Source organism: Podarcis raffonei, chromosome 6, assembly GCF_027172205.1.
Source record: "Podarcis raffonei isolate rPodRaf1 chromosome 6, rPodRaf1.pri, whole genome shotgun sequence".
Taxonomy (NCBI): domain Eukaryota; kingdom Metazoa; phylum Chordata; class Lepidosauria; order Squamata; family Lacertidae; genus Podarcis; species Podarcis raffonei.
In genome coordinates this window covers 85,454,602-85,598,780 of record NC_070607.1, presented here as the reverse complement: position 1 = coordinate 85,598,780, position 144,179 = coordinate 85,454,602, and the positions used below count along the sequence as shown (strand labels likewise).

The following is a 144,179-nucleotide window of genomic DNA, read 5'->3' as shown; positions in this document are numbered from 1 at the left end:
ATTTGTGCCTCTCATTTTTTTTGCCCAAGTGCAATACTTTACATTTCTCCCTGTTAAAATTCATCTTGTTTGTTTTGGCCCAGTTCTCCAATCTGTCAAGGTCGTTTTGAAGTGTGATCCTGTCCTCTGGGGTGTTAGCCACCCCTCCCAGTTTGGTGTCATCTGCAAATTTGATCAGGATGCCCTTGAGTCCATCATCCAAGTCGTTGATAAAGATGTTGAATAAGACCGGGCCCAAGACAGAACCCTGTGGCACCCCACTAGTCACTCTTCTCCAGGATGAAGAGGAACCATTGATGAGCACCCTTTGGGTTCGGTCAGTCAGCCAGTTACAAATCCACTGAGTGGTAGCAAAGTCAAGACCGCATTTTACCAGCTTCTTTACAAGAATATCATGGGGCACCTTGTCAAATGCCTTGCTGAAATCAAGGTAGGCTACATCCACTGCGTTCCCTTCATCTACCAGGCTTGTAATTCTGTCAAAAAATGAGATCAGGTTAGTCTGACATGACTTATTTTTCAGAAATCCATGCTGACTATTGGTGATCACAGCATTCCTTTCTAGGTGCTCACAGACTGTTTGCTTAATGATCTGCTCCAGAATCTTCCCTGGTATTGATGTCAGACTGACTGGGCGGTAATTATTTGGGTCCTCTCTTTTCCCCTTTTTGAAAATAGGGACAACATTTGCCCTCCTCTAGTCTGCCGGGACTTCGCCTGTTCTCCAGGAATTCTCAAAGATGACTGCCAGTGGTTCTGAGATCACATCTGCCAGTTCTTTTAATACTCTTGGATGCAGTTCATCTGGCCCTGGAGACTTGAATACATCTAAACTAGCCAAGTATTCTTGTACTATCTCCTTAGTTATTCTGGGCTGTGTTTCCTCTGTTGAATCCTTTGCTCCAAATTCTTCAGGTCGGGCATTGTTTTCTTTATCGGAGAAGACTGAGGCAAAGAAGGCATTGAGGAGTTCAGCCCTTTCTGTGTCCCCTGTTTGCATTTCACCATCTTCTCCTCTGAGTGACCCCACTCAAACGCAGCAAGGCAGGAAAAGTGTTGCTGTGGCAAGGAGGCGAAGGGAAATGCTGACCTTATATCCCTTCCTGGCTCTTGCCACCAGGTGCTGTGTGTTACCAGTCGGCATCACCTGTGTGGCCGCGCCTCGCCTCTCCAGAACAAATTTAGGAAGGCCCCAGTCCTGCGAAGCCCTACTGGTCACAGGGCCTGGCTCCTGCATGCACTCCTGACACAGTCTCCTCTGCTCTTCTCTCTCCTTGGGAGTCCTCTAGGCACCCGCCACAGCCACCCCTGGTCTCCAGGTCACCTCAGCTCCTGTCAACCAGCACCCCCTGGGAATGGTCCCAGAGGCACCATTTGCTTGGGGAGCTTGTAGCCAGGGCTGCTGCAACAAACAGCCGTGCAAGGCTTTGGGAGGCAGAGATGCAAGAGGGCATCAGAGGAGGGAGGGGAGGGAAGAGGGACAGAGGCCATTGTTGCCCATCATTCAAGGCACCCCAGGGTGCCACGGCACACTGGTTGAAAACCACTGTCCTATACTTTTCCTGATGAAAATCCCCACCCCCTTTGGGAGGAAAGCTGCCTTTAGTTGTATTATTACAGACATGCCGTGGACCACTTGAATGAAATGCGTAGGCCACCACTGGTGTACGGAACCACAGTGTGCTTGAAATGTATGCTATGGGTGTGGCCCATGCCACTGTGCAGAATGGTTCCAGTGTGCAATTTTTGTTTTGCTAAAATAAAGATGGCAGCCAGCAGCAGCTAAGGATCACCTATGAACATTACTCCACCACCCCCCCTACAAAAAGGACTCCCACCCCATAAGGTAAAAATTCACACACACACACAAACTGGGCCAAACTTTCAGCGTAATCTGGGATATGCAGCTATTAATCAAGCTTTCTTCCAGTAACTTTCATTCTTTTCTTGCTTGCAATGGCTCTCAATGTGCATGGCTTCCTTTTGGCTTACAGGAGTGCTCAGTTGGCAGGGGACGCTGTGAATCACTTGTGATCCTACTTCAGGGTAGAACAAGACATTCCTCAAAACACAGACTTTGCTACTGAAAAATAGCAACTGCGTGTACCTTTTTTTTCCTGGGGCACTTGCTTTTCCAAGTAGAATGTGGCAAGGCGGTACCTTGTCCAGACCAGACATCAGCAAGTGGCATCCTTGGGCAGTTGCAAAGGGTCCCAGGACCCTGGCAGAGCCAGCTAGGATCAGCAGTGTGTGAGTGACGAGCTCAGAGAACCTCGCTTAAAAGTCTGAGACACGATTTCGCCAGGGAGTTGACACCGTAATGGAAGCAGCTCCAGGACCCCCAGCTGGTAGCCACAAATAAATTGGCTGTTATATGTAAAGAGAGAAGAGCTTGATTCCAAAAAACAGGTAATCAAACATGCCTGATTGGCCCTTCATCCCCACTTAATTCTGCATCATGTCACTTTTCAAAAGAGAAAGCCTTGGTAAAAAGCTCAGAGAGTTCACAAAGGAGGCGGCCAGATTGTTATGAAATATTCACAAGACATTTAGTTTAACTCAGTGCTAATTGAAGAACGCTGAGAGCATAAGTTACTCCCACCTGCAGCAATTGTCTATCATGTCTGGGCGAGTGCCAGTCCCCCCCCCCCACCTCGGCCGTAAGTTTCCATACTTTCAAAGGAGTAGCTTAAAAACTAAATACTGCTAAGGATCTGGAAATGCCTGGGCAGAGAGTATGGAGAAATGGACACGGTTTTAGTAATGATAGGTATTGTTACAAGCACTGCTCTTCGGGCCTCACTAGAATCTAGACCTATTCACACATTACTCATGTGTAGTGGATTCCTACGGTGCAGCAGGAGTGGAGCCATGTTAGTGGATGAGGCCCAATGCCACATGCCAAGGCAAACACTACCTTCCATTGAGTGTAATGGTATAGGTAAAGGTACCCCTGACTATTAGGTCCAGTCGCAGATGACTCTGGGGTTGCAGCACTCATCTCGCTTTATTTACCAAGGCTAAAAAAAGTTATATATATATATGCCCAGCCATTTTTTTTTATATGCCCAGACATTTTAATGGTTTTTATCCATTCTGTGGAATTGTCTGAGTGCCTTTAAGCTGCCACTTCTGCTGTTTTATTATTATAGTGTCTTATACATTTGCTGATTTTTATTGCTTTATTGTATGCCACTCAAAGGGTTGGGTGGGTCCAGGCTTAGTCGTGCTCAAAGAAGAAATCAGTGGCATTTAAGTTAGTCATGTCCAATTTAAGTCCCCATTGATTTCAATGGTTCTTCTTTAAGCATGGCTAAGCCAAGTTTTTAAAAATCGCTTTGAGGTGGCTGTTGTTCTTACAATCAAGCAGCATATACGTTTTATGAAATACAAATAATAAATAAATGTCGTTAGCAGCTATGAGGACTCCTGTTGAAAAGCAGGATATAAATGTTATAAATTAAAAAAACTGTTCCTTTTCCCTTGTGGAGTACCCAAGAGCCCATATAGAATCCTTTTGTAGGTTCTCTGTCAGTAGGAGAAAATAACGGAGACCAACCAGAGAATAGTGAGAAGCAAAGCAGCTAGTAAACCTGATCTTTATTAACTGATGCAACAGGGTGCTCCCACACACACAGGAGAGAGGAGGAGGACCCAGAACAAAGGTGTGCCCGCCCTTATACAGACATTTTAAATTGCCCGCCCTGGAGTCCAAGACCACCCCCAGAAACATCGTACATACATCACAGAAGGGGTATAGCCCAAGACCACCCCCCAGATACATCATACCTACATCACAGAAAAGGCGGTCTACAACAGAAATCTGAATGCATTGTTTATCTCCTGTCTGGCAAGTTACCTGATTGCATTATCTGGGTTTTGGCCACTCTTTTGTTAGTATAACTACTTAATTCCTGAATCTAGGTCACAGGTCACAGGCTCACACCCTGTTCATATCTTGAATGTGCCCTTAAGCCAGGATTTGTGAGGACAGGGTTTGTGAGGAAAGAGACAATGGGGAGGTTTCCCACTTTGACCTTGCAGGGAAATATTTGAGGTCAATTTGTTCAGGACCTAATCTGTGGGGTTTCAGACATGTGGTTTATATATACAGTTGTGAACATTATATATATAGCACACAACTCTTAATCTCATGGTTGTGGGTTCAAGCCCCATGCCGGGCAAAAGTTTCCTGCATTGAAGGGGGTTGGACTAGATAGCTCTCGTGGTCCCTTCCGACTTTGTGATTCTATTATTCTACTCACAGGCCCAGCAATACTCTCCACATCATCACAAACCGTAGGAAAGAGACACTGGAATAAGGAGGGTGGAAGAAAAGAGATCTCTGGAATTGTGGGAATCTCCTCCTTGTCGAGAAGGCGGCCTCCCTGAGGCTGTGGCGCTTGCAAGCATCCACCATTGCGCATGGGATTTATGCCACAGAAGCCACAATGGCCACAACTGCGCAGCAGAGCTAAGTATGCTGGACGAAAGCCAATGCCTTGAAGAGATTTATAAATATGCTTCTTAAACTGGGGTTTCAAGAACCAGCTATATAAATTGCCCTCTTAACAAAATTCCAGTTCAGCCGTATTCATCTGTGGAAATTTCCTGGCTTCTCTTCCCGCCTGTGATTACAGGATAGCGAGAAACAGAAATTTAACCTTGGACACGCCGCCCTGGATGCTCTATAATGAGCCTCAGGGATTGTTCAGGTTCCTCTCTCTTTATTGGGCCTGGAGGCAAACAAAAAAAGGAATTAGAAGGGATTCCACTGGCAAAGTGGTCCCCCAGCGCCCCGCAAAAGGAGAACGTACCAGAAGATAACACGCTAGGAAATTGTGGCATATTTCAAAATCTTTGTAGCTAAACATTCTGCTTTGGGTATCTTGCCAGGTATCTTGTGGTGCCAATGCAAATGTGATGCAGATGTTTGCTTGATGGGATGGCAGGCACGCTGTAATTCACGTCTGCAGCAAATTATAGGACACCTCGACTTGTATGCATGCCCCCCCCTCTCTCATTCTCACTCTCACTCACCCCGCCTCTAACATTTATCAGTAATAACAGCATTGAGCCTCACACTCTGCTTGAACAAGGTCAGAAATATGGGGCAGCAAGGGGAAAACAGCCCAGTCGTAGTTTAAAGAAGAGGCAGGAATTGAAACAGCGCTGGCTACCTGATATAAGAGGCTAAGGTATAATAATAGAAACATAGAAGAATTGTAGAATTGGAAGGGATCTCAAGGGTCATCAAGTCCAACCCCCTGCAATGCAGGAATCTCAGCTACAGCATCCAGGACAGATGACCATCCAACCTTAGCTTAAACTTCCAAGAGAGACTGATCCATTAGAACAAATGTTTAATTGTTTTTTAATTGTTTTTACCCTATGTCTTTAGCTGTTCTTATTTTTATCTGTAAACTGTCATGAGTCCCTGTGGGGGGGGAGTGGACAACAACAACAACAACAACAACAACAACAACAACAACAACAACCTTTGAGAAGAAGCCATAGTGGATGGTTCCCTAAACCAAATGGATGGGAGGCAGCGTGCTTTTGATGCGGTTATTCTCCCTCTGAAGGAGTGGATACACAGACTGGGAAGATTTCTGGACCATTTGCTGCTGCTTGAAGCTCAGGTGGCCACTGTGGCGTGGTGTGTCTTCCATCAGTTTCAGCTGGTGGCCCAGCTGCACCCCTATCTGGAGAGGAATAGCCTAACATCTGCTGTCTATGCTCTGGTAACCTCTAGGTTAGATTAATCTCTGAAGATGGTTCAGAAACTTCAGCTGGTGCAGAATTCAGTGACCAGGTTCCTCATGGGGAAAGATGGTTTGAGCACATTACACTGACCTGACTCCACTGGCTGTCAGTTAGTTTCCAGATCCAATAGTGGAGGTAAAACATAGCCATCATAGCTAGTAGCCATTGTCCATATCCTTTCATGGAGTGCAGTGTCCAGAACTGGACATAGTACTGCAGATGGGGTTTGATTGGGGCAGGAGAAGGTGGAACTGTCACTCCTGGGAGACCAGGATTCAAGACTCACTCAGTCATGAAGATCACTGGGTGAATTTAGGCTAATCACTGACTCTCAGACTAACCTACCTCATAGGGTTGCTGTTGTTGTGAGGATAAACTGGGGAGAAGAACTCAGCTGAACTTCATCTCGTCATGCCTAGAAGCATTCTCTCTTCCCAGGGAAAACCATCAAAATTCTTTTAGTTTGGAGAATCTAGTAGGCACCTTGTCAAGCATGGTCATTCTCCCCTTTGACATGCAAAACTTCCTTAAACTGCTTTGCAAAAGAGCCAGACTCATCTGAATCCAGAAGCAGATCAGATCAGGATGTAACCATTAACAGGGTTTCTTCTGCACTCACTTTTGTATGTGCAGTTGTAACTATTGTGTCATTCATTTGCAAATTGATAGCAACAGGATACGCCAACCAGACAAAAGAATATATTCTATATGATTAATAACCTTCAAAATGGCAAAGAGTGATTATACAGATTATATTTCTGTAACCATGAAGACTAATACAACCTGTTTAGGATTACATAATCTAATCCATCAAATGCCACAATATAGTCCACAGGTCTGCCTTCTTGCAAGCACTGCCAGGTTTGATGATCTGCTTTAACCTCTATACTTGGCCCAAGTTGCATTGCTCAATAGGATGCTCCGATGCTGGTCCATTCACCCATTTGTACAGTGAAACCACCTCTCTTTCCATCACAACGCATAATTGCAAATTTGCCATCTTGCTGAAGACATGAGCAAGACTTCACAGTATATATAGTGTGATAGAGCTTTAATGCGTTGTATCCTCAAGGCTACAGGAAGCATGACTGCTTTCGTTGTTGTTGTTAATAATACAAACAGCACTCATTTGCGATCGGTGATATAGGTGCAAAAAAGAATCTCTGTGAACTCTAAAGAACATCAAGAAAATAGATAATACTTGTAAAATCTCCTGTTGGGAGAAGCAACCTGCTCCATTGAGTGTGGTTCGTTGCCATCAAACAGGGAAAGGGAATCTCCAGTAATCCCTGGCCATTGGCCAAGGTATGGGACTGATAAGAGCTGGAGCCCAGCAACATCTGAAGGGCCACAAATTCCCCATTCCTGCCAGAGTCTAGCAATGGCCAATGCCTTTTCAGACATGATTTAGACCTATAACAAGTCCAGGACCTGGAGGCAGGGATCCCACAGAGCTCTGGAACTGCAATCCACACTCCCTCCTGAGCACCAAACCAGGTTCAGGATTAGAATAACATGTATATGTTCATATAACATATGACTGATACTTGTGTAAATATAGGTAAAAAGAAGATTGATGGAAGGGCTAACACAAAATCACAGCGAGAAGAAGTCAGAAGCCACAAAATAAGCAGAAGTGATGTTTGGCACATATTTAGAAGCAAACATACTTAGGTCAGACCATTAAATAAAGAAGTGATGGAGACAGGAGGTTGGGTTTTATTTTTGTTTTTTCAAACATCGCAGTCTGACAAATGTCTAAGTTAAAGTGCTGGGAATATGATGTCCTGTGTTCTTGCCGGGGAAATAAAGGAACAGCAAGGCAAGAGGTATCACCAGGAGAAGGCAAGATTTATAGAGTCAATCAGAAAAGACACTCCAGTGGATAAAAGGTTGTGATCCAAATTGGGTAGGGTGATATTTTTCAGCCTGAGCAACCGGTGGGGGCCACATGCAAATGAGGGGGTGGAGCCAAAGGCAAACAATGCTCAGAGCAGCAGGTGTAATTCCAGTAGGCATGCAAAAGTCAGAGCTTTCTGCACAGTCACACCTACCTACCTCTGTGAAAATGGCTCTTGGGTACCTGGATGGAGGATGGACTGTCCCGTAGAAACTTGTGACTTTTGCATGGCTGAAACATTTGATGTTGTACTGTGGTTTTATAATTTGTTGGAAACCGCCCAGAGTGGCTAGGGCAACCCAGTCAGATGGGCTGCATGTTGTTGTTGTTGTTGTTGTGCCACTCTGCCTGCCCACTACTGACAATCTGGAAGGCTGCTCCTAAGGGAATGCAGCTCTCAGAGTGAAAAAGTTCCCCCACGTCCGGACAGAGCGCAGCTTTGAATTTCCCACCTCCCAATTGCAATCAGTCATTTGCAGAGCACAAAGTGGCTAGAGGGAGCTGCTCTGCTCCATATCTCTATGATGCTGTGCCCCATTTGCTTGGCATTAGTTGTGCTATGCACGGCGGCACTCCATTTGCCGACATCCTCCAGCGCCGGAGCATCATTCGTACTTGACTCTTCGGCTGTTTCCCCGACTCAGATGGAAAAAGATGTCGCAGGAACTGTCCTCCAATAAAGTTGCAATTTTAAGTAGCATATTGAGGAAGTTTGTGGCCCCATAAGAAGAGTGTGTGGTTCAGAAAAGCCATCTGTTTATAGTGAGGGTGGGAAGCAGAACTCTGCATTCACCCCTCAGTTTCTCATGGGAAAAATGAGACCAGTAGTGAACCAGTATTATGACGCTATTGCAAGAAAATAAAATGTTGTACATTAAAAGCGCCACACAGGAGGACAATCCAATATTGCAGAGATACAGATGTACATGCTCAAATAAATCATAAACAGTTAATTAGGGCTAAAGTTAATTCAATTGGGAAACTCAAGTAACTAGGAATGTTGTATCTTCGCGGTTTAGGGCTGCACTGCATGCTTATGTTAAGTACAGTACTACCTCGGGTTAAGAACTTAATTCGTTCTGGAAGTCCATTCTTAGAAGAAGAAGAAGAGTTTGGATTTGATATCCCGCCTTTCACTCCCCTTCAGGAGTCTCAAAGCGGCTAACATTCTCCTTTCCCTTCCTCCCCCACAACAAACACTCTGTGAGGTGAGTGGGGCTGAGAGACTTCAGAGAAGTGTGACTGGCCCAAGGTCACCCAGCAGCTGCATGTGGAGGAGTGGAGACACGAACCCGGTTCCCCAGATTACGAGACTACCACTCTTAACCACTACACCACACTGGCTACCTGAAAGTGTTCTTAACCTGAAGCACCACTTTAGCTAATGGGGCTTCCTGCTGCCGCCACGCCGCCGGAGCCTGATTTCTGTTCTTATCCTGAAGCAAAGTTCTTAACCTGAAGCACTATTTCTGGGTTAGCGGAGTCTGTAACCTGAAGCGTATGTAACCAGAGGTACCACTGTATGTTGTTTCAGTTTTACATGATTGATGTGATGAATTTAAATAGCAGCCATGAAGTTGCAGGGGGTAAGGATCAGGACCACAGCATACAGGGAGGGGGTTTATAATCTCTCCCCACTCCTGCATTGTGGTCCTGACAAAATTGTCCGACTCCCCTTGATGCTGCTGTTTGACACAGGAAGAAAGCTGACATTTGCACCAATAGTTGCCGGAGAGAGAGGCTTGAGTAAAACTTCCTAATCTCATGTGATTACAGCATTCCTTATAGCTGACTGTCCAGCCTCTCTTTCAAAGCTCCTAAACATCCCAGGCAGTCAGCTCCACTACCCAACAGCTCTGTCATGAAAATGTTCTCCCAAATACATCAACAATTGCTCCCTGTGGGTCCTATCCCCGGAGCATTTTCTCCATCATCTGTGTCTGGGGTGGAGAACCTTTGACCCTCCAGATGTTGCTGAACTACAACTCCCATCATCCCTTGCCACTGATAGGAGACACTGTTCAGCAACATCTGGGGAGCCAAAGGTCCTCCACCCCTGGCCTATGTGATAAACCTTCTTTAGATCCTAGGAGGGCTTTTATGCCACCTCTTAACTCTTCCTAAGAGGCCATTCACCATCTTTGTCACCCTTGTCTGGACACATTTCCTACAAAGGCTGCCCTGGACTTTCGACTGCTTAGAAGAGGGAAAGTGAAGCACTCTTCTAAGTTGCAAATATCTCCACTCCACATTCAGAACCGGATCATCAGTGTGGGATGTAAATGCAACATTCCTTATTTCCCTGAGGTAACTTCCTGTTCCCCTGCATGTGACCTGGGAGATGGGTGTGGCTCTGGCTGACTCCTTAAAAGAGCCGAGTCATGCATTTTCTTTTTTTGCCTTTCTATCGTCTTGTTCTATCTTTTGCTGCCATGCTGCTCTCCTGCTGCCATTTTGTTCTATTAATGTAATTTTTCTGTCTGCTGGCTCTCAGCCAGCAGCACATGAGTTCAGTCTCCCTATGAGATAAACTCACTCTTTACTTGTGTAACTATTAAGCCTGCCTTTCAGGGATCATATCATGAACTGAAATGTGAGTAAACTTTTTGTTGCTTTACTAAGAAAGAATCTCATGGAGAGCCAGTGTGGTGCAGTGGTTAGGAGCTGTAGACTTATAATCTGGGGAACCAGGTTCACTTCCCCACTCCTCCGCATGCAGCTGCTGGGTGACCTTGGGCTAGTCGCACTTCTTTGAAGTCTCTCAGCCCCACTCACCTCACAGAGTGTTTGCTCTGGGGGAGGAAGGGAAAGGAGAATGTGAGCCGCTTTGAGACTCCTTCGGGTAGTGATAAAGCGGGATATCAAATCCAAACTCTTCTTCTTCTTTATTCTTTTAGGAGGGATTAAAGGGGACACCAGGAAATAACCTTAACTAAGAGATTCAAACGAATCTGCAAACTAAGGTAAAGTTAAAGGGACCAGGTCCAGTTGTGGCTGACTCTGGGGTTGCGGCTCTCATCTCGCTTTATTGGCCGAGGGAGCCAGAGTACAGCTTCCGGGTCATGTAGCAGCATGACTAAGCCGCTTCAGGCAAACCAGAGCAGCGCACAGAAACACTGTTTACCTTCCCACCAGAGTGGTACCTATTTATCTACTTGCACTTTGATGTGCTTTCGAACTGCTAGGTTGGCAGGAGCAGGGACTGAGCAACGGGAGCTCACCCCATCGTGGGGATTCAAACCGCCGACCTTCTGATCGGCAAATCCTAGGCTCTGTGGTTTAATCACAGAGCCACTAGCTTCCAGCTATATTAAGGGGAATCTGCTCTGCCACATCACTTACTAGTGTGAATGAAGGAAGGATAATATTTATTCAATCTATCCTTTTGTACTACGCTTAACATTCCCACAATCAGGACTGGCCCACCCACTAGACAAGTGGAAACCTTGGCCTCAGGCGGTGGATAAGAAGGAATGGCACCCCTAGGCTTGTCGACTGTTGCCTGTCACCTGCAGAGCTGCCTGTTGCCATTTTTCTGAATGGATGAGTGGCTGCTACCGGCCAACTAGTCACCACGCCCAGCCTAGCAGCAGCTCCCCAGGCCTCCGGAAGCATCATGGCTCCTTTGCTAGAGCAGCAAAGTGGAAGCTGTGCTCCTAAAGAGCTGTCTTCAGCACTTAACTCTGGTCTCAAGAAGAGCACTTCCTCAGAGGGGACTTGCTTAAAACTTTGCAGCGAAACTTTAAACGGCATTTGCCGCTGCAAAAGGGTGGGTGTGAGGTCTTGCAGGTGTTCTGCAAGGCCGCCTTGCCTTGCAGCGAAGAAGGGTCTCTTGTCGCTCAGAGCAAAATGGTCCCAAAGGCAGCAGGTGGCAGAAGAGGCCAGGAGGAAGAAGAGGAGGAAGGAAGAGGAAGTCGAGGAAGATGCTGCACAGATGGCGAGGTGTCTTCTGCCAGCCCTGCGGGTCACACATGCATGGGCAGAACTTGATGTGTCCCTGTTTAGTGTACCCTTGATGACTGGCAGCTGAATGCATGAGCTGAATCTGCTGGCGGTGGGGGGGGGGGGAGAGAGATACCGCGAGTCGAACGCTTTGTGAGTGCTAAGCCTGCAATGGTCCACTCCCACGTGCAAGTCATCACTTGAGATGGCAAGTGAAGAGGCTGAAAGGTCTTGTCACACTTCAGACTTATTTTAGGGGAAAGACTGACAGTTTTCGGAGGGGGAGAGAGGTTGAGTTCTTCCTTGTCAATGAAGAAGGATTTGCGTGTGTTTTTTAAGTATTCAAGGTTTGCGGCTGCTGATCAGCACAGAATAAATGCATAAAATACTGACAACGTGATAGAATACCACGGTGTTCTTTGAGGAACAGATTTAGCTAATACTGACAGGCTGCGACTGCCCCACATATGTTACATTTTCCATATTCTCCTCCTTTTACCCCCCCTCCACCTCCTCTCCTCCCCCTTCCCGCTGTCCTACACACACACACACACACACACCAGTCATGCGCACTGCTGCGATGAAGCTGCGTGTTTTTATGAAAACAGTCTCCATTGCAGATGTGTTTTTGCAGTAGTCTTGGATGATCAAGTAGTCTTGTGACAGCATAATAGCACTGGTGAAATGTCAGGCATGCTTGCGATGGGCCAATATGAAAGTCATGTTACATACACAAATATAAATGGAAACTGGATACGATTCTTACATTCAGCGCTCATAGAATTGTTGGAAGGGACCCCTAGAGTCATCTAGTCCAGCCCCCAGCAACGCATAACTTTATTGTCACAGGAACACAGGAATTGGACGGCTTGTTAATCTCAACTCTTATTACATTTGCTTGTTTGCATTTATATCCCACCTGTTTCTCCAAGGACCTCAGGGCAGTGGGCATGGTTCTCCCCCGCCTCATTCAACCCCAGCAAAAACAACCCTGTGAGGTAGGTTAGGCTGAGAGGCAGTGACCTGCCCATGGTCACCAAATTGTGCTTCATGACCCAGTGGGGATTTGAACCCTGGTCTCCCAGGTCCTTGTCCGTCTCTTTAACCACTACACCACGCTGGCTCTCTGACTGGCAGCAGTTTTCTGGAGCCTCAAGCTGAAGACTTTCCCCTCACCTGATCATTTTAACTGTAGATTTCAGGGATTGAAACTGTGAGCTTTGATGTGAGCTATGGTCTCTCACAGCACCACTCAGAACTCTACTGATTTGGACATCTTTGAAGATATTGTCACCTGATTTGGTGTGATGGTCCCTGAGATCAAGAAGCAGGCTTTGGTCTATATTTGGATACCATTGGGTGCCATTTTGCATCAAGACGTCAGGCTTCAGGGAATCAACTTTCTCCCCCAGCCCCCCTTGGCAGTAGATAAGCAGAACAAAGGGAAAGGAGTCTTCTTACCAGTTAGAAACAGATCACAGCGAGGGAACAAAGAATCCCTTCCTAGGAATGGCGGTGCTCCCAGTTAAGGGTTCCACCCACTTCCTTCTTAGTCACCCATGTCACTACTGCGTTTTGTAACCTGAGCTCGTATTCTGTGTGCTTTCTGTTCTGCCACCTTATCAGCTCTTCCTGTCCTTGGGCTGAGCAGAGGAATGCTTCCCATAGATAGTGAATTTGTTAACTCCCCCCCCCATGCTTCTTCTGCTAGCTGTTTCCCCATCCAGTATTTCCCAGCTTCTGCCTTCGGAACTATGCCCCTCTGCAAACCACTGTTCCAAATCTATACTGTCCTCCTGCTCCTGGAAAGATTCAGGATCCTGATCAGGAGCAGGGGGAGGGGGAGGGGGTGGCTCCCACCATTCCTCCTCAGTGCAGCCCTCCTCAGCACGGTCCCTGACCCAAGATTGTGGGCTGAACCTTTCAGATCAGAGCTGGCTGTGTACCAGATTCAGCCAAAGTCCGAATCCCAAACTGAATCACAGCAATTCAGGTTTATCCAAGCTTCCGTTGAGTTGGGTTGAGACAACCCTGGTTGGGTCACCTGTAGCCCTTCTACAAAGACTAGAAAGCTCAGAATGTGGGGCTCTCTGCTGATCCTGGACTTATCTGAAGTAGAGTCCCTATGGCTGTCGGACGGCACCTTGTACACCTCCTTCTGACAACTCCTGCAGCCAAGCTGGTGCCAAATGCATAGCTTTGCTTTCCTTTGGACCACATCAGCAAGTCTTGTCATCTGGGCAGCCCAGGACCTCCATACACACTGCCCAGGCTTGCTCCTGGGTGAGGTCACCTCAGTGCTGCAAACACAGCAAAAACAAAGGCAAGAGGCAGCAGTGAGGATCTCCTTACCTGCTCCCTTGGAAGGCTTGACTGCAACCACCTGCCCGTGTGTTATAATAAAGCCCTGTGTTTGCCCACTGTTGTCTGTTCTGACTTGTAGCAGCTTTGTATTTAAGTTGGCTCCCCCCACCTCCCTGACTCCCACCTGGGATTTATTGTTCATGGAGGTGCCATTGGATTGAACCTGGGATCTTGTGCCCGGGCTCTTCCCAGTACATTTCCCTCCACAGACCCCACCCCGATACCAAAGTTCATACAATTCCGCTCTTTGTTGGAATTCCAAATAAGACTACCTTGGTTAATTCCACAAATGCTCTCTCTGAAGTCGGGCCTGCGATGGAAAACACCTCGTTCTTTTTGCCTACATCCATCATCCCACTGCTCCAGGCAATACAGTAGTTGGACAGCATTTGTTGTTCATTAGAAAGATTTTCTCCTTCTTGTCTGATGCGGGCCCACTGCTGCACGTTCATTAGGGGACTGGAATTTATTCCAAATATTTTGCCGCACTGGTGAGGCAGATGGTTGAAAAGAATTTTGCAAACTGCATTCCCAAAAGGAGAAGGGGGAGAAACCCCAGGTACCTTCAGTATGATGTATTTCATTCCTTTAATATCCCTTTTGGAGTTTTAACTTCACAGCTGGAGCAGATGTAACAATGATGTCCCCCGGGGGGGGGGAGGGGAGAAGGCAGCTGTTAGACATCATCCCATCACAGCCTGGCTTGCACTACCAAAAAGAGAAAAAAGGTCCTCAAGATGACGTTCTCTCCTGTAGTAGCTCTCCCAGGTAAAGCAAAATCAGGGCTTCCAGACTACCTGTTTGTTGAGCATTAATCCTGAAATGTTTGCAACAAAGTTCGCCGGGAGGTTATATAGCACCAGCTGTTTACTGAAAAGCCATTCTGATCTGTTTGCATGGAGGTTATATGATGTCACATCAAATAATGGTTATCCCACACTTTCAGGTACATTTTCCCCATCACTTTCCTTCCCACAAATAGTGTAAAGCAGGCATGGCCAAATTTGGCCCTCCAGCTGTTTTGGGACTACAGTTTCCATCATCCCTGACCACTGGTCCTGTTAGCTAGGGATGATGGGAGTTATAGTCCCAAAACAGCTGGAGGGCCAAGTTTGGCCATGCCTGGTCTAAAGGGAGGTAGGAGCAGGTTTGCTCTGCAAGAGCCCAAATCCACTTTAATTGTGCCACCTGAATTTGCCAATGTATATTGAATCGCACCCAGTCCGGAAGCACCTTGCATTACTACAGATTTGTCCTGTACTAACTTCCCCTGCATCTCACTGGAACATGATCAAACATTTTCAACAAGAGACCTCAGGAAAGTTGTAGCTTCAGCACAGTGGCTTTTCAGAATGGAGACACTCCTGCACAGTGTGTATCCAGCAGTCCCTGCGGGCCAGTGATTTCACTGTATACTGTTGACTTGCATGCAACCACCTGCCTACATCATAAACAGGTACAGGTGCAACTGGTGCAGTGCAGTTGGAGCCCCTTCCAATGCATACAAGAAAACATGTTGAATTAAGATTGCTGCTTTTCGCCACATCTTGCCCTTCTATTTTTGTGCTAATTACTTGAAACTGCACCACAGGCTTGCACACCCACACACCCCAAAAGCCAGAGGTGGGAGACTTCAGGCCTGGAACCAAATGCTGCCTTCCTGACTTCTCCTTCTGGACCTCAGAACTCTTCCCAGTCCACATCCCTCACTGGGCTGAGTCTTCTTGCCTGACTGGGGTGTGTCCTTTGAACTGTGATGAGGACTTTTGCTTGCCCGGATAGTAAATAGAGAAGGGTGAGAGACGGTGTGTAGAAATTAGCCTCATGCAGAAAGGGAAGGGGGAAATCATTTTTTGCTCTACTCACTTTTGCTCCTGCGCATGCAGTCCTTAGAAGGTTGCCCAAAATTAAATGTGGCCTTCTGGAGGAAAATGGTTCTCCATCCCTGCCAGAAGCACTTCTCTGCCCATTTGTAAAGGCCTGCCAGGTCCTACATCACTTTGCCATTTTTGCATTCTCCTGCAAGCGCCAAAACCAGGTATATTCAGTCCCAAATGGGCTACAGTACATGGGTGCTAGGCTGGGCTTAGTAAGGATGTTTGTAACTTGAGTCAGACCAATCTATGTGTGCACCAAACTTCTCAGTAATATTTCTGCTGTGAATAATTTAGACCAGTGGTTTTAAACCCCTTTTTGTCATGGATCCCTTTGAGAATCTTTAAAGATAGACAGACAGGGTGCTTTTTTCTGGGGGGATGCAGGGGAACGCATACCCCTAAACATTTTGTGAATCTTTGTACTTTTGTCCATTTACTGTATTTATTTTTCCTGGTTTGAACTATAAAATGGTGATTTTCTTAAGTCAAAATAAGAGTACCCCTAAACAGTTTTTTTTAGAGAGAAAAAAAGCATTGGATAGATACTTATTCATAGCTCTACAAAAATACAAACCCATTACAAAGTATCTTTTTAATAATAAACTAAGATAAAACAGCTCTTTTTTAAAAAAAAGAGAACAAAGTCAGAAAGAAGAAAAGACCAGAAAAAGAGAGAGGGAGAGATGAGGGAAAGAAAAGAAGAACTAAAGAAAAATTGAAAGGAGTAAAAGGACTTCCAGTTCTCTGTTCTGCAGCTACATACAATATTCATTCCTTAAAATCCAACCATTCTATCATCTATAAACCAGTATCATTTCAATCTTCAAATCCTGATATTACCAGTTCATTTTCTTTCATGCAAAAAGTCCATATAAAAAATTCCAATCCTTAACAAATGTCAGTAATGATTCTTCTCCAATTAAACATGTGAGGAAAATCCTTTGAGAATCTGATGAAAGCAATGGACCCCCTTAACAGATTTTTTTTGTCACAATTTTCAAAGTAACAGGAAGATGTGAGTGTGTGTTTGCGTCCACAGTTCACAGACCCCCTGAAGCCTGTCCATGGTTAAGAACCACCTGTTTAAGAAATATTTTACCCACATCAGTAGAGCAGCAGACTCTTCATCTCAGGGTTGTGAGTCTGAGCCCCATGTTGGCAAAAAGATTCTTGCATTGCAGAGGGTTGGACTAGATGACCCTCAGGATCCCTTCCAACTCTACAGTTCTACCATTCTGTGATTTAGTCATCCATTTAAATCTCAGTATGAGCAAATGGCTGAGTAATATGAGCAAATGAATAATAGATATAACAGATTTATCGCAATTATTTCATATCAAGACTACCCCACCCCACCCAATTGCTTGGAAAATAGATTTACCTACATTGTAACTAGCAAGTGCTGGCCTCAGGTTTACCTCAGGTTTATTGTTTATAAACAAACAATAAATAAATTGTCAGAATTGTTATGTTAATTACGTGTATGGTGAACCCCCCACCCCTAAAAAAAAACAGAACTTGGGATTAAGTTCTGAATTGTTTTAACATTGGCTCTGAGAGAGTGTAGGAGCATATTCGTTTCCTTGGAAACATTGGCAATGTATTAGCTGTATCAAATATACAAAAAGAGATTTCCAGAAGTAAAGCCTTCTGGCCTCAGACAATGCTATAATTTTTTAATTTTATTTTTTTAAAAAACCAGATGAATGTTTGCCTTCTGAAACTATCCCCCACCGCTCTGCGAGCTCTCCTCATCCTTGAAAAACAATCACTTGTTATTTGAAGATGATTTAAACGAAACAAAAGCCAGGAAGGGAAAAAAACGTTCTAAGAAATAGTGGGGTGAGGCCTTCAACCCAAGTCCTTGATTCAATAACCCTACATATATTAAGTAAAATAGAAACATCGCCACCTGCCACCCCCCCATCTTCCCCCCCACACCTCTTTCCCCCTTTTCTTCCTAATGTCTCAACAAATGAAACTGATTTTTAAAAATGTTGCATGGGGGGGGGGAAATACGAGAGAGACATTGCACACACTTTTGTAAATCAAGAAAATCTTTAATAAAAATACATTTTTTTAAAAAAAGTTTATTGCAATGTGACTTTGAAAAGGTTTGAGAACGCTCAAGATATTTTGCTGCCCGACAGAAGACAGGGCTCCACACCTGCACCCCAATTCCACATACAGATGTTCACCAGACTGACAGTAGAGTCTTGCTTCCAACATTGGTGATGGGACAGTGTTTTCCCCCACCCTCCCAGAGAGAACAGCAGCTTAAATTAAGGTGTGCAGGGTACCCACAAATGGCACCCAGAGCTCTTTGCTGCAACTCCTTGCCTTCCAGCATCCGCCACGCAAGGTGATCACCTCTACTCTATGACAGTGCCGTCTCTAAAAAGATGACTTTTGTACCATTGCTGTAGAATTCCGACAATCCAGCCTGAGGTTGCCATTAAAATTACCTGTGATTTTATTCAAGTCCGTAAGACATTGCCTCTTTTATTATATCCTAAAAGCACCCGTTTTGGAATGCATTATTTACAATAAGGATTTGCTGATATCCTGAAACCACTTTGATTCAGCAGAGCTATCTGTATTTTTAAATACATATGCTTATATACAATGTAATGCTTGTTCCCCACTCCCCAAGCTTGACATTTCGGTCAATTCATCCTACACAACCAGTAAAATTAAAGACAAAGTTATTTATCTCTCGATGTTTCTGAGAAAATGGCAAAGCACATTAACCAAATGTTCCCAATGAAATATTAGGCTTTTCCCCCCGTCTCCCAAACCAGTAGGATGAGAGATTTATGGCAGCAGCTTAGCCTGACGTTTAGTGGGGGAATCATATGCTGCTAATTTTACTGCTCTTCGTAGAAAAATATTTAAATATTGGATTTAAATATTGGAAAGCGCATACCAAAAACAGCAGACAATGTTGCCACGGCAAGCCTTCTTATCCAATACACATGGTGTACACTGGCAGGATATATGCAGGTGCAAGCAAGGGCGAAGGAAGGAAGGCTAGATGATTTAAAGGACAGAGGGGAAGCAGCAGAAAATATGGGAAGGTGGCCACTGGGCAAGGGATTTGGGGCGTAGTGGCGCTGTGGGTTAAACCACAGAGCCTAGGACTTGCCGATCAGAAGGTCGGCGGTTCGAATCCCCGCGACGGGGTGAGCTCCCGTTGCTCGGTCCCTGCTCCTGCCAACCTAGCAGTTCGAAAGCATGTCAAAGTGCAAGTAGATAAATAGGTACCACTCCTGCGGGAAGGTAAACGGCGTTTCCGTGCGCTGCTCTGGTTCGCCAGAAGCGGCTTAGTCATGCTGGCCACATGACCCGGAAGCTGTATGCCAGCTCCCTCGGCCAATAAAGCAAGATGAGCGCCGCAACCCCAGAGTCGGCCACAACTGGACCTAATGGTCAGGGGTCCCTTTACCTTTACCTTTATTCAGCTTTCAGACTGGGAAAGGTATAAAATGTATAAAACAAGTACAAATACCTGCTGGAAATGTAAAGAAAAAGAAGGTACCTTTTATCATATGTGGTGGTTGTGTAAGGTAATAAAAGCCTTCTGGGAAATGATATATAATGAATTGAAAAAGATGTTTAAAATAACTTCTGTAAAAACAAAAACCAGAAGCCTTTTTATTAGGAATTGTTGGTACTGACATCCCAAAGGAGCAGAAAAGACTTTTTATGTATGCAACAACAGCCGCACGGATGCTACTAGCCCAGAGATGGAAAGAAGAAAGAGTCCCTACCAGAGAGGAATAGCAAACCAAGCTGTTTGACTACTCCGGAAAGCTCAGGAATCAAGAAGACAAAAACTGTAAGAAAGAATGGGGAAAAGTTATTATTTATTTAGGAGACCACTGTAAGCAGACGAAAACATTGTTGTTGTTGTTTAGTCGTTTAGTCGTGACCCCATGAACCAGAGCACGCCAGGCACTCCTGTCTTCCACTGCCTCCTGCAACTTAGTCAAACTCATGCTGGTAGCTTCGAGAACACTATCCAACCATCTCGTCCTCTGCCGTCCCCTTCTCCTTGTGCCCTCCATCTTTCCCAACATCAAGGTCTTTTCCAGGGAGTCTTCTCTTCTCATGAGGTGGCCAAAGTTTTGGAGTCTCAGCTTCAGGATCTGTCCTTCCAGTGAGCACTCAGGGCTGATTTCCTTCAGAATGGAGAGGTTTGATCTTCTTGCAGTCCATGGGACTCTCAAGAGTCTCCACCAGCACCATAATTCATAAGCATCAATTCTTCGGCAATCAGCCTTCTTCATGGTCCAGCTCTCACTTCCATACATCACTACTGGGAAAACATCAGCAGCATTCTAATAACACTTGTAATGTAACAACTACTGTGGACAATATGGACAGATACAAAATATAGATTATGAAATAATATGCAGTTGAAAATGTTGACAATAGGACCCAAGAAGGGGATGGTGGGAAGTCCTGAGATTCATAGAAATCTCTTTAAATGGATATGTATCTGGTATTGTTATAACTCAGGCTTCCTCAAACTTGGCCCTCCAGATGTTTTTGGCCTACAACTCCCATGATCCCTAGCTAGCAGGACCAGTGGTCAGGGATGATGGGAATTGTAGTCTCAAAACATCTGGAGGGCTGAATACTTTACACTTGTAAAATAAAATAAAAACGATTTCAAAAAAAGAAAGATGGGAAGGTGGCCATCACAGAATGGCTGCGTTCACATGTCACACCAAGCCAAATCAAGGCTTAGCACAACACACTGGCTTCCAAGGAGATTTCAGTTGCTTTGCTCCTTCCGCAGGCTTCTTAGGCCAGCGTGGCAGCCAGGGCCGGCCCACCCATGTGGCCATGTGAGGCAGCAGCCTCAAGGCAGCAGGCTCCGAACATCTGGGAGGGGCAGTGGATCCAGCCTCTGAGGAGTGCACTGCTTGCCACTTCCTGTGCTTGTCAGATGCCTCCTCCTTGTCTGCTGCACATTTGCCCACCACTGCGTACCCACCCCCACCACTGGGTGGCAAATGCACATGCATGGGCACGCAATGGAGGAGGTGGCGGCATTTTCTGTTTTGCCTCCAGCAGCAAAACATCCTGGGCTGGCCCCTGGTGGCAACTAAGCCACAGCTCAGTGCAGCCTTTCATCCATAACCCAGGGACACGGGTGTGGTGTAGTGTTTAAGAGAGGTAGATTCATAATCTGGGGAACCGGGTTCGCTTCCCCGCTCCTCCACATGCAGCTGCTGGGTGACCTTGGGCTAGTCACGCTTCTCTGAAGTCTCTCAGCCCCACTCACCTCACAAAGTGTTTGTTGTGGGGGAGGAAGGGAAAGGGGAATGTTAGACGCTTTGAGAATCCTTCGGGTAGTGATAAAGCGGGATATCAAATCCAAACTCTTCTTATTCTTCTTCTTTAGGTCTTAACCGTGCTCTGCAGCCAAGGCTTGTCCTGTGGTTATAGGTCATGGTTAAGCAGCAGAGGATCCTGTGTTCAGATGATGCTCCAGGCAAATTTTGGCTTAGCTGTCTTCTCTCATCAACTCCAGTCCATCCAGCTTCCACTTGGTGGATTTCAATACCAGCCAGTTGATGTGAGGCTTAAGTGAGGATGGAGTGGGGTGGTGGTGGTGGAGCAGCGACTATCACTGTGAGCCTGGCGTGGTGGATCCAAGGGAAGGAATGTTGCTCAGTGGCAGAGAAGCTGCTTCACCTGTGCAGAGTCCCCAGTCCCATCCCTGGAACCTCCAGAGAATGCCAATGAAATAAAAATATACCCCACATGGGGCTTCAGAGGGAGAAAGCAGTGGTTTCTTCTTTACCAACTGCAATATCTAGAACATTCAAGCCCAAGTGTGTGCGTGTGTTAATATCTATTGAATATCACCATAAACATAGATCTCAAATATGAGCAGTTGAATTTACTAATTTGCAAGGAGCGGCTTTTGTTAACAAATTAAGCTACCTGCCTCCTGGTTGCCCTGCTTGAGAAGCTGCTTAGACCAGGGTCAGGCTAGTTATGGAATCCAAGAACTGTAGAGTTGGAAGGGACCTTGAGGGTCATCTAGTCCAACCCCCTGGAATGCAGGAATCTCAGCTAAAGCATCCATGACAGATGGCCATTCAGCTTCTGCTTAAAAACCTCCAACTTAGTCCCTGACTAGAAGCAGCTCTCCAGGGTCTCCAGCAGGGTTTCTCCACCACCACCACCATCTCCACTACCTGATTCTTCTCACTGGACACGCCCAAGATTGAATCTACGCCCTTCTGGCTGCAGAGCAAGTGCCTTTCATGCCACATCACACACAATGCATTGAAAGAACTTGAGGGTATCCAACGAAGCTGAATTTTGGAGAGGATTCAAGACAGACCAGAGATAGAGATAGAGAATTTAGTTAAACTAGACTCCCACAGGAGGCAGCGAAGGCCATCAATTTGGGATGAGGCAAATTTATGGGGGAATAGGCTATGCTCTGCCTCCAGCATCAGAGCGCAGAAGGGAAAAGTGATCTTGAGCTTTCACAGGAGAGGAATCTTCTGGTTGGCTACTGTGACAACAAGTTGCTGGGCTGGAGGGGGCCATTGGCCTGATTCTGCTGCAGGCTCTTATGTTAAAACAAATGCCTTGCCTCTCACATGGAAACCTATGAGATGAAAGGCAGGATGAACTATTTTTTTCAAATGCATGCATAAAATGGAAATGTCATACATTTTGAATGAGGAGGACCCTTAGATGGGTCAGTATGGTAGGTGGACTGGTGCAATTGTATTCCTGGTGTCACCTGCACTACTGGGGTGTGTATGTTTGTGATTCTCTCATTCACTCTCTCTGACACACACACACGAGAGAGAGGGGGGGGCAAATGCAAAAAGAGAGCAATGCTCCTGAACCTTGAGCAGTTAGTTCTGCAGAAGAAGGGATTCCGCCAGGTCTACCTTGCCATGCAAACGACACCTGCTGCAAAGCCCCCCCCCCCGCTACACAGACCATTAAAGGCGCAGCAGCCCCGTCTTCTTTTGTAGCTGGTGGTGCACCTTAAGAGAGAAAAGAGATCGCCTTATTAAAAGAAGGCCAACGGTGTTCCCTTTCGAATTAAATAAAGGCAAGGCGAGAAGATCCAGCCGTGCGTTGAACTTCACGCGCCAGCTGGGAAACCGTCGTAGCTTTGGGGGGGGGATCACTGCCGCCCCCTTCTCACTCTCTTGCTGAGCAAACAAAAGCGAGAATGCAGCTTCTGCATGCACGTAAAAGCAAATCGCTGCGGCCTGGCCCTTTAACGTGCTTGGCTGTCGTGGGGCAGGGAAAGAGAGAGAGAAAGAAAGGGAAGCTGTTTGTTCCTTTGTGATAGCATCGGGTCAACCTGAGGTTAGCAGACCCCCCCCCTCCTCTTTTTACAACCGTACTGATTGCCTGGGTAATGAATTGTGTCTGCCTCTATAGACGCCCCCCCCCTCCGCTGTCTCCCTCCTCGACCACGTGGCTTGCAAAATCCCCGCATCCAGACAGCTGAGTCCTTCCATTCTCCGGTGCTGATTAGTTCCCTTTGCTGCTCGTGCGCGGGGGGGGGGGCGGCGGTGCGGGGGAGAGAACCTTCCACCTGAAAGATCTGAACTTTCGATTGGCGGAGGGGTGGACCCCCCCGGGGGCGGGCAGAGAAGGTGTTATTTGCATGTCCAGACGGAAAAGCCCCGTCTGCGATATCTAAACCACGTCTGGAATCCACCGCTGCGCCGTCTCTGGAGACGCCTTAAAGTGACAGACGACATTGTGGTCCGCTTCCTCCTCCTCCTTCTCCCGCCGCCAGCCTCCCCGCCCCCCCCCCCCGCCGCTTGGATACGGAGAGAGCCCTAATTATATGGTGCAAAGTGGAGCCATCTCACTGTTTACCTTGCGCTATTTCCTCTCCAGGTATTTAGGAGGAGACAGCAGGAAACTGCGCGCTAAGCACCCACAGATAAGGCTTGTTTTGTTTGGAGTTTGCTTGCTTTTGTTTGGGGCGGGATGTGTGTCTTTGCAACCCCCCTCGAGAGCAGCGTGAACTCCGAATAGCCCCTCGGGCTGCAAATCGAGGGCCGGTGCAAAAGCAACGAGGACTTGTAGGAGGCCGCTTGCAGCCGTGCAAGCTGAACTTAATGCTCGCACCTTCCCGGCGCTTAAATTAATAACTCCGGGAGGAGGAGGAGCGCGGTGCTCCGAGAGCTGCCCTCTGAAAAGCTGCCCCAGACAATTGCCAAGAGAAGAGAGCCCCGCAGTTTCCCCCCGCCACCCTTTCTCTTTGGCGCTTGGGTTGCAAAGCCGAGGCTGTTAATTAAAGCAGGAGGGAAAGGTGCGCGCGACAAGTACCTGTTGCCAATTTGGGACCTTGTTTTCCTCTCCTCTTTCACAAAGAGAATTTCACAGCTGAATGGGGGAAGAGCAGCCTACCCACAGCGATAATGGATCCCTGTTGAAAATAGCTGTAGCGGCGTGTATTTTAATATGTTAGCAAATGGGAGTGACTCAGAAGTGCCACCGTTTTTCATTTTCTGAGCGTGCTGCAAGGTTGGGACAAGAAGGCTTTCCACAGATGCACGTTCGCCCTCCCTGCAGCTGCACCTGTTTAATATGATGCAGTCGGGTTATTTGTCCACTTGCCGCAGAACTGTCTGCACGGGCAGCAGCTTTCCAGGGTCTCCCATCTTTCCTACCTCCTTAAGAAGCTGCCTTATATCAACACGGAGACCAATGCTTCATCTAGCTTAGTATTGTCAACACTGACTGGCAGCCACTCTCCAGGGTTTCAGGCAGGGGGTCTCTCCCAGTCCTACCAGGATGTGTCAGGATTTGAACCTGGGGTCTTCTGTGGGCAAAGCGGATGCCGTACCACTGAGCTGAGCCGTATATCTGCCCTGTACATTTGAAGCACTATCATGCCATTTTAAGCAGCCATGGTCTGTCCCCCTGCCCCACCGCTGCCGCCACCCCAAAGAATCCTGGGAACTGTAGTTTAAGGGTTCTGAGGATCATTAGGAGACAAAAACCTTGGATCTGCCAAGGACGGTCTCCATTGTGGTAGCAGGGCGGTCTTCTCCATCACCTGATCAGCCTCCAATGCAAGCTAAATCCCATCCCCACGCTTCCAGCCAGATAAAGGCAAGCTGCAGTTAATGAGGAAAAGCGGTTCAGACTGCCAGACCAAACTAGGAAGAACAGGGTTTATAGCAGGGATGTGGGGAAACTTACAGCTCTCCAGCTGGTGTTGGACAACAACTCCCAAGAGCCAGCATGGACAGTAATCTGACTGACAGCACTCAGGCCACCACTGCAGCCTTGAGGACACCCTTGCCCTCTAGGGCTTTATCTGACTGGCTGGTGGAAGATCCAGAGTTCTGGTTTGAACCACACTCCCCTCAGCACCATAGTCAGACAATTTATCTCTCCCAGTTTACCTTTCTTTCTGGCCTCCGCCTAAATCCTCTTAGATTAGTCCCTCTTCCGTTTTTCCTTTTCTATGGTCCCACTGCTCAGGCTTCTTCTACTCCCTCTTCTGTTTCCTCTGCCCAACTCTGACACCAAAGCAGCTTACCCAATCACTTCCAGAGACTTCACTGTTTGCACAAAAACCATTCTCGGCCCAGTATGCCTGAAGGAGCATCTCCACCCCCATCGTTCTGCCCAGACACTGAGGTCCAGCACTGAGGGCCTTCTGGTGGTTCCCTCACTGCGAGAAGCTAAGCTTCAGGGAACCAGGCAGAGGGCCTTCTTGGTAGTGCCACCCATCCTGTGGAACACCCTCCCATCAGATGGCAAAGAGAGAAACAACTGCCTAACATTTAGAAGACATCTGTAGGTTCAGGGAAGTTTTTAATGTGTGACATTTTAATGTATTTTTAATCTTTGTTGGAAGCCGCCCAGAGTGGCTGGGGAAACCCAGCCAGATGGGCGGGGTTCAAATAATAAATTACTATTACTATGCGTGCGTTGAACTACAGATACCGGTGGGCAATTAGATAGGGCTGCTGTAGGTTCGGGTTTCCCCCAGACATATCTGTCAGAAATAGCAACCCTGTGGAATTTCTAAAAATCACAAAAATGTCCAGAAAAACGTAGGTGTAAGGCAACCCATGTCTGAAGTGTTGGTTTATTGGCGAATTTCCTTCAAAATAACTCAAAATCTTCTGTTTTTGTTGTAGAAAGGTTAGCACTATTTTTTTGAAATGCTTGTTCCTGTGTTTAAAATAACCAGACCTATGGCAGCAGATCAGAACAGAAGTCAGAGTGATGCATTCCCAGAAGTGATGTATGGAAGTGAGAGCTGGACCATAAAGAAGGCTGATCGCCAAAGAATTGATGCTTTTGAATTATGGTGCTGGAGGAGACTCTTGAGAGTCCCATGAAGATCCAACCTCTCCATTCTGAAGGAAATCAGCCCTGAGTGCTCACTGGAAGGACAGATCCTGAAGCTGAGGCTCCAATACTTTGGCCACCTCATGAGAAGAGAAGACTCCCTGGAAAAGACCCTGATGTTGGGAAAGATGGAGGGCACAAGGAGAAGGGGACGACGGAGGACAAGATGGTTGGACAGTGTTCTCGAAGCTACCAGCATGAGTTTGACCAAACTGCGGGAGGCAGTGGAAGGCAGGAGTGCCTGGCGTTCTCTGGTCCATGGGGTCACAAAGAGTCGGACACAACTAAACGACTAAACAACAAGCAGTACCAACAGTAACATAAATAAAAAGTCAGAAACCGCACTGCGTACACAAACCTTTCTCTACACATAACTGGGGGGGGGGGGGCTAAGTTCAATATGTGTTAGAATAAGACACACAGAAATTTTCCTGTTGTGGTGCATAGGGGGAACTAAGGTTCTTTTAACAGTGCAATACAATTCAGACTTTTGACTTCAAGTAGAAAAAACTGTGTACTTAAGACGGGGTTACTGGCGTGACTGCAGTTGTGTATTTGGAGGGCAAGAGATTAGAAATATGACAAGGATAGTAATGAATCATTCACGATCCTCTGATGGCCTTTATGGTTTCACAGGAAGCATCTAGAGTGGCTTTTTAAATATTCATTCTTAATTTGTGGTGCAGATGTGTCGGTGGATCTAAAGCCTAGATCTGGCAGTTCCATTTTAAACGGAGATAGAATTAAAACCCTGAATTTTGTAGACACGGCGGCAGGGGAAGAAGGCATCCGCTTTCAGTTGACAACCGTATTTTGTGAGAGATGGTTACCCGTGTGATGAAATAGTACAGGGGTCAGCACTCCTTACCACTCACTCATCATTAGATGGGTCAAATTGGTTACTTTTCTCTCTCCAGAGAATTAGATAGGACTGAAGGAGAAAGTTGAGGACAAGTGACCCGCTTTCCCTATTCCCTCAACCTCTGGGCTTTTCAAGGCTCAGTTGAATTCTACTGCATCTGGCTTTTACCCAGAAACCTTGGAAAACCAAAGTCTGCAGACACACTTTCTCTCTTCCTGCCTCTTAGGAAGGGGAGGGGGTTAATTGGGAGGGGGGAATGGCCAGAAGGGGCAGTGTGCATGGCATCCCTCCCAAAATCCATATATATGCCCATGGGCCTAGAAATTTTGCTGAACCTTGGAATACTGTAATCTTCTCCATGTGGGGCTATGTAGCCCTGAAGACTGTTCAGAAACTGCACTAGAATAGAATGCTATTGCCTAGCTATTGGTGAATGCCAGAAAGTCCACGGGCAGGTAGGGTCTCAGCCTGTGTTCCAGGTAGAGCTGGTAAACAGCTGCCCTGGACACAGAATTGACCTGCGCCTCCATGGACAGCTGTGAGTCCAAAATGACTCCCAAGCTGCACACCTGGTCCTTCAGAGGCACAGTTATCCCATTCAGGACCAGGGAGTCCTCACCTGCCTGCCTCCCGCCCCCTGTCCCCTAGAAACAGTACTTCTGCCTTGTTCAACCTCCATCTGTTAGCCACCATCCATCTATTATGTCAATGAATTAGAGATTTTTGGTGATTAAGTGGTATATAAATCCGGATAAATAAATATATACAGTGGCCCTGGTCATAGCTCAGTGGTAGAGCACAAGTTCACTCTGTCAGCCTGCTGAGATTCAACTAGGTCAGTGGTGTAGCAGCTGCTCTGCATGCCAAAGATCCCAGGTTCAATCCACAGCATTCTGTCCAGTATACCTGAAACAGCGTCTCCACCCCCATCGTTCTACTCGGACACTGAGGTCCAGCACCAAGGGCCTTCTGGCGGTTCCCTCACTGCGAGAAGCCAAGTTACAGGGAGTGGAAGCCGTAGTGGATGCCACCCTGTGGAACATCCTCCCACCAGATGTCAAAAAGAACAACAACTACCAGACTTTTAGAAGACATCTGAAGGCAGCCCTCTTTAGGGAAGCTTTTAATGTTAGATGCATTACTGTCTTTTAATGATTTGTTGGAAGCTGCCCAGAGTGGCTGGGGAAACCCAGCAAGATGGGCAGGGTATAAATAATTTCTTCTCCTTCTCCTTCTTCTCCTTCTTCTCCTTCTTCTTCTTCTTCTTCTTCTTCTTCTTCATCCTAGAGAGCTGATGTCAGAAAATAATGGTAGAAAATAATGAGCTTGATGGACCAATGGTCTTAGTATAAGGCAGCTTCCTATATTCCTATGGAAGATACTGACATGTAGACACTGTAGACTTTATCAGTCGGTAACTAAGACATATGACATCTGCCTCTTCCACTTCTGGCAAGAAAATGGAGGGAAAACACAGAGGAGTAGCAGATCCTGAAATATGGCACTTTCACACCACCAGTCTGTCCAACTATTCTGTGTTTGGACACGTGAACTGCTTGAGATTGCTGCCTGCCAGTATCTGCTATCCAATGATTGTCCCACCACTCCTGACAGAAGCACAGGAAACGTGTGTTTATTTTTATTTGATGTCATAAAACAGCCCCTTCTTGAAATATTTCATCATCTTCGCAAGTCCAAACATAGCAAAATTAGTCAAGAAGCGTTTTTGAACAGACCGTCTGTCTGAAATCGCTTATTGTCTAGATTTGTTACCCACAGACCAGTTGGAAATTGCTGAGGGTCTTGCCTGACCACTTAATGGCCTTTCTGCTTGTTGCAGCAATTGTAATGTGCTGGTGTAGATGCGGTACGACTTACAATAATGATACAAACATTAAAACCAATATTAAAAAAATCAACACAAAATGAAAACCTACAACCACATTTATAACGCACAAACCACTAAAAGACAAGCAAGCAAGAGGTCTGAATTCAGGGCCAAAAATCTGGGTAAAAAGAAACATAGGGTTTTTTTTGGTCTTGTGCCTAAAATAGATAGTGACAGACATGCCTCCCTGTTGACAGCATTCCAGAAGTGAGGAGCCACCACTAAAAAGACCCATTCGGATCTTGTCACCTTCTGCACCTCCCTTGGTGGAAGATCACAGAGAAGGGCCTCAGATGGTGAATGCTGGGTCCAGGCTGGTTCATGTGGAAGGAATATGGTCCTTAAAAGGAAAAGGAGCTAAACCAACGCTTTCCTGCTGCCACCTGAAAATAGATGGATCAGGGCAATGTGGGACGGGGAGAAAGTGGGGCAGGCAAACCATGGTGTGAGGCAGCCATGGGCAGTGCCAGATTTACGTATAAGCTACACAAGCTATAGCTTAGGGCCCCACTCTCTTGGGGGCCCCCAAAAAATTTAAAGGAAGAAAAACCCTGGATGTACATTTCCAAAATATGAGATAAAAAATGAATAAAACAAAATCTACGTACAGCAAATGGCTTTAGATACCTATTAGGTCCATAAATTAGCATATAGCATATATTCAACACAAAAAAACAGTGGCAATTTGTTGTTGACAAAGGACAGCTGGACATATAAAGGGCCTCGTTACCTTCAGTAGCTTAGGGCCTCATCAAACCTAAATCTGGCCCATGGCCGTGCTCCTATTATTCTATTTTTCCTCTGCAGAGGTTGATGAAGCAGGAGGAAGGCTATATCTCAGAGGATGTGCATCTGGGCTCAATCCCCAGAATCTCCAAATAAGACTGGGAAAAGCTGCTGCCTGAACCTCTGGATTGCCACTGATTTAGGAGCAAGAGAGGGTCTGTAGCACGACCCGGACCTGTTTCACGCGTAATAGCAACAAGGCCCTGCACAGAAGACGGAGAGGCCTCCTCGATGGTTAATGGCAAGGTTAGTGTAAGTAGGTCACCGTTTAATGGTTTCCGATGAAACGTGAGCAAATGTGTCTTGTTAACACAGTGACTTATTTATGACTCAGCCCCATACTGTAAGTGTGAAGACATGTGCTGGTGGTATATGCATTAATATGGTTTGGATTTCGCTCAGAACACGATTGCTCTAAGGTTCTAGCCTCGGGCCGATTGCTTTAAATTGCAAGCACAGCCGAGAGGTGAGGTGTCGGGTCAAAGCCAAGGATGAAGGGCAGGGAGGGGGGAAGGACAGGGTGCAGGGGGGGGGGGAGAGAGTTTTGCATACAACGGAGCAGTGTGCTGTAGCTCAGAGGAAGAGACCTGCTTTGAACACAGGAGGTCATGGGTTCAATTTGAGCTACTACCAGTCAGTGTCTAGACCAGGGACCCCCAAACTTGGCCCTCCAGGTGTTTTGGGACTACACTTCCCATCATCCCTGACCACTGGTCCTGTTAGCTAGGGATGATGGGAGTTGTAGTCCCAAAACATCTGGAGGGCCGAGTTTGGGGATGCCTGGTGTAGACAATACTGAGCGAGATAGACCAATGGTACAGTTCAGTATAATTGGTGGCAATGGTCACAGAGGACAAGCCTGAAGAAACCATTGTGGGGAACTGGCCCCAAACTGCAACAAATCCCTGTTCCCATTGTTCTTGATAGATTTTCAACATGGCTTCCAAGAATTAGTAGTCCTGGGAAGTGGAGAACCAATGCAGAAAGAAAACACCAGCTTCCGTCTCTTGTCATGGGGATGTTTTTGGGGTGCCATAGCTACAAGGGGACTAGCTGGATTTTTTGGCCCCGGGTGATGCCACAGAAGGGTACCACTGAGGCTCCCAGCCTCTATGTGGGTGTACACAAATGGGGGGGGGAGGATTTATTTTAGGGGGGAGGCTTTTTGTTGGGCGGGGGCAAAACCAAGCTATCTGCGACACAATTGGTCAGTTCAGTATTTTTATTTAGTTACTTGATTTGGGGAGGGCAGCTGCCCCCTCTGTCCATGGTGGCATGTGCCAAACTGGGTCTCTGACCCAGGTGGAATAAAGCCTAGTTTTTCCCCTGGGGGGGGGGCGGACCCTGCTACTTAAAGCGCCTGAGGTTCTGGCATGCTGCAGGACTGACCCTACCATTAGGCAGGGTGCAGCAACCACCTCAGGCAGCAGATACTGAGGAGTGGTGAGAAGCTGTTGGGAGGACAGAGTTGTGTGCTCCTGTTTACAATCCTCTGTTCTCTGCCTGAAATGAGTATGTCCAGTTAACCAGAGAAGCTCCAAGACCTTTCATTGCCTGAGCCAGAGGATCCAAATATACCCCAACCATTTTAATGACGAATCTTTCCACATTCGCTGGATGGCTCCAGGATTTAATTATTGTGTATTGTACACACTTTCTCTGCATTGTGCACAATTTTAGTCACCTCTATCTGGTCTCTTCTTTCTCAGCCTTTTGTCTAAGTGAAAAAGCTCCAATACGTTGCAGGCTTTCAAGTCTCTCCAGCCCTGTGATCAGTTTGGTTGCCATTTTTCTGAACTCTGTTCATGGATTGGTTTTTTTCTAGAAACATGGATGGAATTTGCCTAATGAACCCCATCAAGTGGAAGCCCCGTGCAAGGGCTTCTGCTTGTGCAAAAGGGCTTTCCCCCCTCTCTCCTCCCCCAGTGCCAGCCACAGTTGGCTTGCCTGGGGGGGGGTGTCAGGAAAACCCCTAAAACTGAGCAGGTGGAGAGGGGGCATCATTCATTCTGGAAAGCCGATATACTTACAGAGAGTATTTGTAATAGTGTGTCACTTAAGTCCACCCATAAACGACAATTTTAAAAAATAATAAATTTCAAATTCAAACATTTCCCATTTAAAAAAATTTCAAACCTAGATTCCAAATTGGCATACTTGTGATGACAAATTTGTTGTTGTTGTTTAGTCGTTTCCGACTCTTCGTGACCCCATGGATCAGAGCACGCCAGGCACTCCTGTTTTCCACTGCCTCCCGCAGTTTGGTCAAACTCATGCTGGTAGCTTTGAGAACACTATCCAACCATCTCGTCCTCTGTCGTCCCCTTCTCCTTGTGCCCTCCATCTTTCCCAACATCAGGGTCTTTGACAAATTTATGTCCCATTAATTCTCAGTGTCCATAAGCTGGGAATGAATTGGCATAGCGTTGGTGGATGTTTTTATTATTATTATTTTTTATTAAAGAAGCGTTGGTGGATGTGAGTGCCAACATTTTGCCTTAACTGCAAACAGTTGCTTTCAATTCCGTTGGTGTTCAGCTTTGCCGCAGAGGGATGGTGGAGGAACATCACCTGAGAGCCCGTTAAGAGTCACCTAGTAAGTTTCCCTCTTCGCTCTCTAGCCCTAAGATAATTCACAACCTTTCAGCTGCTAAGCTTCTTAAATCACATTTGTTCTCTGTGATACAAGACTTTTCGTCTCATCCCCACCGGATTATCAAGTATTGTTGAAGCTGGGCATAGACTGTCAGGTGGCAAAAGTGTGAAGATTAAACAATCTTCTGGGAGTCTGTTCATGTTCAAAAAAGCCTTTTCATCAGCGAGAGCCAGTTTCCAAACAAACTTGGGAGACTGTTAGAAACTTGTTTAATACTATTTTTAAATCCCATTTTCCACGGAAGGCAATGAAAGTTCACACTTAACATTAAGAAAGACCATGCTTGGTGCTTCATAATTTCCGTAGGCTTGCAAGTAATTTCGGGTTTTTTTCATGCCATTTCATTATGAGCCCTTTAAAAAAAATAAATCACCTTGTACTTTTGCACATTTGGCATTGTTAGTTCTCTAGGGGGAGAAGGAGCAAGATAAAGACCCTTTAACTATTTGCAAGCAGCAAATCATAGCTGCGAAGAATTATGGAGGAGCCATTCCCTTCTTTTTACAAGAGAACCCAAAGCTGTCTTTATCTCTGAGTAACAGGATTTGCCAAGTATTTTAGCAGCTTGTTCGCACTGCTATGGCTGAGCTTGCATCAGCAATTTTTTTTTATTATACATGCCTTTCTTCAAGGCAGGTTTATTTCTCAGCTAAGGGTGGACAGAAATAATTTTGGACTAAATCTTAGCGCAAAGATAGGCATCATTTCTGGGGTTATTTTATCCCTAGTGCACTTGTTTGCTAAGAGCAAGGTAACTGTGGCTTGCTCCTGCTGCTGTTGCTGTTGTTTGTTTTTTAAACTCACAAGAAGGGACTGGCTCTCTCTACAGTCTTTCTCTCCCCATGTCTCCAGCCAGCAATCTGTGGCTGTCACCAGGCTATCACACAGTTCTACCACACCCACACACCCCAGAAAAAGCATATTGGGACCCCATGCAAGTACTGGTCCCAGTAGTTTTCTGCCCCTAGCTTCAGCCCCATTCCTCTCTAGCAGTGGAGGCCTGAACTTTATCCCCCAGGTATTGATATTGGGGTCGGGTTTGAGATCCAACCCTCTAACAACATAACAAGCCTATCCTATTAAACGTTTAAGCCAGGGGTAGGAAACACAACAGCCTCCTCCTCCTGCTTGACTCTTAACTCCCATCAGCCCCTGCCAGCATGACCACTGGTCAGGAATGATGGGAGTTGTAGTCCAACAACATCCAGAGACCGCCTTGTCATGTGACTTCCCTGACCAACCTGCACATTACACAGAAGGAGCTGGTAGCCTGAGGCAATAGAATTCTGGACTGTACTACCTAAAAAAACTGTAGGTGGGAGTTTGCATTTTTTAAAAAATGCATACTTATTTACACTTGCTGTTGTTGTTTAGTCGTTTAGTCGTGTCCAAGTCTTCGTGACCCCATGGACCAGAGCACGCCAGGCACTCCCGTCTTCCACTGCCTCCCACAGTTTGGTCAAACTCATGCTGGTAGCTTCGAGAATACTGTCCAACCATCTCGTCCTCTGTCGTCCCCTTCTCCTTGTGCCCTCAATCTTTCCCAACATCAGGGTCTTTTCCAGGGTGTCTTCTCTTCTCATGAGGTGGCCAAAGTATTGGAGCCTCAGCTTCACGATCTGTCCTTCCAGTGAGCACTCAGGGTTGATTTCCTTAAGAATGGATCGGTTTGTTTGTTTATTTATACTACCATGTTATATATGTCTGCACGGAAGTAAGCCTTAATGAGATCAATGGGGCTCATTTTCAGGTGAGTATGGGACTGCACCCTTAAAAAAAGCATCCTCACATATAGTAAATATCAGGGAAAATGTTATGAATACTAAATTAAAAATACTATTAATAATTGTTTTTTTATTTGTACCTCACCCATCTGACTGGATTGCCCCAGCCACTCTGGGTGGCTTCCAAAAGGTGTTGGTGATGGTTGTTGTTACTTATACCGCTTTTCCCAGGGCATCCAACCATTATCTACTATATATTTTGCAAGTTTGTTTGTCTATTCCCTATGCATTTAGGCAACTCTTAGGATAATTGTAACCAAATTTTGCATAATGGTTCCTGAGATCAAGAGCAGGTTTCTGTCTTAAGTTTGGATACAAATGGACCCCATTTTGAATGAAGATGACAGGCCGAACCTTTCAAAACGGTACTGATTTGGAGGGTGTTGGGGGTTTCTTAGTTTTCCAAGCAATGTTGGGCATGTGGCTGCTAGTTATAATTAAAATTATATAATCAAATCATTATAAACTTTCAGACCACTCAAAACAATTCAGAACACACACAGGGAGATTCAAAAATACGACATCTCATCTGTTCATCCCAGAATTCTACCACTCCAGTCTATCCCCTCATTCTACTTCAGGCATAGATTGGCTCTCACATATTACCCAAAGTGCTGTAGCGTGACCCAGTGCTGTTGACAACAGCTGGACTTTAGCACATCACTTGTACCTGTTGTGCTAGATAGGAGTTTCCAGTGTGCTACAAAGTGTGCTAGCAGGCAACTGTGAATTAAATTTACCTAACATTCCTTCTGATATTTGCCAGCCAGCCATACCTACATAGTTGGCCCATTGCTAACTGTCTTAGAAAACAGATCTCTCACTGAGTACCAAGCTATTGGAACTCTGAACATTTGACTTGCATGTTGGTTGTGAGTTATTGTATGAACACAAAAAAAATAAAATGCACACATTTATGGCATCCAAATATGAAAATGCGATTCCTAGGCTACAGAGAAATGCATACTTTATAATTTGAAGAGCTCAAAATTCTTTTTGAAAGATGAGCCATTTTAAGATGTCCTCTTGCCCTCATTACAAGGGATGCGGGTGGTGCTGTGGGTTAAACCACAGAGCCTAGGAGTTGCTGATCAGAAGGTTGGCGGTTCAAATCCCCGCAACGGTGTGAGCTCCCGTTGCTCGGTCCCTGCTCCTGGCAACCTAGCAGTTTGAAAGCACGTCAAAGTGCAAGTAGATAAATAGGTGGCGGGAAGGTAAACGGCATTTCCGTGCGCTGCTCTGGTTCACTAAAAGCAGCTTAGTCATGCTGACCACATGACCCGGAAGCTGTACGCTGGCTCCCTCGGCCAATAAAGCGAGATGAGCACCCCAACCCCAGAGTCGGTCACGACTGGACCTAATGGTCAGGGGTCCCCTTTACCTTTACTTGCCCTCATTAATTACCATATTTTCTGCTCTATAAGACTCACTTTTTCCCTCCTAAAAAGTAAGGGGAAATGTATGTGCATCTTATGGAGCGAATGCAGGCAGCACAGCTATCCCAGAAGCCAGAACAGCAAGAGGGATTGCTGCTTTCACTGCGTAGCGATCCCTCTTGCTGTTCTGGCTTCTGAGATTCAGATTTATTTTTTTCTTGTTTTCCTCCTCCAAAAATAGGTGCGTCTTGTGGTCTGGTGCATCTTATAGAGCAAAAAATACGGTATACTCTGATGTCTTGTAAGGGGCATCATGCAAGTTGTTACAGCAAAGAGTCACGCCGGCAGCATAAAACGAATGCACATCCCGTGACACGAGCCTTCATTCAGCTTTTCACTCATTCAGTCTTGATGCAAAACATAGGAAGCTGCCTTACACCAAGTCAGATTAATGATCTGTCTGTCCACACTGACTGGCAGTAGCTCTACAGAGTTCCAGGCAGAGGTCTCAGGAATTGAACCTGAGACTTTCTGCATGCAAAGCCAGTACTTTGAATTGGGCCCAGAAACTAATTGGCAGCCAGTGCAGTCTGGCCAGGATTAGTGTAATGTGCTCTTCTAGACTGTCTTGCCCGAGTGAGCAACCTGGCTGCTGAATTCTGCACCAGCTGAAGTTTCCTAACCATCTTCAGAGGCAGCGTTGCATTAATTTAACACACATGGCTTCCCCCAAAGCACCCTGGGAATTGTAGTTTCCCCATCACAAGCACTATAGTCCCCAGAACCTTTAGCAAACTGAAGTTCCCAGGATCCTTTGAAGGAAGGCTTGTGCTTTAAAGGTGTGTTGAATATGTACTTTAAATGTATGGTGTGGGGGCTTTTTTGTGGGGGAAGAAAGATACAGGATCTGCAGTCAGTTAAAGGCTGCCTTTCCAAGGAGCAAAAGCAACAGCTAGAGGTGAGCGGGACCAAAGCTTTTATAAGGACAAGTGCAACTGGATCCGCAGGGGGACAGGTCACTAGTGCAATATTTATCTCTCCCCTCCCCCGGCCCCGTTTCTTCCGCCCCCGTCCTTTTTTATTACTGAAAGGGCCATGATGCATGTTGACTCGTCACAGGTGAACCTCTTTCGGGACTGCTTTCCCCCTCCCCTCCCTTGCAAACGAAACCCAGCCGACGGAGGTTGCCCATCCGAAGAGCCTTGCTTGCTACTGCTGCAATGGCCCTAGCCCCATACCCATTTCCCAGAAGGTAGGGTGGCGCTGTGGGTTAAACCACTGAGTCTAGGACTTGCCGGTCAGAAGGTCGGCGGTTCGAATCCCCGTGATGGGGTGAGCTCCCGTTGCTCAGTCCCTGCTCCTGCCAACCTATCAGTTTGAAAGCACATCAAAGTGCAAGTAGATAAATAGGTACCGCTCCGGCGGGAAGGTAAACAGTGTTTCCGTGCACTGCTCTGATTTGCCAGAAGCGGCTGGCAACATGACCCGGAAGCTGTACTCCGGCTCCCTCGGCCAATAAAGCGAGATGAGCGCCGCAACCCCAGAGTCGTCCGCGACTGGACCTAATGGTCAGGGGTCCCTTTACCTTTACCTAAGCTCAAGGGAACTGACTTCTGAGAAGACGTGGATAGGATGTATAGGAGCCATGTCGCTCTAAGACACGCACAGGCTCGCTCCCTCCAGCTCAGTCCCGATGGAAACCAGCTTCATTAACATAAACTAAGAAGAGGTGCAAAAAAAAAAAATCACTTTGCAGAGGATCCCCAATTTCCGGGCATGGTCAGCTCTTGCAAACCGCTCACATCACTTAGCAATATATTAACTGTGCCTCCTTGACGCCGGGGGTGAGCACTTGGAGCGTCTTAAGAAAGCCTCGTCCGCCGCTCACAAATAAGGACCTCTACCGGCGAGGAGCCCATCTCCCTCTGTCGGTTCCTCGGAGAAGCACCTTCCGAAGGGGGAAAGTTCGGCGCGCGTTTGCCTTTAAGAGGCGGGGCGCCGAGCCTAGGAGGAGGGCGCGGCTGAAAGGCAAACGCCGCCTGCGATTGGGTAGCAGGCCCTGTCGCTCCCGCGCCTCCTCCCTCCCTCCCTCCGCCAACCTCCCCCGCCCGCCCTCGCCTCTTCCCTTACGGCTCCCTCCGCTCCCTCCCCTCGCTCTGCGCCGCTCGCGCCCCGCCCGCTGGAAAGGGCAGCACCAGTCTAGCGCTGACGTCACCCCGTCTGTCTGCTCTCCCCCCTCCTCTTTCCCCTATGAAACTGGATCTCCTTGGACTTGAATGAGGAGCAAAGGGCGGGGGCGGGGGGGGGTTGGAGGAGGAGGAGCAGCAGCAGGAGGAGGAGGAGTGCGGGGGGGGGGAGAAGAGGAGGAGGAGGAGGAGGGAGTTACTAAGATCTTGCCTGGGCAGGCGAGAGAAAGAGGGAGGCACACACCGAGAGAAACAAAGTAGCAAGTCCCTTTCCCACCCGGCTCTGTCCGCGAACTTCTGGGGCTGGGGGGCAATGGAGGGGAGGGGGCCAGCCGCAGAGCTGAGAGCTGAGATCTCCTCTCTCTAGTGCTCCCCATTTTTTCCCCTAAACTTGAATCCCTCCCCCCCCGCACCCTGTGAAATTTATTTTTGGAGGGTGCGTGTCCCCCACCCCACCCCCATTCCTTCCTTCCTCCCTCTCCAAAGGGGTTTTTTTTAATCAATTATATTTGCCCCCCCCTCCCCCCACTACTCTTCTTCTTCTTCTTCCGCCGCCGAACCCCTCGAAGGAAGATCCCGTCTTTATGTTGTGCTGTCCGGAGAGACCCCTGAAGTCTTCCCGTCCTTTGTTTCTCCGCTTCTTTTTTAAATGTATAACTTGATGGGTCTCAACAGCACAACCGGAGCCAGCCAGCCCAATGTCTCCTGTACATGCAACTGCAAACGGTCTTTGTTTCAGAGTATGGAGATCAGTAAGTACTTCTTTCCCATTCCGTATCTCTCTATCTGTATTTGCATGTGTGCAAAAACTCTCCTCCTGCCGCCTTGTTTGGGGCCGGAGAGAGAAGCGGCGTCTCGGACTCTCCTCGCTCGCCTTTGCTGGGTTCCCAAACGCGGCGCCTTCTCTGGGCTTTGGGCGATTATTTCATTTCGCGCTGCAAAAAAAACCGAAGGGTTGGGTTGTTGTTGGTTGTTGTGTTTTTTGAAAACAAGGTATTTTAAGACTTGCGGGTATGTTCTGTTTCCCCACTTAGTTGTGTGTGTGTGTTCGGGTGCCCCAAAGTTTTATTTTCCTTTATTCAATTGCAAAAAAAAGAAAAAAGAAATCACCCCCCCGTAACGTTCCTCCCTGCACAATTTTCCAGCTTTCCAAAAATGCGATTTGGAGACCCTCTCCCAGGGACCTCAAAAGAGTTGCTTTCTAGAGTCTCGGAGTTCGCTGCCTTTTGGCTTCTTTTCTCCCGGATCTGAACTTCAACTCGACATCTTTTCCTCCCGTCTTAACGTTGCCCTTCTCCTTTGGCCGGCGGCGGCGGGGCGGGACGGTGCGAGGCTCCCGGGGAGGGGAAGGGGACGCCGGCTGGATGGGGTGAGGGGGGTGGTGGGCGGCGAGAGACCCGAAAGGAGACCCGGGGAGGGGGAGTCGTTGCAATATTGATCCGCGCGTTCCGCGTGCGTAAAGCCCACCTCCGGAGTGGTGCGGGCGGCGGAGCAGCCTCTTCTCCGGCTTTTGGCGAGGGCGGCGCGGCCGGGTCTCCCCTTCGGAGAGAGAGGCGAAGGGGGCCGGGGAGGAGCGAAGCGGCCGCGCGATCCCAGCCAGTGAGCTCCATCGCCCCTAGGAGCTTTTGTCTGCTTCCTAAGCCAGACGGTGAAACAGCCTGTTCAGGCTATTTAAAGCACATGCTCGGCTGGAGAATCCAGCAAGCAACCCCGGGAGCCCTTTCCTCCCAGAACAACACACCGACGCGCTCTGCTTTCTTATGACCGCCGTGGCTGCCCTGCGGTTTATTGCCCTGCTGCAATCCGCTGCAGATCGGGACCCCTTTTCTCTCCCCCCCCCCAAGCAATCACACACACGCTCCTCACATCTCCGATTCTCTTCTGCAGACCCCCTAAGCTTTGAGCCCGTTTCCTTCCTCGGGTTGCAATTGTGCATTTGGCACCCGCCTTTTGCAACGATCCGGAAGGCTCTTTCGGGAGACCCTTTGAAAAGGAAGGAAGGAAAAACAAGATTAGACCGTATCATAATGGAGGGCCGGTCAAAGCGGCTGAGCATTGTGGCTAAATAGAGCTCCCGTGTGGAGTAGCAGTCTACCTCGGGCTACCAGGTGCTTGTGTTCTGCATGCGAGTTTGCGGGTAACTGTACGTGGTTTGGAAACAGAATACTGGGGAAGGGGGGTGTTGTTTAAGATGGACCTTTTTGGACTGATCCTGCAGGACGCAGAACTCTCATATACCGGTTCCGGCTCCAAAATGTTTAATCGGCTGCCTTTTGAACCACAGCAGAGGACGGTGGTGAATTAGCAACGTTAGTGGAACGGTGCAGCGGCACACCCCGCCATGAAATTACAGGATAATAGTTCAGCAATTAAGTTGTCTCATCACCTAGTCCTCTGTGTGTGTGTGTCTGTGTGGTAAGAATGCAAATGTTATGTCCAGCGAACTAGAATTTGTGCCTATAAATAGTAATCGCTAGGTCTGAGAAGTAGATTACAGCTCTGTCTAGCCTTTAGAAAGGGTAAGTCAGACAAAGTTGCCTTCCCCCCCCTCCCTGAGTGTGTCTGTCTATAAAGTGCCTATAAAGCTGGCTAACTAAATGTGTTGTCTAAGAGCCAGTGATACCAAATGAAATAGCATGATTTCTGCCCCTGTATTTATGGACTAAGTACCTTAAAGTATCTCAGAGAGAGAGAGAGAGGTGGCAGTTTTCAAAAGAATCTGTTTATTATGTGCCTGGGTGGGAGAAACGAACTAAATCACTAAGCAGTAAAATACAGTCTGGGATTGTTTTTACCGCTCTGCAGTGTTACACTCAAGAGCTAAATTCTCTAATGTTAGGAGACGCCCAGGTCCGGAATATTTTTGACAGTTCCACTTTTGTGATGATTACCACCTCCCCCTCTGTTGTTGGTTTTTTGGCAAGTTTTTTAAAAAAAAATATATATCACAGAACTTGTTAAAGATCCAAGCAGCACAAAATCCTGATGTCCTCATTACTGGTGAATGTGCCTGTGCCCTTGGTGGTAAGCTAGCTAGACTCCTAGACAGAGCAGGTCCTTTTCCTAATAATGATTGTGGGAGGGGTCTTCTCCTATTGGAGGTGTAGGCTGAAATGGTTTCCGTAAATTAAAAAGATCAATGTCCATAGAAAATTTGATTATCTCTCTTAATACCGCAGCAATTAAGATGGATTCTCCACCACGCACCTCCCAAATCTCATTCCTGATCTTTAAATTGGGGGGTTGGACTATTCACCTGCTGGAAAATTCCCAGCTCATAAAAAAATATGTGTGGGACTTAAGTCTACTGTGTAACAGGATGCCAGATTCCCATGTCCCTCAATGCAAGGTTGTTTCTTCTTTCTGTCTCAAATTCATCACTTTTATTTTCAGTCCCTTACTCTCTCAGCTAATCAGCCATAATGATGTTTTGGCTGACATGGAGGCAGTCTTGTTAATTTAGTTGTCTGCTGATCCAAATAGAGTTCATTTCTCACCTTTGAAGTAGTGATACTCAGGGCAATTTGACCTGCAAGGGTTAGCATCAGTTCTAAACTGCATTCAAAATACAAAATATATACATTCTTTAGTTCTTTAGAGGCCAAAGTGAAATGAGGAAGGGAATATCCCAGCAAACTTATTTTGATAGGCAGTTTCTTTAAAAACATTTGTGTAGGAATTAAATCACCTGTGACATTTTCTCCTTTTTGTTGTTTGTTATTAACCCTAGTCTGGCTCAAAAGGAAAAGTCTTATTTTAAAAACTTATCATGTTCTATCTAGATATTCAGACTGTTCAGAAACCCAACAGTTCTATGTGTTATGGAGTTATTTATTTTTTAGGGCTAGAATCTGCTTTAATTTTAAACTGTATGGGAGTTTGGGAGTTATTGGCAAAATATAAGTGGGCTGCAATTTGTACATACTGTATTCCACGCTTGCTTGGGAGTAAGCCCCATCAAAATCATTTGGACCTACTTCCAAGTATCTTGCACCAATCTTAAAATCTTGTAAAGCATGTTACAGTGGTCAGGCTATGGTCTTCCTAACAAAGCGAATTTCCATTTTTATAACAAAACATACAGCTGTATGGAAGGTAATGGGACCACTACCTATTCATGCCAATATATTAGAATACCTGGCTTTTTCTGCTATTTCTGGGCTCCTAACAGCAGCATATACTACTTGAGAGTTTAACTGATTAGGTCTGAAAATTCTTAAGCTATATTTTGCTATTTTGAGAAACCTGGCATGCTTCTCTGCACTTGGAACTCAAACAGGACTTGAACATTGATTCCATATAAAACCAAACATTCGTATATTTTAGTACAAAGCTGATTTACCTGGTTATCCTAACATTATTATTACTGAATCTAATCTATCCTGATTTGAGCAAACTCCATACTGCAGATAATATGGGTAGTTTTTTGTGATTCTCTCATTTGACACAAAAAATGAATGGACTTCCAAACCCATCTTCCCCACCCTACATCTGAGAAAGTAAAACTTTTTATTTTACTTGATAGGCACTGGAAAAAGTATAGAAAATAGGTATAACAAAAAAAGGGGGGACATAAGTATCTGCTCTCAACATTCTGCTGGAAGAGAAAGTCTCGTATGACACACAGGAAAAGTTTCCTGTTTGGAACAATTTGTTCTCTTTCAAATGATTCCTTGGCACTTTGAAGATAGAGCTCAGTTTACAATGCTATTCAATATATGAATTTTCAATATTCCCTTTGCTTTTTGTAGAGGTGAATTAGTCTGTGGGTAAAAAGCTATGAATAATGAGGTAGGGATCCGTTAAGGAGTGTCTGCTTTACTCAACACTACCATGCGCTTATTTGAGAGTAAGCCCTTTGAATAGCTAGCGGCACCTGTGGGGAATAAAAGTTCATAGAGTTGAGCTGCACATTGGCTCTCTTAAGAAGAGTGCAACCACTTACTCAGAAGTGAGCCTCATTGACTTCAATGGGACTTACTCCCAGGTAAGTATGAACAAGAAGCACTGCCTGCTTCTAACACAGCTTGCTAAATCACAATGACGATATCATCTGATATTGTGGAACCCAATCTATTAAAAACTTTTAACTCTTCTTGAACTAGTGATTAATGTGATGTGTCTCTTTAGGGACTGAAATACCTACCCCAGGAGAGGATTTTTGTACCTGTCGTCTTCCACCTGTTCGATGTTTGAATGCATGCAGTCATTGGTACCATTTTTTTTACCCCAGATAAATTAATCTAAAATACTCCTACACCCAGGTTTCTTATCCCACCTTGAAGGAGAATTAAAACCCCTTCCCCACTCTTAGGCATTCATTGGAAAGAGTAGTGAAAAGGCTATTTGATTCCTTGTAAAGCTAAAAGCCCAAGTGTGTTAAGAGGTAACTGAGCCACACTGAATAATCCTGGGCATGAATTATCTAGCTGCAAGCACATTTTGATGAGATGCTGACCTGTAATTCTGCAAACGGAGGGAAGGTGGAGGATTCCACAATGGGGGAATGAAATATTCTTTTTAAAATGCTCATCTTTACTGTATATGCATGTTAAACTCGGTTCCTGCATTTCAGCCCTGGATTAGGATTAACAGAGTGTCTGTTTTCTGCCTTCCTCTTTCTCCTCACCCCCCCCCCCCCGCTCCCCCTCTTCCAAGTTCAAAGTCTTGACTACTCTGACCCACCGTAGCAACCATTCACCGTGACACTCTCTGAGACAGCCAGACATCCCCGATGTGGTCCTAATCAGTCAGACAGAGTGAAATGAGGTCAAGGGAGATCGCACTGTTGGCTGCGTTTTGTAAATAACAAATCATTCGGATCGGCAGAGTAACGTCGCACTCTTCATTCATCTGCTGCGATCATTTCTATAAAACAGTTAATTCTGCTCCGTGTTGTCAATGGGTTTGTTTTCCCAGGGGTTAAAGAAGCGTGTGTGTTGTTGAAAGGTAGTTTGTGAGGCCTGGGTAAAGTAGAGCTGCAAATCCGTAACAATTTAGCCTTCTTCCATTCTGCCTCGGTTTCTCTGGCTGGTATTGGAGACTTCTGAGCTTATTAAGTTCACCAGGTTTTGGTAACAGGAGGTCCTGTCTGTCTGGGTACCCCAATGTGATGTTGCCTGAGGATACTGGGGGATGGGGAGGCATCCTATACTCTTTATGTGCTGCTGTAATGTTTGCAGGCGCAAATTCAGAAGAATTAAATGACAGGTATAAAACAGGGAAGAAGGAACCTGTAGCTCTGCAGGTACTGGACTCCCATCTCCCATCAGCCCCTGCCAGCTTGGCCAATGGCTTGGGGTGATGGGAGTTGTAGTTGAGCAACATCCAAAGGGCCGCACCTTCCCCACCCCTGGCATAAATGAACCATCCATATCCCAAACTCTTGTCTTCATTCATACTTTTCCCATTTCATTATAGCTGCTTGCCTTTAGTAACTTAGGGATATTACACTAGAAGCATACAGCCAAATAACTGGATGACTGGTCCAAAACAAAAGTGAAATTCAGTTTTGCCCTTTGCCTTCCCCATCCCAAAAGTACTGGCGCTCCCTTGCGTTTTGGCTTCATCAGGGTTGCCAGGACACCATGCCACAGTGATAGGAGACGCTCAAATGGTACAATTTCCTTCTCAGGTCTAGACAGGAGACTTGCTATGTTCCCCACAGTCCTCGGCCCCTTTTTGCCTACTCACATCCTTCATATCAGTAATATAAAGGTAAAGGGACCCCTGACCATTAGGTCCAGTCGTGGCTAACTCTGGGGTTGCGGCGCTCATCTCGCTTTATTGGCCGAGGGAGCCGGCATACAGCTTCCGGGTCATGTGGCCAGCATGACTAAGCTGCTTCTGGCGAACCAGAGCAATGCACGGAAACACTGTTTACCTTCCCGCCAGAGTGGTACCTATTTATCTACTTGTACTTTGATGTGCTTTCGAACTGCTAGGTTGGCAGGAGCAGGGACCGAGCAACAGGAGCTCACTCCGTCGCGGGGATTCGAACCGCTGACCTTCTGATTGGCAAGTCCTAGGCTCTGTGGTTTAACCGACAGCGCCACCCGCATCCCATCAGTGATATACACAGCTCCAATTCTATTTTCATCTGAACTCTTCCTTTTTTAAGTTCCATGTTGCCACCACTGCTTGCTTTCTCTGGTTCCTGCTTTTCAAAGCGTTCTTTCCATTGTCCAATTTCCTTTAGCTGCTCTGTCTCTCACCCAGCCTCCCTAACACTCCTCTTCCTCTCTTGCTCACAATATAAGGCCCCTCCTGACCGTGAGCATTCTGACATCCCTTCAGAGCTCCCTCTCTGCCTCCCCCTTTAAAAGTCCTGTTTCTCTATTCTTTTCTGCAGCCTTCCTTCTTCACTGACCCTCCTTTCTCATCTCTGACCTCTATCTCCCTTGGCTTTTCTGTGTCCTGGGACCTCTCCCTGGTCTTCTACCCCATGAGGTTTTAACCTAAAATGACAATGTTCCCTTCTCTCACAGAAGCTGGAGTACAACTGGTTCAGTTTCAAGAGCAACTGAACACGCCACGCAGCTTCACCAGCTCAGCCTTTTGGTGCTGGAAGCTTCACCAGCTTGGCAGCGGGTTGGACTCAATGGCCCTTGTGGTCTCTTCCAACTCTATGATTCTATGAAACACAATAGAATATAAATTGGTTCTCTTAATAGAATAGGGAGAATACAGTCTCCAACATTGTTGTCTTGTTTACTCTTTCCAAAATCTCAGGAAGCAAAACATATATATATAGCAGATAGCAACTCTATTCTGACAACCATTCTGCAATTAGTGAATGCATGTGGGTCAATCCAAATAGGACTCAAGCTTGATTTAATTAAAGAGGAAGAAGGGCTCAGTTCCCTGACATGTGGACATGGGTGATGATGCATGTTTAGAAGCACATGTTGATTGTGTTCGCACGCTAGGGAGTTATTTTAAATGGAGCCTGAATAAGCAGTTCATGCAATTCATTGGCCTCATTTAGACATAACTGTGGCTTAGCAATACATGAATAAGCCACCTTCTCCTGATATGGCCGTGAGAGGGAGATCAGAAACTTCCGTTTTAACTAACTGCAGTTTAGTGTTACAACTGAACCTTGGCAAACTGTGGTTAGTCTTGGCTTTGGTTTACTCAAACAACCAAACTTCAAACCGTGGTTTATGGAGCTGGCTTGTTTCAATAAACTGGGTGTGGTTAATGTGTGCCTTTCCAAAAGCTATTGGACCACAGCTCTCATCATCCCTGACCATCGGTCACGCCTAACTATAGTTTAGGCCATACTGGATCACAGCCTCAGATGCAACGCTAAAGTTCGGCCAATTGAAAGTGGAAGCGAAAGCTTACTATCTCTGTCTCTGTAGCCACACAGACGGAAAGAAGTGGGGAGTGCCCTATGTTCATTCAGTAAGGCTAAACCATAGTTTAGCATTATGTCGTAACAAGGCCAGTGACATTACTGGGTTACGTGAACTGCTTCGGCATTTAGCGTTGTGTCCAAATTAGGCTATTGTGTTTCAGAGCAAAGCCTTACAGCTTCTCAAGGTCTTTTCTGAGCCCTGACTACATACATAGAGTTGTGTTTAGGGTATTCTGTGTTGCTTGTAATATCCTGAGTTAGCTGTTCTGGAGCAGATGCACATCAGTTTTTCTGTGGTCAAATATTAATTTCTTCCTCAAGACCTCAAGCAATGTCTTTATACCTTTGCACTCTCTCTCCTCAACTGTGCTTGCTGTTTTGATTAGCAGGAATTTGAAGGGTTGCTAACCTGAGGGACCTGTCTAGGTGAATAGGCCCAGGGTGCTTTTTAGAGAGAGCACCGTACATTAAATTCCCCTTGATACACATGTGCTTATAGTGGTAGATCTTCAGTGAGTTCCTGAACATATATGTAGTATATATTGAAGAGACTCATGAATTGCTAGCTAGTTGATAGCAGTTCAGGCTCCACTGAAATCTATGGGGATCTGCTATGGGCTACAATGGGGTCAGAAACAAATCCCATACCAGATATTAGCAGTGTGGAAGTCAAAAAACAAGTCAATATTGCTGAAAACAACTGTATCAAAGAACAGCCTATGCCACAAATACTCATTCAGGCAAAAAGAAGGAGAAATCCTTATTACAGATTTTCAACTTCTAGGATGAGATTGATCTGCAGCAGACCGATAGTACAACTTTCAGTCTTCGATTTGTCTCCTAACTTGCTTAAAGCGTTCCAAATTTAAATCCTGCACATTGGACTTGGACTAAGTCATTTCTGGAAATGAGACACGGGGCCAGAGACACTGGGATTGATTCTGATGGGCTTTTGTGGGACAGCTCAGAACAACCAAAGGGGAATACAGACAGCCATTTATCGGGGTGGGCAATACCCAGATTTGCATATACATGGGGGAACTGGTGCTGCCATGCTCTGTACGCATCAGAGATTAGGAATAGCACATAGCAGGGACGTGTCGAAATGCTTTTCACTGCAGTCGACAGCACATCTGACCAGCATCACGCATGGTCACGAGTACAGCCTGGTAGGTTATCAGTTGTTGGGCAAATGGTAAGCTATACTTCTTATCCAAGTTGTGGTTTTAGATAGGGATAGGGTTGTCTCAAAAGATTAACCCAACAGTGAAATAGTTGTGCTTTGGAATAACCCACTGATTTAGAGCTGGAAATGAAGCCGAGTTAGTTTATCAGACTGAGGCTGAGCTTAGTAACCGACCACCACCATCAAAGTTCTTGGTTTTCTTTCTATCTCTTTGTTCAGTGTTCTGTCCCTATTTTGTTCTGGTTGTGCTTCTCTGACGCACATGCACCTCTGGCCTTCAGAATGGAACATAGCCAGTGTGGTGTAGTGGTTAAGAGCGGTAGTCACGTAATCTGGGTAACCGGGTTCGCGTCTCCGCTCCTCCACATGCAGCTGCTGGGTGACCTTGGGCCAGTCACACTTCTTTGAAGTCTCTCAGCCCCACTCACCTCACAGAGTGTTTGTTGTGGGGGAGGAAGGGAAAGGAGATTGTTAGCCGTTTTGAGACTCCTGAAGGGGAGTGAAAGGCGGGATATCAAATCCAAACTCTTCTTCTTCTTCTTCTTCTTCTTGGTATATATCTATCCATTTAGCCAATTATTGTCTATCTTGACCAGCAACAGCTCCAGCTCCTTCCTTTCATGCTACGTGATCCTCTTACCGGGTTCCTTCCCGTTCCAAGAATCTTCTGAGTTCCTTCTGCCCTGCTTGACCATTGCACAATTTTTCACCTGCATCAGGAGCACAACTCCCTTTTGGCTCACCTGCATCAGAATTCAGGGTCAGTTCCCACTTCTGGCATAAAAAGGAATCCCATTCCCTTGCAGTATTGCCGGGACACCTTGTGCTTTGTTTCTGTGGCTTCTCAAGGGCAGTAGTTTGTATGTTGCTGTTACTGATGTTACATTGTGCAGCACTCACATATTTCGGCATGCAACCTCGTCGCTTGATGATTGCAACAAGTAGGGACGGCTTACATGTGTAGACATCTGTCAGTGACGAAACATGACAAGCTGAGCATCCGTACATCACCTCGGGCCAAACGCCTTTCCAATAGAGGCATCTCGCATAGTTAACTGCAGTGCATAGCGCTGAGTAATCAAAAGGCATCAGGAAACATGCACTTCTGTCAACCAATCAACTTTTTTCACACAGTTAAGAGACCTTCTAGGTACATGTATGTGTGAGTCAAGCCTAAGGCTACTTTGGTTGAAAGTGGTTTGGATAGCTCTTTGATTAGTAATTTGGTTCTAAACACCTTTATATGCATTTCTCATGACACACTGTAAAGTTAAGGTGTTAGTATGAGTGTGCCTAGGGACGCGGGTGGCGCTGTGGGTAAAACCTCAGTGCCTAGGACTTGCTGATCGTAAGGTCAGCGGTTTGAATCCCCGTGGCGGGCTGAGCTCCCGTCGTTCGGTCCCAGCTCCTGCCCACCTAGCAGTTCGAAAGCACCCCTAAGTGCAAGTAGATAAATAGGTACCGCTTTATAGCGGGAAGGTAAACGGCGTTTCCATGTGCGGCACTGGTGCTGGCTCACCAGTTGCAGCTTCATCACGCTGGCCACGTGACCCGGAAGTGTCTTCGGACGGTGCCGGCTCCCGGCCTCTTGAGCGAGATGAGCGTGCAACCCTAGAGTCGGTCACAACTGGCCCGTACGGGCAGGGGTACCTTTACCTTTATGAGTGTGCCTGCAGATCTGCAGAATGTATGATTGATAAAGAATGGTAAATGCAGGTTTTGTAAATACCCCAGTCTGCCTTCTAGGTTGATACCCTTTTGAACATTGTGATGTTTTCATAAGAACAGGACCTGGGCACAAGATCATTCTCCCCTCCTAGGGTTCTCAGCGACTGGTACAGGCAACAACTGTTTTAGGCATGTCCGATGTGTGTACGACTGCTCACACGCTCAATACTCCAAACTCAGAAGTGACCCAGAAAATCCCAAAAATGGGCGCAGCAGGGTGGGGTGGAATGGGGTGTTTGCAGGCTTTTGCAGTGGTGTTTCAAATATACACAAACATATATTTGTATAATGGCATTATGGTATCCATAGTTTAATTTTTTGGTAGCATTCTATGGAGGGGGTGCGGAGTGTATTCAGCCCTGTCCCCCTGTCACTATCACCCTCTATGAATGTCTGGACTGGGGTGGGGGGTGAAAGTCTGAAGCAGGGAACGTCTTGTACTCCTGGTGGCTCCCTGCACGTTTTGGATCTCTGGAAGATCCGTTTTCAAAATCACACAGGAGCCTCCACATAAATGAGGCTCCCTGTTTCAGAAACTTCTTCAACTTGCGGAGGTTCACGGAAACAGAAGTTTAGCAAAGTCATCCCCGCTTTCCTCTATATGACTCATGTGGAGAATGGATGCTTGAAGAGGGCTACTGTCTGCTATGAACATTAAGTGTAATGGTTGCTTGTCATTGTAATTTAGTTTCTTGGACAATGTTATTGGTTGGAATAAGCCTTCTGGGTGTGAATACTGTTAACATTTAGAAGCTAAGACAGCAGTTTACAGGGCAAGTTTACAGGTTACAGGTTAAAATTTAGAAGCTAAGACAGCAGCTTACAGGGCAAGTTTTTCCCCTTTTCTTTTTAAGGATTGGTTTCCCCCCCAGTAATTGCACTTACTTGTGAAATATTCCTTAATAGCACAAGGGCAGAAGTTTTAGGATCCTGTTCCATGGAGTTATCTTGACATTATGCTTTGTGAGCTAAATTGCCTCTGGCCAGGTTGCAGAATTGGTTAACAAGGATTTCTTTTCAGTGGAAAAAGAACCATCGGACTATGTGTGTGCTCATATGAGTCGTGTGCATATTGGGTTTTTCTGTTCTGTTCTGTTTAAAAACAACACTGTCATTTTAAATGGCTTACAGCACAATCTAAACCCAAGATCCACCAGGAAGACAGAGTTTGAATTTGGAAGTTCTTGGGTTATCATGGCTGAGCCAGGACTAGGTGGGTATAAGTCCCTCAGCTGGGGCTCAGCTGGCAGAACTTTGCTGGCATAAGTTCCCCAAAAGGGGGCTTGGCAGGGGTTAGGGAAGGAGAGACCTGTGTCTATTGCAAACCCAGTTCAACTTGGCCTCAAAACTTGAACCTACAATCACTTGCCATTTTAGCCAGCCATAGCCTCTCCCAGAGGTTCCTGAACAGAGTTTGGAACAGGGCAAGTTACACCAGTGTAAACCATGGCATCTTAATACTCAGGATCGCTGTGTTAGTTGCTTACATGGTCCTAAGTCACTCTTGCTTTCCACAAAGATAACCACAGCTGTGGGGCAAGAGAAAACTAGTTCACAGGCATGAGACAAGGAAGGAGCACACTTAAGACATGTTTCCAGAAACAGCACTTGAATGTTCTATATGGTCTAGGAAGAAATATGTACATGGCCAATATAAGAAGTGTGAAGCATTCCCAGAACCACAGCTAACAGTCACATTGGTGCGATCTTCTCTGGTCCAACTTATTAAAAATTTCCTCTGTGTTATTTTATTTGTGATGGCCAATTCACAGAGGAAAGTGGTCACTTCATGCTGCAGCCAGCAGGTGATGTGCAAGGTGCAACAGGAGTGTTACCTTGCTGAAAGGTATCCAGATCTCCTGCAACAACCAAGGGAGCATTTACTGCATGCTGAAAAGTCCCCATCAAGTTGTTCTAAGACTTTGGAACAAGACCCGGTGCGAGGCCTCATATGTATTTAGCATATGGGCAATCGAAAGCCCACTATTAGGGGGCTTTCGATTACAATACCCACTCTTCTCCCTATTGTTCTCTGGACATGGAAGTTTTGTATTGTCCTCACGAGGAATAAGCATTTGTTTGCCTATCCCTTTCTAGAGCCATCCAGGCAAATGGCTGTCCCATCACATCTTGTGGCAGTGAATCCTGCAAGTTGACCTCACATTGCACAAAAGCACTTTGTCTCTCTTGCCTTCGGTCATCCATTCCACTGCATGGCCCTTATGCTCTGGTATTGTGAAGAAAGAAAGAAAAAAAGAAAACCATAAACCCTCTTCCCACTTTCGCTACAATCTACACCATGCCTGATTTTATAAACCTATATAATGCATCTCTGTGCGGGTGGCGCTGTGGTCTAAACCACAGAGCCTAGGGCTTGCCGATCAGAAGGTCGGCGGTTCAAATTCTCGCAATGGAGTGAGCTCCTGTTGCTCGGTCCCAGCTCCTGCCCACCTAGCAGTTCAGATCACGCCAGTGCAAGTAGATCAATAGGTACCACTCTGGCGGGAAGGTAAATGGTGTTTCCGTGCGCTGCTCTGGTTCGCCAGAAGCGGCTTAGTCATGCTGGCTACATGACCCGGAAAAACTGTCTGCAGACAAATGCCGGCTCCCTCGACCTATAGAGCGAGATGAGTGCGCAACCCCAGAGCTGTCTGCGACTGGACCTAACGGTCAGGGGTACCTTTACCTTTATAATGCATCTCTAACCAAACACTCAAAATGCTTTAGCCTTTCTTTGCATAGGGAAGATGCTCCCGCCCCCTTGATCATCTTGGTTGCCCTCCTCTGCATCCCAGCTGTTTGAGATGGGGCAACCAGAACTGTGTGCCCCTGAATCACTCCAGCCACCCAGTCAACAGATTTGCTCTGCTACCTCCTGGCCCAGCACACACACATGATTTCTAGTGATAAATCTGCAGCTCATGAATCAACTCTGATTAGCATTGTGCAAAGAGCATGAGTAATTTCTTTGTTCTCTCCCCCCCACTTTTCTTTTATAAAATTTTGTGATTGCTGTCTGCAGAAGGCCAAAGGTATGGCCTTATGGAAAGCATGATTCATTTATTGGTTTGTCTGTCGACTAGTTATCTTTCAGTAATTCCAGAAAGCTGTTACTAGCCAAGAATGAATCATACATGGCTAAGTGCACTAACAAACGGGGTCATGATCATCTGCAGAAACTTTTGAAATCTATTTATGGTGCCGGGGAAAGAGGTGGGCGTATGAATGATGATGGAAGAGGTGCCAATTACCCTTACGAATAAACCAGTTAGGTAATGCCAACCGTTACATAAATCTCTTTTTATGCATGTTGGTAGTGATCTCTGGAAGGATAACTTTCAGATATGATTGTATCTACTTGATGTATCTTTCCAAAGTGCTTCTGATTAATTTCCTTTGTTGGAGAATAGCTAAATTTCTAGCTTCATTGTGCTCACAGGGCCTGAGTCTGCTAACTGAGACCTTCCGTTTATATTCCATACGAAAGACACACATTGACTGTTGGGAACCGTTGTTAGAAACTCAGATATATAAGCTAGTCACCAAATGCCAACTTAAACCTAGCTTACGGTTGCCACAATGGAATGTCCAGGAGCCATTTTCCCCAGCGAATTTTATTTTCCTTCGTTTCATTATATGCCACTTTATATTCAGAATAGAACAAATTCGAGCTTCAAGGAAAATATTTCAGATCCTTCTCTAAATGATACTTTGCTTTCCCCATATTTATTTACCTACTTAATTTGTATAGCTGCCCCATAGCAGAAGTATGTTAGGAAGCCAGTGTGGTGTAGTGGTTAGAGTGTTGGACTAGGATTTGGGAGAGCAGGGTTCAAATCCCCACCCAGTCATGAAGGTCACTGGGTGATCTTGGGCCAGTCGCAGCTTCTAACCTACCTCTCAAGGTTATTTGTAGGGATTACCTGAGTGGTGTGTGTGTACCATGTACCCCTTGGGGAAAGGGTGTGATGTAAATACAATAAATAGGCCCTTCTACTTACCTGCTTAATGAAGCTGGAGGGGCCAACAAGATGGAGACAAGTCTCCCACATGGCATCCAGAGATCTCCATGTGGTCACAGTTGGACCCTTGTCAGTCACACGACTCGCCTGGCTAATTTGGACCCGTATCAGGGGCAAAAAGAACTCTGAAAGTGTAATGTTCATACAACAATATGCATCTCTATCTTGAAGACCAAGGACTCATTTATGGAGGGCCCAGAGTGCACAAAAACTTCGGCCCATGCTATGCAGCATTTTACTTAAAAGTGCCATAATCAATAGGCCTGTTCTCATGGCTGGTATCCAACTAAGTTTTACTCAGAGTAGACACACTGAAATTAATGGACCTAAGTTAGTCCATAAGGGTTCCCAGCCAGTATTTCTCCGATGGAAATGGGAACGCCCTATTCTATTATTATTATTATTATTATTATTATTATTATTATTATTATTATCTGCCCATCTGACTGGGTTGCCCCAGCCACTCTGGGTGGCTTCCAACATAATTAAACATTAAAAAACGGTCCCTATACAGGACTGCCTTCAGGTGTCTTCTGAGGGTTGTATATTGTATAGTTACTTATCTCTTTGGCTTGGGACTTGCATATATACCAGTGGAGCACTGCGTAATTTTAATGTCCTATGTAAGATCCTGCACACGGCAGCACTTTTCATGCACCCAACACCTTGCAGTCTTGGAATACAGATTGTTTGGAGTTACTGCCAGAGTTGGATTTTTCATTTGGTTTCTCTCCAAAGGAATATGTATGCCCTGCTGGGTTTTAATGGGCTTTTAGGCTAGCCTACAATTCCAAAGAAGGCAGCCCTGCCTTAGAAATGTTATCATGCTAAGCAAACCCAAACAAGATTTTGCCTTGTCATGCCTGGTCCTACTTCCACAATGGCCTATGTGGCAACAGCTCTGTCTAGACGCTGTAATTACTTTCTGTTTCTCTTTGTTTTTCTCTTGCTTACTGGAAACAGCTAGCTCATATACCCTTTGTAGATCACACCTGCCTCAGCGGACTGATGTGACAAGGAAAACTTGCCCTTTGCTACTGTTGCTGTGCCAAAACTATATACTGTAGTGCCCTCCACGATGCTATAAGCCCATAATTAAAACTAGTTGTGGTTCCAGCTTGTGCAAGCTCTACTGCCATTATTGGCCGGCTATCAGTATCAACCATGAGTAATTTTGGACTCAAAGCTGTCCATGGAGGCACTGGTCAATTCTGTGTCCAGGGCAGCTGTCTACCAGCTTCATCTGGTATGCCGGCTGAGACCCTACCTTGCCCACACACTGACTCTCAAGAGTGGTCCATGCGCTGGTTATTTCCTGCTTGGACTATTGCAACGTGCTCTATGTGGGGCTACCCTTGAAGGTGGCTTGGAAACCACAACTAATCCAGAATGCAGCAGGTGGATGGGTGACTGGGAGCGGCCGCCAGGACCATATAACACCGGTCCTGAAAGACCTACTACATTGGCTTCCAGTACATTTCTAAGCACAATTCAAAGAGTTGGTGTGGACCTTTAAAGCCCTAAACGGCCTTGGCCCTGTATACCTGAAGGAGCGTCTCCACCCCCATCGTTCAGCCCAGATGCTGAGGTCCAGCTCCAAAGGCCTTCTGGCAGTTCCCTCATTACGAGACGTGAAGCTACAGGGAACCAGGCAGAGGGCCTTCTCGGTAGTGGCACCCACCCTGTGAAACGCCCTCCCATCAGATGTCAAGGAAACAGACAATGATCTGATTTTTAGAAGACATCTGAAGGTAGCTCTGTATAGGGAAGATTTTAATATTTGGTGTTTTATTGTATTTCTAATATTCTGTAGGGCTAGGTAGAGCGACCCCTCCCACCTGTCCAAATATCCTCCAGGATGGTGGAGCAGGGCTTTGTTGACCACTATGCCACACAGTTGACTTATTTGCTATTAGTTGGGGAATGCAACGTACGACGCAGGGAGTGGAACTAACTAATACTCCAGAGCGCTTGTTCCTCTTCCATTCCTGCCACACCTGTTCCACATTCCACGCTCCATTGCAGAGACTAGATGCCTGTGAATGTCCACTAACAGTTAGTCATGGGCCTTTGGGTTTTCTTCCAAACATTCCTTTGGTCTGGGCTGACAGAGGCGAGGCCCTAAGCTGTGGGTGGGTTTCGCTTGAATTTGCAGGGAAACCCTCAATGCAGTTGGTTGCGATGTCTTCAGCAGAGGCAGTTCTGCTATGTTATTTCTCCCTGCTCAGAATATGATGTGGTCTTGGTTAGACTGAGCCTCCTGGAAATCAGTGGAATGAAGAGACACCCTTTTGAAATACCCACCAGCACCTGCTAGGGTGCCCCAAAGTGGTCCCAGTAAATATCTCCCCCCCCAAAAAATCCACAATACATGAGACCCCATTGGGGTGGGGGGAAGACCTGCCGCTTCCCCTGGAAGAACCATCACCCCCACCTTCCTTTCTTTTTAAAAAATTGTATGCCTCTGGCATTTGAAAAAATTGAGGTAGGAGACAAAATGTGCAGGCCCTTTTCTTCTCTGTTTTGTGAGAGACTTGCTTTGTCCCAGTTGTTTGTGCAGAGTATTGAACACCCATCCTTCTGTTTTGAAGTACAAGGAGCTTCTCTCTCGCCCCCTTCCTCCCTCTGTGTGTGCAACCATATAGAGGAAGGTCTCTTCCCATCGATGGAGGGGCCCTGCTTGCAACCATTTTATGGCCCTTCCTCTCCCCCCCCCCGCTCTTCTTAGATGTGAAAGCCGTTTTGTGTGGGGACAGGATGCCCTGGATTTGGGTGAGAAGATGCTGGAGGGTAGAGGGACACGGGTGGCGCTGTGGGTTAAACCACAGAGCCTAGGACTTGCTGATCAGAAGGTCAGCGGTTCAAATCCCCTTGACGGGGTGAGCTCCTGTTGCTCAGTCCCTGCTCCTGCCAACCTAGCAGTTCGAAAGCATGTCAAAGTGCAAGTAGATAAATAGGTGTCGCTCCGGCGGGAAGGTAAACAGCATTTATGTGCACTGCTCTGGTTCGCCAGAAGCGGCTTAGTCATGCTGGCCACATGACCCGGAAGCTGTACGCCGGCTCCCTCGGCCAGTAAAGCGAGATGAGCGCCACAACCCCAGAGTCGGCCACGACTGGACCTAATGGTCAGGGGTCCTTTTACCTTTACCTTTATGCTGGAGGGTATGCAAAGGTAAAATTCACATACATCGCTCCACCCACATTGCCTCTGGTCCCATCCGCCACCAGCATGTGGGCCCAGAAGGGAGTGTGGCCCTCAGACTGAGAAAGTCCCGTATGGTAGACAGATGGCATATTGGCAGGAACAGATCTCCCCTCTCTTTGGTACTTGCGACTCCTTCCTTTCAAGCCGACTTCTACGTTCTGTAAAATTAAACATGCACCTTGAACCCTGGCTGATGCTGAATGCTTATGGTAGCAACCGTCGTGACTAGTGAAAGCCCATTCTTTTCTTCCGTGCTGTGAGACTTTTACTGCTTGGCAAGGTGCATGTGCTTTATTCTGAAAAGCCTTTTGAAGGAAGTGTGTGTCATCTCCTATTTTGCTGTAGGCCGAGTCAGAATCTGAGTGTGCTTTTTGACTACCCGTCTAGGAATTTTTACTGAAGTCTCCTGCATAGTTTAACCTTGTGCAAACAGAATTCTCATTTGAAGTCTTTAAACACACAAACACACATATATAATCTGTCGTCCCGTCCCCCCCCCTGCCACCCTGATTTGTTCAATTCTGTCCCTACTTCCATCCCTTCGGACTGTGAATAAAACCCTTTTCTTTGGAAGAAGAGCAACTGAGCAAGGCAGGCCTTCTGCGTCCCATGGATACTATGAATAAGCACACAGTCATCAACCTCAAAACTTCTTACTGAACCATATGTGAAGAAGTTTGGACAACTTCTGAAATCATTGAAGGTGAGGCCCACAAAGCTTGTTGCAGCTGGTGTGCCTCCGGGGATCCTTGTAAGATCTAGCAAAAGAAGCGTTGATTTGTATTCAAGTGGTTGGAGTAAGGCTATGCACAAAGTTCGTGGCTTTATTGAAATTGCTTACGAAATAGCATTTTATTAGCCATTTCGTTCCCTCATCAAAGCATGCAAGATTTTCTGCATGCAAAGCAGATGGGTACTCTACCACTTCCTGTTGAACTTGATCTACTGTCCATACATTTTCTTTTTAAAAAGTAAGTCAACTTCCTCTACACAACGTTTTGTTTCTTTCCTCACTGTGGTTTCTTTCAACCAGAATCTTGCTCGCAAGGATGAGCTTTGCCAGAACTGAGATGTCAAAAGCACACTGCAAATTTAATTTAGATAAGCAGAATAAGTTTACTGGAAAGCATGTTGGTCAAAAGAAGCAGAGCTCTTCAAAAGGCCTGCAATCTCAGCAGGAAATGCTTTGGCAAAACCCACATGCGTTTTCAGCTTCTGTGCAGGTCTTGTGTGATCTGGAAGATATGCTTTGCAAGAGGTTAACTACATATTAAGATTAGAACTGGCAAACTGAGCAGAACACAAAGCTGAAGAACTGATTTGTCTTATAATATTACACTATGAAAAATTCTATTCCTGTTGCTTTTCATGGATATCTGTTTTTAGAAATAAGTTATACAAGTAGATATTAAAATGTGAGCAATTTGTTAAAAGAAGAGACTCTGTTCTAAGTGGGAACTTCAAATTTAGGGAAGAAGGTCTGAATCGAGGATGGAGAGCCTGTCGTCCTCCAGGTGTTGCTAAACGACAGCTCCCATTCACTGTTCGAAATTAGCCAGGTGCCAGACGCATTTTGCACCTGGCTATCAGCCACCTGCGACCAAGTTAAGATGCCTGGGCGCCAGGATGGCATCTGACATCTCCATCCTGAGGTGCATATCTGGGGTTCATTGGATCTTGACTGTTTCCACACACTGATACCACATCCTGTTATCAGTTATGTTTTATTTTCACAATCAGTGTTATATACTGAAGTTCTCACCCTGGGCCAGCAGGGGGAAACTGTAGATAGTTTTCACTCAGGTCCACATATGCAAATAAGGAATTGAAAGTGACGTTCAGTGATTGGATAGTTACAGAAAATGGTTACTGTTGTGTTCTAGTGGAGCTCTATATAAGCAGGCTGGCTGAACCCTTCAGTTCAGTTCTGTTCTGGCCTGTGAATAAACAAGAGCTGTTTGAAGAATCGCTGTGTCGTCTGATATGTTCACCCACAACTTAACAATCAGAATGAATTTTAGGAATCAAAATACATTTTCTGTGCAGCCTGAGCAGGAGCAGTGAACAGCCTTGTAGTTACCGGTAATTGTTGTGGCTTGTCTTCATTTACCCCACCCCACTGCCCTGCTCACAGTTGTGAAGTATATTCTTATGCTACGAATGTTTGGTGTCAGTATTAAGGAAAAGAGGTAGGAATAGGCCAATATATATGTGGCCTGTTCCTGGATCAAGTGACTTTTCTTCTTTGAGTTCTCAAAGTTCTCAAGACGGTCATCTGAAATAGCCAGATGTTGTCAGTCCATCATTTGAAAAATAAGGCTTTGAGCCATCATGCCCCCAAATGGCGACTAGACATTCTGTTTTGGCGACTGTAACCTTGGTTTAGGGAGCCATTTGGTGCCTAGCTTATACAGTGGTGCCCCGCAAAACGAAGGCCTCGCTAAACGAAAAACCCGCAAGACGAAAGGGTTTTCCGATTTTTAGCGGCTTCGCAAGACGAATTTCCCTATGGGCTTGCTTCGCAAGACAAAAGCCCATAGGGAAATCTCCGGGGACAGCGGGGAAGCGCAGCGCGCCTTCTCCTCTGTTCCCGGACCTGTCCTGAAGGCTTGCGGTGGGAGGTCCGGGAACAGAGGAGAAGGCGCGCAGCGCTTCTCCTCTGTTCCCGGGGCTTGCGGTGGGAGGAAGGTTTTTCCTCCCCACCGCCAACATTCAGAACAACATTCAGAACAGCTGCGCGCCTTCCCCTCTGTTCCCGGACCTGTCCTGAAGGCTTGCGGTGGGAGGAGGGCTTTCCTCCCCACCGCAAGCGGTTTCCATAGGAATGCATTAATTGATTTTCAGTGCATTCCTATGGGAAACCGTGCTTCGCAAGACAAAAAACTCGCAAGAAGAAAAATCTCGCGGAACGAATTAATTTCGTCTTGCGAGGTACCACTGTATATTTATGAGTTTCTCACACTGCTCCCATGATCCCTGACCACTGGCCTAACTGACGGGGGCTAATGGGGATTGGCATTCAGCAACATTTGGAAGGCCAGAAGTTCCCAATTCTTATTCTCAGTTATGGTTTCTGCAAATGGCGGAAGCATATCTGTCAAGCGTCCCTTATTTGGCGGGGCAGTCCCTTATCCCAGCGCCATGTCCCACTGCTGTCCCTTATTGATGAGGCTTCGTTTGGCTGCTGGCTGGGCCTTCTGCCTTTGGCTTGGAGGGGCTCAGAAGGCGAACATACCTGCGCCCAGAAAATCCCTTATTTTGGCTGCTGGTCCCTTATTTTCGAGGCTGCTGGTCCCTTATTTTCAAATCTGTAAGTTGACAGCTATGGGTGGAAGGGCCTTGCCTCAACATAGTCCAATCTATGCTCTTTCTTCCTATTTCTTCCTTTTTCACCAAGAACAGGCATTTTGCTCTCATTTTCTTTATCTTTTAATGGTCAGCCGCTTTGATCAAATCATAATTTCCCCACCATTTTGAAGCTGGAGTTGCTCCATTAAAAAACCCACAACGAATTCAATAAGATCTGTGCTATGACTCTTTCTAAACCGAATAGATGTGCTAAGAATTGCTTTGATATCCTGTTCTGGGTTTGGAGTTATTTTCAACGCAGGGAAGTGGAGAAACTGCTTGCAGATGCTGATGAGCATATTTTGACCATTTTGTCATGCATTTTATTGCTCCAGTGGAATATCTTGCAAGGGTGGCCCCACCTTTTTTGTCATCTTTTCCCATACAGATTCATGTGGAAAACATAAATTCCCAGCCATTTTTTTGCGGGGTGGGGCTCTGCACAACTTAGAAACTAGGATACTTCTCCAGTGTCATAATGAAGCACTTGCTGATCCAGATTCCATGCATCACCATGGGAAAATAGACTCCCTGCATTCCAGTAACATTCACTGAATCTTGATCTGCTCTCCAGGTACTGTTTTGAACTGGGTTTCCAGTTTTGCCTGTGGCAAATTAAAAGGTGAACTTGGACTTGAAAATGCAGGTTGGGTCTCCTTGGCCATGGAGCTTATTGGATGGCTTTGTGCAAGTCCCTTTCTCTCAGTATTGCAGGGTTGTTCTGCCCTGAACTCCTTGAAGGAAGAGCGAGATATTTTGGGTGGCATTGGTTTCCTCACAATTGTAGAAGTATAACACACATGCAGGCACTAGGGATATGGCTTTCTCAGTGGTGGCCCCACACCTTTGGAACTCTCAGGGAGATGTATATGGAAGTCGGATCAGTTAATGTTTTCAGGAAAGCTTTCCTGCCGCTGCTGGTCTTCCTTGTGTGAAGGGCCGTAGCTCTGTGTCAGAGCACATGTTTTGCATGCAGATGATTCCAGGTTCAACCCCTAGTGTCTCCAGGTAGGCCAGGTAAAGGTTTCCACCTGAAGATCCAGGAGATCTGCTGCCACTGACTGGCTCAATACTGAACTGGATGGACCAACAGCCTGACACTAAAAGGCAGCTTGCCATGTTCCAATTCAGCAACATAACCAAGTACTAAGAGGGGTGGTTGGCTGTTGTTTGCTTGAAGTCTTCTTGAAGACATCTGTTGGGGATGCCTTAGATTTGGATCTCTGTCAACATGAAGTGAGTTGGACTGGATGTGGCCTTCAAGGTTCCCTTCAACTCTACAATCGATTCCACTGATTCTGTACTCGTTTCCAGGGAAGTAAATTCAAAATGTTGTAGCTTTGCATGACGTATTTTGCTCAGATTACAATGGTTGTGTGCTGTGAACATGCTCTAGGTATTCTTTTGCATGAGTTCAGTTGTGTATGTGGTGACCCCCTTTGGGTTGTAATGTTTGGTAGCGGAAATGTGATGGAGAACAGAAACAGAAATAAAAATACTTGCTAGAAATAACAATACTGGGACGCTACCACTGATGCTTAAACTGAGAACAGGAAATGCTTCTGCATGTGCAACTGATGGCGACGACAAATTAGCTCTTGGAAATATTAGGCTGTTGTTGTTGTTGTTTAGTCGTTTAGTCATGTCCGACTCTTCGTGACCCCATGGACCAGAGCACGCCAGGCACTCCTGTCTTCCACTGCCTCCCACAGTTTGGTCAAACTCCTGCTGGTAGCTTTGAGAACACTGTCCAACCATCTCATCCTCTGTCCTCCCCTTCTCCTTGTGCCCTCCATCTTTCCCAACATCAGGGTCTTTTCCAGGGAGCCTTCTCTTCTAGGCTGTAGCTACAGCTAGGTTAATTTTCCATTAACCTGGAAAATCATAGGAGTCTTGCACTGTGATGTTCATATGGTTTTCATGGATCATACCACTGCCGCTCACATGATGAAATTTGGGACAGTATTCTGGCACACAGGTTTGCCCCACTCTTTCCATGGGTGAATTGTGGGGGGACAGAAGTGCCTATGCACATAAAAGGTGTCCAATGACCTCTGCTATTGTGTCGCACCACAATCAATGGTGTGAATGAAATTTAGCATGACCTGGTGGAATATTGATTAAAAAATGCACTGTTCCAGAGTGCAAGAGGAAATGCAGTGTGAAAGGAACATTAGAAAACAGGACAGAAGCACTAGCATGATAACCAGGAAGTTTTACACAATGATCTCCTTGCCTCAGTGCACCCTAGGTCTCTGCCCCTGCCTCTCTCTCTGCATCCCAATTCAGGCCCAATGCGTAGAACAGCCAAGGAACTCTGTGCATTTTTCTTATTGTAAGGAAAGGATTTTGGAATTGGCTGAATCAAAGTTTCCGGTTATTAATCCATTCCTCAGACTTCAGCTGCAAAGACCACTTAACTATACTATCAGGATCATACCTAGTTTGCATTGAGTTTTACTGAAGTAAAAGGCCATTCTCTGAGTCACCAAGTTTTGAATTAGGCTCTCTTCGTCCAGGTCGTACTTTGCAAAGCGCTTGATGAAAGGCAAAAGCAGCACCCCATTCTAATGGCGCTGGATCTTTTCCTTTCCCCCCAGGAACATTTATCTATTTAATATCTACTTAATTACCCAATTCTCTAAGCAGCGCGCATAAAAATTACAGAAAGTACATAGTGGATAAAATTAAGATTAATCACAAAAATATAAAACTTCCTTAAAATGCCTGATGAAACAGAGAAGTCTTTGTCAAACTCCTGAAGTTCAACAGAGCCGAGGTTTGTCTGGTCTCAGCTTCCCTCTTGCAGTGCCGCAAAAGTCCCGCACAAGTTATCTCACCATCTTGTAAGAAATGGGATCACGTTGTCCGTCCATGAATTTAGAACTTGCTGATTTCAAAAGTCACTGTGCATCTGATGAAATAGGCTGTGGCCCACACAAACGCACACCCTTTATAAAATGAAGAGCGTAGATGCGTTTTGCTGCTTGCCCTTCGCGGCTCAGGTTGCAACGGAATATCTGTGGGTAGATTTCTGTTGCCGTTGTTGGCATTAGAAAGTTTAAACAAATTGACTGTCTGCCCCCACCCCCTGATTAGTAGGTTACCAAGGGCAAGGGACGGTAATAAACTTGTTGGCATTGATCTTAGTGGTATTTTTCACTTCTGTCGTGGCATTCGTGATAAATGGTCCAAGGTCCTGCATTTAAATAAAGATTTATCGGAGGCACGCAGTCTAGTGTTAACATGCTATTCAGTGGAAGTTCACATGCTTTGTTTTTGTGCATCCCAGAAGATAATGTTCTAATGCGTGTTCTGCATGTTCGCTTTATTTGCAACCTGTCTCAAAAGCGTTCCTGTACATCAGTGTTACTTTTTTAAAAAAACTAGCAGCTCATCTGAAACAAGACTTTGAGGGCGCCAGGCTGATAATTCACAGGAAGTCTGTGGAGCATTTGTCATTTTTTCCTGAAAAATAGAAAAGGTTGTGTTTTTGTTTTTGGGTGTCCGAGCCTTGTTCATCTATTTAAACTCGTCTGGTTAAATTGTATTTATTTATTTTATTAATACTTCATCCATACCGTATTTTCATTTACTTCTGAAATTTCTTACCATCTTTTCACCATAAGACCCCAGGGCAGGTTACAAGCAATACAATATAGAATTATAAAAACAACTGAAAACAGTGAACAGTGTTCCAAATGGAACAGAACAGTATAAATTCAGCAAAAGGGGTGGGTTCCACATAATAAAATGCCTTAACTATTTATTGCCAGAATAAAGAGGTGCATTTTCAGCATATATCCCAGGTGTACTTCCATGGGGAGGGAGTCCCACATTTTGGGGACCGATTTTTGAGTATGCAAAGCATTTGAGAACCCCTCACCTAGGGGAAGAAGGTTCAGCCTCTTTTCGTTTGCCTAACAGCCAAATTGGACTCTGTCGTCCTTCCTCCACTGGGCTAGAAGCCTGTCACTCTCTGACTACCACCTGCCAGGTTCTTCACTGATCTCAGCCCAGCCAAACTGGAGGCCACGATTATTCCAGCATAGGGAGATGAGATACGGACAACGCAAGGTTTTACCCAATCCAACATACAATGGTCAATTGCAGTTAAGGGTGGCAAAGAGAGCTTGCCAGAGAAAAACACCCGCAATTGGCGTGGAGACATACTTATGGTAATCAGAAGACCAGAAAAGTTGTGAGCTGGTCTTCTGAATGCTTGCCTCCAAACTCCACTGCTTTTAATGGACTTACCTTCACCAGGAAATGGTTTTGAGGGGCAAGGCTGCAAGATGACTGTGAAACATTTATTTACTCGCAGGAAATCCCAGTGTCATCTGCCAGAACTTCCCAGGAGGAACTTGCTTGACAATTGCCTCTCTTCTTCCTTAAACCCTAGGTTTCTAAGATCGTTATCATGGGTGTTGTGAATTTAAGCTTGGAAATAGCTGTCAAATAGTGAGATTTAAGGATAAACCTCTGGGACTTAGCAAACCTGAAGAGTTTGCTTTCTATCCCACACTTGGCAGGCTGGTGCCCACTGCTTGCCATAATTCACATTTTGTGAGTTACAGTATCTTTACAGGGCTGTTAATTTACTAGGCTGGGTTCCTTACGTCTTATGCTGGCTTGTAAATAACCCCTTCTCTAGAGACAGCGGATGAGGCAGTTTTTGTAAAGTAGAAGAGAGTTGGTTCTTCCGGTGTGCCACAAATGACATTCAATAGGTCAAGAAATGTTGAGGACTAGGAACGTCTGTGCACTTGTCTGCAAGGCCAATATTGTTCACATGCTGATAACAACAAGAAAATAATTAACCTCTGTCTTTATTATGACTCATTAGCTTAGAGTTCTGTCTTCACTGGCTTCTGCTAAATGAAAGAGGAATTGCCCTCTAAGTTAGCTTAGTTTTGTGACCCTTTTATCTTGAGCAAAGGAATTCTTTCTCAGCTAATTCCACTGTTGTGCATACAGAAAACCAGCAGTATTCTCACAGGGAGGAGCACACGCGCTGTTGGAAAGCAAAAGTTAGTTTTAGAAGTTGTGCTGGTGGGGTGTGAGGGAGCTCTTGCTCCTGCCCCACAGAGAGGGCTTGTACATGCAATTTCAATTTTTGGATTTTTAAAAAATGTTCATTGAAAAAAGACAGTGAATGCAGAAGAAGATGCCAGTTTCAGCTCTTTGCATTCTTAAGCACGGCTGTATCTGAAGTATTAGCGAATGAGAAGTTTGATAAGACCCTGTTCACCTAACTGTTCAGGAAGGTATGGGTAGCAAGCGCTAAGTTCCTTGCCTGTGTGAATATGCAACCTTTCCCTAATATTAGCAAATGAGATATCTCTTCCATGGGCTTCTCTCTCTATCTTACCCACCCACTCCCAGTCCAGAACAGAACAGGATGTCCTACAACACACGAGGTATTTATTTGGCAACCACATTATAAAGAAGTTGTTGCATGTGCTGCTGAGACAGAAATAATGGGTGTGCTGACAGACGAGCTTGTTTTGTGGTGGTTTTGTTTTTCGTTCAAATGTCTTCAGGCGCTGAATGTCTGGCCACACAACTTTCCCACCAGGTAAACTGGTTCGGCTAAGTATTTCGGGAGCTGCCAGAACCTAATTGTGTTTCATGCTGTCCTGTATGAAGAGCTGCTATCGTCGGGCCTCATAAAATGGTTTGAAATTACCTTGGATGTGCTGCTCACAGTTGCATGCCTGCCACTTTTCAAGACTGCTAGATGCTTGAGGCAGATTCTGGGCAATAAGTGCAATTAAGGCTTTATATGCAGCATTTTCGAGATTTCGCTAGTTGTGCGTCGCCCCTTCAGTAGGGTGGCCTTTCTCAGTTTGGAACCTTTCAGATATTTGGTCCACAGACCCCACCATCCCCAGCCCACAAGGGCATGCTATCAGGGACTGATGGGAGTTCTGGTCCAAAATATCAGGCGGGCACCAGGTTGGGAAAGTTTGTACCGAGAACATGGGCTTTCCTTTGAATGTCCGCCGAGAGGATGTTGGATTCATTGACCAGTTTCTCGTTTCTGGACAACAAAGAACCCCATGCATTGTGGTCTTCAATATTAGGTGTTTAAAACATGGCAGTAGACGAGGGGTCTGCAAAGAAATGTGAGATTCCAAGGAGCGCTTTGCAACAAAAGGCCCTCACAGTGACATCTTCCGGAGCCAAATTATTCTTGAGACTTCCTATAGCATAAATCTGGCCTTCCTGTCGTTTCCTTATTCTGGCCGAGGGGTTGTGTGTGTTTTTGCTTTGCTTCCCCACCTCCCAATTCCCCCCCCATTAAATGTAAGACAAAAAGGGGAGCAAGTGCACAGCATAGCAAAATAAGAAGCTTCAGATGATTTTTTTTTTTTAACAAAAAGCTGGTTTAAGGCAGACCTCCCTGTATCAGATAGTTATTCTTGGAGCCTTTGTTGTCTGGGTCTTGTCTGCAGCTTCAGCCTGTACATTGGTAGGAGAAAAAAGCCGCTCTCTCAAATCCAAAAGTGCTTTCTTTCTTTTTTTTATTCACAAGCTTTGTTAGTATTATTGTGAGGTTTCAAGCTTCCTCCCGGGAGACTGCTCTACACATTTCCAAAAGATAACAGCATACCCTTGCAGCATTATTAGGCATTTCTTGCTTTATTTCCTAGGAACAAGGGAAGAATTACAGCCCTTACAGAGATTATAGCTGTTAAGATGCCATGGCAAGGCGGGCACCAGGGGTCAGCATCATCGGGCACCTGCCTGAGGCTTAAGACACCAGTGTCCTGGTCTTCCTCCAGTTCCCTGTTCACCTGCGTACAGTAGTTCCATTGCAGTAACTGACCTTTAGGAGCCATGACTTTGAATACCACCCTTCTACATGCCAGGAGGGCTTGGACCTTAGAGCAAAGCTTTGGGAAAAGGATCAGTGGAATGACACAGTGTGATGCATGCAGAAGGTTACGTGTTCAGTGTCTGGGACCTTCAGTATCCCTGCTTGCAGGTTAAGATACAGTGGTACCTCGGTTTAAGAACAGCCCTGTTTACGAACTATTCGGTTTAAGAACTCCGCAAAACCGAAAGTAGTGTCCTGGTTTGCGAACTTTACCTCGGTCTTAGAACGGAATCCGAATGGCAGAAGGGCATCGGCGGCGGGAGGCCTCATTAGGGAAAGCGTGCCTTGGTTTAAGAACGGACTTCCGGAACGGATTAATTTTGTAAACTGAGGTACCACTGTATATGCCTGAGATCCTGAACAGCTCCCATCACCCAGTTGAGCTAAATGGACCAATGGTCTTGGTTAGATATAAAGCAGCTTAACAGTTGTGTATATCTTCACTAGAACCTTGTGTTCTAGGTTATGCAAAGGGCTGTACTGAGAACTCCCTCACATAAGGAGATGGAAGGGTCTACCCGATGGTTTCCATTTTAGCAGGTGGATAGTGCATTTGCTCCAAAAATCCTTACTGACCAGGGATAGGCCTAATAATCCTAATACTTATTCCTTGTAAATTCCTACCTCAGTTTAGATGACTTTAAGTAAGATTTTAGGGATGCCTTGCTAAAATGCTGTAAGTGTGAGTTTGCTCAATTCACAGATGGGTAGCCATGTTAGTTTTTTGCAGCAAAAACAACAAAAAGCCTGGTGGCAATTAAAAAAAAAATATGCTATTCAGCTTTCATGGGCACAAACCCACTTCATCAGATGCAAAACTTTGCTTTTTGTTAGTTGCTCCTTAGGATACAGCTACTTCCCCATCAGCATCACAAAGTTAAGGCCGCAATCCTTAACAACATCCCTGGCCATAAGTCTTAGTGAGATCAATGGCACTTTCTCCTGACTAGCTATGTATGGAATTGGGCTGCAAATCCCTAACTAGGAGAGGAAAGAAGCATCTTGTGTCAACTGTGCACGCACATTAATACACACACACATGACCGCTAAGGCACTATGGTGTGCATAACCTGCCTTTTCTCACACACTGACTACTCTGGTCTTCTCTATGGGAGCCCGTTGGGCCTGAGGTGCATCAAATTCCTGTGAGTTCATTGGAGGTCTGTGGACACAAGCTGTAGCTTGGTGGTAGACCACACCCGCTTCGCACGCAATCCCTGGCATCTCCAATTAATAAAACGCTGGCGATGCTGATGTAGCTGGACAAATGGTCTGACCTGGTATAATGAAGTTTTCTATACAAAACTCTGCCCTCCAAATTGGGTGATGGGTGGCCAGTCTGCCACAAGTGGCACAGGCAGCAAGAGTTTGTGGCACTCCCGGATGGACAGGCGGGTTTGAGGCACATGCACACAACTCTTTTGTGCCCTGCACAACCAAGGCACTTAGTCCTCCCTAAGCTTTGCAAGGACAAAGCTTCATCGTATTTTGACAAAGCCCAAGCATCTGTCTCCTGCCTGCAACTTCCAGTGTGTGTTCCTTGGAGGTTTTTGAGCAGAGGCTGGATGGTCATCTGTCATGGATGCTTTAGCTGAGATTCCTTCAAGGATGAACCTTGGGTTCCCTTCCAACTCTTATGATTCTAGGACTAGGCCGTTTGCACATTTAATGCATGAGATTGCAAAATAGGATCTGATATTTTTAATAGTGAGCAACCTTTCGCTGGATCCTGTCTTAGTTTTGCAGCATTTGCTTAATGAAAGTAAACTCCAGTTATCTCAATAGGGTATACACCGATTGGCTGCAGTCTTCCTAGTCTCACGATTCCAGGGGAGGATGTGAAACACACCTCTTGTCTTGTAACAACCTTCTCTGAAAGAAACCCAAATTGCTCATTAGGAAAGTTCCCAAAAGTATTACAATTCAGCGCCCAGGGTGCATTATAGAAGGAGGCAGGTTCAAATTCCTTTCAGCTGGATGAATTGTGGCACAAAGCATGTTCAGATGATGCTTATGCAGCCTGATTCTATCTTTGTCTGTTTACTGGAGAGGAGGGTCCACTAAAATCAGTGGGACGCCTTCCCTCTGCAAAAAGAGAGAGAAAGGGAACATGCATAGACTTTTGCCTTCAAACGGTTGGATTGAAGTATATGGCAAAAATGACGAGAATAATCTGAAAATCATACAGCCCTCCTTTCAGAAGAACAACAAAAAGAGAGCAGCGATTCTTGAAGATGTTTTGTCTGGTGTGCTGCAGTCTCCATAGTGAAGGCCAGTATTGTCTCTGCACACTCCGGGCTCCCAGAATGGTTTTAAGTGCAAAAGTCAGCACAGTTTGGTTCTCTCGTTACACTGTGTCCTGCAAAATTGCATTCTAAAATGATGAAACTGGATCGGGCATAGTCTTTTAACTTTCCCCAATCTCCATGCAGACTTATTTCCCAAGTTGTTTTCTGCTTCCCTCCTGTTCCACCCCCCACCCCACCCCACCCCACCCCAGAAAAGTATATGCCAGCCTCTGTTCTCTGAAGCAAGCCATGTATCTCAATAATACAATACTTGCCTTCTCCTGCATTCAGACTGGAGGTCTAGACACTTTTTCTACCTTTTGTTCGGAGGGGTCACGGGGTTAGGATAGTGTTCCCAGCCAATTTTCTCTCTCCCGAACAGTGGATGTTTTCCCACAATAGGGGGTTGTGCTTGGGAAATAAAGCCAGGGCTCGTCCGCAGAGTGCAGGCCCCGCTTTTTAAGCACGCTCAATTTTTATAATTACCAAGGCAGCTCCCGAAGAGAAACGTGCTTTTGAAACGCAGTCAAGATTACTCCCACTCCAGTTCTTACATGCACAGATTCTCAGCTGACACAGTCTAAATAAAAACCTTTTACCCTATGCCAATAAGTCTCGAGCAAGCTGCCAAATAGCGTTGAGGACCAAGATACCAAAAAACAAAAAAAAAAAAAAAAAAAAACCCCTCCACTGCTAAAACACTGCAGTCAGGTCTAAGCAGCGTATGCCTCATGGAAAGGGTACAATTGACGTCCCTCTTTCCACTGCGTTCCACACACAAGATGTTCGGTCTTTTGGGAAGGGGGTGTTGTTGCAACACATTAACAGAATTTTAAATATCTTTGTTGGATTCTAGGCAAATACAACTCCCTTAGCAACAAAGCAGAGCCAATACTTTTGCTGGTACATATTCTCTCTCCCCCCCCCCAACCCTCTTTTTTTAATAGTAAGGCATTTATCTTATTTTTAAAAGTCACACACACACACCATGCAAAACAGTGTTCCAGTTATTCAAACAATGCTCCAACTTTGCAATTGTTGTGGTGAGGCCATCTGTTCTTCTTGTTATCGAGGTCCACGCTGACTCCATTGCTTCATCCACCAGGCTGTCACAGAGAGTAAGCTAGCCTAAGCAAGCCTAAGCATGCTCGCTTGGAAGTATCGGTTTTAGAGTTTGCACCTTTCAAGCTGGCCCTGTAAATAAATGCTCAGGCCCCAAATGGCTATGGCAATGGCTCTTTGGATGTGAACTCCATTTCAGATGTTGCTAGACTACATCTCCGCTCATTCCTGCCCATTGGCCATGCTGCCTGGGACTGATGGGAGCTGGAGCCTACCAATGACATCTGCAGATTCCCCGCCTCTTTTATTACCAGATGCTTTTTTGGGCAAGCAACACCGGCTGACACCCTCCATCTTGTTTTGCCCATCCTGGGGCCAGTGGTTGGCCACTGCTGGGGACAGAATGACAGATTCCATGGACCTTTGATCTGATTCAGTGCAGATGGTTCTTAGGTTCTTACAGTGGTGCCATAAAGCCCTTCGGTCTCTTTTTATGAGAAAGAGTTCACTGGGATTTAAAATGGCTACATATGTTAAGGAAAATCCCATGTGTAGACTTCAGGACTTGCTGTTTGTAGAACGTAAAAGTGGTTTTTTTGGAAGTCGGGCAGTGCGATAATGCAAACCCTTCCAAAGGGCAGGGAAAGAAAAGAATCTGGTTCTATCCTTCATGGCTCCTTTTAGTAATTTCTTTCAGATAACCTACGCCTCTGTGTCAGTGCAATTAAAAGAGAAATTCTGTCTAATGAACAGTTGTAGCCCTTGGGCTATTGTGGAATGAGCAGTGAAGTTGGGAGCAGTCTTATTAAAATAATAATTAAGGAACAAGGGAGGTGGGGAAGAAAAAGAGAGGAATCATTGATGCTCATACAGCCCAATAAATGCTGATAAACAGTAGCAAGCCCAATTTGGAATTTCAGAGACAAACTTTCAGGCCTCCCACATCACTCGTAACAACAGTTGCATGATGCAGTTTAAGGCTAGAGGGTTGGAAGTTACTGATCCCATTTTTCCACCTCAGAAATAAGAGTAGTGCAATGTTATGCATGTCTGCTTGGAAGAAATTCCAATGGTGTTCAATTGGGATTACTCCCAGGTAGGTAGGTAAGTGTAGCTCTGCACACTTACCAGTGAGACTTAAACCTGAGAAAACATGCACAGGATTGAGCCGCATGAGTGGTCTAGCATGTACAACTGGGGCTAGATGTGGATGATTGTTCCATGGACTCATTGGGTGGTCTTGGTGGTTTGCTCTTGGCTTGTTCGGTAAGAAATAAACCACAGGCTGTTTCACAGGTAATGCTAAGCCAACACTCTGGTTTGTTTCCTCTTGGCATGGCCATGGGAATAGGCCATAGGCTTAGCACGACATGTGAACCAGGCTGCAGCCTCAGCCTAACGCCCTAAGCGTTTATGTCCAACGGCTATTTCTTAAGTGTGCTTTGCACATTGATATGTGTTTTGTGAATATTTTCTTGTTGTGGTATAGCAGCCCCTTAAGAGGCTTGGTAGACTGCTGTGTCTGCTGCCTGCCTGGGATGGATGGATGGAAGGAAGGAAGGAAAAGAAACTTTAAGTATCTTGACAGCCCACAAGACAAGGAATGGGGACAGCTGGGTTTGGTGAGATACAAGATGTCTAAGTCATACTCATTCTGAATAGTTGTTTTGTGTTTCCTGAAGACAACTCTTGTTCACAGCAAGAGCCAATGGTCAAAGGTGGCCGTGAGTCCTTGGGAAGACATGGTTTTGGCAACCACACCAGCATTTTGTGGCCTGCTGTCTTGGCCCCAATATTCTAGCTACATTTCTTTTTCACCAATTCTCTTTCTCCTCCCTGCCCCCAAGTCCCTTGTTCTTCATAGCCTTAAAAAGAAAAGAAAAAAACCCTAACCCAACACACTAAGAGACTAAACCTATTAAAAAAATTAAGAAAAGACCCTGTGTTGTACCCAATCCAGAGAGAGAAGCAGAAATGGTGGTGAAGAGAGAAAATAGCAGTAGCACTTAGACTTGTCAGGTCAACTGCCACTTGTGGAAATCCACATGTATAAAATACAGAGAGAGTTTTGGAGCATTCTGAACTATCAGGTATATCATCAGACTGAATGATGGCTGGAGCTCTTCAGCGTAAGAGACATAGGGAAGCTGGCTTATTATACAGTCCTTCTAGGTCAGCATTTGTTGGCAATGACTGGCAGCAGCCGTCCTGCGTTTCAGGCAGGGGTCCTTCCCAGCTGGGGATTGAACCCAAGACCTTCTGCATACAGATCAAGATGCTCTGCCGCTGAACCACAGCCCTTCACCAGGCTTGATCACCTCTGCTACTGTAGCTCCATTGCTCTGACACAACAGAGCAAGGCTGTATTGCAGAATATCAATATACAGCCAAATGTAAATTTCCTGCAGTGCCCCAAGAAGGGTAGTCGCATGGTGCCGGACTACAGCTCCCATCAACCTCAGGCAACATTGCCAGGGAAGTGCTGTAGACTCAAGAAATCTGAGGAGCACCACGTTAGCTACATTTGCCCCCAGAGCATTGCGGGGACTTAAACGGCAGCTCCTAAACCAATTGCCTAGGGATGCTGAGAGCAGACCCCGGGTGAACATGCCATGAAATTGATCACGGAGACTTTACCCCTCAAAAACTCATTCCCGCTCCCCAAAACCAAGGACCCTTTGCTGTCTCTATTAAGCACGATAAGCCTAAATCTTGTTAAGCCAGATTTTGTGTGTGGTTCAAGATATTTTAAGTCTTCCGCAGCTCATTAACCCTAGGAGGAGGAAGGATGTTTCCTGTACTGGCCCAGCTTTTCAAGAGTTTTTTTTTTTTTTTGCATCACCCACAATTTGCCCTTTTGTTTATAAAGCTGGTGTAGTTGCTAAGATCAGTTTGCTGCCTACCATTTAGAAAGTTGGCTGCTTTTTAAGTAGGCAGCTTGGAAGGCAACATGGTGTTTCTAAGAGAGCTGAGGCACCGCTTAACTCTTTGTGTGTGTGTTTTAATTGCTGAGCAAATAGAAGGCGAAAGGTTCGAAGCTGCACGTGAGTCGCTAGTGCTGAGCAATGTCATCTGTTGCGCCTCCACCCTGCTCCTTTTTTATGTTGAGTCATCTCAGTATGAGTTGGGCACACTTGGCATGACATCATTGAAGTGCTCTGACAACACTGCGCCATGCAAAACGGGCAGGGATTCATGCTGGAAAACACACAGTGCAAACAGCACAGAAAACACACAACACAAACAGCACAGGAAGCGGCCTGGTTTGCCACTAGATCTGTGCATACAACACAATCGGCGGGTTTTTTTTGGTGTTTCCCCCCCATTACTATTAAGAATCTGAACGTTGCACAGTAGCCTGCAATATGTAATTCAAGAAGGTAAGCTAGGCACATTAATCATTCCCAATCTAGGATCATATATCAAATAATAGAATTGGATTAAAGTATTTTTCTCTTCCTTAATCAGCTAGCAAACGGGGTAAGGTTAGGGTGTCAAGAGAGAGCTATTTCTGACACAGTTAAAATACACTGTACTTGGTCCTGTAAACTCAGAATGAGCATGTCGGGGGCACATGATCTCACATCCTTTCTCCTCCCACAAATCCTGGTTTGCAGTCAGAGATCAAACCACTGTTGTTGTTTTAATTCGGACATAATGGGAAACTGTGGTTTGGCAAACCCTGGACATTTTTGCATTATGGTGCACGATAAGAGGGAGCATGCAGGCAGAGAGCACTTGCTCTTGGTTCTGTAAAGCATGGTTTATACAACTGAGATATTATGTCTGAACTGGGTCTTTCTCTAAAGCATGTGGATGGGCTCACTTGCACTATCTTTCGGGAGACGCATTTATACGATGCCGATCACTTCTCTCGCTGCAGGAGCCAGTGTTTTAATTTATTGGGTTTATCTATGAATCGCTGCCATGTGGTCCATCTGTTATATGAACAGAATCCTTTGCTTTTGCAGAATTTTGCACAGTACTTGATTCGCAACAGTTCTGGACAATTGCCATACCCTCCTGGAAGTGCAGATAAGTGAAAATGTAGCTGTGCCGCAGCGCTCATCATGCACAACATTCATGCTGCTATTTTTTTATTTAAAAAAATTAATAAGCATTAATGTAAGGCTATCAGTATAGATGAAACTTTATATTGTCCACAATTCTTTATTTACTTGTCCATGAGTTGTCACGAAACTAATGACAGAGTAGACATGCACAGGACCGCACAGTTGCAGAATGACTTTGGCCACAGAGATGGCTTCCTTGACCGCTGGGGAAAGGCGTTAACAAGTAACTGCACATTATTTCTGGTGGGGATGTGAGAACTAAAGAGTTAAGTTGAAGAACTTGGGGGGGGGGGGAGAGATGGCCATCCTGAGCAGTTTAATTCATTTAAGAAACCATTTAGGTTAGGAGACCTTGAGGGTAGTTGATCACGGACTGCCAACTTGTTTAACAGGCTCTGCTCCTGTGCTTTGTAACTGTGCTGTAGACATTGGCAGTTGATGACAATACACACTGTCTCTACTGGGGCAGGAGGGGCCTGCAGAGGCTCCAGATTTCTGCATATCAAGCTGCTGTTAAAGTTACAAGAGCAAGTCAGAGAGCCACCCCACCCCACCCCAAACCCATCATTTCGCAATCCCAGCTACCCAGGATTCTGGAGGGAGCAAAGGTCATGGGAAGGGACATAAGAGCAATTCAGTGCTAAAAGCTAAGGAGGGGCAACCCTACAGAGTACAGTACATAACCACAAACGATATAATATTATCAAAGCATAAATTAAGGAGCACCACATTTGCGAGTTTTAAAAAAATTTACAGCATCTTTTTTATTTTCTGTAATGAATTGCAAGCAGTCCTGTCTTCCCTGTGGGATAATAATAATAATAATAATAATAACAACAACAACAACAACAACAACAACAACAACAACAACAACAACAAACAAATTATTATTATTATTATTAAAAAAATATACAAGTTAGAATATTGGTTGTTTCTGAAAGCACAGGGCTGTTTCAGGTATCTTTTTTTGCACCGTGAACCATGGACTTTAGAAAGGAAGGTGGCCTCAGGACCCCAGAATGGCTTATTTTCTTGTGAAGGCCACCTGACAAATGGTAGTCATCAGAGAAAGGCAATGCTGCCTCTTTAAATGGCCACTCTCTCTGTCAGCGCATCTTGCGGGGCTGAAATGCCCTTTGTTATCACAGTCTAGACAGGACGCAGGCGGAATATTTGATTGTGTGTGTGTGTGTGTGTGTGTGTGTGTGTGTGAAGGTGCAGGCAGAGGGAGGGTGGAGTAGACAACTAGACAAGGGTTAGGTGAATTTGACTGGCTTCATCTACGAACGGATTGCAATGATTTTTCCCTCCTCCCCACTTCTTATCTGGCAAACTCTGCCTGCCCTCTTTTGCTTATTTTAAAGGTGGAAGGGATGAAAAGCCAATCCTGTGTGTTTATAAAATTGTTCCATTTCTCAGAAGGAGACATTAGCGCACTGCAGCCTGCCTCCCTTTAATTGCCCTTTTTATGACTGTCTAGACATCATCCAGATACGTGTTTGCAGTGAAAAGACGTATCCCCTCCTTCTGGTTATATGATATAGTCCGAACCCTTTTCACCCATTCTCTTCTAACCCACTCCCTGGTTGTTCTTTTAAGAATGGATTTTATCCCTGTATTCCCTCCCAAGCAATCGTATTATTAGTACTGTGCACCAATTGACTGTTTCAGTTGTATTTTGGGTGCCCCCCCTCGCTGTGTTTTCCTGGTGTCATGAGGGTCTTTTTTCTCCCCCACCCCCAAGCTTTTTGTAGGGGATATAGAGCTTGGAAAAAGGGCTCTCATTTGGAGTTACTTGAGCAGATCACATTTCTAAAGCTGTGTTTATATCCAAACATAGCCACTTCTTTGTAAACCCCCCTCTCTCTCCTCCTTTGCTTTCATTTTTGTGTGGCTGGTAAGAAGAATACAACTCCTCCGACCAGGTTTTAAGAATGGAGACAACAAGGAACTGTGAATGGGCTTGGGAGGGTTTTAGTTATGCAAATGAGCTGCATTAATTAGCTCTGTTGCCATAGCTGCTACTTTATTGTTTAAGAAGGGGGGGAGGGGGGACAGGCTGTGCTATGCCCAATTCTCCACCTCCCCCCCAAAAGGGGGGGGGTATCACCCTTATGCCATCCCTGTTCAGGACAAAATTGGCCAGGTCATGAATGTTGTGGTTTTCCTCTGCCACGACTGAGTGCATGAAATTAAGAGGTTTAGAAGGGAAAGGAGAAGGGGGAGTTAATTCATACCATAGTCATCTTAAAAGAGAGAGAGAGAGAGAGAATATTGAGATATCCTGGAAGCTTGTTAGCAGCAAAGCTAAGGTTACGTTTGTGAAGGCTGATGGGGTGAAGAGAGGGGATGGGTCCAGCTTTCTTAGTCTGCCATAAAAGAGGGGCTTTCTTTTCTTTCCCTCCTTGTGGGCAACTGGGGAGGGAGAGCTATTGTTGGTGTTGACCTTGCTGAAAAGCCATAAATATTTGCCTCCGCCCCCTCACCCCAACCCATCCATCCGCCTTCTGGTTTATGGTGAAAGAGGACTCCGAGCCAATGGAAATAAGAGCAACAAGAAAGCCAAATTCATGGGCGTGCATGTAAAAGAAGTGCCCCGTTTCTGCCTTAACAGGCATTCGATGCAACACAAATATTGACAACTGAATTTTGGTATAATATTTCTGCTTCGAAGAGAAACCTTTGGGGTTGAGGGTGGGACGACGCTTTACCTTACAGAACTCTTTTTAAAAAAGCAACATCATTTGTGTTCTTGCCTTTCTGTTGCAGCCAGAAAGCACCCAAGGTGGTTTAATTTCACCTTAACTTCTTCAGAGAGACTTGGGAGGCAGTGAAAGCGTTAAGCATCCTCTCCCAGTTCTGATTATTTGATCCCCGGCACCTCCAGTATAAAAAGAAAGAAAGGAAATCAGGTAGCAAGTGAAATGAAGTACTTCTGCCCAAAACCCTGCAGATTCGCTGCCAGTCAGAGTAGACATTATTGGCCCAGATGGACAGATATCGTGGCCTGGAATAAGGCATATTCCTCATCATGTTCACAATTTGGCTGTGGAAAATGACGTTTCTTTCATTTTGATGCTGGATAAGGTCCCCACCACCCTTCCACACACACACACTCCACATCAAAATGGCTGCTGTTTGGGGAGAGGCTGTGGCTCATCTGCCTTGCATGCAGCTGGTCCCAGGTTCAAATTGTGGTGTGTTCAGGTAGGCCTGGGAATATTCCCTGTCCAAAATCTTGGAAAGTTGCTACTGGTCAGTGTAGTAGATCAATACCGAGCAAGATTGCTTACAGTTCTGCGATTCTAACTTTGTGATCTGTAGATCTGTGTGAGGAATAAGGGTGTCCTAACTGGGTTAAACCACAGAGCCTAGGACTTGCCGATCGGAAGGTCGGCGGTTTGAATCCCCGCAACAGGGTGAGCTCCCGTTGCTTGGTCCCTACTCCTGCCAACCTAGCAGTTTGAAAGCTCGTCAAAGTGCAAGTATAGTAGATAAATAGGTACCGCTCCGGTGGGAAGGTAAGCTGCGTTTTCGTGCGCTGCTCTGATTCGCCAGAAGCGGCTTAGTCATTATAGCCACATGACCCGGAAACTGTACACCAGCTCCCTCGGCCAATAAAGCGAGATGAGCGCTGCAACGCCAGAGTCGGCCACAACTGGACCTAATGGTCAGGGGTCCCTTTACCTTTAACAGCTCTCAGAACCCTTTAACAAACTACATTTCCCAGGATTCTTTGCAGTGCGGGAGCCATTACTGTTTCAAAGAGGTATGATACTGCTTTAAATGCATGGTGCAGATGGGGCCTAGGCAGAACTCTTGCACTTGATACCTGGATTTTTTTATGGAGGGAGGTTTTCGTATGAAGGAACATTCAGTTCTATTAGCACCATGTTCCCCACCTCAATGGGAACTTGGTCTTTGATCTGCAGCCATGCTGTGATCTGTGTGCCACGCCAGAAAGACCAAGAAAATGCAGGGCTGAAGATTCCCAGAGCTAACCTTGAATTATTTCCCCCCCCCCCAACTTCACATGATATGCTCAGAGGGACATTCATGGGTCTTCTTCCTCACCTTTTATCCACCTGGTGGAGTGTGATGGCATGCTAGTACCAGATTGCAGGAGGCAAGTTTCCCTCCATGGGCTCTCCTGACTCAGTGCATCCTTGTTGGATATACGACAGCAGAGATCATTCAGGGTTAATTCTGTTTTTTGGTCTGCATGTCAACGAGGAAGGGAGTTGAGACTTGACAGTCGATGAAGCAAGAGAGAAAAGTTGTTCTGAAGGTGGTTAAACTTGGGATGTGTAGTTAAATATGTCTCCCTGTTCTCAACTGGGCCTTAGACTCATAGAATCATATAACTGTTGGGAAAGGGTCACCTAGTCCAACCCCCTTCAGTGCAGGTATCTTAAATATGATTCTTCCCAAGTTATACCTTGCCCTTGTTCAATTTGTCATCAGTAAAGTATTGTCAGTTTCTTTCTCCCCATAACTACTTTATTCTCTGCTCATATTCCTCACCACAACTGTGCTGTTCCTTGCCTTTCTCTCTGGCCCCGATCCGCAACACTTCCAGAGGGCGAGGCCAAGCGAGGAGCAAGTTGCTGATGCTTTTCATTGGTCCTCTTGCTGCTTCTTCGAAGGCGAAGAGGCAGAAACAGTGAGGCCAAGAAACATGAGCCGGCCCAGAAGGCTCCAGGGGTTGGCAGTGGGGCCCTTTCTGAGGCATGGGCCTTGACAGGTGCCCATGGAAGCAAACCCCTAATGCCCACCTTGTAAAAGCCACCCTGCTGGAGGCAAGGGAGCTGATCAGTGCAAAATTGTGGCTTGGTTTCTGCAGGGTTTTCTGGCAATGAAATATAAAGTTACTGCATCAGCCATCAAAGAGAAGTGCTTTCAGAAGTGCATTTTAAAAATGTATATAAAAGCATATAAACTTGGGACAAGGTGTTAAAAAGAAAGAAAGAAAAGAAGTGGGAATTCTACCCAACTGATAGCTCTGATGTTCTGCAGCAGTAGCAAGCTCTCCGTGGAAGGGGGTTTGCTTTGCTTTCTCTGTCTCTTTATTATTTGGGGAGCCCAGAGCAGACAGTTTGCCAGCGAGACAGATGTGGTTGGGCAACAACAAACATCTATTTCTATAACTAGAAACAAATTTAGTAATTGCCTCTTTCAGTAGGACTTGATCAAGCAGGAAATGAAATTCCTGAATGGCAGTTAGCAGAAGTATCCTATAGCTAAACTAAAAAGAGTGAAGCACGCTTTGTGGTCTCATGAGTTTCGGATGGCTTGGGGGCTGGGGAAGAAGACTGCATTCTGCAAACCATGCAAGCATAGCACCAGCCTCTTATGGCATTTTATTTTATTACTATTTAATTGAAAGCAAAAAAATAAAAAATGTCCTTGACTTTGGAGAATGGATTCTGATGCCTCGCTTACGGATTCCATGCACTGTTGAAGAGCTTCTGCCGGGGCTGTTATTCCTTATTTATTTTAAGAAGTTACTCTACTGCAACATGTTGGCAAATTACATCTGTGTTTCCTCTACATAGCTGACCTCACCCTAATATTCTGATCCTGCTTGGGGTATTCCCTGTATGCGTGAAGAGCTATTAGGTGATAGAGTTACCTAGAACAGTTCTTGATGGCACACTTTGGGAGTAGAACGTTTCAGAAGTCTAACGGACTTCTGGAACGGATTCTGTTTGACTTCCGAGGTACGACACTACTATCCTGGGTAATGTGAAAAGTAAATTAAGTGCTCCAGGCTCCCTTAGAACCCACATGCCTCTTGGCCAAGAACAGACCTCCATTGCTTCACTCTGCAGAGTATTCACCAGTATTTCTCAAGGAAACGTAACACTCTCTTCAAGACATGAAGGATGTCAAATGCCCAGTTTGGAAATTTTTCTCCCACTCTTCTAGGCTTCTGAATGCCTTGGGATATGAAAGTGCATGTGAAGAAAATGTACAGATGTCCTGTAGCAGCCTGTTCGAAAGTTTTGATTTTTGATTTTGATTTTTAAAACCCTGCCAACACCTGGCTTTGGACATAGGAGCGAACTTCAGGGAGGCAGCCAAGCAAGTCTCCTTGCACCTATAAACTGAAGACTGTCACTTGATGCTTCCTCCCTGACCCCTACAATGCCCTCCAGGTAGGGCATATTTGCAGGAAATGTAACTAGGAGACTTGCTCTTGTTGAATGCAGACTTTCTGTGTCTTGTTCTGCCTTTAGTTGAAAAGGAGCCACGTCTGAGAGCAGGATCTGTACCAAACTGACCACAGGCCTCCAGCCCAAGGATTGGCAGTCCAGCTTGGGTGAAAGATTCCTGCATTGCAGGGGGTTTGGCTAGATCAGGGGTCACCAACCTAAGGCCCATGGGCCACAAGCGGCCCATAGAGGTCGTTTAACCTGCCCATGGACCCCTGCTGCCCACTCGGTCAGCTCCCATCCACCATGCTAAACCGGCGCGGAGCAAAGCGTGGACCGCCTTCTGCGACGCTGGCCGGCTTCCCATTGGCTGCCGGAAGCTCCTGCAGCCAATGGGAAGCTGTGCACGCCTCCTCTGCACCAGAAGGAGCGCCGGAAATAGTGTTTGTGGATGCTTGCCTGTGCGCGCACACACACTCCGGCCTACTGAGGCACCTGCAAGACCGTGAACCAGCCCATGCCACAAAAACTTTGCCACCCCCTGGGCTAGATGATCCTCACTGCCCCTTCCAATTCTACAATTCTATGGTTCTAGCTCTTTCTGATGTCCCAGGCAGGCAGGAAGAAGTGGCTGGGCCTGTGGTGGGGTACCATACATGGCTGGTGGACGGCATTGTGCATGGTTTTGTGTGTGTGTGTGTGTGTGGTAAAGGACTACTGGACAGTTAAGTCCAGTCAAAGGTGACATTGGGGTTGTGGCGCTCATCTTGCTTTCAGGCCGAAGGAGCCGGCATTTGTCCACAGACAGCTTTCCAGGTCATGTGGCCAGCATGACTAAACCGCTTCTGGTGCAACGGAACACCGTGATGGAAACCAGAGCGCCCGGAAACGCCGTTTACCTTCCCGTCGCAGTGGTACCTATTTATCTACTTGCACTGGCGTGCTTTCGAACTGCTAGGTTGGCAAGAGCTGGGACAGAGCAACGGGAGCTCAGACCACCATTGCAGGAATTCGAACCACCAACCTTCTGATTGGCAAGCCCAAGAAGCTCAGGGGTTTAGACCACAGCACCACCTGTGTCTCCATGTTATGGAGGGCTGGGCTACGTATAAGGAACTTTTGAAGGTGCTCCTTGACCCATCCCTACCAATCCCTGAATTTTAGGTCAGTCTTAATGCTTCATGTCTTGGCATCTCTGCCTTGGGCTTCTGGCTTCTGGAATCTCTCTTTGGTTTCGGCTTTGCATTTCCTTTCTCTTCAATGAAAATTTTGCATGAAGGGAGGGCTGGGGAAAAAACCCAACCATTGTCATTTACAAATGACTGAACATTCTTCCCCACCCAGCCCCTAACCGAAGCACTCCTGTTTTTATAATGGAAGTATTTGCAAAACCGAATACCATAGCCTGACCTTTTGTCATAGTAAAATTTATCACTGTTGTGGATAGTCCAACCAGATGTATGTACGTGTGTGTCAGTGTGTAAACATTATGGAAATGCGAAATGTGGTGAGCCACATACCTTGCAAACAGAACACTGAAGCTTTTTGCAGTCATTTGATCCAGATAAAATTGATTGTTATGCTATGCACTGCTGCTCCTTGGTGGATGAATGAGTTGTGCTTATGATGGATCAACAGAGTTGTCTGCATTTTTGGACTTTCCTCAAGGGTATCTATTTTTATTTTGTTAAATTTGTAAGATGACCTCCTGACCTGCACCACTGCTGCTGACCTTGATGGCTGGGTGCATGAAAAGCAGCGCTTAGAAATTAGCCCGGCGCCAGGCACTTTGCACAACCATTTTGCAGGATAGCAAAATGTCACTTGGGAAAGGATTTGAAATATTTTCCTTGAAGCTTCAGTTTGTTTTATTCTAGATTGTTTTATTTGATATTTTAATGTGTTGGAAATCACTTTGAGATTTGTTCTTTAAAATATAAATTGATATAGAAATAATAATAATAATAATAATAATAATTATTATTATTATTATTTAATTAATTCCACTTGCGGGGAGGATAGCACCTAGACATTCCATTGTGGTTGCTACGTTTAAGGAGCCATTTGATGATTTGATTATATACCTGAGTTTCTAACAGTGCTGAAAAGTCTGGCAGTGTGTGTGTGTGTGTGTGTGTGTGTGTGTGTGTGTGATCCCCCAAAGCAGGTTACTCCTCTAGACACCTTAAAGTATTTTGGGTTGAACTGAAAGAACTGCGAGCAGAAGGAAAATCGCCACCAATGCTGTTCCACAAACACCTGCACATGCAAGGTGTCTATAATAGCTAGTTCTCATTGTCTGGTTGCACCACAAGCTGTGTGGGTACTTGTGCAAGTTCTTGCCAGAGCAGAGTAACGTTGGTGGATTTAACTTTACTTTTCTTGGGCAACATCGTAGTGAGAGACGTGAAAACAAGACTTTTTGCCTGCTTGCAAAAGGGTGTCCTTGGATCTGACCCATTTTGATACTGCTTTGTGCTACTTAGCATTGAAGCTGAGGATAAAGGTGAAATACGTGGCAGGCTAACGTTGACATACAGTAGATGTTGACTGCAAGATCCAGAGGTTAGGAGACGGGATCCCTGCCTGTCGTTCATTCCTACAAAAAGCCACATAGATTTGATTTCTGATGTTGCGACCGTTGACTCTGCCACAGATATTCTTCCATGGAAGAAAACCATTACAGAAGAGACTGGCCTCTATAGACTTTGTTTCATTCAATCTTCAAATGCTCTTAGGAGTTACACTTACCTGCAGTGTGTGTGTGTGTGTTTCTGTTTCCTACTGCTGTTGAACATTTCAGAAGAAGCGCAGAACCATCTGTGAACATCATAATCCTCAAAGCACCCTATACTTTGAAGTCACCCTATTGATGTAACTTTGCTACCATTAAATAAGGACTTCCAAGAGTTGTGACCTAAGGGACTTGACCTCAAGTCAACTGTGGGGCAGGTAACGAAAATGAAGCAGGACCTTGGAAAAGGAAGAGAAGGTGCATAGGACAGAACAGGAGAAGAGGCCAAGCAATTATGGGTTCCTAATTGCACAGAGCCAACTTTTAAATATATTTTGAGGCATGTTGCTTCTCCTCATTCCCAGTACAGTGGTACCTCGGGTTACAGGCGCTTCAGGTTACGTGATTTCGGGTTGCACACTGCACCGAACCCGGAAGTACCAGAACAGGTTACTTCTGGGTTTTGGCGCATGCGCAGAAACACCGAATCACGATCCGTCCATGCGCAGATGCGGCGCTGCGGGTTGCGAACGTGCCTCCCGCAAGGATCACGTTCGCAACCTGAGGTTCCACTGTACTGGTCCTTTAAGGGCCTTTACATTTCTGCTGCCTCTTTCAGTTTATGTAATAAAGAAAGCTGCTCATTACATTTTTAAACTTCATCTTTTGCCTTTTTGCACATGTGATGGGATCGCATGATCAGCACTGCTAGCAGAAGCTCTTAAGAGCTTGTTTGATGTTCCACCACCACCAAAGAAAAAAGGAAGGGGGGGAGGAGAGAAACACCTGGGGTTGCAGCAGAGAAGGGAGCGAGATCCGGTGCCACACAAGTGGAAAACTGAGATTGAAATAGAATTGGGGACAGTTCTCACCAGTGTTCACGTCCTCTTTTGTGAGTCACGCTACAAGTGCAGCTCTAAGGATATCAGAGGTGTTGATTTTTGGGGGGTGCGGGGGGTGCTAAGCAACATTCTAAAAAAGAAAATACAGTGGTACCTCAGGTTAAGTACTTAATCCGTTCCAGAGGTCCGTTCTTAACCTGAAACTGTTCTTAACCTGAAGCACCACTTTAGCTAATGGGGCCTCCTGCTGCCACCGCGCTGCCGGAGCGTGATTTCTGTTCTTATCCTGAAGCAAAGTTCTTAACCTGAAGCACTATTTCTGGGTTAGCGGAGTCTGTAACCTGAAGCGTATGTAACCTGAAGCGTATGTAACCTGAGGTACCACTGTAAGGCAATTTGAACTATGAGGGCACTCACTGTGGATTTCTGAATTCTTTAATTCCAAGACCTGGAAAAAACAGATTGCAGCTGGGGATGTGTTTGTGTGTGTCTCACTGAAAACAGAAAGATAGCAAAGTTAGGGGAAAAGGTTCTAGTTTACTTCCTGCTTTGCTAGTTTTCTACTTGCAGGAAGCATGGGGGGGGGGAAGAGCATTGAAAACATGAAAAACAACAACAGCAGCCTTAAACTACAACCCAAACAAACCTTGCCTGCCCACCTGCACCAGCGTTCTTGGTGGTAATGGCCCCTTGTACCATCTCAGAACTTCACACACACACACACACGACACAGTCAAGGACACTTTCTTCCCTATCATCACTAGGATTGTTGTTTAGTCATGTCCGACTCTTCGTGACCCCATGGACCAGAGCACGCCAGGCACTTCTGTCCTCCACTGCCTCCCGCAGTTTGATCAAACTCATGCTGGTAGCTTCGAGAACACTGTCCAACCATCTCATCCTCTGTCGTCCCCTTCTCCTTGTGCCCTCCATCTTTCCCAACATTAGGGTCTTTTCCAGGGAGTCTTCTCTTCTCATGAGGTGGCCAAAGTATTGGAGTCTCAGCTTCAGGAGCTGTCCTTCTAGTGAGCACTCAGGGCTGATTTCCTTCAGAATGGATACGTTTGATCTTCTTGCAGTCCATGGGACTCTCAAGAGTCTCCTCCAGCACCATAATTCAAAATCACTAGGATCACTAGGATTAGGACCATGCATCTAAAACAAGGCCACAGCAAGTCCTGGCTTTTAGTTTTAGGCTTTGCTGCCCATGACTAATGCAACAGCAAATGGTTGACCAATAATGTTTTCTGTCCGGCTTGCTTGAGAGGTTGTTACAACACAGAAACTTCCTTTAGCCTAAGCCCTCTCTTATGGTGGGTGGAGGCTGGGAGATCTTTGGAAACAGCACAATGTTTCATTGCTCTGATAAAAAAAAATTTGGACCGTGTTTGAGGACACCCTGAAGTTCTGCAGAAGCCTATCAGGGATTTCTTGATGGCAAAACTGGCGGTAGTGGACCAATGTTCCTGAAAGACAGCTAGCCTGCAATCACCAATATAACCCCTGAAATGTGAAGTTGCAAGTGACTGTTAGCTGTGTTCTAAGCAATGTTCTCTGTATAAGTGGAATAACAGAGGCCCTAGCCTGTCCCCCAGAAAAACCCTGCACCTTAGAACATACATACATACATAATTTTATTTGTATGCCACCTTTCCACAGTTCAGACCATGCTCAAGGCAGCTTGCAACATGGGAAAAGACCACATAGCTACAACATAACGAAAGTTAAAACATTTTAAAAAGGCACAAACAGACCAAACAATTTCCACGTAAGTCAAAACAAGGTCTAAAATTAAGATACAAAACAAAAGCCAACAGCAACAACCCCACCCAACAAAACCCACTGAACTACTCAGCCCAGGAGCCTCTGCAGTTTGCAGTGCTAGAGTTCTGCAGCGAGCATTGAGCGGAGACAGTGGCGGATATAGAAGAGTTAGAATTGGTGTAGTACAGGACGCGGGTGGCGCTGTGGGTAAAAGCCTCAGCGCCTAGGGCTTGCCGATCGAAGGTCGGCAGTTCGAATCCCCGCAGCGGGGTGCGCTCCCGTTACTCGGTCCCAGCGCCTGCCAACCTAGCAGTTCAAAAGCACCCCCAGGTGCAAGTAGATAAATAGGGACCGCTTACTGGCGGGAAGGTAAACGGCGTTTCCGTGTGCTGCGCTGACTCGCCAGATGCAGCTTTGTCACGCTGGCAACGTGACCCGGAAGTGTCTCCGGACAGCGCTGGCCCCTGGCCTCTTAAGTGAGATGGGCGCACAACCCCAGAGTCTGTCAAGACTGGCCCGTACGGGCAGGGGTACCTTTACCTTTACCTTTTTAGTAAAGGTTCCCCGGGCGTGAAAAGTTTGAAAACCAATGTCTCCGAGAGTTCAAGGTTTTGTTGTTATCAGAGCAGCACCACCAGTTCTGCTGCCACACTGGGTGCTGAGCCTAGGGGACATCACAGGGCAATGCAACTATGACCTAGTGAATTGAACCTAACAGAAGGCGGGGGGGGGGCCTGAATTTTGGCTTCACACAGGGCACTGCTGAAATCGGAAAGACCAAGGTCGTCCGTGTTGTTATTTATATCTATCTATCTATCTATCTATCTATCTATCTATCTATCTATCTATATCTATCTATCTAATCTGTTGCAAAATTCTATGCTGAGTAACCATTCACTGAGCAACTTCCTAATGTTGTCCCCACAGAGTTCCAACGCTCAGCGTGGTAGGTAGATGCCAATGTGACTAATTTACATGGCTTATTCCAGTTGTGAAATTGGCACCCGCTCTCGCCCTTCACTAACCTAGTGCTCTCGGTTAGGGCTGGTGGAAGCTGCAGTTTACTGATGGACAACCGAAGGGCGCTTTCCCAAGAGAGCCAGTGTGGTGTAGTCGGTCAGAGTTCCCAGGCTAGGAACTGGGAAACCAGGGTTCAAATTCCCACTCGGTCATGAAAATCACTGGGTGACCATGGGCCAATCGCTCACTCTCAGCCTAACCTAACTTTGTTGTGAGGATGGCATGGGGATGTGAACTATGCAACTCACCTTGAGATCCTGGGAGGAAAGGTGGGATATAAATGCAAAAAAAAAAAAAAAAAAAGTTTGCCTAGAGCAGTTTTCTCCAAATCTGGTGCCCTCAAGATCAGTGGTCTCCAAAGTATCTGGAAGACACCAAGTTGGACTCAGCGTGACTCACAAATGTTCCTGACCGAGCTTTTTGCTGCCATGTAGTTTGTATCTCTCCCACCCTGCAACTCATGTATATTTTGTGAATCTTCCTTTAATCCTTTTATCCCTCTGCTTTTCTCCCCTCTCTGCTAACTATCCAGCATAATCTTTGGAATTCAACACAGGTGTTTGTGCTTAGCTGAGAAGCTCTAGCATTCAAGCTTACCCCCACCCCGGATAGCTTCCAGCAATGCAGTCAGCAAAGGGGGAAAAATCATACTGATGCTGATTTAGGATTACATTCTGCAGATACCTTTTGGAAAGAAACATCCTGTGAGGGTGCACCATTGGGAGGGGGAAACAGGACACTGCAGGTTTCTTCCTGGTTTTCTGTTTTGTCTCGTGGGATGCTCTACAAGTCTGTGCAAAGTGCCGTTTGCATCTGTGTTCCCAGAGAGACCAGGTTTTCCCCCCTGTTCTGCACAAACACACACATGTATGCATGGATCTCAGCCAGTGTTGCCAGTTAGGGAAACTGCATAGCTCATGCAGAACAGTATCATGGCATTGTTAGATGGTGAATTGCCTTTTGAATGGTTGTGTGGAAATGCCTGGCAGTGTGTGAAAGCCGAAAGCCCAGTTGAAAACATATCCCAGTGGTCTGGAGTTATGCTAAATAATATTTAGAGCCCTGTGAAAAGCACCGTATTTTTTGCTCTATAGGACGCACCCGACCATAGGACACACCTTGTTTTAGAGGGGGAGAACTAGAAAAAAAATTATCCCCCTCTCTGCTCAGCGCCCCTTCAGCGAAGTGGCAGGAGAAACGGAGCCCCTTCCATTTCTCCTCCCGCTTCACTGAAGGGGCGCTGCGCAGCTCTCCCTCTCTGCTGAAGCCAGGAGAGTTTTGCTCTCCCGGCTACAGCAGAAGGAACCCGAAGCCTCCGGAGCACAGCGATAGGTCCCGCAGCGCTCCGGAGGCTTCAGGCGGCTATCCCTGAAGCCTGGAGAGCGAGAGGGGTCGGTGCGCACCGACCCCTCTCGCTCTCCAGGCTTCAGCGAAAGCGACGCGAAGCCTCTGGAGCGCAGCGGGAGTGCTCCCTCTGCGCTTCGGAGGCTTCACGTTGCTATTGCTGAAGCCAAGGAGCCTGCATTCGCTCCATAGGACGCACACACATCTCCCCTTAATTTTTGGAGGGGGAAAAGTGTGTCCTGTAGAGCGAAAAATATGGGACATAGGCCTGAAGGAGGAAGTTGGAAGAGTGATATTCTTTCTCACTTCCTCTTTCACCTCTGTTGTGTTTTTCAAGGCTCATATTAATTATTATGTCCACACCCCTTGGAAAGGTGTGAAGAACGAACTTTGCATGCAATTTCTCTCTGCCTCTCCCTCTGCAGGGCAGAGGGCTTATTCACATAAGGGAGAAAAGAAGACCATGGGGTTGGGGCTCGCAGAACTCACTCAAAAATCCAAATGTGCCTACAGGCCTAAAATGTTGGAGGCTCCTGTGCCAAGCCCTGAAAACCCAACTCTGTCCTTATCATCTCTATATGGCCTGATCCTCTGTTTTTGCTGCTCCTTTCTACTAACTTCATTGCCGTCCTGGACCCTGATTGCTTTTTCTCCCTGCTCTTTCCCAAGCCAGTTAGATCTGGTCTGCTGATGATATAATAATTGGAGAAATAGTTGCAGTTCCATAACACCGCTACCCAGTTTCCATGTCCTATGCCCAGTTTTGCCCCCACCTTGCTAAAATTTGGCCGTAGGAACACTGGGAAGTTGCTTCAAATTTCCATATTTATCAGGCAAACCTCGTTCCTTGTAAAAAGTGACTCATTTCCTGGTTTTTCAAACCCTTTCCCCAGATGAAAATAGGCCGTGCTCAGTTTGTGTTAGGCAGGAAGACTCCTGGAGAGAGCAGAGCAATGAGCCACACGGTGCTTCAGGGGCCTGTGCGGTTGGCTGCAAAAGCCAACTGAAACTATAAGGAAGGTGCGGACATGTCTTCAGAGGATGCCAGCATGGTTAATGGGCAGAGTCAGTGAAGCTACAGAAGGCAAGAAGCCTTGCTTTAAAAGGTGGGCATCTTGCATAAATGAGAACAGAAAGAAACTGGCAAAACAACTGTGAATTGACAATAAGGCAAGCAATTTTTGGAAGAGGATTTAATCAATCAATAAAAGCAATCAATTGAAATGCCTTTACATATGTCAAACTAGGGACAGAGGCCATTGGGCCATGAGACAAGAAAGATGTTTGAAGGAATAGAGGGTGGAAGTGAAGAAGCCTAATGAATTTGTTGCATCACTTTTCGCTGTGGGAGATGTTGAACAGATGCTCACTCCTGAACAACTTATTTTGGAGAAGGCACCTGAAGAACTAAGTCCAATTGCAGTCACATGGAGTGAAGTATTAGGACTGACAAACTAATTAACAAGTTTCTGATATGGGTGACGCATACCCAAGAGTTCTCAAAAGAACGCCAACATGAGATTATCAATTTGTTTGCTTGTTTCTTTAAAAACGCAGCTTGTCACTGACTTTACCACAAGGACTGGGAGGTAAAACAGTACAGTGGTACCTCTGGTTAAGAACTTAATTCGTTCCGGAGGTCCGTTCTTAAGCTGAAACTGTTCTTAACCTGAGGTACCACTTTAGCTAATGGGGACTCCTGCTGCTGCCGCGCGATTTCTGTTCTCATCCTGAAGCAAAGTTCTTAACCCAAGGTACTATTTCTGGGTTAGCGGAGTCTGTAACCTGAAGTGTCTGTAACCAAAGGTACCACTGGACATGCAAGCCCGATCCCATTATTGTGTACTCTTTCAGGTGCGATAAAAAAGTAAAAAACCTATATGTGCATGCTCCTTTCTCGGTTGATGTGCTATGACTGACAGCCTGCGTGGTGTGGAGGTTTTTTCAGTTTGTTCATTTGCAGGGAATGAAAGGAGTGACAGTGGCTGTAGGGTGACCTGTATATCTGAAATATTATAATGGAAATGTATAAGTTGGTGGTGAGACTGCTGCTGAAATCCTCCCCTAACCACAGACACACATAGTACTAATTCTTCCTGAACAGCCTGAAAATGGCTGAAGTTCTTGGATCAGGGAGACCTGGGCTGGGTTCTGATCCATATTCCCATGGTGCTGTGGAAAGAACTATAGCTCAGACTTAAAGCAGCTGCTGTAGACGGTCCCAGATTCAATTCCTGGCATCTCTTGAGTAGGGCTGCGGAACTCCCCTTCCCAAGTTCCTTAGACGAAGGGCGAGAAGTAATATTTGAGGGAGAGAAGAACATATTTTGTCCCTTCTTTATGTCTACGAACGCTCGATGGATACAGCATTTGAAAGCGCCTGGCTCCCCTTTGCAAAGTTATTCCTTTAAATGTCTGCTTCAATTTGGCTTGCGATTCTAAAGAAGCAGGTCTTCATTCAAATCAGGAGGAAACCTTGGCTAGGCTTGTGCTTGGAGCAGAGATAAATGAAATTGCATGCCCGGTGCAAGTCAGCCGCATGGGGGTTGCTGGTGAGAATGACAATGAGTTTCGCTCTGCCTTGTCACACAGATTGCATTGACTAACAAGATTAGATTTTCATAAATTTGAGACACTCCCCCCTCCCTCATATCTTTGTGGGCAGCCAGGAGTCCAGACATGGATGTGTCTTGCACATATTTGGTTGTTAGCCAGTAAGGGTGTGTGTCTGAGAGAAGAGGGAGGAGAGAGATTTAGTAGGGCAGAGCTTTTTTTTTGTGCTTGCTTTTTTTCTTTTCTTTTTTTAAAAAAGATGGTTCATGGAAGAGTGCACAGGCTTCTAGGAAGTTTGGGTTTCTCTGGGTTTCCAGAAATCCCCTGGTTATTTATTTATTTTCGAAGTAATTAAGGGAGCTAGCATTGAAACAGACCATTCCCTTCCAGTATGTAGCTCGAATATTGAAACATGGTAATGATCTCCAGAATTTGAAATGTACCTACTCTTGCTTCTCTTCCAAAGGACCATGAAATGGTCCACAAAACTTATTATGTGCAAGAATACCAAAGTTTCCAAAGATTCTAGAATAAAAAAAAAACCTGAGATTATATTCTAAGACATTTTTTTAAATAATAAAAATCAAATTCTCAAAATGTGAAATATAGGTTTCGTTTCCTAATCTTTGCCAAAATTCACCAAAATTAGAACTTGATAACATATGGGGGGGCATTTTCCGTGCTATTGTGCCGATTCAGTGAACGTTCCCTGGTTTGTCAAACTGAGTTAGAGTAACTATGTGCTTTTTGCAAGTCCTCTTATGAGATACTGTACAATTAAACAGTGGTTGTGACGTTACAAATACACGATGAAAAATTCTGTCTGCTGCAGCATATCCACTGTTCGATACTGTCAATACTGTTGAGATGTTAAATACTGTCAAATGTTGGCTTCTTCTGCGTGCCAGCTCTCAGAATCTTATCACAACAAAAGTTTGTTTCAATTCTGGGATATTTTGTGTGCCAAGTGCTAATGTTAAGTGGCAGTACCTAACTGATACCCATAAACCAAGGGCCACATTCCCTTATGGGCTGCCTTTCAGGGGGCCACATAGTGGGCAGGCCAGAGGCAACAACGAGCAGAGCAACAAAAGCGAATGTTTTAACCTTTATAGGGTGAGCTAGTCCCCTTTGCACATGTCTATCCAGGCAAGCAAAGAAGTATCTCTGGAGTTCAAGGACAGGCGCTCAAGGAAGGTGCCAAGCAAGGGGTCAGCCTGGGAAGAATCTTAAGGATCAGACAGAGTCGTCTGGAGAGGTGTATTAATCGGCAGGGCCTGAGGTTTCCCATCCCTGCCATAAAACTAAGAGTATATCCAGGTAACATTTGCTGCCAGAATCCACAAAGGGGATTTGGGGAGAGCAAATCCATTTCAGTCCCATTCAGTTTGCACTGCATCCCCTACACACAAACGCAGACACACACAGAGAGAGAGCTGTCAGGCCCTGCCCTCTTCCACACATCCCCATCGCCATTCCAAATGACTTTCCAAGCCCTTTTCAACTTGAGGAGACTCCCTGCATGATTTTAAAGCCTGGAGGTTCAGGGTTCTTTAATCATGCAGAGATCCTACTCGGGTGCAGCAGGCTTCCTTCCACAGCCACCAGTAAATGGAGGGCTGTGGGACTGCAGACGGGGCTCCTAGGATGAAGACGGTCCAATGAGTTGGTCTCCATTTCCCCCCTTCGTTCAACCATCACTGCATGGGTTTGAGAGTGCAGAACAACTGAATAGGGCTAGGGCTAGTTATTATTATTTTTTGCATTAATAATTTTTGTAAACTTGGGTCATGCACACCTGCGGTGTTTCGTTTGTGCCTTGGCTCTTTCATCATTCTACCCAACGCACCACTGGAGTTGTGATCGGTATGCTCTGCTATTAGGTAAGAACCACATTTTCCGCAAAAGGCCACATCAAGTCCCACTAGAATAAGGTTTGGAGCCATAATTGAGAAAACTGGCTATTGCAAAAAAACAAAACACAAAACCAACTCCTGAGACAATTTGTAGGCGTGCTGACAACCCTCAGTGACCTGTCACTAAGTTTCCACTCAGTCCATGAAACTGATAGCGCTTATGGGAATGTGTGTGTGTGTGTGTGTGTTTTTAGTGGGGATATTTATCTGTAAAAGCAATCTATGCATTGCTCCCTATTCACGCTGCCCGGATTCCCAAAGCGTCTGTGTTTGTCTAGACAGAAAATACAAAGAAGCAGGTTGTGTCACTCCAACACAGTGTCTGAACCTGCCTCTGAAATGTATGCAGGAGTAAAAAAAATTATGCTAAATTAAATTAGTGTGACCTTACTTTGCATTTCGAAGCCACATTTGTCCGCCGCGTAAAGCTTGGTGCATCCATCACTCTTCCCTGGGGAGAATTACAAAGGGGAAAAAATGGAATGAGGTCTCCTCTAATTGAAAAGTGACAATGATTAGGAAGCCAAATACAAAATGCATATATACGAAAAATACATAAATAGGCATGGGCAGAACGGTAAATCTGTGTAGTTTGTTTCTGTTCCTCAAATGATTTTTTGGGGGACGCACTGTTATTGGGTTACTAGCACTACTATAGTAGTAATATATTGATCAGAGATTAGATTTTGAGGGGTTCCTCTCCCCAAACAGTCTGACTAGCGGACTGAATTGACCCAGTGAATTCAACTCCTCTTTACGCCCTCTCAAAAACAATACTTCGTGAACGTGAAATGCAAGAAAATATATCCATGAGCTCCTTAAGCTTTCATGTACCACTCTATCCAAGTGAGAGGGGCCTCTTGTATAGCAAAGGCATCAATATGCTTGCTCTGTATTTGCACTGATTCTAAATTATAGAGGTGGAGCCAGAGGATCACTTTGGGGGGGCGGGAAGGTGCCTGGCCTCCTGCGAGTTCTCAGCTTCTGATGAAGCTCACCTGTGTGTGTGAGTTAAAAGCTGTTGATGCATAAGATGTTGATTGGTTATAGAAAATGAAGCCCTTCTCCCTGGTTGCATGATAATTGCATAACCCCAGTCAAATGGAAGGAAGAAGAAGTGAAGGGGACAGATACCCAATGATAACTCAGGGATAGAAACTTCATCACCCAAGGTTATGGGTATGATGCTTATCAGTGCTCCCAAGCCACCTGGATCTTCAAGGTGCCTCCTTGTATGATAGGGCTGGGCGAGCGACATCTTTCTGTACCATTAAGATGATTTAATGACCTTTTAATAAACTGATTGATTAGCTGGTAGTATGTTTGTTTTCCCGTCTGATTTAATGGCTTTTGCATTACGTGCTCCTGTATAAAATCACAGCAATTATCTGACTATGTGACTTTATTAATTCATTTGCCGACATTTCTACTCTGATCTTTTAACTCTAAAGGAGTTTCTAGGGCAGCTAAATATTAAAACCAACAATTCCAAAACAATAACCAATAACCACCTCAGTAAAACAAAAGAACAGCAGGGCATTTTAACAATGTTAAAAACACTCTTTCAAACACCCACATCCACACCCAACATACTAGTCAGATTGGACAATATCAAAATACCAAAAATTTCTTGACCAAAAAACAAAACAAAACCCCCCAAACAATAAGTTGGTGCTAGGTGAAACTTTCTGAGGATGGGGCACCATCACTGAAAAGTCCCTGTCTGGGAATCAGATGGAAATGGGACCTTAAGAAAGGATTCAGAAGACTTTTTGGGGGTCCTGGCAGAAAAAAAATATAGAGAAACAAACCAATATTTGTGTATTCCCACCTCATTTCCAGATTCTAGGGAAATGTATATTCAAGCTGTGGGACTTGCCAGCTGCTGGGTCCCAGTAATCAACTTATATTGACATTGCTTATTCTCTTTCATGAGGCCCATATTGCTCTTACTGTTACTAACGCTGACAAATGTTTTGTGGGGGGAATACCTGGGAATACGCATCTGAAATTAGATTAGTTCTCCTCTCCTCTTTTTTCTTTCCCTTGACTTTCTTTTTGACATTAAAAAGAGAGAGAGAGACACTCAAGGTAATGTACAAATCACATGTACGGCATTGCAAATGTCATCAAACGAATGAACAAAACAGGCGCTTTTGTGGGAGCAGGACAGAAAGACTGCCTGGCCCTGCTTTTGGAGGCGCATTTGCTGCCCTGCGGTAAATCTTTAAACGCAGACTCCCCCCTCACTCTCTCTCACACACACTGGCTGCCTCCAGCCCCACGTCCACACATGCGCTGCGCAAAATTGCATCTGTGGGAACCATTTCCTGCTCTGGAAGACGAGCGCTCCTAAAACAGGGCTGGTGCAGGGAGGAAGATTGCGGGGCAGGGGTTGTGCAGGACGGGGCTTGGGGTGGGCGGGGGGAGGCGAGCAATTCCACGGGCTCCTCTGTGAACTTCTCCTGGGCCCCCTGCGACTCTCCCACCGCAGAGCGGCCTCTTCTGGGGCTCGTGATGTGACTGTCAAAAGCTGCCTGCTTGAACTCCACCCTTGAGGCTCCCTTGTCTGTCTGCCAGAGTGCTTAAAGCTGTCTAGGATTCAGCCAACCGTACCCAGGGTGAAAGCAGTTAACACAAGGACAAGAGGATTGCGCCCCCCCCCAAGCCGGGCTGCTCTTACCTTTAACCCCTTATGGCTGCAGCCAAACAAAAAGGGCCCAGCCCCTCCTGCTTCCCCACCCCCCACCTCCTGGTTGTGTGGGGAAGGCTTTCTTTACAAAGGGAGCCCTTGAATGCCCCCTTTCTCTCCCCCCCAACATTCAAATGAGGTGGAGAGCCTTGCGTCTGACGGGCCTTTGTTGCTACCCTTCTCCCCTCACCCCCGCTGCCCCAACCTCCTCAGAGCCACATTTTTTCTGGACATGTATCTCATTACAATACAAAGAAAAGCCCCCCTGCTCCTCTCCTCCACCCCTCATTTTTTTGGGGGGGCTTAAAGGCCTCTGTTTATTTACAGGCTCTCTAGACAATTCCCTGTGGTGAGGATTGGGATGGTTGGGACAATATGCACGCCATATATATGTGTGTGTGTATATTTATATATACATACATATATATATGCACGCTCTGCGCTCGCTGAATGGAGATTGGCACTTTTTTCTCTCCCTTTCTGCTTCAAGCACCAAAAGCCAGCAAGAGTGGGAAGCAGCAGGGAGCCAGAGAGGAGAGTTTGGATACTGTTGCTGGGTAAATTTCTATCCTCCAGCCCCCACTAAAATTTTTTGGTTCCAATGAAACTCTCGCTGGCAGCGATTGCTCTCATAGATGTTGAAGGCATTGTGGAAAACGGTAAATAAGGCTGAGTTGATGTGTGTGGTGCGTTAAGGTTGAGCTTATTTATCTTTTTTTGTTTAGTGGGGGGGGGGTATGCGGGAAAGGGCAAGCCACCCCGCAAAATTTGGAAAGGATGGGTGCAGAGGAATGATGGGGAGCATGGCACAGTACCCAATTGCTGGCCATTTTTTCTTACTGATTTTCTTCTTTAAGTAAAGTGCCTCTCTGGTTTGTTGTAGGTTTTCTGAGTTCAAGGGTTTTGGCGAAGGACGAGTTTTGTCGGTTGCGTTTGACGTATTGACTAGCAACCTTCCCTTGCAGAGAACAAGGACACTGTCATCAAGAACCTTGGTTGAGTAATCCCCAGGGTTGATTGCTGCAGTGCTTTCTACGTGGGGCTGCCCTTGAAGACTGGCGTCATATTTAGGGGGCTGGCTGCTGGCAGAAGTGGGTTGGCAGAAGGTGGCAGAAGTAGCACACACAAACACACACACACCTTTTTTTTTTAATTCAGTGGCTGTGCTAGCCTCCTAATGATTCCCAAATGCAGTTCAAGGTGTGTCTGAGACCTGCTCAGGCCCCCATAGCCAGGCCAAAACCTGAGGATGCCCAGCCCATTCAATACTTGTTGTGGCCCAACCGCTGGGCAAGTAGGAAGGTATCACTACCAACCACAGTGAACGAACCACAATGAGATGGGTGGGAATTCTGCACCACCACCACCACCTCCATCTGCTTCCTTTCACACTGGGAATACATCAGAGGTCCGTAAAAATAGTGCAACTAGTTTACTTTAGACTTGGGAAGGGGGAGCAGAGCCCTTGAACTTGCCACAGATCACCTGGTGGTACCTGGGCAACAGATGGAGCTACCTGAAATGCTCACAGTCTTTCCTCACTGTGGCGAGATAGATTGTGCTGCATATACATACAAATTGGCAAATGCACATTTTGCTGAAATCTGCCCCCTTTTTTGTAAGTCTCATAAGCCACCCCCCGTTCCTTGTTTCTGGTAGCCAGGCTTGCTTGTTTATCACATCTATATCCTGCTTTTCCTCCTTGGAGCTTAAGGCAGTGTACATGATTCTCCCACTAAACATGGTTTTATCCTTACAACAAACATGAGAGGTAGGAATCTAGCTCCAAGCACCTTCCAGAGGTTCCCCTCACTGCGAGAAGCAAAGTTACAGGGAGCCAGGCAGAGGGCCTTCTCAGTAGTGGCGCCCGCCCTGTGGAACGCCCTCCCACCAGATGTCAAGGAGATAAAGAACTATATAGTGGTACCTCAGGTTAAGTACTTAATTCGTTCCGGAGGTCCGTACTTAACCTGAAACTGTTCTTAACCTGAAGCACCACTTTAGCTAATGGGGCCTTCTGCTGCCGCCGCGCCGCCAGAGCACGATTTCTGTTCTCATCCTGAAGCAAAGTTCTTAACCTGAAGCACTATTTCTGGGTTAGTGGAGTCTGTAACCTGAAGCGTATGTAACCTGAAGCGTATGTAACCTGCGGTACCACTGTACAGCCTTTAGAAGACACCTGTAGAGAGAAGTTTACAATGTTTTAATGTTTTATTATGTTTTCCTATATGCTGGAAGTTGCCCAGAGTGGCTGGGGCAACCCAGACAGATGGGCAGGGGACTATTATTATTAGTATTAGTCAGACAGCAACTGGCCCCAGATCACCCAATGGGCTTTAAGGCTGGTTTGAAACTGGGTCTCCGCAGTCCTATGTAGCTTGACACTTTAACCAAGGACCACATTCCTCTGTGGGTAATCTGTGGAGGGCCATGTGTTAATAGTTGTAGGGCCAAAGCCAGTGGTAGATGAGTCCACCAGTCCCCAGAGGCTGCTGGAGGTTCAAGAAAGTAGGTTGAGGGGTGCAGGTTGCCCACCAGTGCTCTTACCACTACACCACACAGCTGGGGAGCCTAAACCTCACAAACTGAGCACATCGCTGCAGCTTGAGACTTTATTCTTTCGTTCCTTTTTATTTGGCCAATCGCGTTGTGTATTTTTTCAAAAGTTGTTTTATTGCTGAAACTGGCTATGGGAGATCATGGTTTTTATACAGTTGCTGTTTTATTGTTCTAATTTGTAAGCTGATTTGAGGTGTATGCCATGATAGGGAAAGCAGGTTGTAAATAAATAATTTCATATCATAAAATAATATAATATCCTCCCCCTCCACTTCTCTCTCTCTCTCTCTCTCTCTCCACACACACACACACACACACACACACACACACACACACATTTAGCTGACAAGGCCAGATCAGGGAACATTGTTGAACCCGAACTAATTAATTCAAAGTTAAGCAAGCAAATAAAAGTTTTTACAAGGGTCTGGTTCGTGGTTATAGAAGTTCTTTGGGGCACCCTTGGGAAGAAATGCAGGAAATGTAATACTGCGGGGAATATCTAGTGGTTGGCAGAGCAGCTGCGACTCTGCAGACTCTGCCCCAAGGTAACTGGCAGGACTGGGTGGTTTGCCTCACATTTTGTTTGCTTATGCTGGTGCTGAACCACGTGTGGAAGCCAGAAGGAACTCTCACCAATCCCTTCCCTCCCACCCACCCCACTAAATTCAGCACTTAGCAACTAATTGCATAAAAGAAATTATAGAATCATGGAACTATAGAGTTGCAAGGGACCCTTAGAGTCATCTAGTCTCCCTCCCAACTACCCGATCCAAGGGCTTGCTCCTTTCTTGGCTAAAACCACCGTTGGAACTCAGAGCAGATTTGGGAGAGAAGAACCCCCATCTCCCCCCCCTTTTTAAAGAATTGTTTCCATGGCTGCTTGTCTGTGAACATAGTTTCGGATAAAAACAGTCTGCAGTGGTGTTCGATGCCTTCTTGAAAAGTGCTCCTCGCCACCCGATGCTGATTTCTCCTTACCTGTTTAAGACACGCCCAGCCTCCAGGTTTCAAATCTTCTAAACACCTGGCTCTCTAAATCCCCACTGCATGGCAACTGGCTGCAGTGACTCAGTGACTTGAAGAGGAAGTGTGCTCTCTGGGCATGCTTATGTAGGGTTGCCATATTTCAAGAAGTAAAAATCCGGAAGCAAAAGTTATTCGGCTTTTTTGGGGGGGGGATCGGCATCATAGTTTTGAGCTTTTGGGGGCAATTACCCTCCACCCCAAAGGAGAGCAAAGAGTGATATTCTAACACACACTTCCTTGTTCACTGGGCAAAACCCCCAGACATTTTGCTGATTTCCCAAAAAAATTCCCCAGAAGCTAATTCCGCCGTTGAAATCCCGGGAAATTCCTGACGTATGGCAACCCTAGCTTATGTGTGCCAGAACATGCGTGACACAATCTCACCTAATAATGAGATGGAGTGGAGGCAGAGCATAGCCATCAAGCTTAGTAGCCATGGATATAGCCTTATGCCCCGTAAATTTGTCTGATCCTCTTTTAAAAGCCATCCAGGGAGCCCACAAATTCATTCCACAAACCCCTTTCTTCATTTTTTAGCCAAATCCCAGAAAAAGGACCAGGTCATTTCTTCCTCCTGCATCCTGTGATTTAAGCTCTGCATCTCACAACCCACCCCACCCACCTAGTTTCCCAGGCAAGAAAATGGTAAAGTTCAGCGCTATTATTCTCTTACACCTGAGCTCGCATAAGTGTAGGTAGAAGGCACTTGATGTTCCCCTGGATAAAAATACACCAAGTGGGACGAAATTTATCCATTACTCTGTTCCTGTGACTGCAGTTTGTTTTAACTGTTTTTAATATTGATTTTTGGATTGCTTTAACCCACCCTGGGACTTGATGAAGGGTGGGCTATTATACATGAGTAGACAGACAGACAGACAGACAGATGGATGCATTCTCTTATATGCCCTAGGCTCATCTGGCCATCACCTTCAAGCTGCCCTGAGTCTCTGAGATAAGCTGTGATGTTCACAGGGATGGCCAAGGCAGAGGGGTGAAGTATCAGTCAGTAGCCCTTTATAACAGAGGGCGGGAAGCTCACCCAAAGTCCAGGGACAGGAGAAGCTGTCCGTTCTGTTTGTTGGTGGGAGAGACAAGTGAGACGGGGAGATCTGAATTTCACACACGGAATTATTATTATTATTATTATTATTATTATTATTATTATTATTATTATTTGTCCCCCACCTGCAACTTCTGTCCAAATAGAAGTTTGGGGTGGGAGGGGTGATTTGCAGTGGGCATGCAAGGGAAATTTACCTGTTTAATTAAATAAGGGGTCTCCCTAAGTATCTGTTTTCTGAGCCCTGGCCCTGATGAATTTTTGGCTCCATTTCTTTCCAAGAAAGTTCCTAAGTCTGGCAAATGTAGCCCATGAGGGAAAGACTGGCTCCTCCTTTCTGCCCAAAGCACAGGTGAGCATTTTTCTCTTGCGGCTCCCCCCCCCCACCTTAATCTCTTGGCCGGCAGACAGAAAAGCGAGCTATCCAGGAGTGGCACTGCGCTGTCTGCCTGGGAGCATACATCCCTCCCTGGGCTAAGCTGTTTGGGAATAATAGTCTCTATCAAATGACTGTGTTGTGTCTCTGGGATCAAATTCTATCCCTTCCAAAACCACGCCACCCTCCAAGCAAAGTGTGGGGAACTGTATCCTCAAACTCGTGGAGCTATTCCTGCCGAAAGCTCCCTTCTCTCTCTTTCTCAAATGAAGCTTTAACTAGTAGCCTGTTGTTGCTTGCTCTTGTTTATTTGCTGGCTTGGATTGCATTTCTTCCTCTTCTCAACCCCCAGCCACCCCCCTTTTTGTGTGCAATACACTTTTGTGCCAACTCAAGCCATTCAAGCTGCCACTGCCAGCTGGCTGAACTGAGCACTGAATTAAATTACGTCTGGAAGTCTGGTATGCGGATGCCACTGGGAATGGTTTGGAATCAGCGTAGGTTAAGAAAAGCCTGCGCGCTTTGTGTGTCTGTGTGTGTTTCTATCAGCTGTGCGTCAGTCAATGGGTTTGCTCGGCGTCAATGGGAAGTTTGTGTCTGAGAAATGCCATGCGGGGTGGGGGGAGTTGGAGGGGGGGATCAGAAGGGGTGCAAGGTATGTTTCTCAAAACTTTATTGCGGTTGCCCAATGTTTCCCTGAGAGGTATTTTAGAAACCTTACTGCAGACTGGCTTTTTGGTAAGGCAGCAAGGTTGAAGCACTTCAAAGCACACCTGTTTTCCTTTTCTTTTTTTAAGGACTATTTTTGTTCTGGTGTGTTACAGTAATAGCAGATAGCAGAGCAAAGATTAAAGGTGGGCTTTCCCTTCTGGCAGCAAATATGGCGCCCTTTGCTGATTGCATTCCAACTTGTCTTGCAAAAGCACCTATAATCAAGTTTCTGGCAATATGCAATTTCCTTTAACTTGCCAATGATCAATGCCAACTCCCAGGTTTTGGAGAGCTCTCAGATGTCCTCAGTGGACTCTCCTTCCTGAGTAGGTCTGTCTCCTCAATGTTGTCTCCAAAAATCCCCAAGGGGGGGGCACCTTTTGACAACAGTCTTGCAGATGACCAATTAATTTTAAAAACTCTTTACCTGATGGCCTGGCGGTGCTTGGAAATGAACTAGTAAGTGCTCTCAACTGCTTCAGGTGAGACAAAGGATGGTTGCCAGAGGACACCTGACCTCCTTCTTCACCTGCCTTGTTTCCTGGCTGTTTCAGAAGACAGAGTGACACCCGCCTGTCATTGCAATCTAGTGGTGCTTTCTCTTGCACTGGAGTACCCATGACGCAGCGTGAGACCTCCACATACCTTCCATACTCTCCAGCAGAGCTCTTTAGAGTCCTCGCTTATGATGCGAATCCATGCATTTCCTTTGACAGAAATTAATTACACGTTGGCAGGCAGGAGCCTATGCAAGACCAGTTTGGCTGAATGATTGCTACTGCCCCATTGAGCCCAGGGCAAGTCTCTGTAGGGCTCTAACAAGCCATGTACTATGCCGACACTGCTTTCTGCAGCCTAGATTGTTGCAGCTTATGAAGAAAAGTTAGGGGCCACAGAACACAGTGTGCATCTTACTAGATGCCCATTGCTTAGTCACAGTGGTTATTGTGTGTTGCAGAGAAACTGGCTTATAAATCTGCTGACTTTAGAGATGGCATGGAGTGTGCAGCTAACCAGTTTGGGGCAATTTTTGTTTGTGGCATATTTAGTTTTAAGTGTTCAGTTTTCTTTTGCCTGGCTACGGAATAACTGTACCAAAACTGAACTGACTGGATCTTCTTGGAGCCAGGTTGTAACATGGTTAGTATGAACCACCACCACCCACCCCAGTCTTGATTTGCAACCTGCTCTTATTTTTAAGCTCCATTTCAGTTTTAGTCCATGTTTTAAATGAATGAGGAAATGGGCAACGATTTGCACACCCGTTTTTGGGTTGAGGGAGATGGATGCTCCATCTCTCTCTTACTTTTGGACTGTTCTGCTCACTCATGGGACTTCTTGGCTGGTGTTTGTATCCCTTTTGCACTGCATCTCTTTCCCTTTAAGCGGATGCCTGGTGTTGACAAATGCCAAATCCACCATTAGAACCATAGGATGCTTCCTTGTGCCAAGTCCAGACACTGGTCCACGTAGCTCATTTCCATCTTGCAGTAACTGGTAGTGGCTCATCGGAGTTTTGCACAGGGGTGTTCCCCAGCCGTGCCTAGAGAAGGCCGAGATCTAACATGAGACCTTGTGTGTGCAAAAGCATTCGCTCTACCACGGAGCTATGGCCCTGCCGCAAATGTTAGCGACACCTGCACTTCTCCTCTTGCTTTGTGACACAGCATCACTTAGTAGCTTTTTCTTGATTTGATGCCTTTTCCTCTCAGGACCTCTCAAAATAAGTGTTTGTTTTTCTTCTTGTCTCCTTTTCCTGCAGCGGAGTTGGAGTTTGTACAGATAATCATAATCGTGGTGGTGATGATGGTCATGGTGGTCGTCATCACGTGTTTGCTGAATCACTACAAACTCTCTGCACGGTCCTTCATCAATCGGCACAGTCAAGGACGGAGGAGAGAGGAGAACCTATCATCAGTAAGTAGCCCGTGTCTGCCTCCCCGAACTCTTTCCTGCTTCTCTGCCGGGTTCATGTTGTTTGCTGTGCTCACCAGCTGACCCTGGGTGCTTTCGGAACAGCCATGGTGGGAGGACTTTGACCTGGTTTTTATATCCCTCCCAATCTCACTTGGAGCGGTCCATATATAAATATACGTGGGCTGATAAATCTTGCAAACTTTTCTAATGTCCATCAGTGTGGCCACTCTATCTGGCAATGTTGTCACGTGCAGCAGGGACCTGTGATACCCCTAGAAAGTTTTAGGACCCATGGGCTTGTCTGTGGCCTAAGATCAGGCCTGTGGCCCTCCCCAGTTCTCCCATGATGCTTTGCTGTCTGTTCCCCAGCTTAGTAGAGTAGAGGCAAAACTGTACTATACCGTACACTAAACTGTACTATACTGTACTATACTGTACACTTCCCCTACCCCACTCCTGTATAATAATAATAATAATAATAATAATAATATGTTTATCCCACTGTTCTATAGGAAAGCCCCCCAAGTTAGATAGGTAACAAAACCCAAAGCAACAAAGCACTAAGATAACAGCTGAAAATCATACTCTGCAGTATAATTCTTTTTAAAACAATAAATATACAGGTAGCAGCAGCAGCAGCAGATAAAGTCAGCAGTTCCCAAATGTTTTCTGCCACAGACTGGTTGAACATTGCTGAGGGTTTTGGCCATTTGCTTAATGATTTTTCGACCTGTGGTAGCAATTGCAAGTCTACGGAATTCAAACTGCAATAGGAGACTTTATGGTGGACATAAGAAACAAAAGAAGCCATAAAAATACAATTAAAAACCAATATGAATATTCAGAGCAATGGATGTGTCATCTCAAGAGGTTCCCAACCCCTGCTTTGGGCAAACCTGGTGCTGAAATGTGCCTGCAAAGCTAGGGCAATATTTTGTTACTTTACAGCAGGCTAGACTAGGTGAAACCACCTAGTCTAGCCTGTGCAATGGGTCGCAGGTGGTGCTGTGGTCTAAACCACTGAGCCTCTTGGGCTTGCCAATTGGAAGGTCATTGGTTTGAATCCCCGTGATGGGCTTAGCTCCCGTTGCTCTGTCCCAGCTTCTGCCAACCTAGCAGTTCGAAAGCACACCAGTGCAAATAGATAAATAGGTACCACTGCGACGGGAAGGTAAACGGCGTTTCCGTGCACTCTGGTTTCTGTCTTGGTGTCCCAGAAAGCTGTCTGTGGACAAACGCCGGCTCCCTCAGCCTGAAAGCGAGATAAGTGCCACAACCCCTTTGACTGGACTTAACTGTCCAGGGGTCCTTTACCTTTTACCTGACCTTGCTGCAAATGGAGGCGGTAGACTGGGGCGATACTGTGGCCTGCTGCATTCCAAACAGCAAACAGGGATTACCATTTTTGAAAGCTCACCGACAATTACTCTGCAAGATCAAACCAAGCACATCAAGGAACAAAAATACAGTGGTGCCTCGCAAGACAAGAATAATCCGTTCTGCGAGTCTCTTCGTCTAGCGGTTTTTTCGTCTTGCGAAGCAAGCCCATTGACGGATTAGCGCTATTAGCGGCTTTTAGCGGCTTATCGGCTTATCGGATAAGCGGCTTAGCGGCTTAGAAAAAGGGGGGGAAAGGGAAAAAAACCCGCAGGAACTCGCAAGACATTTTCGTCTTGCGAAGCAAGCCCATAGGAAATTCATTTTGCGAAGCACCTCCAAAACGGAAAACTCTTTCGTCTAGCGAGTCTTCCGTCTTGCGAGGCATTCGTCTTGCGGGGCACCACTGTACTAGTCTACCCCGCACCCAGCTGTGTGGGGAAGCTTCCCCCTGACACACACACGGTTTTTCAGCATACGCAGATCTAGCCACAGACTATGAAACTGAAGGAGCTTATTTGTCATGTGTCACTCCAAAGTGCAAAATCTGAAAGTAATGAAGGAGTTGTGACTTGGTTTCAGTCTCTCTCCGTTAAATAAAGGCAGTGCCTTCTTATGTTGGGTGCAGTCCTATAAGGGGCAGCAAAGCTCCCCCTAGTGGGTAAAACCAAGAGCACATATGGCTTTGCAGCTCACATTATTTTATTTAGGTGGACATATATAAACCTAATGGGACGCAGGTGGTGCTGTGGGTTAAACCACAGAGCCTAGGACTTGCTGATCAGAAGGTCGGCGGTTCGAATCCCCGTGACAGGGTGAGCTCCCGTTGCTCGGTCCCTGCTCCTGCCAACCTAGCAGTTCGAAAGCCCGTCAGAGTGCAAGTAGATAAATAGGTACCGCTCCAGCAGGAAGGTAAATGGCGTTTCTGTGTGCTGCTCTGGTTTGTCAGAAGCGACTTAGTCATGCTGGCCACATGACCCGGAAGCTGTACGCCAGCTCCCTCGGCCAATAAAGCGAGATGAGCGCCACAACCCCAGAGTCGGTCACAACTGGACCTAATGGTCAGGGGTCCCTTTACCTTTATATAAACCTAAAGTGTGAAGGAGCTGTGAAGTGTGTATGCACCATTCAAACACGCTTGTCAGGGAGACATGACTGGCTGCAACTCCCTCCCGAGCATATGTTTGCCTCTGTGTAATGTGTGATGTGTCCCTCCGAACAAATGTTTCAGCAGGGAGCTGTGTCCCTCTAGCTGTTATTGGACTCCAAGTCCCATCAGCTCCTGTTGGCATGGCCAGTAAGTTTGGGATGATGGGAGTTGTAGTCCAGTAGCATCCAGAGGTCCAAAGGTTAGCTGCTGCTGCTGCCGTATTGCATTTAGGAGCCTCACATCCTTATCTCTTCTCAAGTGTGGGGTGTTTAACAATGAAAATGAGCATGGCATCCAGATGGACTACTAGGGTCTTAGGAGTCTAGCACCATAGCTGACTGGGAAGTGGAGCAGCAGGGCCGGCCCTCCCATTAGTCAAGAGAGGTAGATGCTGAGGGACAGGGCTGTGTGTGGCACCCACTGAGTTTATCCTGGTATTCTCAGCTGCCTTGTTGCCATTGCTGAAGAAATCTTCACCTGCAAGTTGGCTTGCTTTTTGTACATGGAAGGTGGAGGAGACCGCCTTGCATTGCAGCAGCATATCTTAGGCTGGTCCTGGGGGCGATGGCAGCTGAGATCTGCAACCAGTAGCAGGGGCACAAATGCCCTGGAAGTATGATTTTAGGCAGCCTTCAAATATCGTCTGCAGGGCACCATGTTGGCTAAAGAAAGAAAACGAGGCAACCAGTTGCTTTGAGCATGGATGGGCCCAGGAGGACCATTTCTTTTCGAGCCCCCAATCTCGATTTCTGGGGCATAATTTTATTTGATAGATGAGACTAAAAATCCATTAATAAATGAAGAGGCATTCTCTTGCCCTTTTGCTTTTCAGCTGTGAAAAGTTTAAGGCTGGCTCTGGACATTTTAATCTGGATCCGTTTGTCCAGAATAAAAACAATGTAAGGTTGTTGTATGCAGTAGAAGGCATATGATTATCTTAAGAGTGATGGGAGTAGATGTTTCAAAGCATCGGCTTTGGGGCTGCAGGACAGCTTGCCTCCATCCACCTCTTTCCCCGCAGTAGTGTTCAGACATCAGCCTGAAGACTTTGGAGCGGCAGATGGCATAATGCAATGACATTGCCCACTGCTAAATTAAATATAAACCAGTGAGCATAAGGTGATGATACACTCACCACTTAGTAAATATGCCCTATGGGATGATGAAAAAATAAGCATTTGTATGTCTCGGAGTGATTCGCTCCTCTGCCCAGTGTTGTAAACTGTTATCAAGCAGACCTCTAAGCCAAGTGGAATCCCATGTGTGCAGCGCTGCCCTTGCGCATAGCACACAGATGCTGCTCTAACGCATTTGTCCTCAACTGGTGGTTTGGGATCTGCTGCTGGGACACAGCCTGACCTAAGGTGGGTCACCACAGCAGCTCGACCACCATATAAATATAGGGTAAACAAATAAATAAATTAGTGGGTTCCTGCAACGGCATATGTGGATGAAAACTGTTTGCAAAGATTAAGGACGACTGCTCCAAATGGCTGTTTGCAGCAGTTCCTTGCCCCCTTCTGAGCAACGGGTCTCATCCTCCCATCTTGTATGAAAATTAGGTGTTGCCATTCGGGACCAGTTGCCAACCCTGGTGCAAGCCCAAAGTCCAGGGCTTGTGGCCACTTCTTAGGGCAAGCTAATCCTTGAGCATTAAAAGATGCAACCATAAAACCACAGTTGTTAGCATCGGTTTATCTCGAGAGACAACAAAGTGCACCTCCCGGCGGACAAATCAAATGCGCCTGCCGTGGTTGCAAAGACCAGTAACTTGCTCCTCCCTCGTTCCTTTTGCTGTGTTAGCAGCACCAAAGTGACCTCTCTGGGGGCACAAGCCTGGACAGTGTGTATGGAGGTCCTGGGCTGCCCAGACAAGACTCCTCTCTTGGCCTCGTTGATGTGGTCCAATGGAAAGCAGAGCAAGACGTCTGGCACCAGCTTGGCTGCAGGAGTTGTTGGAAGGAGGCGTACAAGGCGCCATCCAACCATCTTAGGGGCTGCACTCCAGATTAGTGCAGGGCCTGCTCATTAACCTTTTCTTCTCCCAAAGATGTCCTGCAGTTACTACTACTATATAAGAGTGGGGAACCTCTGGCCTCCCAAAATGTTGCTGGCCTCAGCTCCCATCTAACCCAAAGACCCCAGCCAGGGACTGTAGTCAACAGGTCCCCCATCTCCGACCTAACCATTCTATGCAAATTACATGGAGTGTGGCTAATTACTCAGAAACAAGCCCCCACTGGCTTCAGCAGAATTTGCTCTCAAGTAAGTGTGCAATTAGGGATGTGGGTGGCACTGTGGGTTAAACCACAGAGCCTAGGGCTTGCCGATCAGAAGGTCGGCGGTTCGAATCCCCGCAACGAGGTGAGCTCTCGTTGCTTGGTCCCTGCTCCTGCCCACCTAGCAGTTTGAAAGCCCGTCAGAGTGCAAGTAGATAAATAGGTACCGCTCCGGCAGGAAGGTAAACGGCATTTCCGTGCGCTGCTCTGGTTCTCCAGAAGCGGCTTAGTCATGCTGGCCACATGACCCGGAAGCTGTACGCCGGCTCCCTCGGCCAGTAAAGCGAGATGAGCGCCACAACCCCAGAGTCAGCCGTGACTGGACCTAATGGTCAGGGGTCCCTTTACCTTTAAGGGTGCAATAGACCTGCAACTTTAGAGACCAAGTGAGGAACCAGGAAGTCCCCATTTCAGCTCTTATCTCTGCCATGGAACTCACTGTGCAGATAACAGCACTACCCTATCTTTGGAAGCGCTGCTGGAAATGCATATTAAGTGCTTTGTAAAGCCTTTTCTTAATTCCAAGTTTCCTTATGCAACTGCTGCCCCTGGCAAGGGAAGTTGCAATCTAGGTGGGTTGAGGTTTGCACCGTCTTTTTTTTTTTTTTAACTGGGAAATCTCACCACAAGGTTTTTTAAAAAATGTGGATCTATAATTCTGCCATGGTTGTTTGTTCTTTAAATGAAACCTTACCAAGGAAGCGAGAGAGAGAGAAAGAACACAACAGAATAACATTTCTCTGGAAGCTTAACAATGCCCTTTTGAATTTATCTCTGTTGCTACCATCTGGAGATGCATTTATACGTGTGCCTCTAATTTTTCTTTCGTGTGGTTTTTGTGCTTTCTGACTTAAAAGTAGACCGTAAGATGCAGGGGTACTCGACAAGTTTCCTAACTACACACAGCAGCCTCCTAAAATATGGCCGGTTTATTAGTTACATCACCCAAACGGTGCAAGTCAATTAATATTCCATATGAAACCGGCATTGGTTATCTTTCACTCCAAAGTAGCCTCATATCTTATGTGTGACATTTTTGAGACAAGATTTCCTATGAAAACAGAAGGAAGGGGGAAGCATCTGGAGCAACATCTCATTTCCCTATAAATCACTTCTGGCCTCCTCTTCTGGTTGCAGCATGCCTTGTCTGCAGAGCTGGGAACAAAAATACAGCAACGCAGAGTGGATTTGTTAAGGGGTTGAGGAGCCCCTTTTCAGCTCAAGGGCTGCAACCTCTGCGGTGGCAATCCCTTGCAGGCTGCATAGTAATGGTTGGTGCAGCCAGAAGCAAACGTGCGCAGAGCGATGGATCTGACTATAGTAGGCCACGCTCTGGTCACACTAAAGACCGAAGGTTCTTGAGCCACCTCCTGTGAATTTCGCTTCTTCTGTTTAACCCATGCTTGCACCCCCCTCTGCCCCCTGCCAAAAAGGATTTTTGTGAAAATAAATATTGTATTGGGCTTTCTGGGCAACTTTCCCATCACCTTTAAGCTGAATTTGATAGTATTCCATGGCCTCGGCTTCCAAGCAGGCTTCCCTCCCCAATCTGATTTCTTTTTGGCTGCTGGCATTCCAAGGGGCAGCAAGCCAAAGCAAGGCGAAATTGGAATAGATGGCTCAGCCAATAATTTAGAGGTGTCACCAGGCAAGCTATGGTTCTCTCAACATCTCTCCCATGCAAACTCCTGCTACTTAAGATACTGCCTGATGCTGGTTCATGTAGTTCTGTAATGCCTATCTGCTTGCAGCAGATTTTCAGTTTTTAATCATGATCCTTTTGCAGCCCTATCTGGCGATGCTAAGGATGGATGGAACTTGGTACTACTCATATGCAAAATAGTGTGCTCTTCCAGTGAAATACAGTACTTTCCCCAATACGAGGACCATCTTATTTAAAAGGAGGTTATCATAGTGCTCTTGCCTCCCAAGGCTGTTGTAAACATCACTGACATAATGTGTTGTAGTTGTTTAGTCATTTAGTCATGTCCGACTCTTCGTCACCCCATGGACCAGAGCACGCCAGGCACTCCTGTCTTCCACTGCCTCCTGCAGTTTGGTCAAACTCCTGCCGGTAGCTTCGAGAACACTGTCCAACCATCTCGTCCTCTGTCGTCCCCTTCTCCTTGTGCCCTCCATCTTTCCCAACATCAGGGTCTTTTCCAGGGAGTCTTCTCTTCTCATGAGGTGGCCAAAGTATTGGAGCCTCAGCTTCAGGATCTTTCCTTCCAGTGAGCACTCAAGGCTGATTTCCTTCAGAATGGATCGGTTTGATCATCTTGCAGTCCATGGGACTCTCAAGAGTCTCCTCCAGCACCATAATTCAAAAGCATCAATTCTTTGGCGATCAGCCTTCTTTATGGTCCAGCTCTCACTTCCATACATCACTACTGGGAAAACCATAGCTTTAACTATACGGACCTTTGTTGGCAAGGTGATGTCTAAACTCTTGACATTTGCACCCTGGCTTTGCCGCCTGCCACTGGAAAGGCTGTGCCTCCTGTCTTTCAAGAAGAACACCCACTCTCAGCCTAACCGACCTCACAGGGATGTTGTGAGAATGAAATAGGGGAGGAGAAGCATACGGCAAAGGGGAGACCAACCTTGCCCTTTCAACTGACCACTGAAGAAGCAGCTGTTTTCTTCTTCCCTCCTCAGTCTTTTTCCTTTTGTATCATGCCTGTTAGATTGCGAACAGGTTGTGAGCCAGCAGGTAGCAATTCTGCTATATATATTTTTGTAAGAATAATTATTTTTTTCCTTATTCTTATTATTAAGTGTTTACATAATACAACCTTAAGTACATCATAAGTTTTCATTCTTATATTTCTCTGACTTCCCATAACCCTTGATAATAATTTATTTCTTATACCCTGCCCATCCAAGCTTCCTGAAGCAGGCTGCCTTCATATGTCTGTGAGAAGTTATATAGTTGTTTAACTCTTTGACATCTGCCGGGAGGGCGTTCCACAGGGCGGGTGCAGCTACCGAAAAGGCCTTCTGCCTGGTTCCCTGTAGTTTCACTTTTCCAGGCCTTATAACCTGGATAGCTCAGTTGGGTAGAGGGTGGTGCTGATAAGGTTGCAGGTTTGATCCCCGTACGGGACAGCTGCAGATTCCTATTTTGCAGGGGGTTGGACTGGATGACCCTCAGGGTCCCTTCCAACTCCACGATTCTGTGATTCTAGTGAGGGATCCTCCAGAAGGCCCTCGGAGCTGGGCCCCAGTGTTCAGGCTGAACGATGGGGGTGGAGACGCTCCTTCAGATCGTACATGTGCAGCTTTTCGAAACTCTTTGGAAGTTGCCGTTGTTACTAGCAATCGCTAATAAGTTTGAGCAGGGTGTGGGAGCAGCATTTCTCAGTAGGAATTATCCAACCTTTTCCTGTTCTTTCCCATTTTAGGAAGGAAGCTTGTGGCCTTCAGAAAGCACAGTGTCGGGAAATGGAGTAACAGAGGTAAGTAGCATGGTGTCAGGGCTGGAGTCAGAGGCAAGTCAGCACAGTTGCCACTGAAGTTTGCTCTTTATGCAAGGAAATTGCATACAGTGGTACCTCGGGTTAAGAACTTAATTAGTTCTGGAGGTCCGTTCTTAACCTGAAACTGTTCTTAACCTGAGGTACCACTTTAGCTAATGGGGCCTCCTGCTGCCGCCGCCACGCAATTTCTGTTCTCACCCTGAGGTAAAGTTCTTAACCCGAGGTACTATTTCTGGGTTAGCGGAGGCTGTAACCTGAAGCATCTGTAACCCGAGGTACCACTGTATTTCTCCGGGTAGTTCTGGGGAAATCTTGCTCAACCTCCCATCATCCCTGATGGCTGCCTATGCTGGCTGGGGCCAAGGGGAAGGAAAATCCATGATGTTTTTCAGTACAGTTGTACCTTGGAAGTCGAACAGAATCTGTTCTGGAACGATCGCCTTCCAAAGTGTGGCTTCTGATTGGCTGCAGGAAGCTCCTACAGCCAATCGGAAGCCGTGGAAGCCCCGTCGGATGTTCAGCTTCCAAAAGAACGTTAAAAAACCGGAACACTCACTTCCGGTTTTCAATTGTTCAGGAGCTGGAACGTTTGACTCCCGAGGCATTTGGGAGCCGAGGTACGATTGTATAGGCATAGATGAACCAACAACCTGGTTCCCTATGAATCAGCACCCTCTGTTCCTATTGCAGAGTCTGTAACCTGAAGCGTCTGTAACCTGAAGCGTCTGTAACCCGAGGTACCACTGTACAGCTAGCTCAGCAACCCTTCACAATTCCCAACACAATTCTTGCAGCTGCCAAGACTGAAGGTCCCCCCCTTCTACCCTGTCTAAGGCTCCACATTTCCCAGATGTTTCCCAAGCAGCCTCAAACTGTGTCTGTGCACCTCTGGTCTCTGTTCTGCCCTTCTTGTTCCCCATGATGTTCTTTGAGACCAGTAGGAGAGGGAGTCCTTGGGTTCTGCAGCAGCCTCTTTATCTGTCTCCTCTGCTTCAGCCTCGGAGTCTGAACTGCTGTCTGTCACTGGCTCTCCCTGCTCACTAAACCCTGTAGCCCCTTCAGCACCCAGCCCCTCCTCTCAATCTTCTCCCTCTGATCTCTCCTCATTGTCCTACCACCAACCCACTGGCTCTGAGCCTTCCCCCTCTGGGGCTTCCCGTGGGGCTTCCCACTGCTCCTCTTCACCCAGCCTGTGCCCGACACACAGTCGAAACTTAGCAGAGGCCAGATTTCATGGGTTCACACATGGAACGCGACGCTTACGCCCGTCTCCCTTCTTGTCTCCAGCAGCAAGTCTACACGCCGAGGCCTACGGACCGGCTTGCCGTCCCGTCCTTCTTGCAAAGGGACCGCTTCAACAGATTCCAGCCGACGTACCCTTACATGCAGCACGAGATCGACTTGCCGCCCACCATCTCTCTGTCAGACGGGGAGGAGCCCCCGCCTTACCAGGGGCCGTGCACACTGCAGCTCCGAGACCCGGAGCAGCAAATGGAACTCAACAGGGAGTCTGTCCGGGCGCCTCCCAACCGAACCATCTTTGACAGCGACCTGATAGACAGCTCGGTTTACGGGGGGCCCCGGCCCCCCAGCAGCAACTCTGGCATCAGCGCCACCTGCTACGGGAGCAGCGGCCGGATGGAAGGGCCACCCCCCACGTACAGCGAGGTGATCGGTCACTTCCCCGGCTCGACCTTTTACCAGCACCAACAGAACAGCGGCGGGGTGACCGCCATACTGGAGGGGGGCAGGCTCCACCCTTCGTCGCAGTTCGGCAGCCTTGAGAGCACAACAGTGTGGAACAAAGAGAAAGAGAAGCAGAAAGGGCACCCCTTTTAAAAAAGAGCGAGAGAAAGAGAATGATATTAAACACTCTGCACTTGTTAACCGGGGTGGGGTGGGGGGTCGGGGGGGAAGATATCGAGAGGCGGAGGCGCTGTGTATGAAACGCAACGTCCGTCTCCATATAAATATTTACATGTTTATGTTTGGTCTCAATGCACAAGCCAACCAAGCTTGCAAAACATTTCTTTGTTGAGTTCTGTCTAGAAAGGTTGTTTTTTTTGGGGGGGGGTATGTGTTCTGTTTTGTTTTTTTAAGAGAAAAATACCCAATCCTTTTTCTCTGCACCCCCCCCCGCACCCCACCTGCCACCTTTTGCGCCTCCCCCGGCCCCCATTTTGTTTCTAGTTGAGCTGCGTGTTTCGGCGCTACAATATTTTTGTTGTTGTTGTTTATTTCACTTAACTTTAAAAGACAAAAATATTTGCACAAAAACATTTGTTTAAAGATCTGCAATATATATATATATATAAATATAAATATAAATATATATTAAAAAAATAAGAGAAACTGTATGTGTGTTGGGGAAGCAGGTATTTTTATATTAGAAGAGACTATTGATGAGGGGGGAAAGAAGAAGAAAAGTTTTTGTTGTGTTTTTTTCTGAACTAGAATTAAAAAAAATGGCAATTTTTGTGAGGCAACTCAAAAGAGCATGTATTACATTGTAAAAAAAAGCGAAACAAAAAAACAAAAAAAGCAGGGGTTTAGAGTTATTTATATAAATGTTGAAATTTTGCACTATTTTTTAATATAAATGTGTCAGTGCTTGTGTTGGTCTAAAGCCTCTTATCACATCTACCACAAAACTGTTAAGGGAAACATGTTTATAACAGGGCAATTCTGTATGCTTCTACTCAGAAGTAAGCTCCACTGAGTTGAATGGGACTTACTCCCAGGTAAATGTGTATAGGGTTGCAGCGGACGTAAGGACTAAAAAAGAGAAACTGAGGGAGGGAATGCCTGTAAAACTAAAGCCACAGACCAGTAAGGAACATCATGTGAAGACTGCATCTTGTACATTTTCCTACTTTCCTATTTTTGCTCTCCATAGTCACTCGACCAGGTCTCAAACCTGATCATCACATCTATGACGCCTGACTACAGGTGTCCTCAAGATACCTGACTGCAGAATGTACACGGAACTGTATCTGTTCTGAAGGGTGTTTAATGCACGTGTATAAACTACCCTTTCTTTTCTGGTATGGTATGATTTCGACTTAAAGAGGAAAGAGGTCATTTATACATTCGTGCATACACCTTTCGAAATTGGACACGGTTTCCCTTCTTTTTGCACTCAGGTGTCTGTTCCCAGGGATGTTAAGTCACCACAAGATTCCACTCTTGTACATTCCCTTGGAAATAAAGACTTTTTTAAAGAAAAAAAATCAACAAATAAAATATTGACTGTGCATTTGTTTGGCCATTTATGGTTATTGGAAGCATGAAAAAAAATATATTTTAAAAAGCAAAGTTTGGAGCTTGCCCTGACAAAGCGTTAGCCCTGTGTGATTTCACAGTTGCCCTGGTACAAGATTTGTCTGGCTCTCATTGATATGGAGATAGCTACGCCTATTATACAGACCCTGCCGGCAAAATGCAGAACTATGGCTGAAATTTAAATGGGTGGGGAACCGCTGCTTTGAGCAAAGCTAAGAAGAGCACAGACATCGTGTTCTTTAAACAGAGTTTTGCAAAGCCAAGACCTTGAGAGAGCAATTTAAACGGCCCCTTCAAGATGACTATAAAAGCATAAGTGGTCGTTAAAATGCCTTCTTTTTAATGATCAGGTGATGACTTCTAATTGTTGGGGTTATTTCCCCCGCCCCCCAAACCAATCTGGCTCTCTTTTGTCAGTTAAGGCAATAGAAGCAGGGAGATCCCACAAACCTGCCTTATGGATGTTTCTGTAGAAACCTGGTTTGGGACAGCTCCATTTTCCATAAAGTTTTTGAATAAACTCTTAAAAGAAGGTTGACCAGATGGGGAAGGATAAGGCCCCTGTGCACTTAATACTTGTGTAAATGAAGAGAAGGGCCGAACAGGTGCAGTTTGCTCTGTCGGGGCAAGAATATGGGTCCATTGATACCCCTTCTGTTTACACAAGTATTAACGTTGCAAGAGTCTTGTCTTCCATTGCTCCCAGTTTTTTGGGCCTGCAGAACAACCCACTCGCCCAGCTATGTGGTGAGCCAAGTGTATAAAAACTCTCAGCTGGTTTCCTCAACCATGCGTAGGCAAACAAAGGCCCGGGGGCCAGATCTGGCCCAATCGCCTTCTAAATCCAGTCCGCGGACGGTCCAGGAATCAGCGTGTTTTTACATGAGTAGAATGTGTGCTTTTTATCAAAAAGGCATTTCTGAGTTATTTGTGGGGCAGAGGAATTCGTTCATTCCCCACACAAAAAAAATAGTCTGGCCCCCCACAAGGTCTGAGGGACAGTGGACTGGCTCCCTGCTGGAAAAGTTTGCTGACCCCTGGTCTTGGGATTCAATCCATCCATGTGCCCCACCTGCAGACTGAAAGATGAGGGCAACCATTTTGGCAGGCCTCACTCAGCTTCCTCTGGTCATTAACTGTGTTTTATTTATTCTAGATAAATTGGTTCTGATTTAGGGCGGGGCTGGGAGTGGGCCGTGGACAAATGTAGATGGAAACATGTTGACTCCTGTGATGTATTAAAGGCTAAAGAGTTGTGCTTAATGCTTGAGAAGCAAAACCTTTACCTCTTCCGAAAGTTGGCCTTCGCTCAAAACCTAACCATTGCAAGATCCTTCTGTGTCGAGGTTCTGCTCGCTAACCCTCCTTCGAAACAGCTCATGTCATCATTATCTTTTCTTTTCGAGTGTTGTCTCGTTCTCTTGTTTCATAAAGCATTTTGTCTTACAACGCTATTGTTTACATTTTTTTATATTGTATAAAAAAAAGACCTGATCGGTTGCTTTAACCTTCATGGTGAATTTGTACGTTGACTGTGCGAGAGAGTGAGAGTGAGAGACGTAAATTATGGAGAGAAAGAGGAAGAAATAGATGCATGTCTAAGGGAACGGAACGCTTTTTTCCTATCTTGTGCGTAGATTTTAATCTGTTGCTGCAAAGGTTGCCAACTCTACGGAAACAAACCAGCCTGGCCTGTTCTTCTGTCTTTAACAGTAGCACGATGGTGAGAAATTAGCAAGTGGAGCTTTCCTCCCCGCCCCCAAACTCTACGGAGACACAAACATGATCACCGGCTGGTGTGTGCATGTCATGTCTGCACAGACCACGGAGGACAGGTTTAGCAGTGGCTATTAGGCACGACATGCACTAAATATCAGTTGATGCCTTCACATCCTACTTGTGGGATTCTTGGAGGCATCTAATTTGGTCACTTTGGGAAGCTGGACGAGGTGGAACAGGTTCTGCTCTTTTGGTCTCATGTTCTTAGCTGCTGATAAAGGCACAGCTGCAATGGCCAGTTGAAAAGTTGGCAACCTTCACACCTACACAGTTCCACCAAGCTGGGGGGATGCAAGAGCTCCGTGTTGGAGTAATAGGGAATGGTTAGAAGAGGGAACTGTACCAAGTGACCATTTTTTATTTTATTTTTTACAAGGAGGTGTAATTTTGCTTTCTGCCAGATGCTAACTAGTAAGGTAACATAAATGAAAGATATAAAGGCAATAACTCTTGTTTTTATGCGACTTTTCTATTACTTGAAGAAGAAGAAAAAAGAAGGGGGGAGGAAACAGCAATCCTGCAGCCAACCAGAGAACAGTTTTTAAAGTTCTGACCATTTGCAACACTATTTATATATATTTTAAAAAGGACAATAGAGACAACTAAGAGATGAACTTGAAGTTTTCACAATTTTTAAGGAATTTTTGTGCTTTTTTTTGTTTTTGCCTAGCGATAGGTTCCTGGACCTTTATTATTATTATTATTATTATTATTATTATTATTATTATTATTTACAGCATTGTAACCTGCCTTTCCCACCCATAGCTCCTTGACGATAGCTTTACGACACCTGCGATTTACCTTTTTTTTTTTTAAAGTGAACTAAAAGGAATAAATATCGCTTCCTACGAAAGGTACAAAGTATATGAATTTATAGAAGTTCTTTTTTAAAAAAGAAAAAAAGTATCTTTCCTTTATGTAACATGTCTATTTAGTGCCTTATTAAAAAGAAACAGTAAACCTCCCTTTCTGAAGAAATAAATTAGAAAAGGGGGGGGGAGGGAGGAATCCAATCATTGCTAGTGATAGGAAACTTCCAGGGTTTGGTCACTTTTCCCTTTTTTAGATCCCTGGTTTCCCTAGTTACTTGTTTTTTCTGAAAGGGTGGGGGTACCACTTCTTTGAACTTGTACCTGTGACCCCCCCCTCTAGACCCAGTCTGATGTGCCTAGCTGCTTAAGGTGCTCCCTTCCTGTCGTCTTCTGCCGCCTCTTTTCTTGGGACTGTTTGTGAGGTAACTTGAAATACATTGTATGCACATATCCACTCCAGTAGGTATTAAAACTGTGGTGGATATTGCAAACCGAGAATACCAACCAAAAGACGAAACCGAAATATATATATATATCTGCCGCCCTCTTGAGCCAAAACGAGTGACTAGTAACGTTCTGTGTCTTTTAATTGTTTGTTGGTCGTCGTCATTATTTTTTCTTCTCTGTTCTATGGTCTTAACTAGTGTGTTTGCTACAGAAAGAAAGAAAAAGAGAGAGAGATAACAAAAGAAAAACAAAAAAAACCTTACCTCAATAGCTTTTGGGTGATTGTGCATCACATATCTGAAAACTCTTTGCTGTCGTTGCAAAAGCATCAGCGGGGTTGGTGGTTGTTAAATGTCCTCTGAGTGCCTTGTATAAATTGGGAGGAGTCTGCTATCAGAGGGGTAGGGGGGCAGGAGGCCCACTGCTGACCCCCACCTTCAGCTGCTTGGCTCTTGCTGCTGTTACTCCTTGCCGTGTAACTGTCCTACACCTGACCATTTCCATGTAGGAGCAGTAGGAATGAGTTGCAGCTGCCCCACTAGCCTTGCCCCTCTCCCTCCGAGCGGCCGGGTGGTCCGGTCCCAAAGGAAGAAGACAAACAGGGTCAGCAGTGACATTGGTGAGGAGGAGACCCCTGTTGGGGGAGGCCCACTGCCCCCAATCCTCTGTTCCGCCCCACCAAAACAAACCAACAAAAACGCTAGAGCTGGCACTGGGCTGCCAACTTTCTTCCTGGCTTTGCTCCTCTGCTTTTAACAAAAGGCTGGCGTGCATCCACAAACGGAGAGGCTTTCCCACAATGCTCCACCTTCTTCCCTGCCTTTCTTAACTCACAACATAACACTTCTGTTGTCCACTCCCATCCCTCTTTCCACCAGAGTCTCTGCCTGACCAAAATAGCCGTGTGTGTGTGTGTGTGTGTGTGTGTGTGTGTGTTTAATGCCATCATCCTTCTTAAGCTTTGCTAATCAACTTGTTGAATGGCCAGTTGTAGTTATCAAAGATAGTATTGGTCTAAGCAGGAGCCACTGGGAGAACTCCCTTATCCCAAGCCTCCAGGCATTCAGATACATAGCGGACATCAATGATGTTGACAACTCATCCACTTTGATCTAATGTTGCCACCTTTTACTTACCAGGGCTCCTGTGCCTTTTCAGCCTGGGTGGAAGGCAGAAAACCCCGCAAGCAAACGTTTTTTCCCTGATAGCACTTCCATCCCAGGAGAAAGGTGTGCTTGTTGAGCTTCTGCCAGACGTGAAGTTGTTACAGACCCAGGAGCCCCTCCAGGAGGAAAAAGTGGCAACTTTAAGTGAATTGTGCCAATAGGAACTCAGATGCTAACCTGGACTGATCAAGGAGTTATTCCGCCGTTGGGGTTTCTCAGGTAGCTTGTTCACACTTGCTTAAGTGTTTGCAGTGAGAAATATGTCGTCCCCCTGATAATAATTACCCCCCAGTAATAGTTTTGCAATAGATCTGCAACATGTGTACGCTGTCATGCTGGCTGTTTAAACGAGCCAAGTTCTTAGTTGGTTTCTGAATGGCAAACCTGGCTTTCCCATTTGCCCGTTTTACAGAAATTCTGCTCGGAATCTTGCTAGCATTGATGACACACTTGTGCACAGCGGATTGTATGTAGTTAGTATTAATCATAATTCCATTCTTGCCCCCATAACTCAAAGGGAGATCTGTGGGCCTTCATAAAAACAGAGTGACGGACCTTCATTGATTAAAAAGTAGATGGAAGGACACACCTTCATTGATGAAAGCTATGTTTTTGCGCCTGACTAAAGGAGTGAAGATATGAGCCCCAGAAAAGACCTTAAAAAACAAAAATTATGGGAAGAAAACAAGGCAACACTTATAGTTGACAAACTCCTTTCTAACTGCTAGAAGTGTGAAGAGCCAGTAGATCTGGAGGGGGAGTTTTGTGCTGTACTTTTACAGTAGAGCAAAGAAAATTCTTAAAAACCAGTTCCACCAAAATATTATGTACTGAAGTATGAATGCATATTTGAAAATAATAACGGCAGGTTACAAGTGGTTCTTAGGTGGTCCAGTTTCTTTTTCATGATTCCTGCTTTCAACTCTTGTAAGCGTTGGGTTTAGAAATCTGATCCACAATTCACTTAAGAATAAGGATGGTCATAGGTAAGAATAAAAAAAAAAATCAATATTGTTCTGAGAACATTGTTCTTTTAGTACATCTGAATCTCTCTTCAAAATTGCACTAAATGCTATGTTTAACGGAAAGAAAAAACTCACCCTTTTTTCTCCCTTGAGTTGAATTAAAGAAGCCAGAATTGTAGCATAAACATACTAGCCAAGAACAGACTTAATTTGTATTCTCTTGTATGATCTGTGTGGCACTCAGATATATATATAGACCTATACTTCTCCCGTGTACTACACAAAACAAAAGGGGTTGGAGAGGAAAAAACAAAAATTTCCATAAACTGCTTTTTTCAATTTTTTGCTGTAATATAGAAGCTCATGAAGGACTACATTAAAAGTCCTAATTTGCCTGCCTTATAGTCACATTTCATTGTATTTTAATATTTTCTTCAATTTCCAGTTGGATTGCTTTTGGCTTTGGAGTTTGTTATAGGCAGTCCTGTATCCTGAATTTTTTTTTCTTCAGATAAAAAAAAAACTTATGTAAACTATAGACAGCACATGCAATGCAGTACTTATCTATATTTTGCTGTTTTAGTATGAATATGTACTCTGATGCCAATTTCCACAACTCCGTTGTAAAACGCTTCTTGTGTAACAGTAACAGATGGTGGCAATGATATGTCATTCTATTCTTTAAAAGCTGCAATACTTAAAACAATAAATTTTACAATACTTTGGATTGCTTGTTTTCACCTTCTTGTTTTGTTTAACACGAATATATTATGTCTTGGAAACGCAACACTCAGATTTTGAAAAACGAAGGGGAAAACCCTCTATTTGGGTCTTTGCATTCATTTTTTTAAAAAGCGAAGCCGTCTCAAAAATTAACAATTTATGACAAAGTGTGTGGGTTTTTCTTCTTCAAGTAAATTAATCTCATTCCTGGAATATTTGTGTGTGTGTGTGTGCTTTTGCACACACATGCAGATGAAGTATTTATTTTCTTTTGAACAAAAGAAATATTCCTGATTTGCGTTATTGCATCAAATGTATACATGTCACAACCCTGCCTCAAATAACGGTTTCAGATTGACTGAAGTCCTAAGCACAGATCACCCGAGACTTTCTTTTCCTCTCTGAAGCTGTGGTCGAATTGCAGTGATCACATTAAAGTTATGATTGAAAAACTCAACTGTTTGCAGGGTTTTCTTGAAATGTCTTTTTGGATTTTCTCAGACCATCTGGACATGCCTCCCAGTCTATATGCATACTGTTCACAGTGAGTAGTTCTATGGTCAGTGCTGAAATACCTAAGAGTGGCCTCAGAGACCTGCCTTGTGCATCTGCAGTAGGTATGACTGGGCCGGCGGGAACAAGGGCCTTTTTAGTGGTGGCTCCCTTCTTATTAAGCTTCATTTGGTTCCCTTTCACTTAGGTTTCTTTCTGCAATCTTTCTCTGGTGGTTGGTATGGTCTTAAACTTCTTTCACTGTTAGCGTAATGGTAGCAGGTGATGCATAGCTTGAATGTAATTACGATATAGGCTGTTTTTGTTTTTGTACTGCTTTCAAACATGTATAATGTGCTCGTGGTTTTAATGACTGGATTGGTAATGTTTAATTTTATTGCTGTTTTTGAGCCACTGATGGTTGTCACCAATGTTAGTTCTACTCAGGAGTAGAACCATTTAAAATTAATGGGCATGACTTGCTTGGGTACATTAATTTGAGTGGATCTACTCTCAGTTGAACTTGCTTGGATACAGCCCTTAGGAAGTATTTTGGTCCCGAAAAGCAGCATGAAAAATTACTGTACTTGCATTGGGTGAGAGGGCATTGGAGACTTGTGGGAGTACATCCGTTCTTAGAGTAGATCTGTGGCTTGCTGTAGGTCTCCTCTAAATGTAGATCCAATCCATGGTGTCTCTGATTTGTTTACAAGTATATAAGCAGAGCACAGTGCATTCCTCAAGATCTCCACATTCCCAAAGTGTCTCTGTTTTGGCTACTAGCTTTTTAGCTACATCAGTTCAAACTGCAAAACTTTTTCCAAGCTGAGGCTGCATTTAAATAATAATAATAATAATAATAATAATAATAATAATAATAATAATAATAATTTAGTTTTATCAGTAGAAATTTACAATCGAACAATTTGTGTAATCATTTTGTGAGATTCTTTGAATCTCGTGACTTCCCCCCTATCGCCTACATGGGTTCTTATTACCATAATTAAGACTACGTATCAATACGTTCTCCACTATTTTCATTTTTCCAAATTATCCATAATCTCCGTTACTTTACAAGTGATTCTTATAGTCCAGCTAAAGTTTTGATTTACGTACAATGATCTCCTAAGTAAATTATAATTTTTCACCATTCCAAGTCCTTGTCTTCTTGGTTCCTGAGTCTCCCCATTAGTTTTGCCGTTTCGGCATAGTCCAGCAGTTTGGATTGCCATTCTTCCCTCGTCGGAGTTATTGCTCCTTTCCATTTTGGGGCTAGTAGCATCCATGCAGCTGTTGTCGCATACATGAAAAGTCTTTTCTGGTCTTTTGGAATCTCAGTACCTGTAATTCCCAATTTTAAAAGCTTCTGGGGTTTTTTTAGCAAGTTATTTTAATTTTTTTCCAAAAGTTTATTATATACCATTTCCCAAAATGATTTTTTTATTTTACAAGTCCACCACATATGAAAAAAGTACCTTCTTTTTCTTTACCTGTAATTCCCAATTTAAAAAGCTTCTGGGTTTTTTTAAACAAAAGTTATTTTAAACATTTTTCAAAAGTTTATTATATACCATTTCCCAAAATGATTTTGTTATCTTACATGTCCACCACATGAGAAAAAGTACATTCCTTTTCTTTACACTTCCAACAAATATTTGAACTATACATTTTAGATAGTTTAGTAGGAGTCAAATACCACCGATACATCGTTTTCGTATCATTTTCTTTCAGCGTACAACATGCTATAAGTTTTAAATCTATTTTCCAGAGCCTCTCCCAATCTCCCATATGTCTGCATTATGCCATAGGCCTCAGATTCCTCCTCCTGTCTTGGTGTCAACATGGGGCTCAATCTGGCACCCTCCTTTGGACTAAAACTTCCACAATCCACAGGAAGTATGTTGTGTCAAAGCAAGTGTTCTTGCTTTGACTACAACTAATCCAGAATGCAGCAGCTAGACTGGTGACTGGGGGCGGCCGCCGAGACCATATAACACCGGTCTTGAAAGACCTACATTGGCTCCCAGTACGTTTCCGAGCACAATTCAAAGTGTTGGTGCTGACTTTTAAAGCCCTAAACGGCCTCGGTCCAGTATACCTGAAGGAGCGTCTCCACCCCCATCATTCTGCCCGGACGCTGAGGTCCAGCGCTGAGGGCCTTCTGGCGGTTCCCTCATTGCGAGAAGCAAAGCTACAGGGAACCAGGCAGAGGGCCTTCTCGGTAGTGGCGCCCGCCCTGTGGAACGCCCTTCCAGCAGATGTCAAAGCGATAAGCAACTACCTGACATTCAGAAGACATCTTAAGGCAGCCCTGTTCAGGGAAGTTTTTAACGTGTGATATTTTACTGTATTTTTGGTTTTTATGGAAGCCGCCCAGAGTGGCTGGGGAGGCCCAGCCAGATGGGCGGGGTATAAATAATAAATTATTATTATTATTATTATTACCCCACAATTTCCCAGTGCATTTCCCCATGAAAAGGTATGAACTTTTGGGGCAGCAGGTTTGTTGCACAAGACCACCAAAGCAACCCTAAAGCAGGCAACCTCAAATTGCCAGGATGTGATGGAATCCCACCCCAAAGTAGTGGCAGTCTGGAAGAGACTCCTTGTCTGGAAAACAGGAGAGCCACTGCCAGCCCGTGTAGACAGTATTGAGATTGATGGACCCAATCGCCTGAAGCAACTTAGCAATACAAATGCCAGCAGTTAAAACAAAACACTTCCAAACAGTTTCATATATGAAAGCAATTAAAAGAATATCCTACATGATTTCAAGAGGGTGTGCGGGTGAAAGAAATAAACGCAAACAAACATTATGGTTGGTTTTCTTCTGCTTTTTGGTTACCAACACCATCACAGCATTATTTTATACGCCGTTTCCCTACCACTTAGGGGGCCCTCAAAGCAGGTTACAATAACCAAGAAATGCAATAAATATACAGTGGTACCTCAGGTTAAGAACTTAATTCGTCCTGGAGGTCCGTTCTTAACCTGAAACTGTTCTTAACCTGAGGTACCACTTTAGCTAATGGGGCCTCCCGCTGCCGCTGCACGATTTCTGTTCTCATCCTGAAGCAAAGTTCTTAACCCAAGGTACTATATCTGGGTTAGCAGAGTCTGTAACCTGAAGCGTCTGTAACCCGAGGTACCACTGTAAATCAATTTAGTAAAACCACAATGAAACGGAAAACCAGAGGTTCTACAAATCAAAGAGAGGATCGTTATTAAACTGTATCTGATAAATAATTCAAATTCTGGTTCTGGGGTCCCCAACATGGCACCATGGACACCCCAGTGCCCTCAGTGCTGCCCCTACCCATTTTTGAGCAACCACTGAGAGACCTAAGCTTTCAAACAGCCAGGCACAAAACTCCTGCCTCTGGTTGTTTAAAATAGTAATCAACCGCTGATTATATACACACACACAGTAGACCCTCGGGTTACGTTACTCTCAAGTAATGTAGACTTCGGGTTGTGAAAGCAGCAAACCCAGAAGTATTTTTCTAGGTTTCACCCCACCGCATGTGCAGAAGCGTGCCTCTGGATACCGATTTTTCAGGGTGCGAATGGACCCCCGGAATGAATTAAATTCGTATCCAGAGGGTCCACTGTAAACACACACACACACAATTATTATATACTCGATTTATGCTACTCCAAATCCCTTAAATAATAACTTCTCAAGCCTTGACTCCGATTCCACAGTCTGAACCCCATCAAGAGCTATTTTGAGGAACACAAACCATATCTAGGTGCCTAAAAGACTCTCGTATTTTGAGCCCGAGTGTTTCTCTGGGTCACAGTGACTTAACAGCTGAGTATGTGGGTCAGGCTAACACTGACATTATTTACGGGGCACCCAGCGTTTGCTGAGTGTGCCACATGCAACAAGAACACAGAGGAGGTGCAACTGTTCATGCACTCTCCCAACGCACTCAGCATTGGGAGAGGCAAGCGGAGCAACAAAGTGTTGCAGTGTTGAGGTGGATAACATGGAGAATTTACAGTTAAAGAAGGGGGGAAATGGAAAATGAAACTGTTATGTACTGAGTTGAATAGGATCCAAACTGCAGCAGTCTGATTGGTCCTAGAACAATAGGATCCAAAAGGCAGCAGTCTGATTGGTCCTAGAACAATGCAGCAGTATGATTGGTTGGCAGGAACCACCCAATCATGCTCCAGATAGAAGTGAATCCACAACCTGATTGTCTTACAGTAGAATTCCGGAATTAGCCAATCATGTGCAGCCCATTGTGTAAATAATGTATCTAAAGCAGATACTTTGAGGGGACATTCATTCATTCCTCCTCACCACTATGAGCTGAATAAAGAGCATGAAATCACTTTGCGACTCTGAGTATATTTCAGAAACCCTATGAAGAAGTAAAAGAATTTGTCTATGATTGGTTGCACTACTATCAGGTCTGTGAAATGTTTAAAAAAGATTGTAAAATGTATGGATATGGAGAAAAAGAATCAAAATTTCAACTAGAGATATTGAATAATGAGTATAAAAATTTGTCTAAAATGTATAAAATGTTGCTGGAGTGATATACAAAAGATGAAGAGGTCAAATCAGTAATGATACATTGGGCCAGAGATTTTGGTTATAATATACAATATGACGAATGGTCAAAATTATGGAATGAAAGATTAAAATTTACGGCATGTACTGCGTTAAAGGAAAATGTGATGAAAATGGTATATAGATGGTATATAACGCCAGTAAAACTAGCTAAAATGTACAAAACATGTAATAAGTGTTGGAAATGTAAAGAAAAAGAAGGGACATTCTATCATATGTGGTGGGAGTGTAAAAAGGTGAGAGGCTTCCGGGAAATGATATATAATGAATTGAAAAAGATGTTGAAATATACGTTTATTAAGAAACCGGAGGCCTTCTTATTGGGATTGGTAGGAAATGAGATAAGTAAGAAAGACTGTAAACTTTTCCAATACGCGGTTACAGCAGCGAGAATACTTCTGGCCCAAAAATGGAAACAGGAAGAGTTACCGATGGTGGAAGAATGGAGACTGAAATTGACTGATTATGCAGAACTGGACAAACTAACAGAGAAGATTCGGTATCAACGAGACCAAAAGTTCATCGAGGACTGGGGAAGATTTACAGATTATCTGAAAGGCATATGTGATGAACAGATAACGTTTGTTGGTTTTCAAGAGACTCTGTGAAAAACAGAGGAATATTGTTAAAAAGAAAATAAGAGGAGGGAAGGAGATATCTAAAGGCAATACTAAGTTAAGAAATGCGTTAATAATATTGATGCAAACGAAAGATCGGCAGAGGAGCTGAGGGAAGTCCAAAAAAGAGATGAATGTGTGATAAAATGTGAATTGATTGTATAAAAAATGGTTGTTTTTTTTCTTTTGTGGAAAATGAATAAAAATATTTAACAAAGTGTTGCAGCACAAAGTGTTCCAGGCACCAGCCTATGACACCATCCTCTCTCACCACCATAGTTTTAAAAAATATTTCCCCTCAACAGTGGTAGTGTCATTCCCTGTTTCCTGATATCTATCCCTTGTAATATCTTTTAAGGAGATAACTAGGAATTCAGATTGGGGTAGTATCTGCGGTAGGCTCTTTCCTGCGGAACGCAAGGATCAGTTGGGCCTTTAGGGGATGAGATGATATTTGATAACACGATAATGGATGCTACTCTTGAGGAATCCCCACATGCCTGGGATTGGCTTGCAGGCCAAAAAGGCAAAAGGTTGAGAAACGAAGCGACTGAGTGACTGAGATCCATTTTTTATTCTATAATATAAAACTATAAAAGTTTATAGAGGGAAGTAGGGATGGTATGTCCTGCTATAGTCTTGTGTCCTTTAGATTTACAGCACTAATAAAGAAGCAAAAGAACTTCCCTTGGGCTGCGTTAAATCAGGAAAGATGGGAGGTGCTAAAATTCTCATATTTGGGTATATGCTTTTCTGTTTCACATTCAGAGCACATCCAATTAGCCCACGAGAACAAGTTGTTGTTGTTTTTAGGGAAGGAGGGAATGTAGGAATTGCAGGGTCCCCTAGTTATACTTTTTAGGTTTCCCATTATAATTATTTTTTTACGCATCATAATTATCCCTATGGTGTTTATTTACCTAACCCTGTGGGTTTCCAGAACACTTTATAGACATGTACCGTATTGGCCCGAATATAAGCTGCACTACCCCCAAAAAAGTTCTGATTGCGAAAAGTTAAAGTGTGGCTTATATTCGCGACCTTACGGTATAACTGCTGAAACAGCTGCCCACGAGAGCCGTTGGGGGTGCAGGACAATGGCGTCTGTCCCAACCATGTCTCCCAAGGCTCCCCTATGCTGCTGTAAGGAAGGGAGAGGAGGCCACTAGCAAAGTGGTGGGGCTCCCCCCCCCCAGGAAGCAGCCCGGGAGCGCGGGGCAACAGCGCACAGCCACCAGCCACTCCCAAGCCTCCCCCAGTGCCAGCCTCCCCCCCCCCATTTAGGGTGGTAGAGCTGGGAGGCAGGCCGCACCCGCAAATAAGCCTTGAATTTTGAAGGTGCGGCTCATTTGCGGGTGTGTCTTATATTCGGACCGATAGTTTCATTTTGCACACATACATGCACAGAGAGAAAGGGAGAGACAAAATGAAGCATTGTGGCAAAGTTTGTTTTAATATTGTGGAAAGGTGGTGAAAGGCTAGATTTTGTGATGAGGAATAAGTCAAGATGCAGCTGCCATTCACAATGACCCAGTTCAAAATACAAACTCATAATGCTCAGATGAATTATGAACTGAGCACCCTTTCCCCCAGAAATTCTTCTCCGGCTCAGACTGTAAAAAGAGTTTCTGCTTCTGCATTGCCTCTTGGTTCCGGCTGATCGTTTATCCTGCTTTTTTAGGTGCATTGTACGTACAGTGGTACCTCAGGTTAAGTACTTAATTCGTTCCGGAGGTCCGTTTTTAACCTGAAACTGTTCTTAACCTGAAGCACCACTTTAGCTAATGGGGCCTCCCGCTGCTGCCACCGCGTGATTTCTGTTCTCATTCTGAAGCAAAGTTCTTAACCCAAGGTACTATATCTGGGTTAGCGGAGTCTGTAACCTGAAGCGTCTGTAACCTGAAGCATATGTAACCCGAGGTACCACTGTACTTCAGTTCTTCCATGTTAGCCCCTTATTCCCAACAAAGCTCTTGTTGATGGCAGTGAACTGTGTGATCAGATCGCCCAGCCAGGTAGTATTTTGTTTGGAGAGTTCCTTCTTTATTCTGGTCAATTGTTGCATTTTCTGCCTTCAAAAATTCCTGTTTCTCCCTTCACACATTCCAGTTGCTCCCTTCCTGTGCTGTTCTGCAATGCTAGAAATATAACTTCAGAACACTATCATGACACAGAGAGTGCAGTTCCTCAAAGTGATGTAGCTATGAGTATTTGTGAAATCCCCAATTCAAGTCTCGTATCATCTCTATAAAGTCACTAGTCTTCACTCTCCGTCAACCCCTGCATCTCAAAGATGGGAATAATCATTCTGTCTTACAGAGCTGCGAGGATAATTGAGATGATTATCTTTACTACTCACTCTGTGCAGAGCTACTCTTGATGAGGGTCCAGACTCTGCAGCTAGTGCAGAATGCAACTTCTAGAATGCTGACTGTCAGTTGTGGAGCCATATTACAACAGTCCTGTAGGACCCGAACTCGCTACTTATATATTACTGGGCCCAATTTAAGGTGTTAATGACTTGGAACATGTGTCTGATGTAACCCCTCTACCCATACCAGCAGAGAGGGCTTATCGTACTGAGAGTGGTGTTGGCCGTGTGGGGACCTTATTGGTGGTTGTGCATGCACCAAACACAAAGCTATGGAACATTTTCACCCCAGAGGTGTGAATGGCTGGCTCTCTCTTTGATGAGTTTCTGTGAGCAACTCAAGACAAATGTCACCCAGACTTCTGGTGGATTTTCTTAGTCTGCTCTGGATCAGAGGGTTGCATTCTTGCTGCAGTGTGGTGCCTATTTATTGAACTGGAGGGGAGGGCTGTGGCTCAGTGCTAGGATATCTGCTTTGCAAACACAAGGTCCCTGACTCAATCCCCAGCATCTCCAGATAGGTCTGGGAGAGAACCCTGCCAGTGAATGTTGACAATACTTGGCAAGATGGACCAAAGTATAAGGCAGATTCCTATGTTTTCATCTTATCTTTTTGTTAAGTTGTGGGTGAACATATCAGACGACACAGCGATTCTTCAAACAGCTCTTGTTTATTCACAGGCCAGAATAGAACTGAGCTGAAGGGCTCAGTCAGCCTGCTTATATAGAGCTCCAGTACAACGTTACTGTAACAACTTTATAAAACTATCCAATCACTAAACGTCACTTTCGATCCTTCATTTGCATAACTATCTACAGTATCCCCCTGCTGGCCCAGGGTGAGAACTTCAGTACATAACAGTTTTTACCTGTGCTGTTGTTGTTTTTAAATGCATTTTGATTGCTAGATTAATTATTTTGTTGATTGTTGTGTGAACCACTTTGTGACCACATATGGGAAAACTGATCCATCCATACTGGAAATCAGTAGATGTGACATGCTTTATTTGAACGAAGGAATGAGGATTTGCTGAATGACACGAACACAGCTGTTCCCAGTTTGCAACTCTTGTGTAACAGCTGCTTGATATGCAAGAATTTACAGGCGGAGCTTTTTAAAACATGAAAATAAACAATGTGTAGACAATGTAACATATATATTTTTAAAAGGGGGAGGGAGATCCGAGACGGGAGGAGGCCCAGGAAATTAATAGCCCATTGAGTTCAACACCTCTTTCCAGATACTTTGATGGAAAGCATTGTTATAGGATTATGAGTCATATGGAAGAACAAGCCTTGCTGAAGAAGAATCACATTCAGGGTTGGCAAAAGGAAGCACCGCTTTGCACAGCACATCACTTACGGCATTTGTTGCCAGAAGAGATGGTGATGTCTGCTAGCTTAGATGGCTTTAAAGGGGGATTAGACAAATTCAGGAAGGATGAAAACATCAGTGCCTTCTAGTCATGACAAACGGTGCCTGTTCCGGTATGGAGTGCTCCTGCTTAGGAGACATCATTCCATTACTCTCTCCTGTTTTCTATTTCCCATCAGCCAACAGTTGGTCAGCATTATGTGGCCAATGAGTACAGTGGTACCTCAGGTTACATACGCTTCAGGTTAAAGACTCCGCTAACCCAGAAATAGTGCTTCAGGTTAAGAACTTTGCTTCAGGATGAGAAGAGAAATCGGGCTCCGGCGGCGCGGCAGCAGCGGGAGGCCCCATGAGCTAAAGTAGTGCTTCAGATTAAGAACAGTTTCAGGTTAAGTACAGACCTCCGGAACGAATTAAGTACTTACGGTAACCTGAGGTACCACTGTATACTCAGCCACTGGGCCATTATGGGAGTCCTCCTCCATTTAAGTACTTTCCCCAAAGATTATTTTTCTGCAGACCCTGAGGGCACGTGACCACCACGGAGCCACTGCTAAAGAGGCTAGCTGAAAAGTTGGCCATCACCCAGGACTCCACTGGTAGCAGACGAGGAGCCAGTTGAAGAGAACAATTGCATCTGCTGCTGCTTGTGTTGGCTGCTTTCTTTCCTTAAAAAAAAAATGCGAGAGATGCATATGAAATATAAACACCGAGGTTTAGTATGACTGACAACTGCCTGGTGTGGATAATTACCATTTAATGAAGGAGGAGGAGGAGAATTCTGAAAGGCTTGACAGTTGCAGGAAATAATGAAGTTGGTGCTTTCCAACAAAAGCTCAGGCCAAGATAAAGTTGTGCAAGTCTTTAAGGTGCCACAGGACTCTTTATAGTTTAATGAGTTTCTCCTCTCTTCCCCACCAGTTGGCACTTGCTGGAAGGTGCATACTTTGACTTGAAAGCAGCTACACTTCAGTCTCTTGACTCTTACTTAGAATTTCCTTTTGGTCTTTTCAAAGTGTGTGTTTTCCTTTCTCTCCTTCTCACAAACCCAAACTTTTTTCCGCCGCCGCTGCTGCTGCTGTTGTTGGGCAGAGTTTCCAATTCTGTAGCTTTCTCCTCAGGCCTGGGCTTAATCCTCGTTCCCACAGCTTCTTGACAGATCTCTTTATGATTCACTTTCTCTCTGCACAGCTGTCTTCGCCTGCATTTAATCACCTCTGATTCCTGGAGGCTTCCTGGCTTCAGGCAAGGGGGAAAGAAGTTTCTGCTATCCGGATTTAAGAAGCTCTTTGCTGACTCCTCTGGTCGCATGGCCTACTTCATGAGGTTTTCAGCTCAAAGTTGATCTAACTCCTCCCTCCCTCCCTCCCTCCCTCCCTCCCCAGGAATCACTTTCTTCCCCCGCCCCCTTAACTGAAACCAGTGGCGTAGCGTGGGTTGTCAGCACCCGGGGCAAGGCAAGCAATTTGCGCCCCCTAGCCCGTGGATTTGCACCTCCTAACCCTAACCCCCAGATGTTGCGCCCGGTGCGGTCGGCCCCCCCTGCACCCCCCACGCTACGCCACTGACTGAAACCAGACAAAATGTTTAAAGAGATGCATACCTCTCAATCCCCCAGTGCATAGGAAGGTAGGAAGCTGCCTTATACCATGTCCAACCATTAGCTAGTCCAAGACATTTTGCCACCTGTGGCAAAGGACAAGGTGTTCTCCCTCTCCATCCCACATATAGAAGCCACCCTGAGACTGTGAACCGCCCTGAGACCTCTGGGAATAGAGAGGTATATCAATTCCAGGTGAGGCCATAGAGCGAAATGGCTGAGGGGGCTCAGGAGAAACAGCTGAGGTGCTGTTGCTATTCCCAATTATCTGCACCTGAGGTGGCCGCTCCACTCTGCCTAATGATAGGACCGTGCTGCTAATCACTATCTGTTGCCCCACCTTTCTTCACCTGCTTTGCAGGTTTGCTGAGGAGCGATAACATAGATTGTGATAGGATGAGAGAGGAAAGGGCTGTGAGTAGTTGTGGCTGTCTTGTCTTCCTCTGCATTCTTTTGGGATGTGACTAGATGCCAAGAGACAATATATTTATAGATATTATCTTTCCTTCCTCACGTTTGTGGGATCAGCAGGGTGCCACTCCTTTGTAGCCTAAAAGGGAACCTTAGATAGGCTAGTGTTAGCCTTTTAGTTTTAGTAATCGAGAATACTTTAAGACAGACTGGATTTTCCTGGTATTATTCTATTTTATCCTCATTAAAATAACAGTCACACACAAACAGTCTTGAAAAGGCTAAAAATAACATTTACTCACTCAGTATACTTCTTGTATACTGCAAATACAGCAGTTTTGTCCAAGCAGGCTTAAAATAGTAATTCGGTTACTTAGTCTAGGGGTGTTCTCACATTGTATGCATGGTGGCGAAAAGAGAAGTGTGTCCAGGCAGGCATATATAACTATGCCATCTTCCTGTCAGGGCACAAAGGGAAGTGATCTCACAGAGTTCTCTCTAGCAAGTTTACAGGAAAGCTCCGTGAGCCTCAGCTCCTATCTGGCAAAACATGAATTGTTGGTTTGACTGCATTAAATATCCCACACATTTGAGCCAGAATTGGTGTGGTGGTTGCAGTATCAGACTAGAACTGGGAAGACCTAGGATCATTTTCTCACTCAGCCAAGCAAACTGGGTGATCTTGAGCCCAGGGATGGGTTTAAAAGGGGATCAGGCAACTTCATGGATAATAAGGCCTCCAGGGAGCTATTAGCTAAATGGAACCTGCATGTTCAGAGGCAGTTTAGCTCTGAATGCCACTTGTAGGGGGTCAGGGGTCAGGATAGGAAGGCTTTACATTGTGCTTGTATGGTTGGATGAATCAATTTCTGTTTCTCTCCATTGCTCACTTTTGCAATCTAAAATTCAGTTTGCCACATTTCTACATTAAGTTTGTGATTTTGTAAAAAAAAAAAAAAAAGTCCTCGTGAAAATTCTTCAACATCTTCCTGTGAATTTCTCCTAATACAGACATTATTGCATGCAATTTCCCCTAATGCATTTTGGTATATTATTTTCATGAACACTTTATTAGGTGCAATTTTGTACACATTTCTTCACTGGAGAACTGCATTGCAAAATTCAGAGAAGTGCACATTTCAAAGGATGGCTGTGTTTTGGTTTGTGTGTCCCCCCCAACCCCCACCTCGGAAAGGGTCAATTATGTAGGCTCACCTTTAAACCAAATAAACCTAATTTCTCCCCCAGCCCTTCCTATTCCAACGTTTACAAGATACACCTGGTTATAGGGACAAGGATGCTTGATTTGGTGAACCTGCATATTCTAGCAGGGTTCTTCTGAAGTGACTTAATATATAGACATATCTCAAGCAAAACACTTACTAGTAGGCTTTGTACCATGGTCAGCCTCTAATTTTGGCATCCAGTATAATTCAGGTTGGGACGCGGGTGGCACTGTGGGTTAAACCACAGAGCCTAGGACTTGCCGATCAGAAGGTCGGCAGTTCGAATCCCTGCGATGGGGTGAGCTCCCGTTGCTCAGTCCCTGCTCCTGCCAACCTAGCAGTTGGAAAGCACGTCAAAGTGCAAGTAGATAAATAGGAACCGCTCTGGCGGGAAGGTAAATGGCGTTTCCGTGCGCTGCTCTGGTTCGCCAGAAGCGGCTTAGTCATGCTGGCCACCTGATCCAGAAGCTGTACGCCAGCTCCCTTGGCCAGTAAAGTAAGATGAGTGCTGCAACCCCAGAGTCGGCCACGACTGGACCTAATGGTCAGGGGTCCCTTTACCTTTACCTTTTTATAATTCAGGTTGTGCAATTACCATTGATTTGGAGGTCTTGTGCAACAAACCTGCTTCCCTAAAACATAAGACTTTTTGCAATAAGGAGCATGATCTGAAAATATATATTGGGATATAACACTTGCTTGATGCAACCTCGTTTGACCTCCCCAGAAACAAATCAGAATGAGTGATCATTAACTAGCCAACATCATCTAACCTGCAAACAAATCAGGATGAATGCTCAATAAACAGGTCACCTGGAAACACCCATCATGTCTATTCAGCTCTGTCTTTTCCACCAAAGCACCCAGGAGCCTTATCCGTTGCTCTTTTTCTCTAAAGGCAGTGTTTCTCCAGTCTGGTCATGATTAACAAGAGTTTCTCCTGGGGCACAAGGATTTTCCTCAGACACTCTGCACTTCTGCTGAGGTGAGCAAAGAATTAAACAGAGCCTCTGCCTCAGCGCTCCTCGCACAGCATCCCTGTGGATTTTCCTCAGAAGAAAATCCTTCGGATCCAGGTCACGTTGTCAGTCAAGTTGGATTGCAGAAGAGTTTTGGTCCCTTCGGGGGACAAAAAGATGTTTACACCGTCAGAAAAAGGATGATGCTCCTTGTACCAAGTGACAGAATCGATGTGTTTCTGCCAACAGAGAGTGTAAGTTCTCTGTCAGCCACTGAGGGAGAGCAAAATTAGAGTGACATTCAGGAGATGTGAGAAAAGGGACCCTCTCCGATGCAGAGAGAATCACTTTAGACCAATTGTGTAACAGAGGCAGCCTGGGCTCCTGCTCAGGGCAGTGGTGGATTTATACGTATGCACAGAATTAGGGCCCATTGCATCTGAGGGCCTCCTCGAATTATTGCTATCCATTTTTCACCTAGAGATTAACTTTGAAATGTGGCTACAAACAATGAATTGTTGAATTCTAGTTCCTTGCACTGTTTCTAGTCTTCATTTCTCTCAATACCCCATCCACTTCAGGGGAGACTGCTCCATTAAGTTGGGGGGGGTCACCAACCAAGTGCCCATGGAGGGCTTCACCGGTACCCTTGAACAGGGAAGCCAGATTCTAAGCTTTCAAATAAAATAAAATAAAAAAATAAAGCAAGTCTCTAGCCCAAGGTTTCCCAATCTTGGGTATCTGGCTGTTGTTGGACTACAATTCCCATCATCCCTAGCTAGCAGGACCAGTGATCAGGGATGATGGGAATTGTAGTCCAAAAACAGCTGGAGACCTAAGTTTGGGAAAGCCTGCTCTAGCCCTTCTAGAAATAAAGTTTTCAAAGCCTGCTTCAATGTTGGCACAGAGGGGGGAGCAGGTTTGCATTTCTGGCATAATCATACCATGGTCTGGGCACCATGGTGGGAAATGCTTCTTTTCTTACCCTCACCCTCAGAAGATAGCTTCTGACAGGAGATAGATGAAGTTTGACCATGGAGTCTGAGTAAAGTTCTTAAGGTGCTTGTATAAAGATACAGTGGTACCTCGGGTTACATAGGCTTCAGGTTACAGACTCCGCTAACCCAGAAATAGTACCTCGAGTTAAGAACTTTGCTTCACGATGAGAACAGAAATCGTGCGGCGGTGGCGCAGCGGGAGGCCCCATTAGCTAAAGTGGTGCTTCAGGTTAAGAACAGTTTCAGGTTAAGAACGGACCTGCGGAACGAATTAAGTACGTAGCCAGAGGTACCACTGTAAAGGGACCCCTGACCATTAGGTCCAGTCATGGCCGACTCTGGGGTTGCGGCGCTCATCTCACTTTACTGGCCAAGGGAGCTGACGTACAGCTTCTGGGTCCTGTGGCCAGAATGACTAAGCCACTTCTGGCAAACCAGAGCAGCGCACGGAAACACCGTTTACCTTCCCGCTGGAGCGGTACCTATTTATCTACTTGCACTTTGACGTGCTTTCCAACTGCTAGGTTGGCAGGAGCAGGGACTGAGCAATGGGAGCTCACCCCGTCGTGGGGATTCGAACCGCCAACCTTCTGATTGGCAAGTCCTAGGCTCTGTGGTTTAACCCACAGCGCCACCTGCCTCCCTCCGAGGTGCTTGTATAGGAAGGGACAATTCGTAAGAGAATGAGATCTTCTGGATCAGACCAGAGGCCTATTTTGTCCAGCATCCTGTTTTCCCACAGTAGCCAACCAGATGCCCATGTGAAGCCCAGGAGCTACAGCAAAATACACGCCAACTCAGGACCTGGTATCATCTCCCGCTTATCCTGGAGAACACATGTGAGCACACATCTCTTAGGAATGTTTCCCTGCCCCCCCAGCAGGTGTGGCCAAATTAGTGGCAGGAGGGGTGGGGTGGGGGAGAGGGGTGTGTGAAATAAACCTATGGATTCAGTAGAACTCGTTTTCCCTAATATTTATATTTTCCCGAATTTAATGCATTTTTGTATGTTATTTTGACTAACAGAGACATATTTCTGCACACTTAAGTACAGTGTTACCTCAGGTTAAGTAATTAATTCGTTCCGGAGGTCCGTTCTTAACCTGAAACTGTTCTTAACCTGAAGCACCCCTTTAGCTAATGGGGTATCCTGCTGCCGCTGCGCCGCTGGAGCCTGATTTCTGTTCTTATCCTAAAGCAAAGTTCTTAACCCGAGGTAATATTTCTGGGTTAACAGAGTCTGTAACCTGAAGTGTATGTAACCTGAAGCGTATGTAACCCGAGGTACCACTGTATATACTTTTTTTTCTTTACACATTACATGGCTGGAGAACGGCACTGCAAAATTCAGAGAAATGTGAATTTCAACGTGTGGCTGGGTTTGGGTTCGCGTAGTGTTTTGGTAGGTTTGCCTTTAAATGTGAACAGGATCAAATCTCTGCCTCGTCTCTCCAGCCAGGTGTGTTGCATAACAGTTTTGGAGGTCTTATGCAAGTTACCACCACCACCTTTGCCCACTCTCCACCTGCAAAAGGGATTTAATTCCACTCCTGGAAAGAAGAAAACCATAAACTAGTCACCTGGGAGACATTTCCTTCTGTAGCCTGATTTGAATTTCTAGCATCATTTCTCTTATGCTCTGGATTGGACGGGATGTGGTATGTATTCATTCCAAACTCGATTAGAAATGAAATTATGTGTTAATTGTAAACATTTGTCCAAAATTAATGTTTCTGAACTAATGTTGCTCTTCTCAACCAATGCTCTCAGAAGCTAATGGCTCTTCCTAGCTGATTTTTGCAATAACAAGAGATGTACATGTTCAAAAGTCACACACAAATGATTACACATCCTCCTTTGGCATCAGGTAAGGGCATCAGCATTGAAATGGGCAGCTGGCCTGGCGCTTCCTCATTTGGGATGATTCTAGAGTGTCCTGACGGATTTCTGATTTGCAACAAGGGAGCCTTTTACTTAAGCAGACTATGGGCATTAATTAGGGAAGTAGCTCAGTGGACGAGCATCGCCTGTTGAATGTCCCAGGTAGGGACATCTCTAACCCCATGTGATTTTATTTGGGCTGGACATAAGACCATACAGAGGGCATGTCAGGTCTGAAATGAATTAATATCAGCCTCTTCAGTAGTGGTTCTGCATGCAGGGCCTTGGTACAAGTCAACTGTATTTAATAATAAAAATTTCCATATACCACTATATGACAGGAGAGAGCCAGCAGTAAATCACACTGAGCAAGTTGGAGTTAATTCTTTATTAGCAAAAACAGACTTTGCACAGGAGTGTCGGGTCTAATGAGCACAGCAACTCAGCTCCGCCAGGTCTTGCCCCCATGAAACAGTTGCTGAGACTGCCTAAGTCCCCTCGTCTCCAGGGTTTCCCCCCAAGCAATCTGAGACTGCGCCTATGTGAAGCTAACTTCTCCGCCCTCTTCATGCCTCTCCTGTTTCTAGGAGACCAGCAGGAAGGGGAACGTGTCACAGCAGGAGGCGAAGACGCCTATGCTTCTTCACCAGCCTGAGCCATCTCTGCCTCTTGGCCTTCCTCCTCTCCAGCTTCTGCCTCCGATTCTGGACTTCTCTCTGCCGCAGACTCTCCCCACTCACTAAGCCCTGTTACCTCTTCAGATTCTGACACCTCCTCTTCCCAGTCTTCTCCCTGTGACTATTCATTGTTGTCCCACCACCACTACTGGGCTCTGAGCCTTCTTCCCTTGGGGGTTCCTCAGCTGGTTCCTCCCACTATTCCTCTGCCTCCAACCAGACCGCGACACTTCATCATCAAGAACATCAGAGCTGTTAGAATAATAAGTAAAGGAACAGATATCAAAGCAGTTTACAATATTCGGCACATGTGGAGAACTAGAAACTTCAGACCCTGTTGCAACTTTCGTGCCACAAATGTGAACCTTCATGCTGCCCCTCCCCCCAAATACTTTATGTATTGTATCCTAGAAGCCTGAAGTTCTACTCATGGCACTGAGGCCTTAAATGTTGCTACATAATGCAGCCAACCATCAATCTGTGAATTCTGAACACTTTAAAACACTTAACTTTGGCTGGACCATTCTCTGTCATAGTGACAGCCAAGAACTGCTCCATGGAGCTACCACATGTAGATATGGATTAGATAAAGATATATAGATATTTATCACTGACTCAATGTATTCTAAACCATGGTGAGATTTCTATTAAGAAATATAGCACTTTTTCTAAATTTGTTTATGCACATTTATGCAACGCTCCATTTTCTTTCCTCTCCTTTTTTGGTGATGTCTTTCCTCTTTCTAGGTGACGATTGAGCAGCCGTGTGTCCAATATGCAGCAGTCTAGATTTGTCTGAGAGACCAGTTGATTTGAATTTGTGGGGTTTCAGGGGAAGGAATGCTGTTGCCTTGGGATTTGCAGGATCTAACCAAGTGTTTATGTCTCTGTACCTGTCATGGAGACTCAACCTGTACATTTACAAATATTATGGGACATGGGGAACCTGGGGCCCTCTAGAGTCCAAATCTCACCAGACCCAGCCATTGTGGCCAGTGACAAGGGATGTCGGGAGCTGTAGTTCAGGGACAACTGGGGGGCAATGTGTTTCCTATTCCCAATTTAAATGAAAACCAAGCAATGATTACAGAGACTCCAAAAACATCCAGTCTACCCTGATATTTCTTTCTACTCTGGTGAAGACATAATGTGCAATGTTAAATTGTTCATAAGAGTCTTCTTGGGTGACTTTTAAAAATGTCTGCATGGGAAATTGGTTTTTCTCTTCTCTCCCCTCAGCCTACATATCAGTGATATTGACTGTCAAGTGCTTGCAGTAATTAATGCTATTGCTAAAGAGATGATTGAAATTCCTCTTGGATAGTATCGCTGGGCTGCACATCATGCTTATAGAGCTAAATGACAGCAAAAATTCTTCTGCCTGATACATTTCGATTTCTTGATTACATTACCCTGCACCAAAGGGACTTTCTGCTCCTAATAGTGTTTCACAACTTCAGCATTTTGAAGGAGGCCAAGAAACGTTGTCTCTAGATACCTGGCATGGCAGATTCTTAGTTTGGTATTCAGTTTTGTGTTGGGTTCTACACAAAGAGATGAGTAAAGGCCAAACTACATGTTACAAACAGTTCCAGGTAACTTTTTTTCCCTCCCAAAGGGGAAGAAATGCATCTTCTTGAAGTTGTAATTAGTTACAGATAGGGCAACCATGTTGATGGGTATTAATAAGAGGATATATTAATTATTACATGTTTATATTGAATATTAATTATATTTGATATTCTACAGAGCCACATCAAGATAGCTGGACCTTAGACTTTGGACTATAGAAGGCCATCACAATCCAAAAATGAAACCAGAGAGAGATTCCATCCCATAAAATGTGACCAACATGGCACACATGAGTGACCAACACAGCATACATGAGTGACCAACATGCACCCAAAGAGGCCTTTCCTCACACCTGCAAGGTCCTCTTCCTGCATTGGAATTAGGCTTGAATGAAGCCTCCTATTGTAGGCAATAGGATTTTTTCTTTTTCTTTTTTTAAATAAATGTTTATTGAAATTTTACAAATCAAAAAGTTCATCATTTCACATAGATCAATCCATTAGATAAAGCCCACAGAAAAAACAAAAAACAAGAATACATAACAAAAAATAAGAAAAGAAAAAAGAAAAATCCACTTTTTAAATTACAAAATTCCATGTCCCTCTGTCCTGACCTCCTCACATCTCTCTTTTTTGTGTTCCTCTTTATTCCGATCAAATTCAGCAAGTTCAAACCCTTATTCAAACCATACTTAAAATTATATTTTTCTAGTTATTATGTCCCAAATTTCCCTTATCTTAGCCCATTCCTCATCTTATATACTATGACATAATATTATTCTGTTCATAACCCCCTTCTCCTTTTTAAAATTCTTCTTTTCATTCACTTTTAACCAAATCCCACATGCCCTGTTACCTTCACTTCCCACATCATGTTAACACTCAAACATTTTGCAATATTTTTGTAAATAGTCCTTAAACTTTTTCCAGTCCTGTTCCATCAGTTCTTCTCCCTGGTCACGGATTCTGCCGGTCATTTCTGCCATCTCCATGTAGTCGATCACTTGCATCTGCCACTCTTCCACGGTGGGTAGATCTTGTGTCTTCCAATACTTGGCGAGGCAATAGGATTTTTTCAAAGCCTAATTATTGTCTAGTGTGTGTGTGTCTGTGTGTTGATTTTCCTAGAAATTTCAGATCTGGGCTAGGAAGGGAAGGTTAACTCTGTCTTCCCCAGCTACACTTTCCATAAAGTCCAACCCCCTGCCCATGATTAGGTCAGGTGGTGGTGCAAAAACACTTCTTTTCAGGCATATCCCCCTGGGAATGAGTGGGCACCTGCAGCGTTCCAGCACATGCACCTGTGCTTATGAGATGTGCCCACAGAAGCTTCTCCAGCCTGCAAATTTGCACAAGGGCCCCAAAAAACCTATATACCCTGCCGTAAAAGAACACCTAGAGACCTGTAAGAACCACACACGGAAAAGAGGCGAAGTGGAAGAACAAGGCATCGGTGAATGGATCACCCGTGCAGATCACATAAAGATAGAATATCCCTGCAAATCAGCCGAGCCGGGAGTGGATAAATGTTTACGCAAACACATAAACTCCATCTGCAACCTTTAATACCGCGAGCATTTGGAAATGGATTTATTTTCCAGGTCGCAGCTACACTACACTCTAATGGCTTCAGAGACTGCTGGCTCTTTGACCTCAATTATTTTGAGAACTTTTCTGCTTAGTCCGGTGGGGAGGAAAGGCAATCAGAAGCTGGTGCAGGCCACTTGGGGGTGGGGGGAGGATTGGGGGTGGGGGGAGGCAGCAGGGGAAAATAGCTGAAGGTTGGCTTTAGCCTATGTGTTCCTCAGCCACCATATTTGAGCTGAACAGCTTCAAACAGGGACAGATATTAAACCCTTCCCCATATCTTGATCGCTAGGGATACTGTTCCACAAAGTAGTGCTTTAAGCATGGGTGAATGCATTTGTTGTTTTTAAGTAGCATGACATTCATAGGCCCATGGCTTCTGGTGCTTGTGAGCCATATTCCAGTGTAGGCAGATGTGAGCATGTGGAGGGGAGCACTGGGACTGTGCCCCCAGGCTCTGCCCCAAACCAACATACGTTCACACATCACACTTGCACAGAGCCTACACAAGCGCACCACCCTTCAACCCATGTTTAGGAAAAGGAAAGAACCATCTGTTGTGTGACATTATGATGGGCAAAGGGTGAGCAATGGAAAAAGAAAACGATTTAAGCAGAAGTTGTAATAGGTGCCAGTGGAAGCTGGTCTGGGAGCAGGTTGAGAGGCAGAGCCAATTCATTCTAGTTTTGCCTCAGTCCTCCTCTAGGCTTGTAAGTAAGATGGCAAGCAGGTGAGGGCTGGCTAAGGACAGACTGAGTTTGGTGGGACAGTGCCCCACTTGGCCTAAAGGACGAGCAGTGGAGAAGAAAAGGGGCTGAGTATCAAAAAGATGAAATAGAACAATGCAAAGAGCGCCGACTTTACCTGTAGTGTCTAAAGAGCTGAAAGGGTCCTAGCAATACAATAGCTTGCATATCGGTGGGTGGTGGGTGGGGTGGAGCTGTCAGTTGTAGGTCCTTTTTTCAGGGGTTACCAAATCCCAAGAACACTCTTGTGTCAAAATATGTCCCATTGTAAAAGCCCTGAAATAAAATCAGTCTAGTACTCTGGAATCTCCAAGTCGATTGTACTTCTAAATTCCAAGATAGCCCCAACGTGGAGAGAGCACCTGTGATGTTAACATGAGAGTGCTGGAGGTGAAATAGTTAAACAGATTACCCAATCAAGACCCAGGGGGTGGAGTCAGAGGGACTATAAAACCAGCTCTGGGAGGAGTTCGTTGGGAGTTGGGTGGTTGGTTGGAGTGGGAGTGAATTGGGATAGTGTTTGTGGGTAGGTTGAGTTAGTGTAGCGAAATAAGCTGAGTCAGGAACAGTTAGGGGCTAGGCAGACAAGTAAACATCTGAGAGGTGGTTTAGTGAGTGAGAGCAGGTAGCGGAAGTTATAGGTCTGGATAGGCACCCCATGAATGTACCGTATTTTTCGCTCTATAACACGCACCCGACCATAACACGCATGTAGTTTTTAGAGGAGGAAAACAAGAAAAAAAAATTTCTAAACGAAACAGTGGATGTATGATTTTTGTGGTTCATGCTGTGGCCACAGACATATGATCTGACAGTGAGTTTGGAGTAGCCCAATGCAAATATTCTGAGGATCCATGTGGATGCATGCTTTGTAACCACGTTTTTGCACCACTGCGGCCCCAGGCAACAGTGGGTGCGTGATTTTTTTGGTGCAAGATGTAGCCATGGACATGCTATGTGATCTGATGGTGAATTTGGGGTGACCCAGTGCAAAAATCCTGAGGATCCACGTGGATCCATGCTTTGTAACCACATTTTAAGTGGGGAGGGAAGGAAAAGCACTCAAGGGACAAGGAGCACGCGTGGGGTCGGTGGAGAAGGATGCTGCTAATAATGAAGAAGAGGGGTATAAGGGGAGAAGGCTCCTCTCGTCTTCCACTTTGCTCCTTTAAAGCAAGCAGGCTCTGCTTTTCTTCCTCCTCCCCGCTCATCCCCGGCTTAGCGAGCTGAAAAACTTTGCTGCTATGTAGCGAGCTGAGTGGGGAGGAGAGAGGGACAGAGAGCCTGCTTGCTTTAAAGGAACCAACCGGACAGGAGCCGCTTACACTTGTGTAAGCGGCTCCTCTCCTCTCCCGCGTTGCTCCTTTAAAGAAGCAGGCTCTCTGTCCCTCTCTCTTCCCCACTCAGCGGCTCTTCTCCCGCTTTGCTGTTTCAAAGCGAGCCACGGAGGAGGGAAGGAAGGGGAACCATGGATCCTCTGCTCACGACTGCAGCAAATCCCCCCGCCATCCGTAGACATTCCCTCCATAACACGCACAGACATTTCCCCTTACTTTCTAGGAGGAAAAAAATGAGTGTTATGGTGCAAAAAATATGGTAATTGACTGATACTGTTTATGAAACCACACGCTTGTTAAACTGCAATAAATAAACAATAAATAAACAAAAGTTTATGTTTCAAATTAACCCTGACTGGACTCAGTATTGTCCCAGGTAGGGCCTGGGTGGTGGCAGTGAGAAATAAAGTGGTGGCACAGGGATCAATAGACGGTGAAATGTCTGGGGACCCTGCCACAGCATCCACCGAAAGTCCTCCAAATAATCACTGGGGAGCACCAAAAATCTGGAGCCATTTCAGTGGTCCTTCTTCATGGTCTTGGGTTGATGGTTCTGTTGTGTTCCAGCACAGTGGAGGTCACTGAGCACTATCTGAGTCTTCCCCTCAGCCTAGGAGAAACCCTGCATCAATTCTGTATTCATAACTTATGAAGTCTTTGGCAACCGTCTGAATTCAGTAGCCAAGGTTCAACAGATGACACCATTGCCAAGGGAGTTGGGGATGTCCTGTGAGGGCAGTTCACTTAGAATCATAGAATCATAGAGTTGGAATAGACCACAAGGGCCATCGAGTCCAACCCCCTGCCAAGCAGGAAACACCATCAGAGCACTCCTGACATATGGTTGTCAAGCCTCTGCTTAAAGACCTCCAAAGAAGGAGACTCCACCACACTCCTTGGCAGCAAATTCCACTGTCGAACAGCTCTTACTGTCAGGAAGTTCTTCCTAATGTTTAGGTGGAATCTTCTTTCTTGTAGTTTGGATCCATTGCTCCGTGTCCGCTTCTCTGGAGCAGCAGAAAACAACCTTTCTCCCTCCTCTATATGACATCCTTTTATATATTTGAACATGGCTATCATATCACCCCTTAACCTCCTCTTCTCCAGGCTAAACATGCCCAGCTCCCTTAGCCGTTCCTCATAAGGCATCGTTTCCAGGCCTTTGACCATTTTGGTTGCCCTCCTCTGGACACGTTCCAGTTTGTCAGTGTCCTTCTTGAACTGTGGTGCCCAGAACTGGACACAGTACTCCAGGTGAGGTCTGACCAGAGCAGAATACAGTGGCACTATTACTTCCCTTGATCTAGATGCTATACTCCTATACTCCTTCCTTAACAGAAATCATACACTGCATTTCCACTCAGCCAGAAGCCTCAACACAGATAACAAAAGTGAGACACTTCTTTCATGCCACCATAAGCACCGACTCCTAGGGGCTGAGGCAGTTTCTGTCAGAATTCCTGCTCCATGCTTGCAGTCATGGGATTTTTGTCTATCACATGACGGTGTATATTTTGACGGAGTGACGGAGACAGGATGTTAGTGTTACTTTGTTCTGTGTAGTGGGACTATTGTCCTTTGTTCATTCTCTTTGCTGTCTGATGCTAGAGAGAGAGGGAGCCATGTTGCAGTGCTCCGTGTGTGTTTATATGTAAATAAAGTAGATTAGCCCAAACGCTGAGTTGCTG

General features: G+C 45.6%; 1 protein-coding gene across 6 annotated transcripts; it reads left to right on the top strand.

Moving 5' to 3' along the window:
• Nucleotides 1-29,793: 29,793 nt before the first annotated feature.
• Nucleotides 29,794-114,138, top strand: PMEPA1 (prostate transmembrane protein, androgen induced 1). Of its 6 annotated transcripts, none has more exons than XM_053394350.1 (4): nt 29,794-30,011; nt 102,445-102,599; nt 110,810-110,863; nt 112,172-114,138. In XM_053394350.1, the coding sequence occupies exons 2-4, from the start codon at nt 102,486-102,488 to the stop codon at nt 112,721-112,723; spliced, it is 720 nt and encodes a 239-aa protein (XP_053250325.1). In that variant the 5' UTR covers nt 29,794-30,011; nt 102,445-102,485; the 3' UTR covers nt 112,724-114,138. The 6 variants fall into 6 exon arrangements, with proteins under 6 accessions (XP_053250325.1, XP_053250322.1, XP_053250321.1 ...); XM_053394347.1 differs by lacking the exon at nt 29,794-30,011 and adding an exon at nt 37,971-38,519; XM_053394346.1 differs by lacking the exon at nt 29,794-30,011 and adding an exon at nt 95,286-95,501 and having other exon boundaries at nt 112,175-114,138.
• The last annotated feature ends 30,041 nt before the right edge of the window (nt 114,139-144,179 follow it).

Excerpts from the sequence above, each read along its gene's own strand:
- PMEPA1 (XM_053394345.1), top strand. The coding sequence starts at position 95,306 with ATGGTTGGGACAATATGCACGCCATATATATGTGTGTGTGTATATTTA. Across the intron at positions 95,502-102,444 it reads AGTTTGGATACTGTTGCTGG|CGGAGTTGGAGTTTGTACAG; the intron begins GTAAATTTCTAT and ends CTTTTCCTGCAG. Across the intron at positions 110,864-112,171 it reads CGGGAAATGGAGTAACAGAG|CAGCAAGTCTACACGCCGAG; the intron begins GTAAGTAGCATG and ends TCTTGTCTCCAG.